General features: G+C 29.4%; 3 protein-coding genes and 15 long non-coding RNA genes across 31 annotated transcripts; 10 read left to right on the forward strand and 8 right to left on the reverse strand.

The window, feature by feature from the left end:
- Positions 1–22563: 22563 nt before the first annotated feature.
- Positions 22564–23640, reverse strand: LOC112777337 (uncharacterized). Its single transcript, XR_003190385.3, has 2 exons — positions 23413–23640; positions 22564–22929 (listed from the first exon to the last, which is right to left on the reverse strand). It is a non-coding gene; the product is annotated as an uncharacterized lncRNA (long non-coding RNA).
- Positions 23641–25139: 1499 nt separating this feature from the next.
- On the reverse strand, positions 25140–25990 carry LOC140181980 (uncharacterized). The gene is made up of 2 exons (XR_011877723.1): positions 25773–25990; positions 25140–25356 (listed from the first exon to the last, which is right to left on the reverse strand). It is a non-coding gene; the product is annotated as an uncharacterized lncRNA (long non-coding RNA).
- Positions 25991–29265: 3275 nt separating this feature from the next.
- Positions 29266–30107, reverse strand: LOC112777537 (uncharacterized). Its single transcript, XR_003190453.2, has 2 exons — positions 29952–30107; positions 29266–29791 (listed from the first exon to the last, which is right to left on the reverse strand). It is a non-coding gene; the product is annotated as an uncharacterized lncRNA (long non-coding RNA).
- Positions 29790–31115, forward strand: LOC140182072 (uncharacterized). The gene is made up of 2 exons (XR_011877954.1): positions 29790–29979; positions 30578–31115. It is a non-coding gene; the product is annotated as an uncharacterized lncRNA (long non-coding RNA).
- A 3724-nt stretch (positions 31116–34839) lies between these two features.
- LOC112777521 (uncharacterized) lies at positions 34840–36602 on the reverse strand. Its single transcript, XR_003190447.2, has 2 exons — positions 36309–36602; positions 34840–35260 (listed from the first exon to the last, which is right to left on the reverse strand). It is a non-coding gene; the product is annotated as an uncharacterized lncRNA (long non-coding RNA).
- Positions 36603–39237: 2635 nt separating this feature from the next.
- Positions 39238–40400, reverse strand: LOC112777392 (uncharacterized). The gene is made up of 2 exons (XR_003190407.2): positions 40185–40400; positions 39238–39813 (listed from the first exon to the last, which is right to left on the reverse strand). It is a non-coding gene; the product is annotated as an uncharacterized lncRNA (long non-coding RNA).
- A 5147-nt stretch (positions 40401–45547) lies between these two features.
- On the reverse strand, positions 45548–46311 carry LOC112777356 (uncharacterized). Its single transcript, XR_003190395.2, has 2 exons — positions 46089–46311; positions 45548–45925 (listed from the first exon to the last, which is right to left on the reverse strand). It is a non-coding gene; the product is annotated as an uncharacterized lncRNA (long non-coding RNA).
- A 1704-nt stretch (positions 46312–48015) lies between these two features.
- On the reverse strand, positions 48016–52117 carry LOC112779915 (uncharacterized). 3 transcript variants are annotated; one of them, XR_011877885.1, is made up of 3 exons: positions 51774–52117; positions 48635–50486; positions 48016–48518 (listed from the first exon to the last, which is right to left on the reverse strand). It is a non-coding gene; the product is annotated as an uncharacterized lncRNA (long non-coding RNA). The 3 variants fall into 3 exon arrangements; XR_003190913.2 differs by having other exon boundaries at positions 48635–49796; positions 51774–52109; XR_011877886.1 differs by having other exon boundaries at positions 48635–49809; positions 51774–52109.
- A 4173-nt stretch (positions 52118–56290) lies between these two features.
- On the forward strand, positions 56291–61073 carry LOC112777400 (acidic endochitinase). 4 transcript variants are annotated; one of them, XM_025821761.3, is made up of 10 exons: positions 56291–56910; positions 57378–58423; positions 58550–58594; positions 58738–58782; positions 58903–58923; positions 59254–59346; positions 59444–59932; positions 60015–60252; positions 60331–60484; positions 60572–61073. In XM_025821761.3, exons 2-7 carry the CDS (start codon positions 57508–57510, stop codon positions 59698–59700), a joined length of 1377 nt encoding a protein of 458 aa, XP_025677546.1. In that variant the 5' UTR covers positions 56291–56910; positions 57378–57507; the 3' UTR covers positions 59701–59932; positions 60015–60252; positions 60331–60484; positions 60572–61073. The 4 variants fall into 4 exon arrangements, with proteins under 4 accessions (XP_025677546.1, XP_025677549.1, XP_025677548.1 ...); XM_025821764.3 differs by having other exon boundaries at positions 56326–56910; positions 58741–58782; XM_025821763.3 differs by having other exon boundaries at positions 56340–56910; positions 57383–58423.
- Positions 59891–60880, forward strand: LOC112776020 (cysteine-rich receptor-like protein kinase 10). Its single transcript, XM_025819969.1, has 4 exons — positions 59891–59894; positions 60015–60252; positions 60331–60484; positions 60572–60880. Exons 1-4 carry the CDS (start codon positions 59891–59893, stop codon positions 60878–60880), a joined length of 705 nt encoding a protein of 234 aa, XP_025675754.1.
- A 4030-nt stretch (positions 61074–65103) lies between the features above and the next one.
- LOC112777398 (uncharacterized) lies at positions 65104–79609 on the forward strand. Of its 9 annotated transcripts, none has more exons than XM_025821755.3 (13): positions 65104–65384; positions 66910–67104; positions 68400–69090; positions 76089–76912; positions 77039–77083; positions 77231–77272; positions 77393–77413; positions 77717–77809; positions 77907–78118; positions 78189–78399; positions 78482–78719; positions 78804–78957; positions 79045–79609. In XM_025821755.3, the coding sequence occupies exons 3-13, from the start codon at positions 68750–68752 to the stop codon at positions 79351–79353; spliced, it is 2490 nt and encodes an 829-aa protein (XP_025677540.1). In that variant the 5' UTR covers positions 65104–65384; positions 66910–67104; positions 68400–68749; the 3' UTR covers positions 79354–79609. The 9 variants fall into 9 exon arrangements, 3 of the variants coding, with proteins under 3 accessions (XP_025677540.1, XP_025677538.2, XP_025677539.2); XR_011878103.1 differs by lacking the exons at positions 65104–65384; positions 66910–67104 and adding exons at positions 67757–68065; positions 75209–75414 and having other exon boundaries at positions 77231–77284; XR_011878101.1 differs by lacking the exons at positions 65104–65384; positions 66910–67104 and adding exons at positions 67762–68065; positions 75209–75414 and having other exon boundaries at positions 77231–77284; positions 78194–78399.
- A 613-nt stretch (positions 79610–80222) lies between these two features.
- Positions 80223–82186, forward strand: LOC114925999 (uncharacterized). Its single transcript, XR_003816068.2, has 4 exons — positions 80223–80432; positions 80602–80657; positions 81731–81772; positions 81872–82186. It is a non-coding gene; the product is annotated as an uncharacterized lncRNA (long non-coding RNA).
- Positions 82187–84645: 2459 nt separating this feature from the next.
- Positions 84646–86556, forward strand: LOC112777100 (uncharacterized). Its single transcript, XR_003190317.2, has 2 exons — positions 84646–85105; positions 86241–86556. It is a non-coding gene; the product is annotated as an uncharacterized lncRNA (long non-coding RNA).
- Positions 86557–101083: 14527 nt separating this feature from the next.
- On the forward strand, positions 101084–102211 carry LOC112778309 (uncharacterized). The gene is made up of 2 exons (XR_003190558.3): positions 101084–101227; positions 101861–102211. It is a non-coding gene; the product is annotated as an uncharacterized lncRNA (long non-coding RNA).
- A 2881-nt stretch (positions 102212–105092) lies between these two features.
- LOC112775045 (uncharacterized) lies at positions 105093–105518 on the forward strand. The gene is made up of 2 exons (XR_003189432.2): positions 105093–105203; positions 105314–105518. It is a non-coding gene; the product is annotated as an uncharacterized lncRNA (long non-coding RNA).
- A 6044-nt stretch (positions 105519–111562) lies between these two features.
- Positions 111563–113564, forward strand: LOC140181775 (uncharacterized). The gene is made up of 2 exons (XR_011877037.1): positions 111563–111760; positions 112161–113564. It is a non-coding gene; the product is annotated as an uncharacterized lncRNA (long non-coding RNA).
- Positions 113565–132387: 18823 nt separating this feature from the next.
- LOC112777583 (uncharacterized) lies at positions 132388–133603 on the reverse strand. The gene is made up of 2 exons (XR_003190481.2): positions 133313–133603; positions 132388–132687 (listed from the first exon to the last, which is right to left on the reverse strand). It is a non-coding gene; the product is annotated as an uncharacterized lncRNA (long non-coding RNA).
- A 9281-nt stretch (positions 133604–142884) lies between these two features.
- LOC112777589 (uncharacterized) lies at positions 142885–144083 on the forward strand. Its single transcript, XR_003190487.3, has 2 exons — positions 142885–143203; positions 143672–144083. It is a non-coding gene; the product is annotated as an uncharacterized lncRNA (long non-coding RNA).
- Positions 144084–144179: the final 96 nt, after the last annotated feature.

Below are 144179 nucleotides of genomic sequence, written 5' to 3' on the forward strand. Positions count from 1 at the left end.
ACAAGATGTGAAGAAGAAGCTTCAAGAGATTCATACCAAAAGTAGAAGCAATCGGCCTCGGTCAAAGAAGAAGATCTCTGTGACAAAGCTTAGTTCCATTTTTGTTCATCCAAGACAGAAGGTAGCTACTGTAGCTACGTGGAGGAAGAAGCAAATATGGAAAGAGAGGAGCTGTCAAGGATCAATGAGTCATCAAAGGTCAGAATTCATTCTTGGGGCCAAAGTCAAGATGAAAGGCTCAGATTGATGAAGTTTGATGAGAAGGGTTGAGAGACATACTTGCATGTTGATTTCAGCTTTGGTTTTTCCTCTCTCTCTTCTCTGTCTGAACAGGTTAAGTGTTGAAGAAGAAGATAGTGACTTGGTTGAACCGGTTTCAACTTTGGAAGCTTCTCCTTCTATAATAAAGGTGAACGACCAAGGGTTGAAATAAGGAGAGAAAGCACAGAGTTCTCATAGCTACCCTAAGCTTACAGAGTTCTTCTTCTTCAATGGGTTTTATTTTGTATTCTCTTCTTCAGTGAGAGGAAAAATGCAGAGTGTACAAAATTAAAGAAAAAGCCATAGATGTCTAAGAGTTCCTTTGTACATCTGTGTTATGTTTCATGATCTTGCGGGGATTCCCTTACAAGTTGGGTTAGCACTTTGCAGTTAAAAGCTTGATAAGTGACTAAGTCAGGTTCAGTTTTGGGAATAGATTTTGGACTTGTCTCAGATAGGAATGGGTAGTTCCTAGGGAAGAATTGGTGTATGTAATCAGTTGATTATAGTGAAATTCCATCACTGTTGTGATGGAGACTAGATGTAAGCTGCATTGCACTTAGCAGCTGAACTAGGATACTTTTGGGTATGATTCTCTATTTCTCTTCTACTCCATTTCCGATTCTGTTGCGTAGGAAACAAAATTGAAAAATATCTCCTAACCGGTTACGAGACAAAATGAAAATATCTCTTGACTAGTTACGAGACAAAAATAGAAATATCTCCTAAAGTTCTTTGACAAGGCAGCAATTGATACTCAGCTAAAAAGAGGCTAAAATTCAACTCCCTTCTCTTAGCTAGTGATTACAATCACAGGGCAACTAAAATGGAAGGTTTGGAGAGTTTGGAATATGAGATGTTGCTATTCTTGTAAAAGACCAACATGTCTTATTATATAGCAAAAGCTTTTTGCAGCAAAAGTAAAATCAACAAAATATTTTACATATACTTTTCGCATCACTAAATTAAACCTCAGTAAGTATTTTGTAGTTAACATTAAATTGGTACTTTCATTGATCATACCATGAGGAAGATATAACAACTGATGATCTGATTGTAGAAAATAGAGATAAAGATCAATGTGGGATGAGAGTTGACAAATTTTTATAGATAGCACTAGGGGTGTTCATGGTTTGGTTAATTTAAAAATCAAATCAGTTTTTTGGTTAACCAAAAATATAGTAGTGGTGAATTAACCAAAATGGTTTCATATGATAAAATCAGTTATTAACCGGTTAGTAAAATTCAAAATCGGTTTTTAATCGGTTATTAAAATAAAAACCGATTTTTATATAGAAAAACCGGTTTTTATATAGAAAAACCCGGTTTTTATACAGAAAAATCGGTTTTTATATAAAAAATCGGTTTTTATATCAAAAAATTGGTTTTAACACTAAAAACCGATTTTTATATCAAAAAATCGATTTTTACACTAAAAAATTGGTTTTTATACCAAAAAATTTTTTTACATATAAAAACCCAAATTTTTTACCTTTTTTCTTTTAAATTGTTTTTTTAATCTAAAAATTATTTTTTTTTTCTTTCTAAATAATACATATAACATTTGTAAATAATAAAATTCCTTCCATTATAAATTATAATTACTTTTCTAAACTTTTGGTGGCAATACTTATCACATACACCTAGTAAAGATAATGGAAATGAAACATTAAATATTGGGTAGAAAAATAGTTGGTAAAGCAAGTTAATAGGGTGATAAAAGAAAAAGAATGGTCTCAAGAGCATTCTCTGTTTAATCTGTCATGATTAATGATGAGAATCATTTCTGGGTCAACTTGCACAAAGTGCATACACAAAAAAAAATGCAACCAATACCTAAATTCATGAATTACAGCTAGAAATGTGGACAAGACAAGGTGTATAACATCATAGATTAGTGGACATAAATTTTTGACAAGTTTATCATACATTGCAAGACTAAAAGAAGCAGCAAAGAATGAGCATCAAAGAAAAGAACCCAAAATTCTCGTCTAGGAAAAGCTACCGCCATCAACAATTAACTTAGTAAGTCTAATCTCTTCACCACTTATAAAACAAACAATCAAGACTTTCTAGTCATCCTCAAGCGCAATTAAACCTGGACCCACTGAACAAGTAATGTCCTCTGATAAAATCAAATCTGCACACAAAAAAACTATAATTATAAATTTTAAAAAATTATAATTATAAGTTAAACTAAAACATTTTCTAAGTAAATCATATGATATATTTAAGAAACATTTAATATTCAATTTACCTTGCTCGACCTTTTCAAACTCTTCGAAATTCTCAGGTGCAAGACAATAGAAAAAGTCTCCTTTAAGCCAGTCTTCGGTAAATACAAGAGCTTCTACCATCTTAGGAGTCAATGAGCTACGATATTGATCAATGATAATTCCCCCCATACTAAAAGTAGACTCAGAAGCCACTGTTGAAACTGGTATAGCCAATATGTCCCGTACCATATTTGCTAGGATGGAAAACCGATTCGAGTTAACCTTCCACCATCCTAGAATATCCAAAGGCTTATCATCTGGCTCACAGTCTTCATTCAAATAACGATCAAGCTCAGATTTAAGATTGGATTTGCGACTGGTTGATCGGCGATATAACCCCATATCATAAATGTCTTTGCCTTTATCACTTGCACTCGGTTGGGAGAGGGTATCATCTTGGTTTCCTTCTTTTCAATTCACCGCCCACTTCCGCACCAAAAGAATTAACTAGGCACCATTCAACATAATCCAACTTATGGCAAAGATCTAGAACTACAGTAATTAACAACAACATGTTAATAGTTTTTGCATTTCTCCAATACTTATTGTATTTTGCTTTCATCTTACTTGCCATAAGACTTATGCTCAAATTGTCATCATCACGATATTGTTGAATCCTCCTTCCAAGAATAAACACTTCTTTCATGTACAAGCAAACACTTCTTTCATGATAGGCTATGATACTTAGATTTGAGAAGCCTAACTCAACCTAAAAAGTTAAAGATTATAAATCACTACTTGCTAATAGAAGCTGTCATGGTGATATAAATAGTATGGGGACTTGTAACAGAATGGAACGCTTTTGCTCTAGGGAAAACCATGGAGTCAAGTGCAAAATCAAGATTTAGACTGATGGAGCAGCTACAACAATTGAAAATCTCTTGAAGGAAGTCAGGGTTCTTGATCCTACTGATGACTATGAGACCCATTTTCTCTCAAAGTATCATCCCAATAAACAACAACAACAACAATAACAACAAAGTTTGTCCCACTAGGTGGAGTCGGCTACATGAATCAAACGACGTCATTGTGTTCTGTCATGTAAAAGTATCATCCCAATAAAGTTGAAGTAATTTGCCTAATTCTGTAATTTACACAGCCAAAGGAGGGCAACAGCTACCTTAGAAGGGTATATTAGAATCTGAATTCCTTCATGGACACTACAAATGGAAAAGGTGCTAACAATGCAGAAGTTGTCTCACTGCTTTAACTCTCTACAGTGTTAAAGTAGATGTGAAAAGAAGCAAATGTCTTCTCTTGATTTTGAAGTAAAAAATTGTGGCTACTGGCTAAAATAATAACAAGTATATATATATATATATATAAACTTCAACTTGATTAATCATAATTTTTTGTACAAGATGAGAAGATTTCAATTTGCTAAACATATAACTTGACATGTTTAGAAGAACAAGTTGTAATAATAAGGACAAAGAAGATTTTCTAATGGAAAAATCTTGAAACATTATAGAGGTGAAACTTAGCTTTCGTATCACTTGAAAAATATAAACTTAGACAGACAAGTCAATCCTATTTTTAAGTCAAAGCACATACAGGCTTGTCCTAGAAGAATGAACAGCTAAAATTAGATATAAGATACGTGAGCAAAATCTACATAAATAAAATCATGATATAAATATGAGTAAAATTATCATACTACATCTTCTGTGATCTTTAAATTTGCAACAATAAGAAATTCTAAATCCATGAGCAAAATCAAAAGCAATTCTTTTTACTTATCAAATTGTGCAAAATAAGATTAGAAAATTAACAAAACTATTAAACCAGGACATTCTTATTTAATTATCGATTCAGCATTCACAACACAGAGATAGTATAGTTCAAATATAATCTTCTAACAGTGCACTTACTGTTCATATAAAATTCTGATTTGAGTTTTTTGATTCTCATTAAAAGCATGGACTCTTTTTCTTTATTGGCTGTAAAATATAGTTAAACACAAATTCAGCATAAAAAAGTTGAAAAATAAAAATATTTCTTAAACTAAGAATAAATGAAAAAATTATTTTTCCATATCCAACTGATATGAATTATTTCAAGAGAAAAATCTAAGACAGAAGTTGAAAAATACACTCATTTTGCAGATACCAGAAACATCATTTATGCAAATCTGTACGTTCTCTATTTCGCGGGCGATACAGCTGAATTGAGCTTCCATTTCGCGTATGACGCAGCTGAGTTGGTCCTGACACTTTTACCTCCATTTCGCGGGCGCCTAGGCTGAATTGAAGGTGAATTTTATTTCACAGCCGGTACCATTGAGATAGTCATCCATATTTCTGTCTTCCTTTTCAACCCGTACGTATTTCTATCTTCAATGCATCATCCTTACCAGCTTTTTCAGGTGAGCCTGATTAAGTTATCACAGATGATAAGAATAAAGCAAGAAATACTTAAACGGAAAAAAATGACAACATAAAAAAAATGTAACTACCGAACATGACAAAAAGTCACCAACAAAGAGCACTTCTTGTATAAGAGTTCTAAAATACCAAACACAGCAACAAACAAAATTAACACGCCACAATATACCAGTGAAATCTTTTACGGACTGAGCTTGCACCTGAGCTGCATGGGGTTGAAATGCTTGGGCAGCGACTATTGCCTGTGCAGCAGTCATTGCAACAGCAGACGGAGCCATAGGAGCTTAGCTAAGTGTTTCCATTGAGGTCGTTGCAGCTAATACAATCATTAGCAAATTATGAGGTGGGTGGTATTGATTCGACTTACAATCGACTTTTATACATCGCCCATTAAGATAATCATGGCACCCCTCCTTCCAGGCAAAATAGCAATCCCAATCCCAGAAGCTCCGGTAACAATCTCTCAAATTGATGCTTAAATTTTTCATTTTATCAAAATTAACAACTAATATAAAATCACAGAAATCAAACCAAATTACATTAATTACAAAAATCACAACAATGCTATAATAATTAAAATCAAAGAAATCACAGAAAATGTTACGGGAAGGGAGAGATTGACGACGGTGATAAAAACGAGGAAGACAGCGAGGCTCTCTGGAACGAAGAAGAGGGCGACGCTCTCTGGAACGAGGAAGAGGGCGACGCTCTCTAACGCAACGACGTTCTACTCGGTAAAATTAAACAATTTAATTAATCTAAAAAAGTAATTTTTATCTAACATATAAAAAAAAAGGGTATTTAAGTCTTTTAAAATATTAAATAAAAAATATTTTTATTTTTATTAAATTATAAGGGTATTTTAGTAAAATTAATGATATGATATATATTTTTTTAAAAAAATTGATGCTGACGTAAAAAATAAATTTCACATGACTTGTTGTTATTTGTCTATATTTTTTACGTATCGGTACGTATGAATTTATCATCGTACCGAAGTAAACACCAAAATTTTAGTGTGCTTAGTAAATCTCTTAAGTAAAAATACAACTACTAAAAAATAAAAAAGACATTTCTCAAAAGGTTACCATTTTTATTTTTTTTTTAAATAATTTTTTAAAAAAATATTTAATATAATAAAAAAAATAAATTATTATACTCAAATATAATTGATAAATAAAAAATAATTTTAAATTATTTTTTAAATGAATTAAAGAGCCTTAATTTTAAGTATTAAATTACAAAGAGTAAATGGTCAAATTAATTCCTGAAAGATTAATCATTTTTTAAATTAGTTCTTGAAATATTTTTTTAATCAAATTCATCTTTTAAAGATTTTAAATTAATCATGTTAGTCCTTTTGTCACTTTCACTATTAACAATGTCAAAGTTTATTGATATAGTACATTATGTAACATCACAACACATACCTAATAATCCTTATTGACTATTAACATAATTAATTTATAAAATTAAATCAAAACAATAAACTTCAAATTAAAAAATTTCAATACCTCAAATTCTTCTCTCAATTAGTTTTTCTCTCAATTAGGTTTTAATTTAATCTAATTTCATAAATTTAGGTTTTAATTTAATCTAATTTCATAAATTTATTATATTAATAGTTAATTCAAACTCCTAAAAATATATATATTATGATATCACTCAGAAGTCGCGTTAATAAATTTTGATACCATCACCCATCTTTAATCTTTTTCCTTCTCTCTTTCTTTCTTTCTTTCTTTCTTTCTATTAGTCTTCATTCTTTTCCTTTTTATTTTTTGCCTGCTTTCATTTTAAATATAATCATTAGTTATATAATTTTACCATATTTCACTTTCACTTCTATACCTTCAGTCTTATTAACATTGAAATGCATGTAATGCTTTTATTGTTGTTGAATCATATTTATTTTCAAAACATTTAAGAAGAATTTGTAATTGATGAGAAATAATAGGAGTCGTTTATGGTATTATTTCAGATGAATTAATAATAACAATAATAATTTAGTCCTTTAAAATATTTAATTTAATCCTTTTTATATTACAAAATTAATTTTTTGCTCCTCCCAAAATTTAGTCTAATTCCGCCACATCTACTTAATATACTAAAACTGGGTTTTCCCCCAACTACTAAAGGTGACGTGTCGATCTCTCATGCCTCCGTTTTCCCTCCAAAACGAATAAATTTTTTTTTCTATTCTAAATTATTTTATTGTAATTATATTATAATTAATACTAAATGAATAATATATAATTATACTAATTTAGCAACATATCTTCCTTATAATTATATCAAATCAATATTTAATGCACTATTAAATTACTTATCAATTATCAATTAAAAATATTTTTAATAATTTTAATGATAATAATAATATCAATAATAGTAATAATAATAATAAAAAATCTTTGTTACCCGATTCACATATATCAAATAATTTTTCTAAATTATTTTATAAAAAAATCTTTAATATAATTATATTGTAATTAATATTTAATGAATAATATATAATTATACTAATTTAGAAACATATCTTCATTATAATTGTATCAAATCAAAATTTAATGCATTATTAAAAAATTACCTTAATAATAGGTAATTTACATATTTATTTTGTTTTACTAAAGTCTATATAAAGTGTTTTCCTGTGGTACATAAATCTAAATTTGAGAACATATATTTTATTAGTGGCAAGTTGTTAACCCATTTATATTGATAATAATAATAACTTTATTAGAATAAATATCAAATTCTATTCCTAATATAAAAATATAAAATTTAATTCCTTCCATCTTCATTTTACCACTATAAAAGACCATGTATATTAGAAGAAAATATCATTCGTTTACTAATAAATCTTTCATTTGATAGCTTTTACAACAATTCTTTTTCTTCCTATGAAGCGTAGTTGCAAGAAGGCAACTATCGTGGATACAAACTACCACACTCTCCAACTTTCGTGCTCATCATTCGGAGCTATATAAGATATGTTATCTATGAAGTATTTATAGACCATGGTGTTATCATGTATGCATAAATAAAAAATATTTCGTATTTAAATTTAAGTCATTTAACTGTTTGTAGTATATTGTAGTGTGAAATTACTTTCAATATGTGTTGTGTAACGATATTATTATGTTCTAATTTAAACTTTTACTTTAGAACTGTATTATGATTTTATCTAATCATTTTTTTTACATATCAAGTTGACGTATTTTTATTTATTATTATTATTGAAACGGATGTGATATGAAATGTACCAAAAAAAAAACTCTCACATTCAATTTATTTTATTGTAGTCTTCTATCTATTCTATTTATTTTTATTTTCTTCTTATTCATTTTATTTTCTTTTTAAATGTTATATAATTTATTATAATTTATACCAATCTATCTACTTAATATACTAAAACTGAATTTTTTTTCCAACTTATGATGGTGAGGTGTCATTTTCTCGTGAATCTATTTTTCCTCCAAAATGATTGCACTATTTCTCTCTTTCAAATTTATTTTTAAAAATTATCTTTAATTGATATAATTGTATTATAATTAATATTTAATCAATGATACATAATTATACTAATTTAAAATAATCTCTTTATTATAATTATACTAATCTCTTTTAAATTTATTTCAGAAAATTATCTTAATTATAATTATATAACAATATTATACTTAGTATTTAATGAATAATTCATAATTATACTAATTTTAAAAAATATCTCTACTATAATTATATAAAATCAATAATTAATGCATTATTAACTTAATTATCAATCAGAAATATTTGTAACTATTTTAATTATATTGATATAATTCTATTTTTTATTCATTATCCTAAAATTTTATTAGTGACAAATTATTATCTTAATGGTGACCTATACATTAATAATAATAATAATAATAATAATAATAATAATAATAATAATAATAATAATAATAATATAGAAAATAATATTTTAGGAAAATATAAATTGGTTATTAATAATGATAATTATATGATTAATTTTTAGTAATCATTAAATATATTTAATATAAATAACTAAGTTTAATTAGTTAACAAATGAAAGGAAATATTATTACACGATTGATTGTAGAAGTAACAAAATATATATATATATATTAATAACCAATTTAATATTAATAACGATAATTATCGTTATTATTCAATAATAATAATAATAATAATAATAATAATAATAATAATAATAATAATCTTTTCTTTAATTAAAACACTCATCTAATTGAATTAATATAAATATTTAATGAAAATAAAGGATGAATTTTTTGGTTTGAAGGATAATACAATCGAATATTCTTGAAGATTTTAAAGTTGTGAGTATATATTCTTTCTATATTAATATACGCATGCATATTACCTCCTTTTTTTCATAAATGGAAAATAACATTTATCCATTAAATTTGTTAGTTGCTCAATCGATTCATCTTATTTATTGTGATTGAGATTGATATATAAACAAAGATTTTTTTTCTTCCATTAATTTTAGTAAAGAAATCCATGACGTAAAATAAAATAAAATAAAATAAAGACAGTATCTACTTTTTTTTCAATATTTTTTATATTTACGATAAATATTAAATATAGAAAAAAAATAATATTAATTATTATCACTTTTATTTATTTACATTCATAATTAAATTTAATATAATTATAACAATTTATATCTGTTACATATATAGCAATTATATTATATATAATTATATATCTCCTCTTTTATATATACTTAGCAAGTATTTCTATTTATATAATCTACTTAATATATTAAAATTAGATTTTTTCTCAACTAATGAGAGTGAGGTATGAATTTCTCATGAATTCATTTTTCCTCCAAAATGAATGCATTTAATGAATAATGCATAATTATACTAATTTAAAAAAATATCTTTATTATAATTATATAAAATCCATATTTAATACATTATTAAACTACTTATCAATTATCAATCGAAAATATTTTTAATAATAATAATAATAATAATAATAATAATAATAATAATAATAATAATAATAATAATAATAATAATATACTTCTACTTAATATACTAAAATTGTATTTTTTCCTAATTAATTGAAGTGATGTGTCAATTTTTCATAAATTCATTTTTCTTCTAAAATGAAAGCACTATTCTCTCTTCTAAATTTATTTTAGAAAAATATCTTTATTATATTTATATTACAATTAACATTTAATAAATAATGTATGATTATACTAATTTAGGAAAATATATTTATTATAATTATATAAAATTAATATTTAATACATTATCAACTAATGAAAGCAAGGTATCAATTTTTAATGAATTTATTTTCTCTCCAAAATAAAAGTACTATTCTCTCTTCTAAATTTATTTTAGAAAAATAAAAATTTCATGCTGAATATAGGTGGCAAGTTAAAAAAAAATAAGCAAGTTAATGGAATCAAATCATATTTCTATAACATATATAAGAATGTATATTTTTATTATATAAAAATTGAATTTCTGTACTTCATGATGGACGTGGGATACTTCTTAGCGTGTTTCTTAATTTATTTTTTATAACTCATTGAATACAATTTATTACAGTAAATTAATTATATCAATTAATTGATTTGATTAGGTATTTAAATATCACACGATTTAGTATAATTTATATCAATCAAATAATTGTAATTTATTATATCAATTATTTTAATTCATTAATTTATAAGGTACATAATAACATAAATGATTTGTTACCTATACTGATTAAATACAATAAACACATATTAATTTAGTTAAAAAAATCATTGTCTCCTATGTTTTCTATTTATTTTTTTTAATTCATTAAATCCAATAAATTATAATAAATTAATTATATCAACTAATTAATTCAATCAATTATTTTCTAATTTATTTTTTTGAATTCAATAAATTAAATAAAATTAATTATATTAATTATTTGTATCGACTAATTGATTTGGTTAATTCTTAAAAATATTTTTATTTTATTTATTTTATTTATTTAAATATAGCTAATTATTTATTTAATTTTATAAGGATAAATATTAAATTCTATTTCTAATATAAAAATACAAAATTTTATTTCTTCTGTTTTTATTTTACCACTATAAAAATACTAGAAGAAAATATTATTCATTTACTAATTACTCTTTCGTTGGGTAGCTTTTACAACAATTCTTTTTCTTCCTATGAGGCGTCGTCACAAGGCAACTATCATGGACACAAATCAGCACACACTCTTCAACTCATGTGCTCATCATTCAAAGCAATATATGATATGTTATCCATTAAGCATTTATAGACCATGGTGTTATCATGAATACATAAATAAAAAAAATCCGTAAAAAATTCGTAATTAAGCTTAAGTTATTTACCTATTTGTGTGGTATATTGTAGTGTGAAATTAATTTTAATTTGTGTTGTGCAACGATATTATAGTTTAATTCAAGCTTTTATTTTAGAATTGTGTTATGATTTTATCTCATCATTTTCTCTTAGATATTAAGTTGATATATTTTTATTTATTATTGTCGAAGCGGATGTGATATAAAATTTGTAAAAAGAAAAAAAAACTCACATTCAATTTATTTTATTGTAGTCTTCTATTCTTCTATTTTTTTTATTTTTTGTATTCATTTTATTTTTTTAATATCATATAATTTATTATAATTTATACCAATTAATTAATTATAATTCATTATATCAGTTAGTTTAATTAATTAATTTATAATATACATGATAAAATAGATCATTTGTTACTATTACGTTTATTTTTCTAAAATCTAAAACTGAATAATTATATTTTCAGTTTTTGTTATGAACAAAATATTATTAATAATGAATAATAATTAACCACTCATACTTTTGATCAAAGTATTTGGATAATTTTTATATTTATTAATATTAATTATTGATTATTTTTTCATAAATAAATTATATTATAATTTTATGTTAGTTCATAATTGATTAATAATTAATGTTTATAAAACTATGTTACTCTAAATTTTATATTTTATAAATATTTTATTTAAATATAATTTTTTAACATAAAAATGTATTATTTTTAATAATATCATAATTTTATATTTTTTTATTATTCTAAATGAATATTTTATTAAATATTAATTAAAATCATTCTTCTATTTGCTTTTACTAATTTATTATCTAACTATTATATAAAATTAAAACCGTATTAATGAATTTAATATTAAAATTAATTTGACTTTTTATTATTTAGAGTGTTTTTCAATCAATAATTTTATACTCTTTATTTTTTTTCAGTTTCATTTTGAATTTTAATTTAGTACACAAAGGTAGTGAAATTCCATTGATACTGAAATAAAGTTACAAAAGGATCCATAGGGTAGAATAAGTAAAATAATATGATACCCACATTGCAACATCTAAATAAAACAACTTAGAATCTAAAATGTTTATCTTTCTCTTTTTCGCCGTCTATTATATTATCTATTCTATCTATTCTATTATATAAAAATTGAATTTTTACCTTTAATGATAGAATTAACATAACATGCTTCTACTTTATTTTGTTTAACTCATTAAAGACAATTCATTATGATGAATTAATTATATCAACTAATTGATTTGAATAGATATTTAAGTATCACACAATTTAAAATTAGGTATATTAATTATTTTATTTAATTTTTATGATATATAAATTTAAGAAATAAATTAAAATAAGATACTTTATTACTTATTTAAATTGAATACAACAAATATAAATTAATTTAGTTAAAAATTTACTATTTTCTAATCTTCTATACATAAAAATGACAAAACAAAATTATAAAAATAATATTTTTATCACTTTTGCTATTTAATTTTTTTTTTTGCTTTTTTATGTATAATTTTATTTTATATTAACTTTGTTTATTTAATAATAAAATATACTCATATTAATTCTATCATATAATAATATATTTTTCTCCTATATTAATCGAAGAATTTTAATAGTTATCAACTACATCTAATAGAATAACTAAGAAGTGAGAACTACGAGAAGTTAAACCTAGGTTCAAAATGTTGAAACAAAGAAAAGAAAATGGTGGATATATGATTAGAGAAAAATGTATAATAATGACAAAATATACTAAAACTGGATTTTTTCTCCAACTAATAAAAGTGAGGTGTTAATTTCTCATGAATTCATTTTTTCTCTAAAATGAAATTATTATTTTATTTTTTAAATTTATTTTAGAAAAATATATTTATTATAATTATATTACAATTAACATTTTAACGAATAATGCATGATTATACTAATTTAGAGAAATATTTTTATTATAATTATATAAAATCAATATTTAATACATTATCAACTAATAAAAATGAGGTACAATTCCTCGTGAATTCATTTTTCCTCCAAAATGAAAGCACTATTCTCTCTTCTAAATTATTTTAGAAAGATATCTTTATTATAATTTTATTACAATATTACAATTAGCATTTAATGAATAATACATAATTATAATAATTTAGAAAAATAAAGTCCAGTAATTTATCTTCCGACTGCACACGTGTGTAGAATAACTTTTAAGAAGGAGTCATGTATAGTAAATACGGTCGATGATTGTAAAACTGTATGCTAACATTGATATAATATTATTTTAAGTATATGTTTTGCAGGCATCAAAGAAAAGTGTTGAGTTGTTTTTTAGTAGATTTAAATTATTTATTGTTTATTAGAGAATTTTGTGCATTATAATTCTCTAATAATTTATTATTTATTTTGAGTTAATTTTGATATGTTCTTACTTGACAGTAAAACAACATATAAAAATTTGTTGGTGGGTCTAAGTATTATTAAGTTATTTATGGTCACATTGAGTATGTATGTTTGATTTATTGATGAAAGTAGATTACTAAAACCAATTAATAATTATTTTAGAATTAATATATTTAACACTAGATTAAGAAAAAATAAATAAATCATAACATATTATATTTTTATTAATCAAATTATTATAATTTAAATTAATCTTAACAAAATAATTTAAAATTATAATTTTAATCTTATCACGTGCATGGCATGGCACGGGTTAATTGTTCTTCATTTTGAGCTGATTTTGATATTTTCTTACTTCACAGTAAACCAACATATAAAACTTTGTTGGTAGATTTAAGTATTACTAGATTATTTATGGTCATATTGAGTATATATGCCTGATTTATTGAAAAAAATAGATTAAATAACTATTTTATAGTTAATACAATTAACATTATATTAAGAAAAGAAAAACAACACATATAAGTTATTCTTTTATTAATTAAATTATTATAATTAAAATGAAATTTAACATAACAACTTAAAATTATAATTTTAATCTTATCACGTGCATGGCACGGGTGATTAAACTTGTACATATCATATTTATCAATATCTTAATATTTTTTAAGTTATACCATATCTTCGTATGATGAGTATTTTATTTTTCTTAAATGTTTGAGAGCTAAATTTACCTTCAATATATATACTATAGCCTTTAATTTGAGCAGAAAATTACTTAAGGAGTGATAATAGCACACAATATATATCTATTCCAATCCTTCTAATATATTTCAAGAAAGAATAACACATTTTAACACGTAATAATAAAAAATGATTTAAATCTCTATTCTTATAGCTTCTTGCATTAATAGACAAATAGACATTTCATTCTCTCATTATTATTATTATTATTATTAAGTTTAATTATTTTTTTGTTTTTATAATTTTATTAAATTTTAATTATAATTTTATATTTTCTTATTAAATTTTTATATTATATCAAATTTAGTAATTAAGTCTCTGTTATAACAAAAATGTTAAAAACTTAGAATTAATAAAATATTTTATATGTTAAACAAAACGAATATACCTAACACTTGATTAAATATTCTGTATAATTTAACAGAATATTTCGTTAATTCTAACATTTTTATTATAGTAAAAACTTAATTATAAAATCTGATATAATATAAAGATCTAATTAAAAAAAATATATAAACTTAATTAAAAATTTAATAAAATTATAAAGACAAATAAAATTATTATTATTATTATTATTATTATTAGTAGTAGTAATAATAATAGCAGTAGCATTAACAGTATAATAATAATAAATAAATATTTATATTTAGTTATTTTTATATAAAGTTAATAATTAAAATTATTAAATAATAATCTAATCAAATCTATCAAATTATATAACGATTTTTATTTATAAATTTCATATAGGAAAAGTCTAGGAGCCAACAACTTTGTTAAATTCTAGCCAACATATAACCAACAAAGAAAAATGAGCCATTAAATAAAATCTTACACCAATCTCATACCATTAAAATCATCTTAATGACTACAAATCACAAAAATTGCTGGCCCTAACATTCCTATTTCGTATAAACGCGACTACGCGTGAATGTTGGCCAAATTATATTAAGAAAATTATATGGTACAGATCTAAATCTGTACATATTTAAAGATTTGCTTATTTAAACCACACTTTCTAAAGCCACACTTTTCACCTAAAAGCGTAACTCTTTACAAAGAAAAGCGTCACCTAATGGAAAAAAGTAAATTAGAAGATTTAAGAGAAGAAATAATTAAGTTATCAAAATTAATAGATCAAAAATTAATGATTTTAACTAATGTTAACTGTAATGACACCGAATTCTTAAAATCAATACAAAATGATTTTTCTCAAAATCTTTATTTTACTATAAGCTTTATTGAAGGACTTCAAAAACCTGAAAAAACTTATTTTTCACACGGAATTTCTAAGAAATGTTATTATGGAAATGATTCCCCACATCTTTATCATACTTTTAACCCACAATTAAATTCTATAGTAGATATGCTTGAAGAAATACTAGTATCCATAAAATTTCAAAGAAGTAAGGAAAAAGAAAATCCAAAAGAAGAAAAATTTCAAAATATAATCAACATAACAGATTTAAAAGTAAAACCACCACTAAAATTATGAATATCGAAGAAAAATTAGAAGAAGTTACAATGCTTTTTAAACAATTAAAAATGGCTCAAGAAAATAATATTATGGAACAGGAATTTCAGATAGAAGAAGAAATAGTAAATTCTGAAAATATAGAAAATGAAGAACACATCCTAGATTATTCAAGTGACGAAGAACCAGCAATTCCAATACAAGTAAAAAATGAAGCTGGAACATCTAGGGATAATCAATCTCAATTTAAATGGGAAACAGGTTTTGATAATTATGCTTTTAAAAAAGGGTTTATAAATAAAGATTCAAAATATACAAAAATACCATCAAAATACGTTCCTAAAATCCAGGAAATGGAAGGAGAAAGAATGCTCGATTTAGACTGTAAAACGAATGAAAAAGAAATTTTCGAAAACTGGTTAAATTCCTTCTTATTAGAAGCCTTTACTAATCCAAAACTTAATGAATTATCTGGAAGAGACATTTGGAATTACATAGGGTTTCATACTAAAGGAGCTATAAGAGATTATATGACATCAATAGAAAATCAAATAATAGAAGAATTAGCAACAAAAATAACAGCTTATGATAAGATATTATATATAATGATGATTCTATATAAAGAATTTTTTGGAAAAAATATTATAGATCATAAACAAGAAGTCTATAATAAAGAATATCAAGAAGCAAAAAACCATTTAGCTAACATTCACATATATGATCTATGTAATGTGGAGTCTTATATATGTGAATATAGAATACATTATTACAAATTAAAAGAAGAAGATAAAAATCATTATCTTAGTATGTATATAACAAAACTTCCATATCCTGCTAACGAATTTATTATGGGAAGATTTATAAGAGAAGTAAATAGAGGAACAATTGAAAATAATTTTGGTGGAGCAACCTCTGCAATAAGAGAGGAAATAAAAGAACGTTGTATGCAAGAAGCAACTCAAAAAAGATTTGCAAATATAATTAGAATTTGCTGTCAGGATAATGAAGAGATACCTCAAAAATATGGTCTTAATAAAAATTTTCAAAGAAAAAGAAAATATCAATTTAGAAAAAGAAAATACAATCCAAACTGGAGAAAAAAGAGGTATTTTAGAAAAAGAAATAACAATAAAAATAAGAGACAAAAAAGTGATTATTGCCCAAATAAAAAAGAAAATTGTAAGTGTTGGTATTGCCAAGAAGAAGGACACTATGCAAATGAATGTCCGAAAAAGAAAGATAAAAAGGATCTTACTAAACAAATAGAAATTGCTAAGTCTTGTTTCATGGAACCTTTAGAAGAATCTGATGATAACTTAGACTATATTTTTGAATATGTCTCGGAAACAGACTCAGAGACTGAGTAATAATGCTACATTTATTACTATAAAAATAACAGAAAAATTTATAAATGCTTTCATAGATTCTGGAGCAACACAATGCTTTGCTAGTTCAAATATAAAACTTGATAGGAAAAAATTAAAGAAACCATTAAGAGTTAGAATAGCTGACAAATCAATACATAAAATTGACCAAAAAGCAGAGATGGTTGAAATTTTTATTCAAAATTATAGGTTCATTGTTCCATCTATATACATGTTAGATTCTGGAATGGATTTTATCATAGGAAATAACTTTTTAAAGCTATATCATCCATTCATTCAAGAACTAACATATATAGTTTTAAAAGCTCCACACGATTCTTCAATAAATCAAAAATCAAAACGTATAAAAATACCGACTACTACTATAGATAAGATCTTAAAATTTAAAATATTTTTTATATTAGAGACATGTTATTTAAATTTATACTTTCAAATAAATATCCCAAAAAATAATCTTGAAATAAAGATAGAAGAACTTTTGGATGAAATTTGTGTTGAAAATTCTTTAGATATTAAAAATACAAATAACGAATTAGTAAGCATTAAATTAAAAGATCCAACAAAAGAGATAAATGTTCCAAATAAAATCCCTTATTCCGCAAGAGATAGAGAAGAGTTTTCATTAGAATGTAGAGATCTTTTGAAAAAAGGAATTATAAGATTAAGTAAAAGTCCTCATGCGGCTCCAGCCTTTTATGTCGAAAACAATAATGAAATTAAAAGGGGAAAACGAAGAATGGTTATTAACTATAAGAAGATGAATGAAGCAACTATTGGTGATGCTCATAAACTTCCAAGAAAAGATTCTATTTTAGAAAAAATCAAAGGAGCAACTTGGTTTTCATCTCTTGATGCAAAATCAGGATATTGGCAACTTCGTTTAGACGAAGAAACAAAGAAACTAACTGCTTTTACTTGTCCAACAAAAGAATCAACAAGTGTGTTGCTCTATGAATGGAATGTATTGCCATTCGGATTAAAACAAGCTCCAGGTATTTATCAAAGATTTATGGAAGAAAATCTAAAAGAGTTAAATGAATTTGTTTTAGTGTACATTGATGATATACTAATTTTTACAAAACAGGATAGAGAAGATCATCTTCAAAAATTATTAATAGTTTTAGAAAGATGTAAAGAAAAAGGATTAGTTCTTAGCAAAAAGAAAGCAAGAATAGCAAAACAAGAAATAGAGTTTCTTGGATTAATTCTATCCACTCAAGGAAAGCTAAAACTTCAGCCAAATGTCCTAGAAAAGGTAAATTTATTTCCTAATAAAATAGAAGATAGAAAACAATTACAAAGATTTTTAGGGTGTATAAATTATATTTCTGATCAAGGATTCTTAAAAAATATAACAGAATACACTAAAAGCTTATTTCCAAAAATAAGTACTAAAAAAGAATGGAAATGGGATGAAAAAGATAGTATGCAAATTCAAAAGATTAAAGAATTATGTGAAAAACTTCCAGAACTTTATATTCCAGAAGAAAATGACTACTTAATAGTAGAAACAGATGCTTCAGACATAACCTGGTCAGGATGTCTAAAAGCTAAGAAAGCTATAAAAAGTTTGGAGCAAGGAAAAGAATCACTAGATTCTAAAAATTCCCCAAAGAAACTACTTTGCAGGTATATTTCAGGAACTTTTACTCCAACAGAACAGAGATATACCACTCATGAAAAGGAAACTCTAGCAGCAATTAAATCTCTTAAGAAATGGAAAATTGATTTACTACCCAGAGAATTTACATTAAGGACAGATTCAAGCTACCTAACAGGTTTCATACGATATAATTTAAAAGTTGATTATAATCATGGACGATTGGTAAGATGGCAATTATTTTTGTTACAATATCCAATAAAAATTGAATATATTAAGGGTGACAAAAATGTTATTGCAGATACATTAACAAGAGAATGGAGTTCGTCTACAACGCATTAGATCAAGAAATTCAGAAATACGAACAAGAACTCGAAAAATGCAAGCATTGTCAGCAAATAAGGACACAGATCCAATCCCTCAAGAAGGCCATCGAGGCAATGAAATCAACACAACAACCAAAACCATCAGAGCTCAGCCAGCTAAGCGTGGTGGACAAATCAGGTGAAGAAAAAATTCCAGAAAATAAAACAATTGCTGAAATTATCAAAAAATCCACCCAAGATAAAAAATATTATGTAATTTATAATGGACCCATGAAAGGAGTATATGATGCCTGGGAAAAAGCAGCACCATTTACACATCAATCAAGGATAATTTATAAAGGAGGGTTTTTAACACTGGAAGCAGCAAAGGAATCTTTCAGGGAATATGAAGCTCTTCATCCAGAGCAAACCCTAAAAAGAGCAGATAAAGCTCCAATTCAAACCCAGAGAACAGGGATAATAAGAAACATTCCTACAAGGGCTGAAATCAAAGAAAAGAAAAGGGTCTGTAGATCAAATCTCAGAGAAACCCTTAATATAGTCCTGAACTGGACTGAAGAAAGAAGAGCAATTTTGGGATATTATCCTATTGCCAAAGAACAGCTAACAAAGCTGGTTATATTTCCAGATGCATCCCCATCGGACACCTATCAGTTTTTCCAGTATGGATTAATTGATACAATTTTAATTTTTAATGATCTAAAAATTATTAGTGAGTTTCCTGCAGGATTCGTTGATGCAGTGAAGAGATTTAAAAATATGATTGACAACGTAAATCCAAGGGATATATCCCTAAAATTTACGAACAGTCAACCTATTTTTAATGAAGAAGAAGAATGCTTGGTTCCAGCACACCAAGTAATATTCATGTCCGTCTTCCCAGGAAATTTTCAACCAATTGATCAAGTTCAAGATCTAACAATCTACAGTCATGAAGGAAGGCTAGCCAGCACACTAGCAAGGGTCTTCGAAAGAACTCAAAAGATAACAAGGGAATCTCACACAAGAATTAATTATAAAAGCAGAAATACTTTGCTTGTGTCTAGTAAAAGGAATGAAATTGAAGAAAGAGAGATGAGACTCTTAGTGGAATTTGAATCAGCATTCTACAACTTATCTGGACTCTTAGAAAAGCTCCCTGAAGGGATAAAGAGGAATCTCTGCTATTTGATAAAAGACAGAGAAGATCACAAGTGCCAGCTATGCGTCTCAGAGCTATCTAAAGAAAGCAATAATAAAACGGAATCAACCCACATGATAAAGGAAGAAGACAACGCATCTGAAGGTCACATAATGAAAGAGGAAGACAGCACATCTGAAGCATCTCTCAACATTATTGCATAGTGACGTAAGCGCTTAGGTCATAGAGCACCAACAATGTAGCTGGTGCAAGATAATAAACAATGACGTAAGCAATGACGTCATAAGAAGGGTAAGGATGGGAATTGTCCATCAGACCCAACCATTATAAATAGGTTGCTTAGGCAATTGTAGAAGGCATCAGAAAATAGAAAGCAGGAGGCTAAGAGTACTCATATGCTAGGAGAGCAAGGAGGAAGCAGCCGAGGCGATTCTATAGTCTGAAGAAGAATTCCCTTAAGGGAAAAATAGTTCTAAACTCCCCTCTGGAGTTAGTATTTACAATCTCCCCTCTGGAGATAAAAACATCTTATGTAAAATATACTAAATAAAGGAAGTTTTTCTCCAGAAAGGTACATCTTCATCCTAGTCTTTCATCTATGAATTATTTAGAAAGTTTAGAATTAACAGAAGAATCTGATTATTATAGATTAACTGCTTTATTAGATAATGAAAAACAGGCTGTTCTAAAAACAGAATTAAATCTCAAATCAAATGAAAATTTTAATAAACAGAACCTTTTAAAAGAAGTTTTTAATAGAAAAAATATAATATACTATGGAAAAATTCAACTTGAAGCCCCTATAAAGATAAAATCCGCCAATGGAGAACTTGAAATAGCTTTAATAAATGATGAAGAATTAAGTAAACAGATTGGAAAAATTAAGGATCAACAAAAAAGATCTAAAATTGGATGGATTCATATTAGTACTATACAAGTCTTAATCAAATCTACATATATGAAAGGAATTAATTCACCAATAAGCTTAGCAATCTGTGACAAAAGAATTACTGATGACCCAATAGATCAAATAATTGGAATTGTTCATGGAAACTTGGCAAACGTAAATGTTAAATTCAATGCCCATCTTGGGTATGCTATACCTTTATCAACTGAAAATCTTGGAAGATCTATAAGTTTGGCTTATAAATTTCACAGAAAGAATCTAATGGAACAAGATGATGAACCATTTTCAATTACATATGCAATAAATTATGCTTTAACAAATAGCCATCATAGTATAATATTTAAAAACAGAGAAAGAATTTATGTCGATGAATTATTTCAGAAAATTGTAAAAACAGAAATACCAAAATATAAAGCTATTGAAAACCCAGTTCTATTATTAAAAGAACCATCAGAAAAATTATTTTCATCGAATTTTCAAATAAGAGAATCTAAAATTAATAGCCCTTTAAGTTTATCTAAGTTAAAGATTAAAGAAGAAAATTCTGAAATAAAAGAATTAACAAAAAAGGTCGAAAAATTAAATGAAACCCTAAACACTAAATTATGACAATAAATAAAGAAGAAATATATGTAACTTATCAAGACAAGAAACAAGAGCTCTTTGAAAGAGAAAATCGTTTGAATTATTTACAGTTTTCTGAAATAAATCAAAGAGCATTTGAAGCTCTAAAAATAATCTATGACAAGTTAAGAAAAGAAGTTAAAGAGTTAGAAAAATTAATAGAATCTCTAGAAAATAGTAATGAATCAATGATAGAGTTTGCAGAAATTTTAAAATAAATAATGAAGCATAAAAAGATTGAAAAACCAGAAAATAAAATAAAAAAAAGGGCGGAAAAATTAAAAAGTAAAATAAAAGAGTATAAAAGGGAATTAAATAACCTTCAGACCGAAATTGATGACCTTATAATAAAAAGGATAGAAATAAGAATAAATATAAACAAGTTGGAATTAAATTTAAAAAATTTATAAATGCTTGGAAAACCATATTATGACTTAAAAGAATTAAAACTGTTGAAAGAAAAAATAGAGAATGAAGTCGAAAAATTAAGAAGGTATTTAGAAACAACAGAAAGTGTAGAAATAAAAGAAGTTTTTGAGGATTTGAGAAATTATATTAAAGAAAAAGACAAACAGATAAAGAATTTTATATACAATAATCCATGCAAAAAAGAATATTATAAACTAAAACAAGATTAAAAACTATAAAAATGAAATCACAATATACATCAAGGACTAGTAAAAAATTGGATAGAAATGGTAAAATGTGGTATCAGAGCCAAGTTAACGATTAAGGGTAACACTTTTTCTTTAAGTAACACTTTTAGTGACACGCTTTTCAGCCACAAAAAGACAAAAATCTGTACACCCACATCTGTACACTATAAGGCCCCATTATATTATTACTATATTTTCTCCCCAAGGCACCAATATCGGCAAAAACAAGTGAGTCCCTGGCACTCTGACGATACATCTACTATTCCAGGTTCAGAAACTGCTTTGTCCTTCACACAAGTCACGTGGCAAGTTTCACGTCCGCAATCACCGATCGCGTAGTGCCAAGACTTACGCCGACATTCAAAGACTCTTTGACCCACACCCACTTCACTTCTCATCACTGACACATATATACAACACCGCAAACACAATTCATCAATTAGTCTCTTATAAATAACACATTTTCATGTAAATGTTACATGAAAATGTTACAATTTTTTCTTTAATAAAAATAATAAAACTAGGAATGAACGAAGATATTAGATATGTATGTGAACAAACCTGAAACCAAAAGAAAAAGTGAAAAAAACTTTGCCATGCTTAATTTTGCCATTATTTATAATCAAACGATTGGTGGCCTGTTCTCAATATAACAATGCTTAATCTATCTACTAATCTCGATGCGTTTTTGTGTATGTAACAACTAGAGATTTGGGATGTATATATAAGCAAAATTTCATTTCATCACATAAAAAAATTATTGTAAAATTAATTGATATATATTTTCATTGGGCACATACAATAATAATTTAGATGGAGTAACACGATGAGAAGACATATAACTAAACTTAAATAATCACGAGTTAAAGTTATTTGAGATTACCAGTAATGTGGGATTGATCCTGGTGAAAAGTGATTTGATATTCTACTTACCGTAATTACCACTAGCTACCTTGATTCTGTTACATTTTTTTTATCTAAAAAGGTGAATAGTTAAGTTTAATAATAGCATGTCTATAACAATTAAAATAATAAAATTTGGTGTGTTAATTAATGAAAGTACTTATCTCTTGCTACTCATGAAAAGTTATTGCTGATGATGATTTTCTTATTGGACCGCAATTATATTGTTTAATTAAAAGAATATTTATATATACTTAATTTAATTTGATAAAACTGTGCTGCTATTATTTTATTATATTTTTTTATTTATTTTTTGGTTTTTTACGGAATTTTCTAATCTACAAGTGTAGGACTAATATGTCGAGAATCAGAATTTCATTTAAGAATTTATGGCTAATTAATATATTATTGGGACCAATAAACTAACTATTAGACTAACTTAATTTAACTATATTTTTCTATTTATTAAATCATAATTTTAAATTTTAAAATCTTTTAATACATAAAGTTGTATTTAATTTATAAAATGAATCAGAACTCCAAATCGATTGGATTTAATTATTAGATATATTATCAATTGAATTAATAAAATTTGGTATTTACAAGAAGTAATTAATGTTTGATATTTATGAAAAGTTAATAATAAGAGTATATTATAAATAATTTATTTTATTATTAGATATATGGTACGAAATTGTATTAAGAAATAGAGAAAATTAGATAGAAATTTAGAAAGAATAAAATAAAATTTTTTAGAATTAGGATCAAGAAAAAAATTAGAGTTTTTAATTACATTATGTATATTTATATTAGTATATTCTATTCTTATTTATAATATAATTATCTAATTGGGCTATAAACTCAATACTAATTCTAACATTACTCTCTTCTTCAAAACAATCTTGTCTTTAAGATTGTAAAAAAATAAATATAAATCCTAATTAAAATTGTAACTGTGAAATGTGAATTACAATTAATAAAAAAATTAATCCTAAGATAACAATTTCTATACTACTGTTCAAAATATTATTTATTTTTTGATCCCATTGTTTTAAAAAAAATTATAGTACTATGTAAATAATATGCGGAAGATTCATCCTAAAAACATCTTTAATGGAGAATATTTTTAAGAAATGAATTGAATTACTCAAATGACATAGTCTCTTCATATTCATCTAAGATATTGCAGGTTCGAATCTCCATATCTTTGGTAAAAAAAAAAAGAAATGAATTGAATTAGAATTAAAATGTGCATTGAAATTGATTGATGAAATAAAACCGGTATCATATTAATAGATAACTAATAAAATTTTATCACTCGTATAATTATGTTGATGAAATAATTAAAAATAATATAAAATTCTAACTAAATTAAAACTAAATATTGAAAAAGCAAAATTTACTTTTAATTTAATAAAAAAAATTATTTATTTTTGTGATAAAAAAATCTAAAATTTATTTGTCTATTTTGCATAATATAACGAAGAATGATTTAAATCTTTAATCTTAACTTTTCGATAGCCAAATATACAATACATTTCATTATTCACTCGTTATTATTATTAAAAAATATTAAAAAATTATCAGAATTTATTTTTTTGTTATCAATTAATTATTAATATTTAAAAATATTAATTCAAAATATATTATTAAATTACTAAAAAAAAATTAAATTGACAACTAAATATAATAACCAAATACAAAAAATTTTAATAACCCTCAAACATTTCTCGTAATATTATTATTATTATATCTTCTCCCCCGGTGGTAGGCACCAATATTGGCAAAAACAATTGTGAGGTCCTAAACAAAGTGACGAGAATGCCACAGAATCCCCTTGGTTCTTCAAACAATGCTCGTAGCAAGAAGTTTCAGTTTCGCAGTTAAAGCCGTGCCAGTTATCATTGCGACAACTTCTCATTCACTACAACAAAAATATCATTTAGCGGCAGTTTTTGGAGCCGTTTAGCGACAGTTTCAAACCGCCGCAAAACATTTCGCGACAGTTTCATAAAACGCCAGAAAATAGGGCGACAAAACAGATACAACACCTTCATTTGTCACTGATACAACACCCAAACACAATTCAATTACATAAATCTTTGATAATAAAAAAATTAAAAATAACTAAAATTTATTTTATTTAATATTTATTAATTATTAATATTAAATAAAATAAGTTTTGATTTTTTTTTCTAATATTACCGATTCAATTATTAGTCTTAAATAAATAACACATTTTAAAATAATAATAATAATAATAATAATAATAATAATAATAATAATAATAATAAATAGAGCAAGGAAAACAATATATATATGAAGATGATATTTTTGAACCTGAAAGCAAAACGAAAAGTGTGAAAAAGTTTGTCATCTTTAATTTTGCCATTTATCAAACACTGTCTCCATATAAAGATGCTTAGTCGTCTACTAATTTCTATATGCGTCGGTGTATATATATAAACCAAGATTCTTAATAACAATACATACATACCTGTTAAAACTTATGATTATTATATAAATGAGCTTAGTTGTAGAAATCTACACATGTACTGTGTTTGGTTGGAAAGAAAACGAATGGAGAAAAAATAAATAAAAAAATAATGAAAAATAATATTTTTTTGTTTAGTTATAAAAAAAAAATTTGTATAGACTTCACTAAAAAAATGTTCATTCCATCACAAACAAAAAATTAAGAAAGAAAATATTATATTTTTTGTATTTTTAATACTATCCTTAATTATATTATTGTTAATAATTATTAATATAAATTTAATTTTAATATATTATGGTAATAATAGAGATTTATATTTAAATATTAATTATATGTATTAGATAAATAATTTAAAATAAATATATAAAATTATAATATTTTATAATATTTATAAAATGTAATAAAACATAAAAAATAAAAATATTTATACTTTATTTATAATAAAGATATTAATATAATTTTATATTATTATAATTTTTTTATTTTTTTTAAACTAATTTTTTTTTCTATTATCTTTTTATTTATTTTTTATCCATTCAAATAATACATAAATAATTCTACTTATTTTTATTTTTTTTATTTTCTTTCCTCTTATTTAATCTTGTCAGATATAACATTATTTGATAATACTATATGATTATTTGAAAACGTTTATTATTATTATTATTATTATTATTATTATTATTATTATTATTATTATTATTATTTAATATTTAAGCACTAACTCCTACAGTTATTTAACCACAATTAAATTTAATATTATCATAGTTATAACAATTAAAACAATAAAATTTGGTGAGTAAATTAATTAACCAAAGTACTAGTACAGTAGTACTAATCGGTTGCTATGAAAAGTTAACATGTACGTAGGTAGTAGGGGGCAGCTTCCAATCTCTCATAATATATATATCGGTTCGCTACGTTACCAACAGCATATCCGCCAACTCTTATTTATAATTGTGCTTTATAGAAGTGTCTTTGTGAATGTGTCTAATAAAAATATCTTTTTTATAGCTGTGTTTAATAGAAGTGTCTTTATAGATATATTTTCTGGATGTGTCTTTTTATATATGTATTTAAAATATATTAATTATTAGACACATCAACGAACACACTTTCATAAAATACAATTATAAATAAGAATTGACAGAAATTGACAGATAATATGTTGGTACTCTGACCTATACTTTTCCTATATATATATATATATATATATATATATATATATATATATATAGATTAAAAATTAATTAATTTATAATATAATTTAATGAGTTTTTTTTTAAAATTTATTGGTCAATGAATTATCATATATATTAATAATATAAATTATAATTTAAATGACATAATTTTTTATATTCATTTAAAAAATTGTAAATTCAAGTCTTTCTATATTTTTGATAAAAAAAAATTACTGCATATACAAAACAAAATTTAAATCTCTAATACATATTTAAGCGAACGAATAAATTGATCACTCGACCAACTCAACTTGATTCTCTCATTTTATATATATATATATATATATATATATATATATATATATATATATATATATATATATATTATTATTTACTGGACCGCATATGATATTTTTTAATTCAAAGAATATATAATGGGTTATACACTTCATCATTCTGACGAAAATGTCTTATCTTATTCTTATAATATTAAATTCGGTAAGTAGTTTAAAATAGAGAAATAAACCCTTGGATAGAATTTTAACACTTTTTTCCAGCTCACATGCCTTCATACATTAGTATATTTTAAGTTTGTAAATGATATTTGTCAATTAAATATTGGTTGTATTAAGCGGTAAGGAAAATATTTTTTTATTAAAATAAAAAAAAAATTAGTGTATGTGCTTAGTAAATCTCTCAAGCAAAAATACAAATACTACAAAATAAAAAAGAAATTTCTCAAAAGGTTACCATTTTTATTTTTTTCTAACAAATTTAAAAATATATTTTAATATAATAATAAAAAATATTTTTAAATTATTATACTCAAATATAATTAATAAATAAATAATATTTTTAATTTTTTTTAAATGAATTAAACTGCCTTAATTTTAAGTATTACATTATAAAACGTAAATGATCAAATCAATCTCTGAACGATCATTTATTTTTTAAATTGGTCATTAAAAATTATTTTTAATCAAATTTATCCTTTAAAAATTTTAAGTTAATCATGTTTGTCTTTCTATCACTTTTACTACTAACAGAGCCAAAATTTATTGATGTGGTTAATGTTAAGTAACATCACAACATACACCTAATAATCTTAATTGAATATTAACATGATTGATTTAGAAAATTAGATCAAATCAATCTCAAATTGAAGGATTTCAATACTTCGATTTTTTCTTTCAATTAGGTTTTAATTTAATCTAATTTCATAAATTTATTATATTAATAGTCAATTAAAACTCTTAAAAGTGTATTATAATATTACTTAACGTGTCATATTAACAAATTTTGACACCACCACGCATCTTTCTTCTTTTCTCTCTCTTTCTTTCTGTGAGTCTTCATTCTTTTTCTTTTTATTTTTTTTTAAACTTTCATTTTAAATATATTTGTTATTATTTATATAAGCTTACCATATTTCACTTTCACTTCTACCTTCAGTCTTATTAACATTGAAATGCATGCATGTATTGCTTTTATTATTGTTGTTGAATCATATTTATTTTCAAAACATTTAAGAAGAATTTGTAATTGATGAGAAATAATAGGAGTCGTTTATGGTATTTCAGATGAATTAATCATAACAATAATAATTTAGTCCTTTAAAATATTTAGTTTAATCTTTTTTCATATTACAAAATTAATTTTTTGCTCCTCCCAAAATTTAGTCTAATTCCGCCACATACATATTCTAGTTATCAATATCTTAATTTTTTTTTTCAAGTTATACCATATCTTCGTATGGTGAGTATTTTAGTTTTCTTAAATGTTTGATAGCTAAATTTACCTTCAATAATATATGTATTATATAGTCTTTAGTTTGAGCAGAAAATTACTTAAAGAGTGATAATAGCACACAATATCTATTCCAATCCTTCTAATATTTCAAGAAAGAATAACACACTTCAACACATGTAATAATGAAAAATTATTTAAATCTCTATTCTTAGCTTCTTGCATCGAGACAAATAGACATTTCATTCACTTATTATTATTATTATTATTATTATTATTATTATTATTATTATAAATACCTAACTCCACTATTGATAATTACTTCAAAGGGATTATAAGACCTCAAACAAAAAAAATACCCAACTTAACTCCTTATTTTTATTTTTATAGTACTGATTAGTTCTTGTGTAAAAAAAAAAAAAAAATACTGACACAGAGATTAATCAGTCTCATAAAAATAAAATCCAAGAGTCGAGTTGAATATTTTTTTTATCAAAGACCTCGTTGTATTTTGAAGTAATTATCAGGAATCGTTTAGAATTTTTTTTCTTCTTATTATTATTATTAGGTAGAAATTCACATGCAGTTGTTTTATGTAAAGTAAATAGTCGAAAATTGATAAATAAAAATCTAGTTAAATCTGTCAAATTATTTAACAATTCTTTCCTATTAACTTCATATAAAAACAACTGAATTTCCGTCTAATTACTACCATCATTATTACTATATTTTCTCCCCGGTTAGAAAGCAATAATATTGGCAAAAACAACTGCGAGATCCCTGGCACTCTGCCCATACAACTGCCCATGGTTCAGAAATCCCATGGTTCTTCACACAAAGGTCCCGGCAAATTTCACCTCCGCAGTTATCCGTGTCCCAAAACTTACGCCCACATTCAAAGACTTTTTCACCCACACCCACTTCGCTTCTCATCACTAACACATACAACACCGCAAACACAGTACAATTCATCAATTAGTCTTATAAATAACACATTTTCATGTAAATGTTACCATTTTTTTTTTAATAAAGCTAAGACAAGAACATATTAACATGCATGAGATATGAATCAAGATATTAGATATGTGAACAAACCTGAAACCAAAAGGAAAAGTGAAAAAAGGTTTGCCATGCTTAATTTTGCCATTTAGTCTACTAATTTCAATATCTTTTATGTAGATGCGTGCAGGGTGTATATATATATATATATATATAAGCGAAGATTCGTAGTATCATCATAAAGTAATATGTTTATACCTTATGACAAAATATTTTTACAAATTAATGAGAAATAGACATATAAAATATTAATCTTTTATTGGTAAAGTTTTATATCTTAAGTATTGATTAAAATATTCAAACACAAATACGATAAATTAAAAAGATAGATTAATATAAAATATTTTAGTTAGAACTTATGATTACTGTATAAATAACTTTATTAATATTTGAAAATAAATATTTTATTTAATCTCTTTAGAAGTGACACATGATATATCTAATAATAGTTTAAAGAATTCAATGAAATATGAATCTTGATTTTTGGATTTTTTTAAATAAATATTTTAATTATGAATATACGTTAATTTGAGGGTATTTACGAATTTTTATTAAGTGATTTATCTTATTCATGGTTTTACCTGATTGGGTGGACTTGGGTGTCTTGTCCAACCATCAAAAGAAATCCATGGTGGGTGAAATAGTTTGACGAGGTATTTCAGGTTCGGACGGCTGACCAGCAGACGATGCAGTAGATTGCAGAGCAGTTTCGCCTATGGTGTACTTTTCTCTGCCCCACCAGTGACTACTTCGGTTTGGGTGCCTCAGATGTTCTCGGGTACCAACTCCTCCTATGGACCAAATTTCTGGCTGGGGGTCTTAGTATACTACACCTCCTTCCGTTTACTACGACCAACTGATGACTACTTCACATTGGTTACCTCCCCCACCTCAGTATCCACCACCGCCACCACACTTCCAGATACAACCGACTGATCTACAGCCTCCTCTGCCACTGTTACATGCAGTGACCCTTCTACCACCACTGGCTCCTCAGGACTCGCGAGGCTGCAGACCACCTCGCCAAACCCAGTCTCTCCCCCTGTGGCACTGGACATCACCTTCATTATCCTAGGGACCAGCATCCATAATCGACAGTACATGTTGTTAGATTAGTTAGTAATTTATCCTGTATTACTCCAAAGTACAATATTTTGTACCAAAATTTTACATTATAATGATGATGTACTCTTTTATTTTTGTCTTTGTTTTATGTATCTTGTTTTTTAGTTACTATCCATGCCTTAATTAAGGTTATGTATGCAAATTATCGTAATAGAACATAAAACATAGGCAGTTTGATTGCTAAATAAAACAAAATAACAACGATACATAATGTAACCTCAAATGAATAGTACGCTACTAGTACATATGAAATGCAACACAAATTATGCAATTGCTAAATATCCTCTGTGGGTTATTACTGTTACTATCCTGTGCAATTGTAATTAGCAACACTCCACTATATTTGTCATACAAGTGCGTGCTATCTACATAAACGAATAACTTACAATGCTTGAAAGCTTCAATGCATAAAGGGTATGACCAGAACACCTTGTCGAACTGACCACAATCGCTCACCATCAAGTGGCCATGATAATACGTCACCGCACTGATGTCACATACCGTTCCAGGGAGACAAGTCTGCAATGCTTAGAGCAACCCTGGTACCTTGTTGTATGACTCCTCCCAATCATCGTATATTTGTGCAAGTGCCTTTTGTTTTCCACCCAAATTTTTCTGTACGACAGCTTAAAGTGATAGCTCTGTCTCACTGTACTCTATAGAACAGGAATAATCATTGATGGACTAGACTGTATGAGTGGCAGGATGATTCTGCATATGAGGTTGCTGTCCAACTGTTGGTGATCTTGTGACATGGTAGGGGCCAGACACTTGTGTGGTCCACCAAATTTACACACCTTCCTAACCATTTGAAATATAGTCAAATTAAAATCTAACCAAAATAAGAACGACGAAGAAGACAACGAATTAAAATACAATAACACTCACCAATATCCCATATTCTGTCAGAGGACGACATAGAGACTTCAAGAACAACTTTCCATAAATTGCCGGCAACGTACGTGGTATGTTAACCGATCCGACTCGACTACTCGATACTCGACACTTCTCCGAATGCAGTAATTCTTCAGGCCTTGCAACACTACCTCTCTGCTCCTGAATCTGTGACCAACACAAAACTCCACACCATTGTCGGTGTTCTAATCATCGGTTCCCATATTCAAATACGAAATTTCCTCGTGGATCGCATCCAAATTCAATGTATAGTAGTGACTAGGTACAGATGATAACTCTGGAATTTGATGCGGAGCAAGCAAAAATCGAATTGATCCACCAATAGGAGTCTTAGGTATAAACTCATTGTCGTTGTCATCGTCAGAAGAACCACTTTTGTGGCCATCAACAATATACTCTTCATCGGATTTCTCATCCTCAACATCCATGTCTTGCATTAAACTAGCACAGTGCAACGATCATAATGCGAGTGGAAGGTCATCCGATACAAAGTTCAAACCACTAGCACTACCACCATCAACATCGCGAACCTTCACAAAAAAATTTCATCACTTATTTAATCATAATTTTTTTAAAAATTATTCTTTTATTATTTATTTATTTTTTTGTTTTAATACTATCATTTCATCCACTATTGCCAATCAACTACTACCATCCTTGGCCAATAATATCCCACCAGCCACCCGTTACTAGGGATACTTAATTATAAATTCTAATTTTATATTCTAAATTTTAAATATTATAGTTTTTTATCCTAATTTTTTTTACTTTCAAATGTTTTTTAGTTATGTATGTTATGAATGTTTTATTATTTTTTGTTCTTTAAATATTTTTTAATAATTATTTATTGACTATTATAATAAAAAATTGTAACACAGTTCAAAATTATAAGATCATAATGATCAATCATTCAATCCATCATCCATACATATGCTTTTTGCTTAATTTTAAAACTAAAGTCAGTTTTTATTAAGATTGAAAATTCTTGCAATTAGAAATTAACCCACAAATTAATTTATTGTCTAAAATTACTAAATCAAATTAGCCTATCATCAAAATATATATTGGCCTAATTTTAAAGTTAAAATTTAATTTGTTTTCTAAATAAAGACAAATCTCTTATAGAGAGAGAACTCTCAAAGTGAAACTTAATCTAAAATGGAGAGAATTAACAAAAGACATAGAAAATCTAACCTATTATAAAATTTATAATGCACTATTATAATTGTGAAAATAATTAACATGTGATAATGTTTAATAATTAAAAAATAATAATAAAAAGTCATAATTTATCTTATTTAATATTTATTAATTATTATAATAATTAATAAATATTAAATAAAATAAATTCGCACTGTTTTTTTTTTTTTTCTAACATTATGCTAGTCATTTGTTTATTTCAAAAATATCTAAAAGTGAATATTTAACTAATAACGAAGTTACAATATAATAAAAAATGTTTTATTCGAAAGATGATATTCTAACATGCATAGGAATACACTGATTAACCTATACTCATATATATTATGATGACTACATTTTAATTTGTGCTGTTGTGGCTACGCGTTAAACTAACTTATATTATGGCATTAACTATCTTATTTTGTGCTGTTTGACGATAATCTTCTTGTTTGATCCGTTACAATTTGTTACAAGCACCATTAACAAATAGCAAGTGCATTGAAATCATGTCATTATTAACCAATTTTTTTATTTGAAAGAAAAACATTTTATTTTTTAACAAAAATCAACAAAATTTACTAAAACTATTTTATTCATCCCAAGCTCATGTATGTTGCAAAAAATGTCCACAGTGATTTAGCTAGTGTAGTTGAGTATTGTGTCTGTTCGATGTTTTGTGAACTTTTAGATATATGAATGAATAAAGAGAAAAAATTCCAAAAAATATTTGTTGTTAATTCATATAAATTGTTTTCATTTAATCTTATTTCTGTGTTCTTATCCGATTTCTTCTTTTTTACAAATTTATCTTTCTTGTTTCTCAAGTCAATGATCAAGATTACAGTCATTTGTGAGCTTTAGGTTATTAGGTATGAATAACAAAAAAGAGTAAAAATACATTGTTGGTGATGATAATATTTCTAATTTATTTGCTCGCCGAATGACCACCCACTTAAGTCTTTCACTTTATTATAAATCTTATATCTCTTAAGAATATAATTTTTAAATATTTTGTAAGTGTGAGATAATTTTTATCTTTTAAATTATATTTTTTGGAATTGAATTAAGTTCATTTAATATTAATTCAAGCATATTTTCAAGTTTTGGTACCTAAAACCCATCTAAAACTTGGATAAAATACGTTTTTTTTTTCCTTAATATTTTTTAATCTTTTCAAATATATCTTTAATATTTAATTTGCTTTAATTTTACTCTTAATGTTAAAATTAAATTTTAATTTTATCTGTATTGTTCAATTTTTAATGGTCATTTTTTTTTAATTTATCCTTAATCCTAATTCTTATCCCTTAGTTCCTAACCTATCCCAACTAATCTTAATCCCCACCAGGACCAACCACTATCACCCTAAATCATTAAGGTTTAGTTTAGGCAAACAACTTAATTAAGTTCTTTTTAAAAATATAGTTTAAATAATAAATAGTTATATTAAAAATAGCTTATAAATAAGTTATTTTGTGTTTGAGTTTTTAGTATTAAAAGTGCTTATTTTATAAAAATATGATAAAAAGTAATAGTATTATGAAAGAAATCTTTTTTTTAATTTTTTTATAATCTCCTAAATAATTTTTTAAAAAGTTACAATTTAATTTTAAAAATTACATCAGACATTAATACTACTACTTTTTATAAATTAAAAATTCATAAAAATTATTTTTAAAACTTTCAAAACGGAGGTCAAATATTATAGCTAAACTAGTTATTCATTCAATTTTGATAAAGTCAACAATTACAACTTAATTAACTTAATTATTCAAATCACCACCACCAACTTATTTCTTTAACAATGATCAAGTTACACACATACCAGCACTTGTTACTACTTTAGATAATAACCACAATTTTTAACTTCAAAGTTAAAAGAAAAATTTTGCTTTTTATCACAACCAAGCAAATCAAAAATCTTAGTTAATAATAATCAATTAATTAACAAGCGTAGGCACAAACGCAATTGAGAAATGTGCAACGTGCAGATATGAAGGTTGGCCATTTTTTCACACATTCTTTGTAACAAATCACACCTCCACATGATTTAAGTCTAAGCCAACTATCTTCACAAACTTCAGTTTTTTGTCCATCCACTTCAATTCTCATCATCAACACAACTGTCAATTGATTTAAAACAAGAAGACATTTTAATTTGATGTATAGTAATAGATCATAGAACAAGAACAAAATATATAAAATAATATTTAATAGCTTTAATTGTCAAAATATAGTTCTTCAAAATATGTGTTCATTAATTTAATTATTGAAAGATCGAATATTTTAAATTGGTACCTAAAAAATACAATTATATATCAAATTGGTTCTTTTACTAATTAAATAACGCATAACAGAATAATTATGTCACGTGACATTATCTAATTAATAAAAAGATTAAATTGAATTCACAATTATATTTTTTACAATATAAATTTAAGACATTTAATCTTTTAAGAATTGTCTTAACTATTAATCTAATAATAATAATAATAATAATAATAATAATAATAATAGGGCTGGAAGTGAGTCGAACTAGACCAAGATCAAGCTCGGCTCATGAAAATTAAGCTTGGTTCACAGTTCAACTCATTAATAATCGAACCTATTTCATAAGCTCAAACTCGACTCAACGAAAGCTCACAAGCTAGTTCGGGCTCACGAGTTGACTCAAATAATAGGAACATAATCTATAATTCTATATCAATAAATTATAACTTATATATATTAAAATATATTTAAAAAGATAAATTTAATATATTGTCTATCTATCAATTATAAATTTTTTATTTATGTCCTACATTAAAATTATACATAAAAAATATCTGTAAAATTTTAAACAATTCAGAACATTGGTATATATATATATATAACATTATATATTACATTATTAATATGTATATTCTATATGTATTTAATTTATACTTTTAATATTATATATATAATTGAACCAGTTCATGAGCTAATGAGCTGAATTTATCTATGTTCAAACTCGACTCATTTAATTTATGAGCTCAAATCCAAGCTCAAACTTAGCTCACCAGTTCACAAGTTCATCTTATCAAGCTATTAATGAATTGAATTCGAACTGGCTTATAAGCTATCTTGACTCACTTCCAATCCTAAATGTAACATGTTAATATAAATGAGATTAAAAGATGATAGATGTACCTGACATTATAAGGAAAAGTGAAAACATGCTTGTTAAACTTAACTTACCCATCTATCAAATATTAGTGTCAACATATATCTCTTAACTTGTATGTGACCCTGGGAGATGTTTAGTGTATATATAAGTGAAAATTCATTATTTCACCACATCTAAATTTTTTTTTAATTAATTGATATTTTATTTTATTTTATTTTATTTTATTTTTAAATTCAATTGTCTAAAGGTAAATAGTTATTTTTTTTTCCAAGTAACCACCTTGAAGATCGGTGACTAATTTTTTTGTTGTCGGAATTTTCAAAGTATCCACTAATAGCAAAATGCAGTCCATGCATTTATTATTAGAATAAATCAAATTCACACCACTTAATTAAAGAACCTATTAAAAATTTAAAATAGCTATAATAACAATTGAATTAATAAAACTTTGTATGTGCGAAAGGCTAATAAAGTACTTGTCACTTGGTATTTACAAAAAGTTATTCTGAAATAAAGTACATGTAAGTAGTTTTCATCCTTAAATGAACAAATAATTTCTTTTATTCGGCAATAATTATTTTTTAAACTCAAACAAAATTTATAAAACAAATTCGTAAAAAAATGTTTTTTTTTAAATGTTTTTTAAGTTATTTTATCCTACAAACCTAAAATAATTAATTAGCAGTCCTTGTTCATTGTTCAATATTAGGCACAGTATTTCAATCTAGTCAAGGTTTTGTATTTGTACAGAGTATTCTAGTTTAGTTGAAGAGCATAATTTTTTTTTATGATTTTGGGCTTAACGTTTAAGTTGGTCAGTCACTCGTCCTTTTAAATGAACCCAATAAAAAACCCACCAAGGCCCAAAACTATACATCATAAGCATGATTTTAATGTTTTTACATATTTTGACATAATTTTAAAATTTCATAAAAAATTAATCAGACTTTTGTATTCTTTGCTCTAAAATTAACCATGATTTCCAATGAATCAAAAAAAAAAAAAAAAAAAAAAAAAAACGGAACGAATTTTCAACTTCATAGAATCAAAATCATATATATAATATTTACTTTAGGCATCCACATATTGATACGTGATAATTCAAGTTACGTACAAGATAAATTTATCTCTGTTATCTCTAAATTTGGTGTGTTTGACAAACGCATTTAAGAGGATAAGAGTGCCTTTAAGTTTTTTGAATGTTATTTTTTTATGTTTGGCAACATTTTTTCTCTAAACGCATGAGTAATTTTGTAACCTAAACTGAGTTTACTTGAAGCAAGAAATTGTTGCTTCTGCATTAGCTTAAACGTGTGTTTACTTTGATGATCATTATTAATTTTAATAGTTTTTTTCAAAAAAAAATTGAAATTTGTTTTAAGTCATTTTAAATATTTTAATTTTTTTTTATCAATTTTTAGTATTTTTGTATATTTTGTTTTTTTATTAATTTTATTATAATAATAAAAATTATAACATACTAAAATAGAGTATTATAAAAAATACTATATAAAAAATATATTAAAAGAAGTATAAAAAAATTAAATATACTAAAAAAATAACATTATAATTAAATATAATATTTTTTTAGTAATTAACTAATTATCTATCTAAAAGTAATTTTAACTACTATTATCTAAACAATATTCATTTTATTAAAATCAATTTTAGTATAAAATTGCCAAACATAAATTATGTTGGCACAGACTCATTTCTACCCAAAATCAATTCTACAGAACCACTCTCATTCAAACTCTAGTTTGACAAACGTTAATACAAACACACACAAATTTATCACTTTGACACTGCTAGTCCCATTGCCACCACCACCCATCTTTCTCCTTCTTTCTTTCTTGAGTTAAATCTCAATTTGGCCCTGAAATATGGGTGGATGCTCAGAATGATCCCCTACAATTTTGTTGGCCCCAATTAGAACCCCTAAATTTGCAATTGTGGCCCTGCCTTATCCCTGCGATCATCTTATTCATCACTGGAATACTGATCTGGCGCAATCGCATGACATGGTGGACACTACTTAAACGACGGTGCATTGGTTTCGCGCCCAAACCCTTTGGAAACAACGTAGTGTAAAGATTTTCTTGATGTTTTGCAACTTATGATCGTCGTAGTAAAAAGAAAGAGAGTTTTAACCCACAAAAAACTGAAATGACGTAGCTTCCAAAGGGTTTGGGTGCAAAACCAATACGCCGTTGTTTAAGTAGTGTTCGTCATGTCATGTAATTGCGTCAGATCAGCATTCCAATGACGGAGATAATCACAAAAGTAAGTCGGAGCCACAATTACAAATTTGGGAATTCTAATTGAGGCCAATAAAATAGTAAGAATTATTCTGGACATTGAACTAAATTTTAAGGGTCAAATTGAGATTTAACTCCTCTTTCTTTTTTTCTACAGGTCTTTATTCTTTTTTTTTTCCTGCTTCCATTTTAAACATAATTGTTAGTTATATAATTTTATCATATTTCACTTTCGCTTCTACCTTCAGTCTTATTAACATTGAAATGCATGTAATGCTTTTATTGTTGTTGAATCATATTTATTTTCAAAATATTTAAGAAGAATTTGTAATTGAGAAATAATAGGAATCGTTTATGGTATTTCAAATGAATTAATAACAACAATAATAATTTAGTCCTTTAAAATATTTAATTTAATTTTTTTCATATATTACAAAATTAATTTTTTACTATTTCCAAGATTTAGTCTAATTCCGCCACATACATATCATATATATTTATCGATATCTTAATATTTTTCAAGTTATACCACATCTTCGTATGGTGAGTATTTTATTTTTCTTAAATGTTTGATAGCTAAATTTACCTTCAATATATATACTATAGCCTTTAATTTGAGCAGAAAATTACTTAAGGAGATATATCTATTCTAATCATTCTAATATATCAAGAAAGAATAACACACTTTAACACATGTAATAATGAAGATTGATTTAAATCTCTATTCTTTGCTTCTTGCATTGATAGACAAATAGACATTTCATTCCCTCATCATCATTATTATTACTAAACAAAAGTTTATATACAATTATCTTTATATAAAATTAATAGTAAAAAATTATTAGATAATAATTTAGTCAAATTTATTAAATTATCTAATAATTTTTATTTATCAACTTTATATAAAAATAAATGTATGTAAATATTATTATTATTATTAGATAAAAATTTGTATACAGTTATCTTCATGTGAAATTAATAATAAAAAATCATTAGACAATAATATAGTCAAATCTATCAATTTATCTAACAATTTTTACCTATTAACTTTATATGAAAATAATTGCATATAAATCTTCGCATTATTATTATTGGCACAAATATTGGCAAAAACAAGTGGATGCCTGGCAATCTGAGATTACAGCTACTACTCCAGGTACAAAATCCCTATCACAAAGCTGAGAGCAATCTTCAGGTACGCAGTTATCCAGGTACCAAATCTTAAGCCCACATTTGTTTCCTTTAACCACACCCACTTCACTTCTCATCACTGACACATACAACACCGCAAACACACTACAATTCATCAATTAGTCTTATAATAACACATTTTCATGTAAATTGGAGAAAATTTCATGTTCTAAGCTGCTCAAGTTGTAATGTTGATGGTAAGTTCTTCTTATTGTTGAATAGAATGAAAAATCTCTCTTAAAGAATGTTTGTTGAGTTATTACACTTTATATACTATATACTCTTTATATACACTCGCTAAAAAATAATTACAATGATAAGCCTATTATTGATAAAGAAATAATCTAGGTAACATAAATGTTACCATTTTTTCTTTAATAAAGCTAGGACAAGAAGATATTAACATGCATGAGATATGAATCAAGATATTAGATATGTATTTGAACAAACCTGAAACCAAAAGAAAAAGTGAAAAAAACTTTGCCATGCTTAATTTTGCCATTATTTATCAAACAAATTGGTGCCCTGTTCTCAATATAACAATGCTTAATCTATCTACCGATCTCGATGCGTTTTGGGATGTATATATAAGCAAAATTAAAATAATAAAATTTGGTGTGTTAATGAAATTAAAGTACTTATCTCTTGCTACTCATGAAAAGTTATTGCTCATGAAAGATTTTCTTATTGGACCGCAATTATATTGTTTAATTAAAAGAATATTTATATATACTTAATTTAATTTGATAAAACTGTGTTTTTATTATTTTATTATATTTTTTTATTCAATTTTTTTTACGGTATCTTCTAATTGACAGATCAAGAATTAATTCGTCGAAAATCGAAATTCGAAGCTCTATTTAAAAGTTTGTGATTGATCAATACATTATTAGGACTAGTAAACTAACTACTAGAATATAGACTAACCCAATTTACTTATATTTTCTTATTTATTAAATCACAGTTTTAAATTTTAAAATATTTTAAATAGCAAATTCGACTTTTAAGTAACATGAAATATTTAAGAAAGTTTAAGTTATTTTAGCCTACAAAACTAAAATAATTCGTAGTCCTTGTTCATTGTTCAAAATTCTTAGTTAATAATAATCAATTAATTAACAAGCGTAGGCACAAACGCAATTGAGAAATGTGCAACGTGCAGATATGAAGGTAGGCCATTTTTTCACACATTCTTTGTAACAAATCACACTTCCACATGATTTAAGTCTAAGCCAACTATCCTCACAAACTTCAGTTTTTTCTGCATCCATTTCAATTCTCATCATCAACACAACTGTCAATTGATTTAAAACAAGAAGACATTTTAATTTGATGTATAGTAATATATAGATCATATATAGAACAAGAACAAAATATATAAAATAATATATAATAGCTTTAATACTCAAAATATAGTTCTTCAAAGATATGTGTTCATTAATTTAACTATTGAAAGATCGAATGTTCTAAATTGGTACCTAAAAAATATAATTATATATCAAATGGGTTCTTTTACTAATTAGATAACGCATTACAGAATAATTATGTCACGTGACATTATCTAACTAATAAAAAGATTAAATTACATTCACAATTATATTTTTTACAATATAAATTTAAAACATTTAATCTTTTAAGAATTGTCTTAACTATTAATCCAATAATAATAATAATAATAATAATTCTAGGACTGAAAGTGAATAGAGCTAAGTCGAGCTAGACCAAGATCAAGCTCGGCTCACGAAAATTAAGTTTGGCTCATGACTCGACTCATTAACAATCGAGTCTATTTCATAAGCTCAAGTTCGGCTCAACGAAAGCTCACAAGCTGGCTCGAGCTCACGAGTTGGCTCAAATAATAGGAACATAATCTATAATTCTATATCAATAAATTATAACTTATATATATTAAAAAATATTAAAAAAGATAAATTTAATATATTATCTATTTATCAATTATAAATTTTTTATTTATGTCCTACATCAAAATTATATATAAAAAATATCTATATAATTTTAAACAATTAAAAACATTGATATATATGTAATATTGTATATTACTATTTTATATGTATATTTTACATTATTAATATGCATATCCTATATTTATTTAATCTATACTTTAAATATTATATATATAATTGAGCCAGTTCACGAGTTAATGAGTTGAGTTTATTTATGCTCAAGTTCGGCTCATTTAATTTATGAGGTTAAATCCAAACTCAAGCTCAGTTTATCAGCTCACAAATTCATCTTATCAAACTATTAATGAGTCGAGTTCGAATTGACTTATGAACCGTCTTAACTCACTTTCAGCCCTAAATGTAACATGTTAATATAAATGAGATTAGAAGATGATAGATGTACGTGACATCATAAGGAAAAGTGAAAACATGCTTGTTAAAGTTAACTTAGCCATCTATCAAATATTAGTGTCAACATATATCTCTTAATTTGTATGTGACTCCGGGAGATGTTTAGTGCATATATAAGTGAAAATTCATTATTTCACCACATCTAATTTTTTTTTAATTAATTGATATTTTTTTTTAATTTAATTGTCTAAAGGTAAATAGTTACTTTTTTTAGCCAAGTATCCACCTTGAAGATCGGTGACTAATTTTTTAGTTGTCTGAATTTTCAAAGTATCCACTGATAGCAAAATGCAGTCCATGCATTTATTATTAGAATAAATCAAATTCACACCACTTAATCAAAGAACCTATTAAAATAGCTATAATAACAATTGAATTAATAAAACTTTGTATGTGCGAAAGGCTAATAAAGTACTTGTCACTTGGTATTTACAAAAAGTTATACTGAAATAAAGTACATGTAAGTAGTTTTCATCCTTAAATGAACAAATAATTTCTTTTATTCGGTAGTAATTATTTTTTAAACTCAAAACAAAATTTATAAAACAAATTCGTAAAAAAATGTTTTTAAAGTTATTTTATCCTACAAAACAAAAATAATTAGTAGTCCTTGTTTTTTTTTTTTTTTTTTTTAGTAGTCCTTGTTCATTGTTCAATATTAGGCACAGTATTTTAATCTAGTCAAGTTTTTTGTATTTGGACAGAGAAAGTTGAAGAACATATTTTTTTTTTTTTATGATTTTGGGCTTAACGTTCAAGTTGGTCAGTCACTCGGTCCTTTTAAATGAACCCAATAAAAAAACCCACCAAGACCCAGAACTATATATCATAAGCATGATTTTAATGTTTTTACTGTAGCATGTGTGAGTGTGTAACTTAGAATTAGGAGTTGTCCAATCCATTGATCCAAAAAAAATATTTTTACATATTTTGGCATAATTTTAAAATTTCATAAAAAATTAATCAGACTTTTGTACTCTTTGCTCTAAAATTAACCATGATTTCCAAGGAACAAAAAAAAAAAAAACGAATTTTCAACTTTGTAGAATCAAAATCATATATATAATATTTAGGGATAAGTACTTTTTTCGTCTCTAATGTCTTGGGTTAAAATCAAAATCATCTCCATTTTTTTTTTAATTAATATCATCTTCAATATTACAAATCGTTTTAAAATCATCCTTTTCGTACAAAACATTAATTTATGGATGATTTTACCCTTCTAATAATTATAAATTTTTTTTTTTTAAAAAAATTTCAACCTAGTCCATTGTTCTTCCTTTTCTGTTCTCTCTCAACTTAAACACCATTCCTCATCACCATCTCATTTCCTTCACCACCATCACTGTCATCATCACCATTACCATTACCACCACCACTATACTTCCATCATCATCTTCTTCACAAGATTTATTACCTATCACTAATTTTGCACCATCTCTATCTTCACCCCATGGTCACCTGTCATGCACCGCCACCCCCAATTAACATTCTCATACAATCCACAATCATCACTGTCGCAACAATAACACCACCACCTTCACTGCAAGTATAAAACAAGGAACAATTCGTGAAGGTCTTGACCCTAATCAGGCCCTAAAAAAATTGGGGTAGTTTGGAGTTGTTAGGGTTCAAGTAGTACGAAAGAAATTGCGATTTATGAGTTTGCTATTGTTGATGTTGGGAACGGTTGAGGGCGGAGAAAGGAGCCTCTATGCAGAGTTGGTGCTTGCGTCGGCGCCAGCTTCTTTTAGGGAGAAGAATCAGAGAAGGCGGGGAGAGACCGTGGAGGATGGAGGATGGAGGATGGTGGTGCTTGTGCAGTATCACGACGGCTTTAAGGTGGGTAAAAAATGTGGTTTTTGACAGAATCGTTGTTGCGATGCTAATCAGAAGGTTTCAAAATATAGATAGGGTTCAGAAAGAGGTTTAAACAATTGAGTGATGAAATTTCCAGAACACAACACAACTATTCTTCACAAAGTCACAGCCTCAGGCGTTTCCTTGCTATATCGTCAGACAAAAGCTCCTATCGTTGTCGGCTTGTCGCCATTGCTGCGAGTTTGCAACATGCGAGTACTAATATTCTATATAAAAAGGATGATTTAATAGCGTTTTGTAATGTTGAGAATAATTTTAATAACAAAAAAAGGTTGGGAATGATTTTGATTTTCACCCAAGAGGTTAAGGGCGAAAAAAGTACTTAACCCTAATACCTACTTTAGGCATGCACATTGATACCTGATAATTCAAGTTACGTGCAAGACAAACCTGCCTCTGTTGTCTCTAGACTTGGTGTGTTTGGCAAACGCATTGAAAAGGATAAGAGTGCGTTTAAATTTTTTGAACGCTGTTTTTTATGTTTAGCAACTTTTTTCCTCTAAATGCATAATTGATTTTGCAACCTAAAATCATGTTTAATTGAAGCAAGAAATTGTTACTTCTGCGTTCACTTAAATGTGTGTTTACTTTGATGATCATTATTGGTTTTAATAGTTTTTTCCAAAAAAATTTTTAAATTTGTTTCAAGTCATTTTAAATTTTTAAATTTTTTTTATCAATTTTTAATATTCTTTATATTTTATTTTTTTAATTAATTTTTATTATAATAATAAAAATTATAACATGCTAAAATAGATATAAAAAATACTATATAAAAAATATACTAAAAAAATTAAATATACTAAAAAAAATAACATTATAATTTAATATTATATTTTTTTAATAATTAACTAATTATCTATCTAAAAGTGATTTTAACTAATATTATCTAAACAATATTAATTTTATCAAAATCAATTTTAGTATAAAATTGCCAAACATAAATCATGTTGGCATAGACTCACTTCTATCCAAAATCAATTCTACAAAATCACTCTCATTCAAACTCCAGTTTGACAAATGCTAATCTAAACACACACAAATTTGTCACTTTAACCCTGCTAGTCCTATCGCTACCTCCACCCATCTTTTTCCTTCTCTCTTTCATGAGTTAAATCTCAATTTGGTCCCTGAAATATGGGTTGATGTTCAGAATGATCCCTCACAATTTTGTTGGCCCCAATTAGAATCCCTAAATTTGTAATCGTGGCTCCGCCTTGTCCCTGCGATCATCTTATTCGTCACTGGAATACTGATCTAGCGCAATTGTATGACATGGTGGACACTACTTAAACGACGGTGCATTGGTTTCGCGCCCAAACCCTTTGGAAACCACGTAGTGTAAAGATTTTCTTGATGTTTTGCAATTTATGATCGTCTTAGTGAAAAGAAAGAGAGTTTTAACCCACAAAAGAAAGAGATTTATGTTTCTTGCATGTAATGCTTTTATTGTTGTTGAATCATATTTATTTTCAAAACATTTAAGAAGAATTTGTAATTGAGAATTAATAGGAATCGTTTATGGTATTTCAAATGAATTAATAATAACAATAATAATTTAGTCCCTTAAAATGTTTAATTTAATCTTTTTCATATATTACAAAATTTATTTTTGGCGATTTAGTCTAATTCCGCCACATACATATCATATTTATCAATATCTTAATATTTTTCAAGTTATACCTTCGTATGGTGAGTATTATTATTATTATTATTATTATTATTATTATTATTATTATTATTTGTCCAAGCACCAATATTGGCAAAAACAAGTGTGAGATGCCGGGCACTCAGACGATACAGCTACTGCTGCAGGTTCAGAAAACCTTAGACAAAGCTGCTGGCAATCTTCACGTACGCAGTTATCCCTGTACCAAAACTGACGCCGACATTCAATAGCAAGTCTTTGACCCACACCCACTTCACTTCTCATCACTGACACATACAACACCGCAAACACACTACGATTCATCAATTACTCTTATAAATAACACATTTCATGTAAATGTTACCATTTTTTCTTTAATAAAACTAGGACAAGAACATATTAACATGCATGATATATGAATCAAGATATTAGATATGTATGTGAACAAACCTGAAACCAAAAGAAAAAGTGAAAAAAACTTTGCCATGCTTAATTTTGCCATTATTTATCAAACCATTGGCGGCCCCTTCTCAATATAACGATGCTTAATCTATCTACCAATCTCAATGCGTTTTGGGATGTATATATAAGCAAAATTAAAATAATAAAATTTGGTGTGTTAATGAAATTAAAGTACTTCTCTCTTGCTACTCATGAAAAGTTATTGCTCATGAATGATTTTCTTATTGGACCGCAATTATATTGTTTAATTAAAAGAATATTTATATATACTTAATTTAATGTCATAAAATTGTGTTTCTATTATTTTATTATATTTTTTTATTTAATTTTTTATTTTTTTACGGTATTTACTAACCGACAGATTAAAGACGAAAATTGAAATTCTATTTAAGAGTTTATGATTGACCAATATATTATTAGGATTAGTGAACTAACAACTAGAGTCTAAATTAACTCAATTTAGTTATATTTTTCTACTTATTAAATTATAATTTTAAATTTTAAAATATTTTAAGTAGCAAATTCGACTTTAAGTAACATGAAATATTTAAAAAACTATAAGTTATTTTAGCCTACAAACTAAAATAAGTTGCAGTCCTTGTTCATTGGTCAATATTAGGCAGAGTCTCTCAATAATCTAGTCAAGTTTTTGTATTTGGACAGAGCAATCTTTTTTTTTTTTTTTTTTTTTGTGGTTAATATTGGACAGAGCAATCTAGTAAAGTTGAGGAATATTTTGTTTATGATTTTGGGCTCAACGTTCAAGTTGGTCACTCGGTCCTTTAAATGAACCCAATAAAAAACCCACCAAGGCCCAGAACTATACATCATAAGCATGATTTTAATGTTTTTACATATTTTGACGTAATTTTAAAATTTCATAAATTAATCAGATTTTTGTACTCGCTTTAAAATTAACTATGATTTCCAATGAAAAAAATGGTAATGTTACGGAGACAAAAAAAACCGTCAAAACTTATTTTATTTAGCATTCATTAATTGTCGTAACAATTAATAAATATTAAATAAGATAAATTATGTTGTTTTTGGTTATTTTTTTTTATTACCAAACATTTTCCGAAAAAAAAAATAATCTAGTAACTATCGTCGAGATTTCTAGTTATGATCCGAGGGTATATGTCTATATGAACTTTTTTTGATAATTATATACGTTTAAGCCTTTTTTTTTTAAATGGAGGTGGTAGCAGCTAGTTATTATTATAAATTTATTGGAAATATCGATTAGGAAATTTAGGGTGTTCTTCAGGTGGGTCGTTGAAGAAATTTTTTTTTAACTAATCTATTTGTTTAATTAATGGATTAGATTTGATAAGTTTTGCTATATATTTTTTTTCAACCTTATTCTAACCAATCTAATATATTTATCGGTAGATTTGATTGGGTAGACTTCATGGGTCTAATATTTAAAAAATTATATTTTGGTTATATATATTTGAGATAATTATTTATTAAATAAAAAATCAATTATATTACATAAATTTTAAAAAAAATCAACCATATTAATTAGTCACTATTCAAAAATCCATGTTAATATTCATAAAAAAATTTGATCATACTATTATAAATAAATTTGATTATTCTATTATATTAATTATATTATATATGTATGCGCCTTATAAGATTAAATTAATTGAATGAGTTGTATAAATTAAAAAATGTTAAACCCAACATAGGTTCATGATTTTTCAAATTCAAACAAACTCATAATTTTTTAGTTGAAATCGAATTAGGTTAGTCTAGTAGTTAGTTCACTAGTTTGTCGGGGTTCGAATCTCGGTTTGTGTTTGTGGCAATTTATTGGCCAACGACAAACTTTTAAATATAGCTCAATGTCGCAGCGAATTATTCTTTGGCCTGTCGGATTAGGAGATACCGTGAAAAATCAAAAAAATCATTTTCTAGTTGAATTAAGTGCACATTGATCTATTGATTTGATGAGTACATATGATGCATGATTTTGTTGCTCCCAAAATTCTTACTAAGACACTGTGCTACCACATGGAGTGCCTCAAAAAGTAAATGCATTACTAATTGGTTTCCTCAAATAATTAAATTCGTTTTTTGTCTTAAGTTCTTAACCTTATGATGAGACCGTATCCTTTAATTTCCTTGCTTTATGAAACACCTGAACCCCAACCTAACATGGCCTAATTTTAACTCTGACCAAGCTACTAGTAATAACTACTACCAAACACACCTTAATATAGCGATGAGAAAATGGAAGAAATGGTTCTCTTGGTGAAGGAATTCCGGTCGGACCAACCGGTTCAAGTTGTTGTTAAGGTTTCTTGGAAGTAGGTTCCCATAATAGAGAATGGTTGTGAGTGTTGATGTTGGTTCACACATTAGTGATCTTGCTAGCTTCACTAGTGACCGCATCATTCTTGCCATTAGAATCTGCACATATATAAATTAAGACATAGGATGTTATTTAATTTAATTCAATTAATTCTATAATAATAATAACATTTGTAGTAATAATTATAAGAAGTTTATTTATAACATTAACATACCATGGTGATTGTTGTCTTATATATTAATTCATCATAATGTGGAATTGATGAATTTCTACTTGGTGACACCAAATCAAAGCAAAGAGAAGAAGAATGGTAGAGGAAGAGAAAGAAGCACAATAATGCTTATGAATAAGGGGAGAAGAGTAGTAGTGAAAGATAAAAATTGTATCCTTCAACTTCACCTGAAAAATGTATCTAATTAATCAAATTGTAATACAAAACCGAAAAATGATAAAGAGAAATTAGAAATAAAAAAGAAAAAACAAAGAAGAAGCTTAGTGTTAGAATGTTAAGTGTTGCTGTGTTGGGGTGGGAAACTTTAGAGTGCTCTAATGTGGCCAAGAATTTATATAGAGAAAACAAAAATGGGTTGAGAGAGTGTGGGGAAGAGTGAAGCCAACAATTGGGCCTCGTTGCTGCCAACATAGGGCTTATCGAAATAGAATATTCAATTTTTTTTTAACATAGTAACTCCTATTTTACAATTCTAGTTGGGTTGGTCTAGTAGTTAATTTACTAGTTCGCTTAAACAAGTATTGAGAGTCCAAATTTTACCTTATGCATACAACAACCCATCGGAGGACGCGGGATATCGGCTATAAAATTAAATTTTATTTAAAAATTTATCATTGTTCAATAGGTTATTATATATACAAGTCAAAATTAAAATCCCACACTTATTCCATTTAAATAAGTATTAAAAATTTATTGTTAAAAAAAATATAAAAAATTTAAATCATACCTTATGTATATATCAATTTAAGTAGAACTTAGACTGCCACGAATTAATTTTTAATTTATTAAAATAATAAAAAATCATTAATAGTCTTAACTTGATAACCAACCAACAATGTAAGAAATAATAATAATAATAATAATAATAATAATAATAATAATAATAATATAACTCTCTTACATACTAACTCCATTCTACTTGAGGGTTCTTATTTCATTGTCTCCATTAACACCCAAATCTAAAGATATAGTATATGAGGCTTTCATATTTGACACTAGCCTCACCACACAATGCAAGTTGTTTAAGTACAAAAATAAAAATGCCTTGTGTATAGGAAGTTATTCGTACTGGTTGGGTAAGAAATTGGAAATTTGCGGATCCAGATGATGGCGCGATTCGAATTCTGAAGTAGTGGGGTGGTACCTTTAAAAATACTCTGATACTAAAGTTAGAATAAATTTAAGAAGTGTGTATGTGATGAATGAGTGAGTATTTGAGAGGATTTTTGACTTTTTCTTTATATAGCTTGTAATAGTTATCTTATCTTATCTTTGTTTATGTAAGATAAGAAATAGATTTGAATTTGAATATTGGGTTAAAATATTAAAAGTTATTAATCCGTTTTTAGACCGTAAAGATGGCCCAATCTTAAAATTGTCAAATTCGATGGCGATTCCGAGAAAGGACCCAAAAATCGGATCCAAAATACTTTACTATATGTTAATATGTATAAACAAAACAGAAAATAACAAAAAGACATTTAAAAAAAATTGTTAGTATATGATATTCTTTTCGAATTTTGGTTCATGTTATTTGTCACTTAATCATTTGTATAGGTGTTATTCTACAAAAGCACAAAATCAAGGTTGATACTTGATTCTAAAATTTATTAAAATACTTTTTTATTATTTTTTGTAATTAATATTATGTTGATAATATATTTAAGAATTGTTCAATTGTCATTCAGTCATTCATTATTTAAATATGAGAGTGAGAAATATATTAAAGAATTTTTTTTAACTAATAAAATGATTAGTATTTATGGACGACGAGTCGACGAGGAAGTATGTCTGATCTTTTTCCTTTTATTGAAGTTCAATGGTCCACTATGAGCTGAAATTAAACAAATAAAAAAAAAAAATCACAGCATGATTAAAAGTCTTTCAGGTGTAACTTTTTCCCACCTTTGATAAAGAAATCAAATATTAAAAACGATTTGAAAATGACTTAAAAATATGCATATTAGCGTATAAATGTTAAACATCTTTGAAAAGCTAATATTTGATTAGTTCAAGTGGTTTAAATTTAATATTTATCATTATGTATTAATTTCATGTAGTAGAATTAAGTTAAGGAAAAGTATAGAGCCAGCAACTTTTGTGTTTTCTAGCCAGCACTTAATTATCAAAACAAAAGTGAGTGATCTCCTACTATTAGATGTAATCTCACACTATTAAAAATATTATTAATGACCAATTGATGGTTACAAAACACTAAAAATTGCTGACCCTAGCATTCCTCTTAAGTTAATTTAAAATTTCAAGTTGGTTGTTGCTTTATCAATGCGCTTACAAATTAACGAGAAATTAGTTATTGTTATAAGAAAATAAATACCCTGGTCATGGACCAAAAATCAAGATAAATAATTTAAAAAAGAAAAAAAAAATACATGACTTGAATTATAATAAAATACTTCTCTTGCATATACGTGTGGGCGTGTGGCAAGCGAAAAAGTTCGCCTCGCCTTGCTAAAAGTCTGTTTTTTGGCGGGCTGGCCTGTGCTGTCCCGTCTAATAAGACGATCTTAAAATTTTGTCCTACTCTCTTTTTTTTTATTATTAACTATTAAATAATATATATAATTTTATAATTAATTTAATAAATTTATAATTTCTAAAAGTATAAAAAAATTTATAATTTTTATATTCATAAACATTAAAGTCTTTATAATTATAAATATCTAATAAACATAATTATAAATATTATTTTCAAAGCAAAATAAACATAATCTAAAATATGATTATAAATATTGTCTCCAAAATATAATAAACATAATTCAAAACATTCCATTTTCATGTTCATTTTCTTGTTTTGTAAGTTGGGTTGGGGGAAATTGGATTTTGACTAAAAAATTGTAAAAATACTCTTTCGCTAAAAAAAAAATACTAAGCCCGGAGAAAAAGTCTGTTCCATCCCGCTAAAATCCGCGGTTTAAGCGGTGTGCGTTATGCGGACTTTTGCTATTTGACGGTCTTAATTTTTCAGACCAACCCACTTTTTTTTACGGATTACGCAAACCGATTTGGCGAGTTTAAACCGGTTTACCACCCTACTTGCAGATGGTATTATAATAACATCATTAACATATGTTGAAGAAATATATATATATTATATGCATACCTTTGTTTCAGCATTTTTAAATGCCCTTGCAGATTACAATGTTTGAGATTTGAGATCAGTTCCATTATCCGCCACTTGTTTTTCTTCTTCTATTTGCTTGTTTTAGATACTTTTAATCTTTTATACTACTATGTACTTTTAGATGTACCTTTTAGATGATTTAAAAAACAAAAGAAAAGAAGAATACACAGTCCCCATAGTTTGGGATCTTCACTTTAATTAGTTTAGTTGATTTGTTAATTTCAAACTACATGCCAGGATAATTTCACCTGATAAAAACTGTGGGTGCAATGCATAACATGCCACATTTATTCAGGTGAAGAGGCAAAAAAAGCTTACACTATTTGGCTAATTAAATAATTAATGTTTCTTCAGTTTTGTTGGGAGAAAAATGGTAAAAACTGTTTGCTATGTGGCTATTGGTTTGGGAGAGCCCATTGCTTTTTATGAAAACTAACTACTATCATATGAAGCTGTTTTGACTTTTAAAAGGTTGAATATGAGTTATCACTATACATGAAGAAAGGTAAATCACATGAGTGATAAGTGATTACTGATTAGTGAGATTTTTTTTTCACTATTCAAATTTAGATTTTGTGCTAATGCTAGAAAAGTATAAGGACCATTTGATAAGAGATGTTTTTATATTATATATATATTTTAAGTTAAGAATTTTGACTCAAATTCAAAATCTCTAGGTGAAAATGAAAAAATTAGGATAATTTACATAAATAAATTGTTTGTCCTTTAAATTTACGCAATTGCATTCTTTCAAATATGAAGACGTAAATACATTGTTTCATATCTATAGAAACCACTGTTGGCAATAGCGGTTTACGTAAACACATAATCAGCTATAGCCAGCAATGAATTACATGCAAATGGGAGAATACAGAAACCGCTAGAGGGCTGTCGCAATTTCTGTTTATTGATGCTTGGCCATAAACCGCTTCTCGTAGTAGCGATTTATGTGTATTGGGAGACGTGCGTAAACCGCTGGAGGCAGCAGCGGTTTAATACAATTTTGGTTAATATTATTATATAATATAATGATACAAGAAGCATGTAGGATAAAAACAAATGTAATGATTTTAAATAAGATAAAAAAAATTAAAAAAGATAATTAAAAATGATGAATTATGATTTTAAATAAAACAAAAAATAATTAAAAATTGTAAGTCATAATTTAAATCTTAAGTAAAGTATCGTTTTTGTCCTCAACATTTGGGGTAAGTTCTAAAGTTGTCCCTAATGTTTCAATCGTCCTATTTAAGTCCTAACGTTTCAAAATTGACTCAATGTTGTCCTGCCGTTAGGGATTCGTTAACAGAATTGACGGCGGGACAAAATTGAGACGATTTTGAAACGTTAGGGACAAAAACGATATATAAAAATAAATTTTAATTTAATTTTATCTTTCAATAATATTATTTTTTTACTGTACATAGTATTTAATTATTTTTTAATTACATCTAAATAAATTACACTAATCACATTATTTTCATTTTAAATAAATTTATTTTTTTATAATTTTAAAAAATATTGATACATTAGAGACAAAAGGTATAATTTATATTTTATTGTATATATATTTTTTTTTTCTTTTCTGCAAGTTTATATAGTAGTCATTCTACAAACATTTCATGATAACTAAAAATTTTTAAGAGTAAAATAAAAAAAATAATTTATTTAAAATGAAAGTATATGATTAAGTGTAATTTATTTAGATGTGACTAAAAAATAACTGAACACTATGTATACTAAAAAATTGATATTATTGAAGGATAAAATTAAAATTTATTTCTATGTATCATTTTTGTCCTCAATGTTTTCGTCCTATTTAAGTCCCTAACGTTTCAAAATCGTCTCAATTTTGTCTCGCCGTCAATTTTGTTAACGGATCCCGGCAGGACAACATTGAGTCAGTTTTAAAACGTTAGGGACTTAAATAGGACGATTGAAACGTTAGGGACTTAAATAGGACGATTGAAACGTTAGGGACTTAAATAGGACGATTGAAACGTTAGGAATAACTTTGGGACTTACTCCAAACGTTGGGGACAAAAACGATACTTTACTCTTTAAATCTTTTAATTTAAAAGAATTATAATTTATAAAATTGTAAAATTATAAATTCTTTTGTCATATAAATTGGTACTCGCAATTTATATTATATATTATACTTGTGGAATACACCAATTTAAATTTATATTAATGTATTACACAGTTTTATCTATGATATAAAAAATAATTAGCATCCTAAACATGTTATATTGTTTGAATATTGTAAACAAAATAATAAACAAATGTTATAAATAAAATATTTTCAACTCAAAATTAATCAATTGTCCTAAAGTTTGATATATTTATTTCTTGATTTATTTTTATATAATTTGCTGCAAGCTAGTACGAAATGAGTTTTTAAATGTAATTTGTTGAATTTTATATCATATTATTTAAATCAACAAATCACAAATAATTTTTTAAAGCTAAAAATAATTTAGAAGGGTTAGAATTATTAACGACATCCTGTCACAAATTAGTATAGAAGGGAAAGAGTTGTTTGTGGCAGGTTCCTATTACTTACGTGAAGCTATAATTTCTTTCTACTCTCAGCTAACTAACTTGAGAAGGGGTTACATTAATTCACCTAACCTTGTATTGAACTAATAGGAGGAGAGAACTTTAATTTAAGTTTGTGGTTCTTAGTGACGAAATACCATTTTAAATATTTTCTTTTAAAATATTTTAAAAGAACTTATACGATTATCGTGTGAAAGTAGAATCTTAAATAAAATAGATCGTTTTTATTGACTAGACGATTTCATCTAATTTAATAGACACATTAATAAGGAGGTTAGTTCATTAATTTTTACTTAATTTAAAAAATTTCATGTTAGATTAGAAATGAAAAAATTATTGTTGTTTATTATTAGATTTTGAATAGTAATATTATTTGTTAGAAATAAACTTTAAATAGTAATAATATTCTTAATTAATATTAATGAATATAATTTAAAGTAAAATGATAGGAATAATAATGATTAGAATTAGATAAAGATAGATTAAGATATGTGTGAATACGGGATTATAATTTATGTAGGCATTCATTCTCCACCTAAACCGCTATAGCCTCTAGTGGTTTACGTACGTCTCCCAATACACATAAATCGCTATTGGCCAAGCATTAATAAATAGAAATGGCGACAGCCTCTAGCGGTTTCTGTGTTTCCCCATTTGTATGTAATCCGCGGCTGGTTGTAGCGGATTATGTGTTGACGTAAATATATGAAACAATGTATTTGCGTCTTCATATTTGAAAGAATATAATGCAATTGCGTAAATTTAAAAGACAAAAAATTATTTATGTAAATTGTCTAAAAAATTATGCCATTTGAATTATAACTCGTTAAATAGTATTTGAAAAAAAAAAATCATATTCTAATCTTGTCATATGATAATTGATATAGAAAAGATTCAATGAATAATAATAATAATAATAATAATAATAATAATAATAATAATAATAATAATAATAATAATAATAACAACAACAACAACAACAACAACAACAACAACAACAACAACAACAACACACAAAGACCAAACCAAATAAAAAGACATTATAATTTGATAATACTAAACTTAAGTTTAAGAAACTGATCAAAGATAACTATATAGTTTTAGAAGCCTTAGAGATACATTTACATTATATTACATCACACAGAGGTGATATATGTTAGATTTTAGATCAATTCAAAACATTATAAACCATCATACTTGACTATAGTGGAATTCAAAATGACTTTCAATTACATATCCTTCATTTTTGCTTCAGCTTTTAGGATAGTAATGATTAAAAAAAGGACCTATATACAGATAGATAATCATACTTTATCTTCAACCATCATATTAAATTTAATTTAATAATACTCAATTACTAATTTCTTTCATGCTTTCGGTTCTCCGGAGTCTTAACTTGACACATGCTAAATTAAAAAAAAGACAAAACAGTAATACAAATTAAAGAATATAACTAACACATTGTAATCCTTGCAATATCTGAATTTTAAAATTAATTCAAAGATTCAAAAATACTAAAAATTACGATCTATTTCGCAACTTAAAAATTTGTTATCTTAATCTCAACAATCATAATATATTTGCCTAACAGTATTGCAAATAAAAAGTATAAAAAATTTACAAAATACTATCCACCATAGTTCATAACCACACGTAGAATGTAAGAATGATCATAATTTACATATATAAAATAATCTGATAAATTAAGAATATGGAGAAGGGTCGTACCCAAAGAATATTTATACTTAAATTTAAAAGCTTATATCAGTATTATTAAATTATTCATTTCAAAAATTTAAATAGATAAAAGAGACAATATAAATAATTATTAGAGATAGAATATTTTTGACTTTTTAGATATAAAAATTTGATATTATGTCATAAAATCATTCATCCTAAAAATTTAAGCATAAAAAAAAAGATAACATAATTGTATCTATAACAATCAGAATATCAACCATGAAAATCTGTCTTTGCCTCTTTGGTTATCGCTTATCAGTACAGAAACATTCTTCTTTCAAGAAATAAATGCGTAACATTTTGAAAAACACACGACAACTCAGTATGTTTTTGCTTTGACTTTGAGCATAAGACCTCTAGTAGTTAATTTCTTTTTTTAAATTCATGATTTGGTACTAATCATTAATCTAATTTGCATCCTGAAGCAACTTAAAAAACACAGAAGAACCTAGTATCTATGATTATGATTATTAGTTGTTAGACTACACAGATTACGAATTGAATAGAATAGTAACTAAACTTCAAAAACCAGCTTAAAAGGCAAAAGTTTTCTCGTAAATTTGGTGATTTACGTGTTGAATTTTTTGTCTAAATTGACGGCACGGAGACATTGACATTCCAATCCCAATTTGACCTAAAAAAGTCAAAGAACGGGTCCAATTATGAACATGATTTTCCAGATCATAGTTCATAGAAGTGGTTTGCGCGTAAAGTCAAAGTGCGGTGTGTTGAGACTTTGTGGTTTCTGGTATTAGCGATTCAGATCCTTCTTAGTTTTGCCGCGAAAGCTTCAACCATTGTCAACCAAGTAAAGGTACCGTGATTCTTCAATCCCTAAATTTCACAGATTCACTTCAATTATTCTTCAGCATAAACTCAAGTTTTTTCTTTTCTTGCATTTCTCTTATTACCTATTGAGGATGTTGACTATGCTTGCATCTCATCATGAATTAAAGAGAAAGAGCTTTGTTGTTTTTCTTGCTTAGAGCTTAATTAATTAATATAAGAAGTGTTTCAGTCTTTTTCAGTTTTTGTGTTTCAGAAGTTGCTTATCTAGAAATAGTTATACGTTTGTTTACTAAGTCAGTGATAAATTGATTAACTTTGATTAGAATTATCAAAGGTTTGATCACTTTACAATATAGAAATGTCCCTGATGAAGACTCTGCCTAGAAAGGGAAAATATTGCAGTATAACTCTATTAGTTGCCAATAAAAGATATGGACCTTTTGACAAATTGCAATGAGTTCTTTTTGCCTAATGTTTTGTTATATATTGCAGAACAGGTTCTGTGGATTGAAGAGCTTTGATTTTAGCAACCACAATTTTCAAGACATACCAAGTTGAAATCTAATTCATCTCCTGCAATTTAATGACATCTCATCCTTAATTTTTTATTTGTCTGATTTTGATGACTAAACAGAAACCATACATGGTCAGAGTTAATCTTCATCTTTCCTATGTACTATTGCTCATTTACTTCCTTTTTTGGGTCTTGATTAACACTACAAAAGCTGATGATATTGGTGTTTACTGGGGCCAAAATAGTGATGAGGGAACTCTTGCTAATACATGTGAATCAAGAAAGTACTCCTATGTAAACATAGCATTCCTTACCACATTTGGAAATGGTGAAACCCCGGTACTAAACCTGGAAGGACATTGTAATCCTTCTTCAAAAGGGTGCACTGGTCTTAGCTTAGATATCAAAAGTTGCCAGAAGCAAGGGATCAAGGTCATGCTCTCAATCGGAGGAGTATCCAGTACATCCCAATTGACTTCTTCTAAAGATGCTAAAAATGTTTCTGATTATCTCTGGAACAATTTCTTGGGTGGTAAGTCATCTTCGCGCCCTCTTGGGGATGCAGTGTTAGATGGGATAGAATTTAACCCAGGTGATAATGGATACTCAATATACTGGATGGACCTTGCGCGTTATCTCAAGTCCAACTCAACACAAAATGTGTCTATAGGTGCAGCTCCTCAATGCCCCCTTGTTAGTGCTGAGAACTCTACCTTTAGTAGTGGATATTTCGATTATCTTTCGGTACAATTCTACAACAATCCTCCATGCAATTTTGTGAGTAGCAGTACTAGTGGCTTCATAAATGCATGGCACCAATGGAGCAATTTGAAAGTGAAGAAAATATTTCTGGGGTTGCCAGCATCTTCTGATGAAGCTGCATCTGGCTATATTCCTGCAAATCTGTTAAATTCTCAGGTCCTTCCTATCATAAGGAACTCATCTAATTATGGAGGCATAATGTTGTGGGACAGATACAGCGATGTTAAGAGCAGATATAGTGATTCCATCAAATTTGATACAGGTCAGCAAATAACACTTGCTCTTTGACACAACCACCACCACAGTTTGTATGCATTATTGAAGAAGAAAAGTTGTTGTTTAGTTCTAAGAAGTTCACTTTTTTTCTCTATTTGTTGGTGTCATGCAGGAGACCAAGCATCCACACCTGCTGAAAGGAACAAAACCCACACAGGTTAGTATATAGCACTTAACGGTTTAATAGAAAGATCACAATAGTTTATAGTGTTGTATACTTTGTGTCTCGAAGAAAACTAAGTTGTTATTCATTTCTGCTTAATTCACTTTTTCTTTGTTTGTTGGTTGTACAAATTAAAGAAGGGAAAACACCCATTCCTGTGGAAAGCATCAAACCTCATGCAGGTTAACAACACTTTGTGTTTTACAGTTTATAGTCTTTTACACTTCTAGAAGAACTTTGGTGCTTTATTTATCTGCTAAATTTACCATCTCATGTTTTCGGTTTTTGTGGTTGGTATGCAGGAAATGGAAAACGCCATCTAGGTGAGCAAACAACAACTAGTGGTTAATTAAACAACCATAACTATTCATTATTTAATTTAATGGAAAACGCCATCTAGGTTAGTACACTTTTAGAACAAAATTCGTTATTTAATTTACTGTTTAGTCACCAGTAAATCAATAGTTGCTAACTGCAGAAATCAAATAAGCTAAAACAACTATGATAATAAAAAAACAAAAGCAATGATGAAGAGGATTAGAGGAGTATCCACAGTTGTCTCTTTGCACTAGTTTTCTGATCTTCGAAAGTAAATTCAAATTGTTGCCATAACTACTTTCACAACCTGCATATTGTCCTCTGATGAGTTGCAGTTATAAGGATAGTTATTGGCGTGGGAGCTGCCATTACAATATGTTTAATTTGCTACTTGAGCTGTGTATGTTGGAGGAAGTACAAAGCAGAAGGTAGTCACCACTTTATACCTTCTAATTTTAATCCTTAAGTAACTTATGATGAGTTGTAGAGTAAGAATACTATGTAACTCCATTTTCATTTCACTAGTGGATACAAGAAACAGGCAAAGGAAGCTAATACATGACATTGGAGGTGCTGCAATGCTCTCCAGGATGAATTACATAGCAAAAAAGTTTAAAAGAGAGGCTAACGCAAGCGATGAGATTGAAATATTCAGTTTTGAAAACATGGTCACTGCTACAAACAATTTCTCAAGCTCAAATAAGCTTGGTGAAGGAGGATTTGGACCTGTTTATATGGTATTGCCTAGATGCATTAAGTTTGGAAACCATCTACATAAGTAAGTACTGTCATGACACTTTCAGGGTAGATTGACAAGCCAACAAGAAATTGCAATAAAGCGACTCTCTAAAAGTTCGGGGCAAGGGTTAACAGAGTTTAAGAATGAAGCTAAAGTCATTGCAAAACTCCAGCACACTAATCTTGTGAAGCTTATAGGGCTCTGCATCCAAAGAGAAGAGAGAATGTTGGTCTATGAGTACATGTCCAACAGAAGCTTAGACTTGCACTTATTTGGTAGCCTTTCTTCTTTATCTTAACTTTTGAATGATCCTAACAAGTTTTATTGCTTATTAGTATGCATTATGTTCTCAAATAGATGCAGAAAGAAGGAATGTTTTGGATTGGGAAAAGCGGCTTAACATCATAGAAGGCATTGCTCAAGGACTATTATATCTTCACAAGTATTCAAGGCTAAAAGTGATTCATCGTGATTTGAAAGCCGGCAACATATTACTTGACGATGAGATGAAACCTAAGATATCGGATTTTGGCATGGCTAGAATACTAGGACTAACAGGTTCTGAAGAAAAAACAAACCGCATTGTTGGAACACAGTAAGTATGCAAAATCATTGATAACCTCTCTTTTAGTCTCAAATGCTATGACATACTTACGTATGTTATCACTTTCAGTGGTTACATGTCTCCAGAGTATATGTTAAATGGCGTCGTCTCCCCAAAAGTAGACGTTTTCAGCTTTGGCGTATTGCTGCTAGAGATTCTCAGTGCAAAAAAGAATAACTCCTCTTACAACCCTGATTTTCCACTACTCAATCTCATTGGACATGTAAGTCTTCAAAGCTTCTTGTGTATCAAATTCAAGTTCCAACTATCTCAATTTTAGAGTTTATAAACAATGTTGAGTTTCTTACAGGCATGGAAGTTATGGAATGAAGGTAAAGCTCTAGATCTAATGGACCATGGATTAAATGAAACATGCAATCCTAAAGAAGTATTGAGATGTATCCACATTGGCCTATTGTGTGTGCAAGACGTTCCAACAGATAGACCCACCATGGTTGATGTTGTCTCTTTTTTGTCAAATGATGCTATCCAACTTGCTCAGCCAAAGCAGCCAGCATTCTTCATCAATGTTGATACAAACCAACAACAATTGCATACTAACACAAGAGAAATTTTCTCCGAAAATAGTTTAACATTATCTTATGTGGATGGCAGATGAAATATGGCAATTTGAGGAACATTTAGATAATTAATTAGTGCAGGGGCAAAGTTACTCTTCATTCATAACTGTTTCATGCTTTTTGCTGAGGAAAAAAATGGGTTAATTATTGTGTACAAAGCCGATCAACATATAGACCTATGATAGATGTTATCATTAATCTTTCAAATGGTTACATAGATGTTGTTGCTTATCTTTTGAATGATATTGCTGAAATACTAACATTGTGGATAATAAAGAAGGATGCTACTCCATAAAAAGTGTAACACTTTCTACTATAGACGGCCTAACATTTGAATTCCGTTAACTTTTAGCCAACATTGTCTAATTTTTTAAAAATTATTTTATTTATCTTAAATTTTAAATGTTAATTTTTTTTTTACTAAAGATAAGGAGACTCGGAATCCGTAATTAAATGAGTACAAAGAGACTATGTCATTTGAACTATAGCTCATTCGTTCCTGCACAACTACACAACAACAACAATTAATTAACTAACTAACTGTATAAGCTTAAATAAAAATAACAGATTTTGTTTGCTTGACACCTAAGCAACTTCACTTATAATGGGAGAGACACATAATTAGTGAAAAAAATAAGAATAGTGAAAAAGGAGCAAAAGTAGCCACTTCACCATAACTGTCCGTTAGTTGCCAAATTTTATTCCTTCGGGTTCGATTTCTGAAATTTCTGATGGAAGAAAGTTGTATTCTGATTGCCGGATTTAAGCCATTTGACTCTAGAGTTATCTTTCCAATAAGATTCCTCATTTTGCAATGCTTTTTTAAGTTTGTCCTCTATTTCTGAAATGATGTCGCCCCCATGAATTCCTGCTAAACGAAGTTCCTCTAATTCAAACCGTAGTAAATCAATCTCTACCTTCGAATTAGATCTGTGTTCTAGCTGCCATCTGACAATCTTATGCCGACAACGCTTTATTTTTTTAGTTAGGATATACATGGTTGAACCATCAATCTATTCGTACCAAACCTCTCAAACAATCTGCCTTATTTCATCATTGGAACAACATCTTTCTTGAAATTCGAATCGCCATTTAGATCTCTCAGTTCTCGGATTAGAGTCTAAGAGAAGATGGGAGTGATCCGACCCTGATTCTGACAGTCTAAGAACCATTGCATTGGGATAGAGTTGCTACCAATCAACTCCTACCAGGAATCGGTCAAGTCTTTCCTGTATCAACTCATCACCATTCCGTCTATTTGACCAAGTGAATGGTCTTCCCACCATACCAATATCAATCAGAGAATTATCATCAATAAAACTGTTAAAAGTTTCAATAGAAGAAGAAGATTTAGCACCCCCACTTGCTTTCTCCAATCAATTAGAAATGGCATTAAAATCACCTATTAACACAACCTTTCCATTGAACTGTTGGGTGACTGAAGTTAATTCAGCAAACTGAGCCATTCTATGTTGATCATTTGAACTTAGATAAACACCTAGAACACCATAGGAATCATTAGAACCAGCTGTCAGAACTAATGCCACAATGAAGAATTTACCATGCTGTAAAATCTGAACAGTGCAACTATCCCTCCATGCCATTGCCAAACCCCCTGATAATCCATCCAGATCCACAATAAACTATTCCTTGAAACCACAAGATCTTAGTTTTCCTTCAACTTTTCGAGATTGATTTTTCGTTTCACAGATAAAACCAACATCGGGAGAGTAGGATTTGCAAATCCCTTTAAGATTGTGGATTATCAGGGGTCTCCCCAAACTCCAACAATTCCACGAGAGCAGTTTCATATTTCTTTGGGTGCCACTTGAAGGCTGGCACCTTCCACCATCATAGTATCAGAGACAATATCATTGAGACAAATTTTCTTTGAAATATCTTCAGTACCATTACCTCCACTCCTCCGTTTGAAACCTATCACAGACTTTCTGGCAAGTTGTTTCAGGTTTGACTTTTTGTTCTCCTTTATAAACTTGGATATGACGTTGTTATTGTGTTGGACATTATTCATGGGATACTGGGATAGGATATCTCCAATAAAACATTAGAAGAAGAATTAGTATCAGCAGCCATACTTGTGTTTTCTGATTCACCCTCATTTTCTGCTCTAGAACTCGAATTGGCAGCAATTTTTTCATTATTCTGTTTTTTCTGATCATTTTGCACACTCAATTTCGAGAAACTATCAAAAGCCAAGCAGGTGGAGATTTTTTCTTCGGTTGAGCTGGAATAGTACCATCCTGAGGTTAGTTAGGATTGAAGGACGCTCTCTTTTCAGTTAAATGCCTACCGACTTGATCTGCCTTAAGCCGTTCACCAACTCTATCTTCCTTGATATTGTTTTGGGCAGAATCATCAATAAAAAATTGGTAATTCTTAGTTTCATGCCCCAATTTTGCACAATAAGTATAGAACATACCTATACGTTCATAGTGTACTCCAATTTTCAGCATTTTCTAATTAGGATCAAGCAATTTCAGTGTATCCCTCACTCTTTTATTATCGTTCAGTTCCACTTTATCCTTCACTATGCGTGTATCTTTGCCTCTAACTTCAAATAGAGCAACATCTTCAATTTGACCAAGTTTCCCACCCAATTTTCGGCCAACCTCAAGCGTTTTGTATTGTTCAGACAATCCCCAAAATTGTGCCCATACAGGAAAAGAAGAGATGTGATTATCCTCCATGTTTATTGACTGCTTTCATCTGCGAACATGAATAACAAAACTCTTAAATAACCAAGGCGAACTCCTTTCAATTCGAGTCACATTAGAGTCATTCTCAAAGAAAAATTAAAACTGGTTCCTGGATTTTTCGACTACTCTGAATCCTTTTGGTTTATTCCATATTTCATAGAGAGCTCCTTCCATGGTACCTACGGAAAAGATCCGATCTGAGAAAATCCTTTTGGACAGGCTCCGTGTACATGCTTGAATTCCTTCGAAAACATCTTCATAAGCTAAAATGATCAAATCATCCTCCTGATCACTATCAATTATATGAGAGTTTTGAGTCTTTGATTTGTTGTTCATGGTGTAGAAAAAATCAGAATTGGTATTTAATGATTCTAGAGAGAAATAAGATATATGGCATGAGTGAATTAGAAAACGGAATGAATTAAAAGAGGAATGAATTGGGAGAGGAAACGAAAATTAGGGAACTAAGTGGGAAAGAAATTAAAAGAAAAAAGTAGAAGAAGATGGAAAAGACTTTGACGAAGAAAAGATAATGAAAGGTGTAATCATGGAGGCGGCGCAGTGAAACCTTAGCAGAGCATGGACGAACTCATGGGGGCTAGATGAGGAGTACGTACTCCCGCAAACGAAAGATTTATTTGCACATGTACTTCTCTTTAAGATTTTTTTTCGTTTTTCGATCACGCACCGTTGGATGAATACCTTCAGTGCAGTATTTTTAAGAAATTTCCATCTTTTATTATGCTGTCCAGCTTTTAAACATCTTTATATTTTATTTTTCAAAAATTAATAAAATATAACCTACTGAAAAAAAAATAATAATATTATTTATTTCAAATGATGACTTTTGAAAGTTTATTATCTAAATACGGTAATAATTATATTGCATTGTATTGTAGTTTTTTGTTAATAAAATTTCGCCATCTTTTTATAATTTTGTAATAAATGGCATAACAAATATTTTTTGTTATATTAAGGTAATAATTTGTTCATTAAAATTTTAATTTTATAGTTAAATTTTTTACTGAGACTTTAATATTAAATTGTTTTGTTCACAATTTTATTATACAATTATATTATAATGTGTTTATTATAATTAAACAGAATTTTTATTTTTTTCTTATAAACTCTTGCATTCTTCTAAAGGGGAGAGTTGATGATAAAGGATAATTTAATCCAAAAATTTGAAAAATGACGATTTTACAACGTTTTGTAACGTTGATGATGGTTTTAATAAGAAAAAAAGGTTGGGGACGATTTTTATTTTCACCCAAGATATTAGGGACGAAAAAAATACTTTAATAAACAAAAATACAAGAAATATGGTCAACTATATGAAGAAATATGAATACTTACTACATCATGCAATGGTCTGAATCGGACCAAATTAGTCGGTCGAACCGATTCAACTGAAAATTAGCGTGAAAAATAGTCCAATTTTCCTCATTAAATCGTCGATTTTCAAACCGCAGAGAAATTGTTGAACCGGCCTATAATCGACTGGTTGGAACGGATTAAAAACCGACCGGTTCATATAAAACGACGTCGTTTTGGTTGATGTTAAAAAAAATCCCCCCACCCCACGCGAGTTACCCCCAACCCCACGAAACACCCCGTCCTTCGAAATCGAAACACACAGCAAGCCCTAGCTCCTTCCCAAACCAAAAACCCAGCTTTGTGAACGGAACCGCCGCTGCCGTCCGTGGTTGTCGGCGTCTCCGCAGCCTCCTCCTTCCCCTGTCCCAATTCCATACGGCGAGACCTTCCCTTTTAGTTTGGCACGTCGTCCGTGGTGTTGCCGTCGTCTTTCCGCTGTTAGTGAAAGGTTAGTGGCACTGTGATTTACTGATTTTTGTTGACTCTGATATTCTGTTTCAGGATTTTGAGTTTAATTTTGAATGTTTCTAATTAGTGATTTGTAATTTCTAAATCTGAAATTAAGTAATTTGTGATATTTTAAATTTTAAAAGTTGTGATCAGTGATTTATTATGCTGTTGTTGTTATGTTCCTGTTTTAAATTAATTTAGGGTGATTATTTGTTATGCTGTACTTTTAAATTAATTTAAGGGAGCCACCAAAAAAAAAAATTAATTTAAGGGTGATTATTTGAATTTGAATTTTCATTGAAATAGTTATTGATTATTTGTGTAACAAGATTTTAGGTGCTTGCTTAGATCCATCCAAGTATGTTTTTTGGAATTCAATTCACCCAACAGATAAAGCATATACCACAATCTGTTCTTGGCTAAACTCCCCACCATTGATTTCATCATCAACAGTTAGAAATTAATGACTACTTTTCCTCCAAGTTATATATGGCATCTAATAAAAGCTATTCTTCTTGTATTTTATTTCAAATGGAACGATATGAGGTTAATTAGTCTGTATTAGACGGTGCACGTGTGTATATTAGATTTATAGAGTATAAAATAGCCATGTTATTATTTCTACCATATAAATTGCATGCATATTAAAGAAAACTGACACATGTATATGACATGCATATTGGGAGTTTGGGACAACATGTGATGCTATTGTATTTGTTAACATTGTATGAAATAAAGTCATAATCTTATTAATTGTGATCAACAACTTATCAAAATTATTTATATACTAACAAATCGCAAACATTATTGGCATGGCATCAAAGTTGGTAGTTATACTATGTAATTATACTTTTAGATTAATGGATTATTTATTGTTGGGATTTAATTTTTGTTGTTGATTTTTTTTTTAGTTCTGTTAAGTTCTATTTTTTATATTTGGTAATGATAGTAGTGATTTTTAAACTGCATCTCTTGATTCATATGCTTAAGAGGGTAAAAATAAAGGTAAAAATGGTCTCACTGAAGTAAATCTGCAACAAGTTCTTGCGAATTTTGATGATTGATAAATCTTTATGATATTTAGATATTTCTTTTCATTATTTAACTTTTGAGATTGTATTTTGATAAGATCATATGGATTTGGTTGACGACATTTCATGTAATATTTAAATTTAGAAGATATTTAAAATTTATATTAGACTATAATTATATTTTATGATGTTTATTTATAATTTATTTATTATTTTATTTTAAAATAATTTTTTCGATTGAATTATCGGTTGAATCAGTAAACCAATAGATCAGTAGCTAAAACGGTTTGATAACCAGTCTGGTTTTTCGAACATTGATATCATGAGTATTGAATAAAACCTTTTTTTAATATAATAATAAATTTACGTTCATTATTGTTGTTGTATGATTAATTATAAAATCTTCTGCACAATCCTAAACTTGAGGATGCAAGTTCTTAGACATTGACTATAATAATTTGGTGCTTTGCATTGGCTATGCGTATCTTGAAGGGATGCTACTTTCAACTTGATCTGTTCACATTGACACATCTCAATCAGATAAAAAAATTGGTACACATTTTTTTCCAACACGTATTTGTTACTCCTCCACCAATAATTACAAACTCACATAGACTTGCTCAAAGACTTGGAGAGTGGAACCATACCACACATGCAAGACTTGACTCTTGTTCTTGGAACGTAAAGGTTGGGTTAGTTCATTTAATTTTTCCATTATGCTTCTTTCAAGAAAGTAACCATCATTATTTATTCTCTTGTGAAAGCATGAAAAATGTGAAAGGACGAACTCCAGAGGAAGTATTTTATAAAAGAAAATTTTTCTTTTCTTTTATTTATTTATTTTTTTTTATCTAAACAACATATTTTTTTTTTAATTTTTTTCTCATTTTTCTTATTTTTTTCCTCTCATTTTTCATTTTATATCCAAAAAATGTTTTAGTGTAGCTCAGCCAAGACATATTACATATATCGGTTGGAAAAAATGACTTTTAAAATTTGTCTACAACGACAAACTGACAACTTCAATCATACAAAATTTGTTAAAAAAACAAAACGGTTCGATGCCTACATGCACGGTCCAGCCTTCATGTTCATATATGATTCGCCAAATTTGGACTTTATATTTTTTTTAATTATTATATATAAATGGTTAAAATTATTGAAATATCATATTTCAAGAAGGGACATCGACGTACATGAACATCTTCTTATAATAATATACATAATAAAAAAAAGTTTTAATATACATAATTAAAAAAAGTTTTATCTAAATTAAGTAGAGTAATTAACTAGTATGTAGCTAGTTCTTAATTATGGAGTGAGATAGAAGAATGTTTCCGTTTAATGATGAGAAATAAAAAGAAGTGAAGGAAAGAAACAACGTTACTTTGGTCAGCTGGTGGAGGGACCCACAAAGGGAAAGGGTAAAAATAAGTAATGTTTGGATCTCATAGACTCATACCATTCTTCTCTCATCTCTTCCCTCCTTTATTTTGTCTCATCAACTTGAAGAAGCAACAACAACTTCCTTCATCACCTCCTCCTCTTCTTCTTCTCCCCAAACCCACCCACCTTGTATTATATATGGATCATCGTCAAGTCTCGGTATTCATTTCCTTGTTATTAACACTTCATCTCTCATTATTAGGTAATTAAATCACACCTCCATGCTCCCATCCATCTTTGTTCTTCATCCTTTGATATATTTATTTTACGACTTATTTCTAACAATAATAATATACTCCTATAACATTTAATTATATAAAACTCCTACTAATTATTAATTTAATGAAATAAAAAGTTACTTTATGCACATAGTGCAACCTAGATTTATACAATCCACCAAATAAGACTAACATGTTAACATGAATGACCATTGAATCCGTAAAATGATTTGACATTACAACTAAAGTTGGTAGGCAATTTGATTAGGATGAAATAATCAGTTTTGATTTTTGAATGATTGAATATTGATTATGCAGGAGTAATTGCAACCAAATTCACATTGGTTAACAAATGTGACTACACAGTGTGGCCGGGAATTCAATCTAACGCCGGAGCCCCTCTCTCCACCACCGGCTTCGTCCTCCAACCCGGTAAGTCCACTCCAGTCACCGCCGCAGCTGGCTGGAGCGGCCGCTTCTGGGGCCGAACCCTCTGCTCCCAAAACTCCACAGGGAAATTCTCCTGCGTCACTGGCGACTGCGGCTCAGGAAAGCTTGAGTGCTCCGGCAACGGCGCCACGGGTGCCACGCTGGCCGAGTTCACCCTTGGCAGCTTTGGCGGCCTCGATTTTTTCGACGTCAGCCTCGTCGACGGCTACAACGTCCCCATGCTGGTGGCACCCATCGGCGGATCCTCCGCCGGAAACTGCACCGCCACGGGATGCGTTGGAGATTTGAACGGCGCGTGTCCTTCGGAGCTGAGGGTTATGAGTGAGGATGGAAAACAAGGAGTCGCGTGTAAAAGCGCGTGTGAAGCGTTCCGTTCGCCTCAATATTGCTGCACCGGCGCGTATGAGACGGCGGAGACTTGCAAGCCAACGAGTTACTCGCGAATATTCAAGAGCGTTTGCCCACGCGCCTATAGCTACGCGTACGACGACAAGACCAGCACGTTTACTTGCGCGAATGCCGATTACACAATTACCTTTTGCCCTGCCCCTAGTACAAGGTTAGTAATCCGCAACACTCCTTAAAGCTTAATGGTTTTAAAGGGTAGTTTAGTCCTTTTAATTAGGTTCACTATTTGTTACATACTATATACATGCAATTATGGAATGGAATTGTCTATGGTGTGAAAGTTGGACCTTTAAGGTCAAAAGTAAAAGATGCTATATAAGTGGATGAGAAGTAAGCCGTATATAAATTTGAATCTTTTAAATTTTGAATTTTATTTTAAAAGATAAGATGTGATTTTTCATTATTTATTTTATAGATAGGATAAAAAAAAATATAAAAAAAAAATATTTAAAAATAAAAGATCATATTTTATATTTTTATCTTTTAAAATAAAAATTTAAAATTTAAAAGATTTAAATTTATATAAAATTATTTTAAATTTTTTTTCAACAATTGTTAAAAATGTCCAGTTGGGCATATTTTTTTTTTTGCCATGATTTATTGTTAATGCTACTTGGATTAAAGGGATTTTTTTTGTTTTGGATTAGAGTGTACCACACCAACTAAACCCAGAACACCATACTGTTGAAGAACACAAAAAAAGAACACCACACCCAAAATAATTATCTCAACATAATACTTTAATTCTCTCACCTAAACTCTAACTACTAACTGAAGGGGAATAAATTCAAATGCATCTTCCTTCCATCCTCTCCCGTTGATGACCTCGGAAGGAGGTGACTTTGAGTTTTGGTTGAGGAAAACTTCCTCTGCTGATATGATGATGACTTCTTCTAGACCGTTCTTCAATTTATGACTCCATTAAGTTGATCGGTCTCGCTTTCTTTTTCAGCTATATTTCCGTCTTTTTACTTGCTGCCTCAAACTTCTGATCCCAATATTCTATAGAAATTAACGAAGAACACTTTCACCAATCTCATCATTTGTTGCTGGTAAGGGATGGAAAATGAAAGCGTTAGTGTGTCGTTGAACACTGTCATTAATTGGGTTATTTTTCATTTAAGGAGGAGATTCTTTATCGTTTTTCACTATTGATCGGAAGTGGGTAAAGTTGATTTACTGCTCTGGGTTCTTAGTTCTGCGGTGGCTGAACGACGAGCATTGCAATTGAAATCAAGAAACGAAATAACACCGTTTATTACTTTCATTGATTTTAATATTTCTGATCACATCAACGTTAATTGGAGTTAAGGATATAATTTTCGGTCCACATCAACAATAATGGAGGCTAATGCTAAATTGTCATATTTATAAATCGACCCCTAAATTTTTTTAAATTCCTTAACATATCCTGGTCCTTATAAGGTAGCGTTTGGTGGAGAGATAGAGATGAAAAGACTGAGACTGAAATATAGAGACTAAGAGACAGAAATTGAAATAAATCTCAGTATTCTGTTTGGTGCAAAGTAGGAAATAGAAATTGAAACAAGAATGAAACTCTAATTTAATTTACACAAAAGGTAAAATTGGAATTAATTAATTGAAATGAGGATATTTTAGGTATAAAATGTTATTAAAGTTTTAGACTTTCATTCTCTATCTCTAAAAATTTTAGTCTCCTATGTTCCTATTTTTTGGAGGTACTGTAATACTGAAATTTTAGAGATAGAGACAGAAATTTTAGTATCAGTCTCTGAATCAACAAATATGATACTGAGTCTCAGTCTCTCAATCTCTGTTTCAGTATCTCAAAACAAACGCTACCTTAAGGACCTTAAAATACTTTCACCACCCTAAAAGCTTCCTGCTACTGACTGGCTTTGAGATTTGTAAAGATGAACGTTGGGTTGGACACTTGCATTTGCAAGTTGCAAGTACAGTTACTATTCTGTTGTTTTTTAAGGTTGTATTTGTTTGATGGGACACAGATACTAATACATAGATATGGTGATACACGTCTACTATTTGTTTGCTGAGATACGGATTTTTGAAAAATTTTTGAAGAACACGGTGACACACAAATATACATAAAATACATATATTTGGTGTCCTTAAAAAAAGATGAGACACTGAGACACATTGAATAAGACACAAATCTTTACTCTTTTATCCTTAGTAATTTTTTAAAATGCCACTCTTATTCCTAACTTTAATCCATCTTTCTTCTTTTCCTTTTTCATTTTCTGTTCAGATTCTATCCTCCTCCTTTTCTCTCCTCCTTTTCCCTTTTTTCCTTTGTCATTGTCCTTTTTCTCTGCCACTGCTACCGCCATTGCCGTCGCACTCTCCTCTCTTCGTCTTCCTCTTCTCACTCTTCTCTCTGCGTCTACTCTACCTTCTTCCTCCTCTCCTGGCCTCCCTCCTTTCTCCGCCTCTGCTCTACCTTTGTTCTCCCCTTCTCATTCGCTTTTTCGCCTCTATTCCATCGTCGTCCTCTCTTTCTCATTTCTCTCTCTGTCTTCTATTCCACCTTCGTTCTCTCCTTCTCATTCATCTCTCTACGTGATTCAAAATTTTTCATATCTATTTTTTTAGATTTGTTTTTCAGATTTAAAGAATAAGAGGAGATTGTTACAACGTGGAAAAAGAAATTTTTTCCTGTAATAAATTTTTTTTCAAATTTAAATTTTTTTTCTAAAAAAATAGTTGAATTGATTATTGAAAGGGTTCTTGTTGAAAATAATTTAGATTAATGTTAAATGGTGGTGATGGTAAAAACTGAAAAGTAATAGTGATTGTAGTGGTAGTGATAAAGTATTGGTGGTAATGTAGGAATAAAATTGATATTTAATTTATATTGGTGTGTTTTGTCCAATATTACTAAACACAATAAAAAAATTTGTATATTTTTGTGTATATGTCTCTTTGTGTATTTGTGTCTGCGTCCATATATATATTTAAAAAACAATAAACAAACGTTGCCTAACGTCTTCGTTTTCACTTGGTTGGTCGAGTGGGGCTATTTTGTAAAATCACGCAACTTCATATAAATGAGTTGTATCTGCTGATAGTATATTTTTCAAGTGCACACTTAGCTGTGTATAAATATTATTTGGAAAAGTATAGGTAGATAATGAAAATACTAAATAATGTGAACAATAGATATATTTGATGTTTATTTTACTAGGTGTGCAAATGATTATTCTAATATTAAGATTTAGATAAGTAATTTAGAGGTCTAGTGTGTTTTGATTTGATTGGTGATTGTTTATGTTGTTCAAAAAATTTATTGATTACCTACCATAATCCATATTATTTTAGTGTATTATGATCACATAATAAGGCACATATGAATATGATTATCGTACCCATTACTGGTGTATAAAAATGTTAAACCCAACAAGGGTCGATGATTTTTTGAATTCAAATAAGACCTTAATTTTCTAATTGAACCAAATTGGGTTAGTCTACTGATGAGCTTATTAGCTCGCTTAAATAAATGTTGAGGGTTCGAATCCCGTCTTGTGCATATAGTAATTTATTGGCCAACAATAAACTCTTAAATGAAGTTCAGTACTGCGACGAATTAGACTTTAATCTATCAAAAAGGAGATACCGTAAAAAAATAAAAAATAACTTTCTAGTTGAATTAAGTGCATATTAATCTATTGATTTGATGAGTACATATGATGCATGATTTTTTTTTTTTACTATTCAAATTTAGATTTTGTGCTAATGCTAGAAAAGTTCATTTATTTTTATTTATAAGGTGAAAGGAGAAATGAATCAATATAAGGACCATTTGATAAGATATTTTTTTTATCTTGTTTAAGTATTATTTGAAAAAAAAAATCATAGTCTAATCTTGATATGATAATTGATATAGAAAAGATTCAATGAATAATAATAATAATAAAAATAACACACAAAGACCAACCCAAATAAAAAGACATTATAATATGATAATACTAAACTTAAGTTTAAGAAACTGATCAATGATAACTATATAGTTTTAGAAGCCTTAGAGATACATTTACATTATATTACATGACACAGAGGTGATATACATTATAAACCATCATGTTAGATCTTTAGATCAATTCAAAACATTATAAACCATCATACTTGACCATAGTGGAATTCAAAATGACTTTCAATTACATCTCCTTCATTTCTGCTTCAGTTTTTAGGATAGTAATGATTAAAAAAGGACCTATACAGATAGATAATCATATTTATCTTGAACCATCATATGAAATTTAATTTAATAATACTCAATTACTAATTTTTCTCATGTTTTCGGTTATCTGGAGTCTTGACTTGACACATGCCAAATTAAAAAAGACAAAATAGTAATACAAATTAAAGAACATAATCTGACACATTGTAATTTTTGCACGTAATATCTGAATTTTAAATTTAATTCAAAGATTCAAAAATGCTAAAAATTACAATTTACTTTACAACCTAAAAATTTGCTATCTTAATCTCAGCAAGGATAATATATTTGCCTAACGGTATTGTAAATGAAAAGTATCAAAATTTTGCTAAATCCTATCCACCATATCTCATAGCTATATGTGGAATGCAAGAATAATCATAGTTTACATATATAAAATAATATGATAAATTAAGAGTATAGAGAAGGGTTGTACCCAAAGAATATTTGTACTTAAAATTCAAAAGCTTATATCCTTAAATCATTTGTCTTAAAAATTTAAGCTGATAGAAGAGACAATATGAATAGTCACTAAAGATCGAATACTCTTGACCTTCAGATATAGAAGTTTAATACCATATTATAAAACCATTCATCTCAAAAGTTTAAGCATAGAAAAAGACAACATAGTTATATCTATAACAACAAAATATCAGCCATGAAAATCTGTCTTTGCCTCTTTCAAGATTATCAAACTCGCGAGTCTAAGTAAACTCGTCTGACCTAGACTTGACTCGCGAGTTAACTCGTAGACTCGTATGAGTTCACCTGTTTTATATATATTCATACATAATGTATATTTACTCAATTCTAACCCTTCAAAATTAATAATATCAATCTTAAAGCACATAATAAATTAAAATAACAGCACACATTATAACAAATATTTTAAAATACACATTCAAATCCTCTATAATTATTCTTATACAAATACAACATAGAACACACAAAATTAAAAATTCTAAATCTGTAATACTAAATCTTTAATTCAACATCGAACAATATCAAATAATCAAATTAACTCTAGTCAAAATAATTAATTACTAATCAGCCATGAATGGATGAACCATCTGGCCATCTAACATAAACAATAAATAGAAGATACAGAAGAAAAGAAGGGGGCAAAGTCCCAACAACAGTAGATCGAAGACAAGGGTGCAGCAGCACAGCACGAAACGACGGCGACAAAGAGTCATAGATTTCATGACGATGCAAACCAGAGCATAGTGGAGATAGCACAATGGAGTTGCGGATAGTGGAGATGTGAAGAAATACAAAACAGAGGGCAACATAGGTAAAATTCACAAAGACAATGGCGCAAATCAGAGCATAGGTAGCAGACGCAGGCGAACAATGACAGCTCGACGGGGAACAGCGACTGCGACAGAACATAGAAAAAGTGAGACTTGAGAGTAACGACACATATGAGTGAGTTGTGAATGAGTTTTCTTTCGTTTTTTGAGAGTGTTATCAAAACCCTAATAATTTTTTTTTTGGGTTTCAAAATGAGGCTCTTTTGAAAAAAAAATAAAGAAAAACACAAACTCGCTAACTTGGTCCTAAACTTACGAGTTTGTCTGAGTTTGACCGAGTCTAGCCAAGTTTACTTAGGATAAAGTCTATGTCGGAGCCAACTCGATTTCATATCTAAACTCGTAAACTCGAGAGTTTGATAACAATGGCCTCTTTGGTTATCACTTATCAGTGCAGAAGCACTCTTCTTTCAAGAAATAAATGCTTATCATTTTGAAAAACACACAACAACCCAGTATGTTTTTGCTTTGACTTTGAGCATAAGATCTCTAATATTTAATTTCTTTTTTTAAATTCATGATTTGGTACTAATCATTAATCTAATCTGCATCCTGAAGCAACTTAAAAAACACAGAAAAACCTAGTATCTATGATTATGATTATTAGCTGTTAGACTACACAGATTACGAATTGAATAGAATAGTAACTAAACTTCAAAAACCAGCTTAAAAGGCAAAAGTTTTCTCGTATTTGGTGATTTACGTGTTGAATTTTTTTGTCTAAATTAATGGCACAGTGACATTGAGATTCCAATCCCAATTTGACCTAAAAAAGTCAAAGAACGGGTCCAAGTATGAACATGATTTTCCAAATCATAGAAGTGAAATGCGCGTAAAGTCAAAGTGCGGTGTGTTGAGACTTACTTTGTGGTTTCTGGTATTAGCGATTCAGATCCTTCTTAGTTTTGACGCTGAAGCTTCAACTATTGTGAACCAAGTAAAGGTACCGTGATGCTTCAATCCCTAATTTTCACAGATTCACTTCAATCATTCTCCAGCATAAACTCAAAGTTCTTTCTTTTGCATTTCTCTTATTACCTATTGAGGATGTTGACTATGCTTGCATCTCATCATGAATTAAAAAAGAAAGAGCTTTGCTGTTTTTCTTGCTTATAGCTCAATTAATTAATATAAAAAGTGTTTCAGTCTTTTTCAGTTTTTGCGTTTCAGAAGTTGCTTATTTAGAAATAGTTATACGTTTGTTTACTAAATCAGTGATAAATTGATTAACTTATAGAAATATCCCTGGTGAATATGTTATACAACCATTCACCCCAGTGCATTGAAGACTCTGAAGATATTGCAGTAAAACTTTATTAGAATTATCTGCTAAAAAAAAGATATGGACCTTTTGGCAAATTGCAATGAGTTCTTTTTGCCTAATGTTTTGTTATATATTGACAGAACAGGTTCTGTGGATCTTTGATTTTAGCAACCACAATTTTCAAGACATACCAAGTTGAAATCTAATTCATCTCCTGCAATTTAATGACATCTCATCCTTAATTTTATTTGTCTGACTTTGATGACTAAATAGAGACCATACATGGTCAGAGTTAATCTTCATCTTTCCTATGTACTATTGCTCATTTACTTCCTTTTTTGTGTCTTGATTAGCACTACAAAAGCTGATGATATTGGTGTTTACTGGGGCCAAAATAGTAATGAGGGAACTCTTGCTAATACATGTGAATCAAGAAAGTACTCCTATGTAAACATAGCATTCCTTACCACATTTGGAAATGGTGAAACCCCGGTACTAAACCTGGCAGGACATTGTAATCATTCTTCAAAAGGGTGCACTGGTCTTAGCTTAGATATCAAAAGTTGCCAGAAGCAAGGGATCAAGGTCATGCTCTCGATCGGAGGAGGATCCAGTACATCCCAATTGACTTCTTCTAAAGATGCTAAAAATGTTTCTGATTATCTCTGGAACAATTTCTTGGGTGGTAACTCATCTTCGCGCCCTCTTGGGGATGCAGTGTTAGATGGGATAGAATTCAACCCAGGTGATAATGGATACTCAATATACTGGATGGACCTTGCACGTTACCTCAAGTCCAACTCAACACAAAATGTTTCTATAGGTGCAGCTCCTCAATGCCCCCTTGTTAGTGCTGAGAACTCTACCTTTAGTAGTGGATATTTCGATTATCTTTCGGTACAATTCTACAACAATCCTCCATGCAATTTTGTGAGTAGCAGTACTAGTGGCTTCATAAATGCATGGCACCAATGGAGCAATTTGAAAGTGAAGAAAATATTTCTGGGGTTGCCAGCATCTTCTGATGAAGCTGCATCTGGCTATATTCCTGCAAATTTGTTAAATTCTCAGGTCCTTCCTATCATAAGGAACTCATCTAATTATGGAGGCATAATGTTGTGGGACAGATACAGCGATGTTAAGAGCAGATATAGTGATTCCATCGAATTCGATACAGGTCAGCAAATAACACTTGCTCTTTGACACAACCACCACCACAATTTGTATGCATTATTGAAGAAGAAAAGTTGTTGTTTAGTTCTAAGAAGTTCACTTTTTTTCTCTATTTGTTGGTGGCATGCAGGAGCTCAAGCATCCACGCCTGCCAAAAGGAACAAAACCCACACAGGTTAGTGTATAGCACTTAACGGTTTAATAGAAAGATCACAATAGTTTATAGTGTTGTATACTTTGTGTCTAGAAGAAAACTAAGTTGTTATTCAATCCTGCTTAATTCACTATTTCTTTGTTTGTTGGTTGTACAAATTAAAAAAAGGGAAAGCACCCATTCCTGTGGAAAGCATCAAACCTCATGCAGGTTAACAACACTGTGTGTTTTACAGTTTATAGTCTTTTACACTTCTAGAAGAACTTTGGTGCTTTATTTATCTGCTAAATTCACCATCTCATGTTTTCTGTTTTTGTGGTTGGTATGCAGGAAATGGAAAACGCCATCTAGGTGAGCAAACAACAATTAGTGGTTAATTAAACAACCATAACTATTCATAGAAATGTACACTTTTAGAACAAAATTCGTTATTTAATTTACTGTTTAGTCACCAGTAAATCAATAGTTGCTAACTGCAGAAATCAAATAAGCTAAAACAACTATGATAATAAAAAATCAAAAGCAATGATGAAGAGGATTAGAGGAGTATCCACAGTTGTCTCTTTGCAATAGTTTTCTGATCTTTGAAAGTAAATTCAAATTGTTGCCATAAATACTTTCACAACCTGCATATTGTCCTCTGATGAGTTGCAGTTATAAGGATAGTTATTGGCGTGGGAGCTGCCATTACAATATGTTTAATTTGCTACTTGAGCTGTGTATGTTGGAGGAAGTACAAAGCAGAAGGTAATCACCACTTTATACCTTCTAATTTTAATCCTCAAGTAACTTATGATGACTTGTAGAGTAAGAATACTATGTAACTCCATTTTCATTTCACTAGTGGATACAAGAAACAGGCAAAGGAAGCTAATACATGACATTGGAGGTGCTGCAATGCTTTCCAGGATGAATTACATAGCAAAAAAGTTTAAAAGAGAGGCTAATGCAGGCGATGAGATTGAAATATTCAGTTTTGAAAGCATGGTCGCTGCTACAAACAATTTCTCAAGCTCAAATAAGCTTGGTGAAGGAGGATTTGGACCTGTTTATATGGTATTGCCTAGATGCATTAAGTTTAGAAACCATCTACATAAGAAAGTATGTAATGTCATGACACTTTCAGGGTAGATTGACAAACCAACAAGAAATTGCGATAAAGCGACTCTCTACAAGTTCGGGTCAAGGGTTAACAGAGTTTAAGAATGAAGCTAAACTCATTGCAAAACTGCAGCACACTAATCTTGTGAAGCTTATAGGGCTCTGCATCCAAAGAGAAGAGAGAATGTTGGTCTATGAGTACATGTCCAACGGAAGCTTAGACTTGCACTTATTTGGTAGCCTTTCTTCTTTATCTTAACTTTTGAATGAGCCTAACAAGTTTTATTGCTTATTAGTATGCATTATGTTCTCAAATAGATTCAGAAAGAAGGAATGTTTTGGATTGGGAAAAGCGGCTTAACATCATAGAAGGCATTGCTCAAGGACTATTATATCTTCACAAGTATTCAAGGCTAAAAGTGATTCATCGTGATTTGAAAGCCGGCAACATATTACTTGACGATGAGATGAAACCTAAGATATCGGATTTTGGCATGGCTAGAATACTAGGACTAACAGGTTCTGAAGAAAAAACAAACCGAATTGTTGGAACACAGTAAGTATGCAAAATCATTGATAACCTCTTTTTTAGTCTCAAATGCTATGACATATTTATACTTATGTATGTTATCACTTTCAGTGGTTACATGTCTCCAGAGTATATGTTAAATGGCGTCGTCTCCCCAAAAGTAGACGTTTTCAGCTTTGGTGTATTGCTGCTAGAGATTCTCAGTGCAAAAAAGAATAACTCCTCTTATAACCCTGATTTTCCACTACTCAATCTCATTGGAAATGTAAGTCTTCAAAGCTTCTTGTGTATCAAATTCAAGTTCCAACTATCTCAATTTTAGAGTTTATAAACAATGTTAAGTTTCTTATAGGCATGGAAGTTATGGAATGAAGGTAAAGCTCTAGAGCTAATGGACCATGGATTAAATGAAACATGCAATCCTAAAGAAGTATTGAGATGTATCCACATTGGCCTATTGTGTGTGCAAAACGTTCCAACAGATAGACCCACCATGGTTGATGTTGTCTCTTTTTTGTCAAATGATGCTATCCAACTTGCTCAGCCAAAGCAGCCAGCATTCTTCATCAATGTTGATACAAACCAACAACAATTGCATACTAACACACAAGAAATTTTCTCCAAAAATAGTTTAACATTATCTGATGTGGATGGCAGATGAAACATGGCAATTTGAGGAATATTTAGATAATTAATTAGTGCAGTGGCAAAGTTACTCTTCATTCATAACTGTTTCATGCTTTTTGCTGAGGAAAAAAAAATGGGTTAATTATTGTGTACAAAGACGATCAACATATAGACCTACTATGATAGATGTTGTCATTAATCTTTCAAATGTTAACATAGATGTTGTCACCTATCTTTTGAATGATATTGCTGAAATACTAACATTGTGGATACATGTGTGATTTAATTTATTTTCAACGTGTATTTATATTTCATTTTATACTAGTGGCTGCGAACATAGTCCTTGTGGATAATAAAAAAGGATGCTACTCCATAAAAACGTAACACTTTCTACTTTAGACGGCCTAACCTTTGAATTTCGTTAATTTTTAGTCAATATTGGCTAATTTTTTTTAAAAAAATTTATTTATCTTAAATTTTAAATACTAAATTATAATTCTTTAATTTTAGACATTAAATTATAAATTTTGCAACAAAATTAGTTAATGTTAAGTAACTGAAAGTTAATTCTCTATACTTTTTTTGTCAAGCGTACACTTTTTATTATAAATATTATTTTAAAATTCTAATATCAGTAATTTCTTTACAATTAATATATTTTTATTTTTCAATAAAAAATCTAAATATACAATTAATTAAAAAAGAGTATAAAAAATGAACTTTTAGTTAGTTAACATTAGTCAATTTTTCTTTTTTTAATTTATGAGAATTCTCTTCTTTTTCTTAATTTAGAATTTATAAAAAATATTTGGTTTCTGAATAAATTCTATTAATACTTAAAAAGATAAAAATTAAAATTCCATAGGAAAAATTATAAAATGATGGTTAAGAAATAATTAATTTAGATAGATAGAAATAGAATTATGGAAAGAGGATCTAGTGGTTTGGGTTATGTGAGTCCTATAAATAGCAAAATAGAAGCGTAAATAAAAAGCGTGAAGCGCTGAGGGTATAAGCTTGTCTCGTGTCGTGCGCCATCAACGTTCTTTGGTTTTGCGATTCGGACCCAACCCTAATCCCCCTTTTGCATCTCAACCATGTCGACCAAGCAAGGTATCAATCAATCATTCTTCTTCCTTCCTTCTTGATTTCTTTCTTTCCTCTTTAGATCTGTTAATTAACCATTATTCATGTTGATTTCACAATTCATCTGATTAATTCATTGGCTAATTTATTGATTGATTCTTGATTTCTCTCTCTTATGTTTTGGTGTGGATTTTAGGTGGAAAGGCTAAGCCTTTGAAGAAACCTAAGTCTGACAAGAAAGACTACGATGAGGTACTTCTATAATTACCCCTTTTCTTTGGGAATAATCTTTTTCTATATCATATTTTGATTGTTGTTGTTTTTAAACAAAATTTCCAAGGTTGATGCGCTTTTGGTTCTTATAGTTAGTAATTAGTCTAAGGTCAAAGGGCCTTTAGGGTTTGTACTTTTGGATTATTGATTGTTTCTAATATGTAACCTTGGATAGGTTATTCATATTTACATTCTTGTGGATTTTAGCTATTTGATGATGAACTAAGTTGAAAATCAAGAACTAGATAGGAATGTGTTCGTTTAGAACTAATATAATAAGATTGGAACCTTGGGTGCCTCCTATAAATCACCTTATTTGTGTGGTGTAAGAAGATTTCTGTCTCTGGTTGGCTTCACAAATATTACATTCTATATCTCCTGGCCTAGACATAGTAGAGGGAAAATGGAGTTCATGATTTCTTGATGTTGGTTGGACTCGAGCATGCTCAATCTTTGGGGTTATTTTTAGCTAAGGCAATGTTTTATGTTAAAAGATGCTCTTTCTTATGTTATATCTTAAATGAATATCCAAGAGCGTGTCATTGGGAACCCTACGTGATCCAAGGTGAAAAACTAGGGTTGAATGTTGAAGTAGTGCTCAGACCATAGCTTAAGGCAATAACATAGGTGTTGGCACAGCGCTGTGATGATATAGATGTTCAAGAAACATTTTCCTCTCTTGTTATGCAAGTGTCCTTGATCTGTCTGCCCATGATGATTACGATTATGATGACCATGTTAGCTTCTTTTTCCTTTAACCAGTCTTATTTCTGGTCAGTTGCTCGTATATGAATATGGCACTGTCTACAAATGGAAGTGGGTTTTACTTGTTGGGTGGTTCTAAATTTAGTTATGCATAGGACTTCACTGTTGAAACCTTGCTCCTTGGTTTCATTCACAACGAATTATTTATCTTTGGCTTGATAGTTTATGATGCTTGAAGTATGATAGGCAATCAAGGCCTTGCACAAATTAGTGCAAATGTTATTTATCTTTTTTGAACTTCTCAATCTGCTTGTGATCTTACAAAATTGATTTCTGTTATTTTGTAGGTTGACATGGCCAACATCCAAAAGAAAAAAGAAGAGGAGAAGGTTAGATATTTTACTTTAATTTAGTATCATGCTTCATTCAGTTGTTCTGTTAGGACGGTAATCCTGTTTATGCTTAACCCTGTTCCATCCCTTAAACAGGCGCTAAAGGAATTGAAAGCCAAGGCGCAACAGAAAGGTTCATTTGGAGGTTCTGGGCTCAAGAAGAGTGGAAAGAAATGAGGGCTCTCAGCCATGATACTTAACATTAGTATACTTCCATCATTAAGCTCTGTAATTACAATTATCATGAGCACATCTCTTATTGTGACCTACTTTTGTTGTTAGTGTTGGTAATGAACCTAGGCATGTCATGATGTGTACTCCCAATAAGTTACTGATTTGTATTTCTACTGTGTGCCCTTCTTGGGTCCTGACTGCTGATAATTCCATCTTTTCCTTTTCTTGGATTTCGTACACACAAACTTAGTAATGTAGTTAGATATTGTGCTGCCCAAGTTAATGGTTTAACTGTGCCTCAACTGAAAAATAATATTGTTTTACTTTGTCTGACTGTTAATTGGTTAATAATATGAATTAAAAACTAAAATAAGATTGTTAATAAGATTCATGTTGAGCACGAAAATGTGTTTGTTTGTCTGTTACACCAACTCCAAATAAAGATGCAAAGACTGTTATGTTTCCATCTGTTTTATCATCTTTGAATCTTGAGTGCTATGTTAATTGGAGTCTATCTGCATGATCACATCTGTTAAGTTTTATCCAGTGCTGTAAACAACCAAGCCATGTCATGATTCCAAGGTTATTGGCTAGTTGCTAGACCAAATTAGTCTTCATCCTAAACTTCTACTCAGTATAGAGATGTGAAATAACAAGGCATAAACAATTAATTTGAACCATAATATAGACACAAGCAATATTGGAGGTGGACACTTTCTGAAGGTGGGGCAAATAGTTTCAAAGAGAAAAACAAGTTTTCTTCACATTTGGCTTTTCTAATATAAGGTTTTAATATTTGGTTAGGTTAATGTACACTATTACTATTAGTAAATACAAAGGGCATATTTTTAAGAACTATTCAATCAATTAAACCAATCGTTTTTTATAATAAACATAATGCTAATCCTATACCTTGGCTAAATAATCAAATTCGTCTTTGAAATATCACTTGTTCTTCAAATTAGTTTCTACAAGATTTTTTTAATCAAATTCGTCTTTCAAAGATTTTAAATTAATCGTGTTGGTCCTTCTGTCATTTTTTTTTTGTTGACGACACCATAATTTGTTATGTGGCATGTTAAATAATACTACAACACAAAAATAGGAGTTTTAATTGACTATTAGCATGATAAGTTTATAAAATTCAATCAAATCAAAACCTAATTTATGGAACAACTTGAGGTGAAATTCTTCAATTTGGGGTTGATTTGATTTAATTTCATAAGCTTATTATGTTAGCCGCTAATTAGGACTATTAGATGTGTGTTGTGGTGTCTCTTAACGTGTCACATCAACAAATTTTGATGCCGTTAACAATGGAAGTGACAGAAGGATTAAAATGACTAACTTAAAATTTTAAGGCTATGTTTGGATATTGTACATAAGACAAAAATACAAAGACAGATACAAAGACAGAAAGACAGAGACAGTCTCTAAGGTAGCGTTTGTTTTGAGGTATTGGGATAGAGACTGGGAGACTGAGACTTAGTATCATGTTTGTTGCCTCAGAGACTGGTACTAAAATTTATGTCTATGTCCCCAAAATTTCAATATTTCAGTACCTCCAAAAAGTGGGAACACAGGGGATTGAAATTTTTAGAGACGGAGACTGAAAATTTAATAACATTTTATACGTAAAATACCCTCATTTCAATTAATTAATTCTAATTTTACCGTTTGGGTAAACCAAAAAAAAATTCTAATTTTACCTTTTGTACAAATTAAATTAGAGTTTCATTCTTGTTTCAATTTTTATCTCTCACTTTACACCAAACAGAATATTGAGATTTATTTCAGTCTCTGTCTCTGAGTCTCTATCTCTCAATCTCAGTCTTTCAGTCTCTGTCTGTTTACCAAAGACTACCTAATATTTTTATGTTTCTATATTATGTTTGGAAGCAGTGGACAAAAATTTATCAAATGTCTTTGTTTTGTGTTTGAAAAGATAGATACAATTTACTAAATACATAACAAAAGACATTATATACCTTTTGATTTTTTTTTTAAACTAAAATATTTAGTTGGAAGTTTCACTTTAAAAAAGATAAAAAAAAAAAAAGAGAGAAATGAAATAAAGAAGAAGAAGAAATGACATCAGATTGGATGAGCTTTTCTTTTTCTTTGTTGGTTGCGCAACTGCAGAATAAAAAAGATGAAATTAGAATTTTGATAAAGGAAGGACAAGGTCTAATATTTACAAAATATATTAAGATAAAAAAGGAAATAAATCACTAAAATAATCTCTAAATTCCGTATTTTTATATATCCCAATTAGAGGCTGATAAAAAAATTTGATTAAAAGATATGTACAATGTTATTTTGTCTTTATCTCTTAAACTAAATATATTACAAAATATAGTATTGTCTTTTGTCTTTATCTTTATAGTACATCTAAATATCGTCTAAAAAATAAATTTAATTAAAAAATTTTTAAAAATTAATTTAAAAAATGAGCGATCTTTTAAATATTAAATTTTGTACAAGACACACACATTCGTGGCATATTAGCAAAGTTTCTTATGACAAAATTCAAACGCTAGTAACTCAATTAGAATTAAAATATATAAATGTTTACATAAATATAATAAAAAATAATTGAATCTTAAGTTCTTAACAATTAAGTCAACATTCACGTCTAAAAAATAAACCATTCATTGTAGAAAGAGCAAAATGTTCTTTTCATAAACACCAAGAGATTACCTTAAATACCTATATGAAAATACAAAATTTTATCAATTCAATTCTTTATAACTATGTTAATTAAACTTAATAATCACCTTCATATAATATAATAATAAAGATAAAGTGAGGAAGTCTTTAACCTTTAGACCTCACATGCATGAAGATTGAAGAATATACAAGACTTTTTTTTTTTTTTTTAAAGTTGCGTGTAACCTTGATTGAGTTGAGCGCATATATTTATTTAAATTGTGCAACTTTACGCGTAAAAAGATTATCCTTTTTGTTATTCAATTTAATATTTTTTTCCTAGCACGTAATGAAATTAATTTCCATCTATATATACACCCTCTATATATCTCCATAGTTGAATTCAGAAAATATATATATTGATATAACTAAAAGTTAATTCTCATCGTGTTCAATAGATGGCTAAGTCCATGGCAAACTTGTTTTCATGTGTTCTTCTGATTTCAGGTTTATATATCATTTCTTCATTCTTTTCTATTTTCATTTATTAATATTGCTTTTATTTTAATGAGTTAGCTTTTAACTCCCTATTTATGAAAATTGTTAGACCCTAAGGAGCTCCACTAACAAATGCGTCTCGTTATAGTGGTTAATGTTAGGGCTGGAAGTGAGTCAAGCCAGCTCATGAGTCAGCTCGAGCTCGACTCGTTAACAGCTTGATAAGCTAAGCTCGTGAGCTGGTGAGCCAAGCTTAAGCCTAAAATTGAGCTCATAAATTAAATGAGCCGAACTTGAGCTTGGATAAGCTTAACTCATTAGCTCGTGAGCTTGCTCGATTATATATATATATATATATATATATATATATATATATATATATATATATATATATATATATATATATATATATATATTATAACAATCTTAATTATTTAATATTTATATTTATTTTTTACATATAATTTTAATATAGGACATAAATAAAAATTTTATAATTTATTGATAGATAAACAATATATAAAATTGATCTTTTCAAATATTTTTAAAAATATATAAGTTATAATTTATTGATATAAAATTATAGATTATGTATCTATGTTCTCTTATTTGAGCCAGCTCGTAAGCTCGAGTCAGCTCGTGAGCTTTTGGTTAGCCGAGCTTGAGCTTAAGAAATAAGCTCGATTGTTAATGAGCCGAGCCGTGAGCCAAGCTCAATTTTCGTGAGCCGAGCTTGAGCTTGGTCTAGCTCGGCTCACCTCGGCTCACTTCCAGCCCTAGTGGTTATACATCTTTGACCATATTTAAAATGGTGAAAACTCAGGCGCAGTCAATTTCACGGAAGTTGATAGTTGAGAGCGATTAAATAATTTGACTGATTTGATTAAATTTTCATTTAATTAACGGTTCTGAATTATTAATTTCTTGTGAAATTAACTGCACCTTAATTTCTACCACTTAAAATATGTTATTAAAATTAAACTAATATTTTTATTATTTGAAAATGTTTTTAAATTTGAAAAAAAAATAGCGAATAATGTTGTCAAATAGATTGTGATATTAATTTTAGATAACGTAAAAAGTGTTACTAAAATTGAATGATTTAAGTACATGAATGAAATAAAGTGTGTTGTTTTGTTTACAGTTTTTGTGTTTGCGGTGACAATTGAAGTGGGTGAAGGTCGAGAATGTCACGACAATTTCTCTAATTATTTGTGCGAGAGAGTTGACTTTTGTCAATCGATATGTGAAAATCTTCACGGAGGGATTGGAACAGTTGGATATTGCGCTTATCCCCATTGTTATTGCTCCTACCAATGTTGATTAGGGTTTGCTTAAACCACCTATTAATTATATATATATATATGAATAATAGGCATTTAAGTCATTTTCATTTTTCGTATGCATTTGTACTCAAACTTTATCCAAATAAAGCAATGAATGAATATTGTTATACTTAATTGTCATCTATATTAGAGATATTTAGAGATTAGATATTATGATTCTGATTTGAGCAAATTTATTTATTGACTGATTGAATCCAATAGGAGCACAAAAATAAAGTAGCTAGTTGAATTGGATAAATAGGTTTGATTAGTCCGTTTTATAATTGGTTCGGCTATGGAATTTGAAAATAATAATTTGAACACAACTAGATGTATGTCTTGAATCTTGAATCCATATGTAACATTATCGGTAACACTCATCCACCACTCTTCAATCTCCCAATCCTTGGAAGCTAAGCTCTATTATTTCATTATTGTAAGTTCTAAACCCAAAATTAAATAGTCTCTATTGGAAGATAAAGCAAAGGGCATTCTTGGAAATTCAAACACAGACAATATCATCGCATCTGAATTCTATTTAAGTAGAATTTAGTGCTGATCAATAAATTATTACATATATAATATAAAATTTAAATTCTCAATATTTATTTAAATAAATTAGTAAATTAATTATTAAACCAATCCAAATTAATTAGGTGGCATCCGACTCTAGAAATGCACTATCTACAAGAATTAGAGTTATGATAACTTAGTGGCTATCTATAAAGAAGTAGAGGGTTTTGGATATGATAATTTAGGTGTCAATACTTTTTTTTTTTTTTGGTCAAGGGTGTCAATACTTAAAGATCTTTATTGGTCTTAGCGGATCGCTTTTCAATAATATTTTATATTGGACCAAAAGTGTCTTGGACCTGTATTTTGGATACAAATATTTTAATAAAAAGAAAAACTTAAAATTACCCTCTTTAAATAATTGACTTTTTTTTTTACTATTAACAAGTTCAAATATATATTAATGTCTTTCTTTCTATATGTTAAGTTGTGTTTATTTACAGACACAAAACATTAAAATAGAAATATAAAAATATAAAATTATATTTGATAAATAAAATATAAATAAAAATAATATATTTAAAAATATTAAATTAGTATATTTTATATTATTTTTAATAGAAAAAATATATAAATACTAATAAAAAATAATTTATTTTTTATTTTTATTATTATTTTTATTAAATTTTATAATTTTATTTTTTATTATTTTTTTAATTTTTGTAAAAATGATAAAAATAAATTGAACTTTTATAATTAATTTTAATTTATTACTAAATAAAATATTAAAATATTAAATTTTATGTTTATATTTTTTATATCTTGTTTTCAGTATCATATTTTATATTATTCTATTCTGAAGGTGAAACACAACCTATACTAATAAATTTTCCAATCATTCATCTCTATTTAATTGCGGAATATGATCGAATTTTTATGAAATTCAGAGCAAAAGGTTCTTACCTTTTATCTAATAGAAAGGAGGTGGGTTGTAAATTTGTAATTCATTGACCAAAAATTTATCCTAAATATAAACTACGAAAATAAAAATTACTTCCTAAACTTTGGCTCATATGTAATTTACTTTTTAAATTTTTAAATAATGGTGCGGAAAAGCAAACTAATTTTTCTTCCAAGATTACCTTTATCATATGCCATGAGTTTTATTGTGGACACGTACAATTACATTAACAGAAGAATAATTAATAGAAGAATAATTTTGTAAGAAACATTATAGAATGCTTTTTTTTACAATCTTATATGCATTTAATAATTATCAAGAATATATTAAATTTTCATTAACTGTTCATAAATATTAAGTGATATACATGTATTATCATTTGATATTTCAAAAACATTATATATATAAACTTTCCTTGACTTTTCATTAGTGTTCAGTGATACATATTTACCTTTAATTTCATTAACCTTTCAACGATATTATGTGCTATTATATATATATATATATATATATATATATATATATATATATATATATATATATATAGTGGCGAAACTTGAAACAAAATTTTGGGGGGACCAAATAGAAAATAATTGTCAAAATATTTTTTATATGGACTCCATTTAAGATAAATTCGTCTAATCTCATCTCTCTTGTTTGGGTAATATTGTCAAATTTAAAGCCGTTTTTCAAGATCTCGTTTCAAAAAGTTAAGGTTAAAGTCATCAGATGTAACTTTTTGAACTTTTGAAAATTATATCTCACTTTTTTCGTGATTTATTAAAGTAGAAGAACTATCTACAGGTGCTGATATTGTAAAAGTTATATGTTCTCCTTCTTAAATATTAGCCTTTCTCTTAAAAAATGTATCAATTCTTTGATTTTTTATTATTATTTTATATAAAAATTTGAATATATATCCTGTAAAATATGTAAAGAAGAAGTTAGAAGGACAAATATTAAAATTTATAATATTTATTGAATTTTTTTTATCAATTTAAACAAATACAATAATATTAATACTTATTGAATATTTTATTATTTTTTATCATATAAAAAATTAAATTAAATAAATAGTAAAATATAAAATAATATTAAATTAAATAAATAAAAATATCTAATTTTTTATATTTGAACTTAAGGATAGAGAGAGTGTTGTTTATTGAACTTATTAGATATTTTAAGTCATAGTAAAGTATTTAAGTCAATTGAACTATTTTTTATCTTTTGAAAAAGTACTACTAAATTTTTTATAAAATGTTTGGGGGGGAACTAAGCTCCGTCACTATATATATATATATATATATATATATACTTTTTCTTGGATATTTTATTATATATGTTTATACTTTCCTTTTCTTCCTTAATTCATTTCTTTATTCCTCCTTCTTTTTTCGAAATTACTAATCTCTATCACTTGTATCTTGGATAAAAAAAAATTTATACATGTAATATCTTATTTCTAGTAGTAATATTATAAAAAGTGATGAGTTTGGAAAACTCTATTTTTAATTTAGTGATGATCAAACATTATTAATGTGATTAATTGCAAGATTATTATTTTGATTTTAATTTTTATATGTTGATTTAAATATTTTTGCAATGCAGATTTTAGTGTTGGGCCGAAAAACATTAGCTAGCCCAATTTATAAACTCAGCCTTAGAACTGAATTTATATGGCTGAAATAATGGTTGTGCTAGTTGGGCCAGAATTGATGTATTAAGCCCAATTAATCTTATCATTAGCTTTGATATAAATAATCAAAGAAGTGTAGCTGAAATATTTTGAATGAGCCAGATTCAATTCACACTATCATTAGCCCAACTCAAAATCTTGGATGGATACTCCTATACATGATCCGAAAATAATTCATCAGGAAAGCAAATGTTGATATTTGCCTATGCATTCCAACGGATCTCAATTCTAACCATGTGATGGATTTTAAATTCATTCAATTATCATTTATTGCATGGGAAACATGAGAGAGAAATTGACAAATTGATTTGATGGTGATTATCAATACTACACGCTACTCCACCTAAGGGAAGTAAAAGCAACTCACTTTATTTAATTTATTCAAACACACTTGATTGCTTTTCTTCATACTTTCTTCTCTCTCATCTCTTTTCTTCTCTTCGGTCCTTACACAGCAAACCATGGAGACTTTGAGCTATCAAAAAGAAGGGAAGGCAAGCTACAAGACCATCTCAATGATGGCAAGAAAACATAAAAAATGTAGTGGCTAAGATCTGCAACTATGAAAGAAAAAATACGGTGATGGGATCTCAGCCTCTCCATACCAAAAATGGTTAAGGAGATTCGGCCAGCAGGAAAGAAGATCTTGGAGGAGATGGCTTGTCACCACTTTTGAGTTCACTCATCACAGAAGGTAGCTAGGGTGGCTGCATGAGGAAGGAAGCAAAAGTGGAGCAGAAGAAGTCATCATCATCATGAAGCATCAAGGGCCAGAAATCCATCTTGGAGAGCAAGCCAAGGATGGAGAGCTCGGATTGATGAAGAGTGATGACCAAGGAAGGACTAGAGGTAATTGCATGTTGGTTATTGCATGGATTATCTCTTCTCTCTCTCTGGCCGAACCGGTTTCTGTTACTTGGAGAAGAAGAAGTTGGCTAGATTTTTGGTTTCAACCTTGGAGGCCTCTCCCTATAAGTAAGGGTGAACAGTCAGGGTTTGATTCAAGGAGAAAGTTTGAGAATGCAAGGCACAGTATTCTCAGAGCTACCTGAGCTAACAGTTTTCTCTTCTCCTTCAATGTATTCTGTTTTGTAATTTTTCTGTTTAATTTTGTCATGTCTTGAGTCTCATGAAAAAAGGCAAATAGTGAGGTTTGTATGAAAAAGCCATAGAGTGGAAAAAGGCAGAGAGTGCAAAATTAAAAGAAAAAGCCATAGATGTCCTTAGAGTTTCTTTGTTCATCTATGTTGTGTCTCATGATTCTGTGGGAATCCCCTTGTAAGTTGGGTTAGCACTTTACAGATTGTAATAAGGAAGATTATAGTAAAATTCCATCATGTTTGTGATGGAGACTGGAAGTCGGCTGCACTGCACTGCACTTAGCAGCTGAACCAGGATATATATGGGTGTAATTTTCTCTCTTCTCTACTCCATTTCTGTATTTACTGCACAGGAGCAAAAGCCAAAAAAAAATCTCGTGTCAAGTGACGAGACAAAAAGAAAAGTCTCGTGGTTGGGACGAGACAAAAGAAAAAGTCTCGTGGCTAGTAACGAGATAAAAATACAAGAAGTTTTCAAGATTGGTTTCAAAGGTCAGGAAGTACTATCAAGCAAAAAAATGGGGCTAAGATTCAACCCCCCTTCTCTTAGCCACTGATAACCATCAATTGGTATCAGAGCTTGGTCTCAAAGAGATCAAGCTTTGCAGCTTGGAGTAAAGATCCTCATGGAAGAAAACAGTGGCTCAAATTTGGTGTCCTACAATCTGACCGAAGGACAATCAAGCAACAGACCCCCCCTTTTCAATGGGAAAAACTATACCTATTGGAAGGAGAGGATGAAGATATTTGTACAAGCAGTGGATTACAGACTTTGGAAGATCATCCTGGAAGGCCCTCAATATCCAACTGTTACAAGTGCCGAAGGAGTTGTCTCTCTTAAACCAGAAGCAAGTTGGACGGATGAAGATAGAAAAAAGGTGGAGCTCAACGCTAAGGCCATCAATCTGCTCAACTGTGCTATCAGCTTTGAGGAGTACCGACGGGTATCACGTTGCACAACAGCAAAGAAAATCTGGGACAAACTCCTAGTTACTCATGAAGGAACAACCATTGTGAAAAAGACTAGGATAAATATGTTAAACAGAGAGTACGAAATGTTTGCAATGAAGGAAGGATAATCCATTGATGAGATGTTTGAGCGCTTCAACACCATTATTGTTGGCTTGGATGCTATGGGAATCAAGTATCCTGAATCTGTGCTTGTGAGAAGAGTGTTGAGATGTCTCACAAAAGAGTGGGAAACAAAAGCTTTAATTATCTCTGAGAGTAGTGGTCTTGACTCTATGACTTATGATGATTTGAGAGGAAATTTACTTGCTTTTGAAAACACCTACTTGAAAAAAGATTCAAGAAAGAAAGGAATAGCTTTTTCATCTGTCACTAACCCTCTGGATGATGAATCCAGTGATAACTCATCTGAAAATGAATTTGTGTTGTTTGCAAAAAAATTCAGGAAAATGGTAAAGCTCAAAGGCAAAGGCAGCAGCTCAAGAAAAATGAAGAAAGACCTTAGCAAAGTAACCTGTTACAACTGCAAGAAAATGGGGCATTTCAAATCTGATTGTCCCAAGTTAAAGAAGGACGAGAAGCCAAAAAGAGGAAAGAAGAAGGGACTGATGGCTTCATGGGAAGATTTGGAAAATGACTCAGATGATGATGATGAGGAATCCGAGACCAAGTCACAACCGTGCCTCATGGCAGATCACATAGATCAGGTAGTCTTTCATAATCCTAATACTGAAGATCTTCATCTTATGATAGACCACCTTTTTGAAAAAATAAGATGCTTCCTGCTGGAAAATCAAGAACTTGAACAACAAATCACCATTCTTAAAGCTGAAAACAGTTTTCTTAAAGAAAAAGTAAGGGAGGCCGAAACTGCTCGTGATCTTGTTGAAGAAAATAAGCAGTTAAAAGCCCAAATTAAGAGCTGTGAAAGTGATCATTCCATTTTTGCATATGTAAACTGTTTTAAAAGAAATGAAGAGTTGCTTAAAGAGGTTAAGAGGCTTAAGGAAGACTTAGCCAAGTTCACCCAAAGTTCTGAAAATCTGAATCAAATCTTGGCTAGTCAAAAACCTCTTTATGATAAGGCTGGGTTGGGGTTTTATAAATCTGCTGAAAAATCTCATTTTGAAAACTTTGCTTCAACATCTAATGATACAAGATTTCAAGACCCCACCTACTTTAACAAAACAACAACTCCAAGATTTTGTAGACTATGCAATCGAAATGGACACTTTCTTATTCAATATTTTTTTGGTGAAAGAATGATTGGTGATAAAGTTTGTAAAGTTGTCTTTGATTATAATGGCTTAGGACATAAGAGATGGTTTAACGTGAAAGGATCCAAGAAGATTTGGATACCTAAGGTCACTTAAGCTTGTTTTGTAGGTATGTCTAGCATCCAAACGGAAAGAAAATATGTGGTATATGGACAGCGGATGCTCTAGGCATATGACCGGAAAGACAACCTTCTTCATAAAGCTTGATGAATATGATGGAGGACTTGTCACTTTCGGTGATGATGCGAAAGGAAAAATAGTGGCTGTTGGAAAAGTTGGTAAAATTTTTTCTTCTTGTATAAATGATGTTCTTCTTGTACATGGTTTGAAACATAATTTACTTAGTGTTAGTCAATTGTGTGATTTGGGTTTTGAAGTTATTTTTAGGAAGTTTGTTTGTTTAGTTGTTTGTGAGAAAACTGGGGATATTTTATTTGAAGCTAAAAGATGCAATAATGTGTATGGATTGACTCTTGAGGGCCTAAAAGAACAAAATGTGACATGGTTTACATCTCTTGAATCTGAAAAATGGCTATGGCATAGAAAGTTGGGTCATGCAAGCATGTACCAAATTTCTAAGCTAGTTAAGAAAAATCTGGTTATAGGAATTCCAAAAATAAAATTTGATAAGGATCTTACTTGTGATGCTTGCCAATTGGGCAAACAAGTAAAATCTTCCTTTAAACCCAAAGATGGAATTTCAACCAAAAGGCCATTAGAGATGTTACATATTGATCTTTTTGGACCAACAAGAACTCAAAGCTTAGGAGGTAAACACTATGGTCTTGTGGTGGTAGATGATTACTCTAGATTTGGTTGGGTACTTTTTCTTGCTCATAAAAATGATGCTTTCCATGCCTTTTCCACTCTTTGCAAGAAAATTCAAAATGAAAAGGATTTAAAGATTGCCCATTTAAGAAGTGATCACGGAAGAGAATTTGAAAACCAAGATTTTGAAAAATTTTGTGATGACTTAGGAATTTCTCATAACTTTTCATGCCCTAGAACCCCCCAACAAAATGTGGTGGTTGAAAGAAGGAATAGAAGCCTTCAAGAGATGACTAGGGCTATGCTATGTGAGAATGAGATTCCTAAACTTTTATGGGCTGAAGCTGTGAATACAGCTTGTTACATTTTGAATAGAACAATCATTAGAAAAGGGTTAAAGAAAACCCCTTATGAGCTATGGAAAGGAACTCCTCCAAATCTTAAGAACTTTCATGTTTTTGGATGCAAATGCTTTGTACTTAACAGTAAAGAAAACCTTGGAAAGTTTGATCCAAAATCCTATGAAGAAATGTTTGTTGGATATTCCACCACAAGCAAGGCCTATAGAGTTTATCTCAAGGAACATAGAACTATAGAGGAATCCATACACGTTACTTTTTGTGATTCTAATTTATTTCCCAGTGCTGTGATAAATAATGATTCAGATGGTGAAGAATCCGGAACAAGTAAAGAAAATTCCAAATCTGTTCAGAATGAGGATTCTGCCAGCCCAGATTTATCTCGTCAGATCGGAGGAGATATTTCCATTTTGTCTCCTGAGCAGACACGAGAAACTGAGACAGTGAGACCACCAGAAGCTCATCAAAGCTCAACACCACTCATAAAGCCCAGAGAATGGAAGTCTATGAGGGGCTATCCTCATGACTTTATCATCGGTGATCCCTCTCAAGGAGTGACAACAAGATCCTCCACCAAAAGATAATCTAAACCAAGCAAATTTGCTCTTTTGTCACAAATGGAGCCCAACAATGTCAAACAAGCCCTTGAAGATCCATCATGGGTTAAAGCAATGCAAGAAGAGCTTGCTCAATTTGACAAGAATGAGGTTTGGACACTAGTACCCTATCCGGATGGTAAGAAAGTTACGGGTACTAAGTGGGTATTTAAAAATAAACTTGGTGAGGATGGACAAGTTGTTCGTAACAAGGCTAGATTAGTGGCCCAAGGTTATGATCAAGAAGAGGGTATAGATTTTGATGAGTCTTTTGCTCCGGTAGCTAGAATGGAAGCAATTAGGTTGCTTCTTGCCTATGCTGCCCATAAAGGTTTCAAAATGTTTCAAATGGATGTTAAATGTGCTTTTCTTAATGGCTTTATTGATAGAGAAGTGTATGTAGCTCAACCCCCCGGTTTTGAGGATAAAGAGTTTTCAAATCATGTTTTCAAACTAACTAAGGCTCTTTATGGTCTTAGACAAGCTCCAAGAGCTTGGTATGAAAGGCTTAGTGCCTTCTTGTTGGAAAACCATTTTCAAAGGGGTACCACCGACACTACTTTATTTATTAAAATATCTAATAATGATATACTCCTTGTTCAAGTTTATGTTGATGACATTGTATTTGGATCGGCCAATGTATCCTTGTGTGAAGAGTTTGGAAAACTTATGACTAGTGAGTTTAAGATGAGTTTAATGGGAGAGCTAACTTTCTTTCTTGGCCTCCAAATCAAACAAACTCCTAGTGGTACTTTTATTCACCAAGGAAAGTATGCAAAAGAACTTATAAAAAAGTTTGGCCTAGAAAATTCCAAACCAATGGGTACACCAATGCATCCTAACACAAAACTTGAAAAGGATGATGATAGCCAAGATGTGGATGAAACAAGGTATAGAGGAATGATAGATTCACTTATGTACCTTACCTCCTCTAGACCGGATATTGTCCAAAGTGTGGGTGTATGCTCAAGGTTTCAATCTCACCCAAAAGAATCACATCTTACGGCTGTTAAACGCATCATTAGATACATTAAGGGGACTTGTAATTATGGGCTATGGTATCCTAAATCTAATGACTTTTGTGCAGTAGGGTTTTGTGATGCAGATTATGCGGGAGATAGAGTGGATAGACGAAGCACATCCGGCATGTGTTGCTTCCTTGGAAGCTCACTCAACATGTGGTCAAGCAAAAAGCAAGCCACAGTGGCTTTATCCACAGCTGAAGCTGAATATATTTCCGCATCTGCATGTTGCTCATAATTAATTTGGTTAAAAACATAGTTGGAAGATTACAAATTAAAGATCAATAGTATACCCTTATTTTGTGATAATATGAGTGCTATAAACATTTCAAAAAATTCTGTTCTGCACTCAAGAACCAAGCATATTGAGATAAAATATCATTTTATTAGAGAGCATGTGCAAAAGGGTACTATTGATATTCAATTTGTAAAATTTGAAGACCAAATTGCTGATATTTTTACAAAATCCCTCTATGAAGACAGATTCTGCACCTTGAGAAAAAGTTTGGGAATGTTTGATTTAAGTTTTATTGATAACTTGTGAATATTTGACTCTGTTCAGTTTTGTCTCGTAGGTTTGGACGAGATAAAAATGAGAGCATGATGGAAGAGCTATGATCAAGGGGGAGGTAACGCAGAATTTAATTTTCATTGGCCCCACAAAAAATCCCTGACCCCACCATGACAGTTTTGTTAGTTCCTCATTTTTTTGAAAAATAAAATCACAAAATCTCTTGGTTGTCTTATCAAATCTTGTTGGAAGAAGCATGTTGTCAAATTAGATCTTTCTTTCCAACTAATCCCTTGATTCAAGGAAACTCCTTTTTCAGTTTTTTGAAACTTCCCTGGTTAATAACCGTGCCCTTAATGGTTAATAACTCCCTCCACCATCTCTTTCCAATCAGCATTTAATGTCCCTCTAACCTCCCTCCACTCACCTCACCTTTCGGCCATCTCTCTCTCTCTCTAACTTCCATCACCATTCATCTTCTTCATAATGAAAAAGAAAACAGCACCAAGAAAGAGTGAAAGGATTCGACTCTCTCAAAAGCCTTCCACTCCCCAAACACATACACACATACACATTCACTCTACTTCTTCATCTTCTCCTTCACCCCCACCAAGAAATCCGAACCAATGAGGCGCAAAGTTATAGCCCAGAAATCGTCTGGAAGGAGGAAAAGCGACAAGAACAAGGAACCAAGCATGGAAGAAGAGGAAGAGGAATCTCATACATTACCTCCTGCTTTACCATCGAAGAAATCCACTCCCCATGCATCCGGAAAAAGCTCTCAAAAGACCAAGGGTTTCGTGCTTCACGAGACCAGGGAACCCGCGAACCTCGGATCAATGGATTTCAAGAACAAATTTCATAAACCACATTCTCATTTTGATCCTTCAGGGTTTTCTATATGTGCATTCTATGAATTTCACAAAGAGGTTTTGGAAAAGCAGCATCTGTGTCCCTCATACTTGGTGAATCTTGATTCTCTGGCTGCCAAAGGGATTAATTTACATCCTCTGTTTGACAATCTCAAATGGTCTCCATTGCTCCTCATTCACAAAATGGTTTACCCAGGGTTAGTGAGACAGTTTTATGCGAATCTGAGATTGATTGATGGTAGTCTTCACTCTTACGTGAAGCGTGTGCATATCACTCTGAATGCTGAGACCATTGGCTCTGCCCTTGGTTACACTGATGAAGGGCCGAGGGTTTATATGACTGACAAATGGGATGCACACGTTGGGATCGCATACAAGCAAGTTCTTCATCAAATCTGTGAGAATCTATCTGGACTAGACAGCATTGTTCCTACTCACAAGGCTCTTAGACCAACAAACTCACTATTGCACCGCATCATAACTCACATTCTCACCCCACAGAGTGGCTCTCATAACAGGGTAACAGTATCTAATTGTCTCATAATCTTTGCTCTCGTTACTTCATCTTCTATTTCATTCAGTTATCTCATGATTAGACATATGTGGGAGTCTGTAAAGAGTACCAAAAAGGCTAATTTACCTTATAGAATGTTTCTCACGTGCCTTTTTGAGTACTTTAAGGTAGATTTAACAAATGAGGATGTAGAAAACAAGGTCTCTATGATCAAAGGAGGCAGCGCTGCTAAAAAGGGAAAGAAGTCTATGGCTTCTGATGATGATTTCGAAAGTAGGCCAAAACCCTCCAAGGCTGCCGAATCCGTCAGAGATATTCTCACAGAATTCTCCAATATGTCTGAACTCATGGTTCAATTTCATAAGTCTGCTCGCAAACTATCATATGAAAATGAGTCGACCTGGAAGAAATGTAAAGAAAGGGTTGCTCTAATGCTGGAAAGCCTTGATGATGAAGTGGGTAGTGAAGCCGGGGTTGAGGGATCTGACTTTAATCTCTCTGATGATTAAACTTATGTTTATTGTTTGATATTGGCACACTTAGGCTCAATTTGGTACTTTGTTTTGGCTTGTTTCTGTTGGAACAATAACTCTGTGATACTTTGTAGACACTTTTGGGTTATATTTTGCATATTATGTTTCCCATGTTAAATCTTCTTGCAGGTGCCCCTTTGATGACAAAAGGGGGAGAAAATGTTGAAAATTGAATGAAAAACAGGGGATGAAATTTTCGTTTGAAAATTCATGATCACCCTTGTTAAAAAGATACATATGATAAAACATGTTGATAATATTTGATATATTGCATTTGTTTCACTGTGATTACTGCTGCTGGAAATGCATTTGGTTTATGATGTTTGGCAATGCATTTGTTTTGATTATATGAATGCCTAGTTGTTGAGTTATCTTGATGAATATGCATGCCTCTATTGAAATAGGAATATTCTGATTCATCTTGGTAAACATGCAGGCTTGATAACTTATTTTTGGCAGTTCCTTTAAACTGTGTAAAATATAACAGCTGCCATATTTTGATGTGATCATGTGTGTTTCAAAAATATTTTCCTTACCATAATAATATTGCTCTGATATCTTGACTAAAAAATATTTGAAAATTTTTTAGAACAACATTTTTTTTTGAAGTTTGAGCAGATAATCAATTTATGATAACAAATGAGTTTTGATTATCAATTCAACTCTGCTCATAAATCAAGCATTCAACATTTCAAAATTTATATGTTGAATAATATTGTTACTTTGAGCTTGATTAAAAACTATTACAGGTTAGTGCTTCCCTTGATAAGAATGGCATATATTAAGGGGGAGTCTTGTGACAATTTGAAAGGGGGAGAAAAACAAATCTTCAAAGGGAGTACTCTATACTCTAATTTTTAAATTTATTTCCATTTCAATTTTAATAATGTTTGTCATCAAGGGGGAGATTGATGAGTTTGGAAAACTCTATTTCTAATTTAGTGATGATCAAACATTATTAATGTGATTAATTGCAAGATTATTATTTTGATTTTAATTTTCATTTGTTGATTTAAATATTTTTGCAATGCAGATTTTAGTGTTGGGCCGAAAAATATTAGCTAGCCCAACTCATAAACTCAGCCTTGGAACTGAATTTATATGGCTGAAATAATGGTTGTGCTAGTTGGGCCAGAATTGATGTATTAAGCCCAATTAATCTTATCATTAGCTTTGATATAAATAATCAAAGAAGTGTAGCTGAAATATTTTGAATGAGCCAGATTCAATTCACACTATCATTAGCCCAACTCAAAATCTTGGATGGATACTCCTATACATGATCCGAAAATAATTCATCAGGAAAGCAAATGTTGATATTTGTCTATGCATTCCAACGGATCTCAATTCTAACCATGTGATGGATTTTAAATTCATTCAATTATCATTTATTGCATGGGAAACATGAGAGAGAAATTGACAAATTGATTTGATGGTGATTATCAATACTACACGCTACTCCACCTAAGGGAAGTAAAAGCAACTCACTTTATTTAATTTATTCAAACACACTTGATTGCTTTTCTTCATACTTTCTTCTCTCTCATCTCTTTTCTTCTCTTCGGTCCTTACACAGCAAACCATGGAGACTTTGAGCTATCAAAAAGAAGGGAAGGCAAGCTACAAGGCCATCTCAATGATGGCAAGAAAACATAAAAAATGTAGTGGCTAAGATCTGCAACTATGAAAGAAAAAATACGGTGATGGGATCTCAGCCTCTCCATACCAAAAATGGTTAAGGAGATTCGGCCAGCAGGAAAGAAGATCTTGGAGGAGATGGCTTGTCACCACTTTTGAGTTCACTCATCACAGAAGGTAGCTAGGGTGGCTGCATGAGGAAGGAAGCAAAAGTGGAGCAGAAGAAGTCATCATCATCATGAAGCATCAAGGGCCAGAAATCCATCTTGGAGAGCAAGCCAAGGATGGAGAGCTCGGATTGATGAAGAGTGATGACCAAAGAAGGACTAGAGGTAATTGCATGTTGGTTATTGCATGGATTATCTCTTCTCTCTCTCTGGCCGAACCGGTTTCTGTTACTTGGAGAAGAAGAAGTTGGCTAGGTTTTTGGTTTCAACCTTGGAGGCCTCTCCCTATAAGTAAGGGTGAACAGTCAGGGTTTGATTCAAGGAGAAAGTTTGAGAGTGCAAGGCACAGTGTTCTCAGAGCTACCTGAGCTAACAGTTTTCTCTTCTCCTTCAATGTATTCTGTTTTGTAATTTTTCTGTTTAATTTTGTCATGTCTTGAGTCTCATGGAAAAAGGCAAATAGTGAGATTTGTATGAAAAAGTCATAGAGCGGAAAAAGGCAGAGAGTGCAAAATTAAAAGAAAAAGCCATAGATGTCCTTAGAGTTCCTTTGTTCATTTATGTTGTGTCTCATGATTCTGTGGGAATCCCCTTGTAAGTTGGGTTAGCACTTTACAGATTGTAATCAGGAAGATTATAGTGAAATTCCATCATATTTGTGATGGAGACTGGATGTCGGCTGCACTGTACTTAGCAGTTGAACCAGGATATATCTGGGTGTAATTTTCTCTCTTCTCTACTCCATTTCTGTATCTACTGCACAGGAGCAAAAACAAAAAAAAAATCTTGTGTCAAGTGACGAGACAAAAAGAAAAGTCTCGTGGCTGGGGACGAGACAAAAGAAAAAGTCTCGTGGCTAGTAACGAGATAAAAAGACAATAAGTTTTCAAGATTGGTTTCAAAGGTCAGGAAGTACTATCAAACAAAAAAAGGGGGTTAAGATTCAACTCCCCTTCTCTTAGCCACTGATAACCATCAAAAAATAAATTCCAAAATATAATTTTTATCTCTATTATGTGCTCCCCTCTTTTAAATAATGTACATGTTTTTAACTAGGGAAAATTAAAATGAGTATTTTTATTTTATTCTAACATTGAATTTCCACCTATTTCTTCATTCTCATCACCCTCTATATTTTTTATTACATAAAAATGAATTTCCACCTATATATATACACATCCTCTTTCTCTTGAAAAAGTTGCACATATAGAAAAGATATAGTTATATCAAGAGTTATTGTCATCGTGTTCAATAGATGGCTAAGTTAATAACCATAGCAAACCTTTTTTCAATTACGCTTCTTGCCTCAGGTTTATATATCATTATTTCTTTCCATCTCATATATATTTAATATCCTTAATTCTTATTATTTTTACTATTATGTTACGAGTTTAATTTTGATGCAATGAATTATTGACAGTGTAAAATATTTTGCACAATCGTATAATAACATCCGTCTTTTTAGATGACTATTCATGTGGTCAACAAAAATAGTAATTAATTTTTATGATACGACGTTATATGATTGGATACATGTGTAATGTTAATTTACACTGACAGTGACCATAAAAAAGTAGGTCCTTCGGTAAATCCATTTTTCCTTGTCCCTACCTAAAATTATTTAGTGACGAGGTTTTAGTCAAATAAAAGAGTTTCTAAAATATACATTTATTTATTAACTTAAATTTTGAAATAATTAGTTTTATGATAATAAACACACAAGATACCACAAGACTACTTAACAAATGTGTCCGAAAATTTTCATCATGATTAAGAATCTCTATACTAATTATTTTTTAATATCCAGAGACTACTGACAAAAGAAAAAAGAAAACCTATTTTGGGTTATTATTGTATATAAATTTTTGTTCTTATGATTATCTCTTTGGGAAAACCTAATATTGTATTCTAAATGATGAAACTTTTTATTTATTTATTTACAGTTTTTTTATTGGTGACAATTCAAGTGGCTGAAGGTGAGAAATGTAAGCAACATTGGGCAAATTATTTTTGCGAGAACGCTGATATTGACTCTGATATTTGTAAAAATATATGTAAGCAACTTCATCCAAGGCATGGAACATTTGGATATTGTGTACATCCCCATTGTGTTTGCATTTACAAATGCTAATACTTGGGCCTCTATTGTGTAATAAGAACTTAAGAACCATAATTTAGGGTCCCAAATATTTGGGTACGTGCTTTGAAGAATAAAAACCTAAAATGATCAATCAATAAAGTTTGTATTGCATTTTAATGGAAATATTTAGTAACAAAAAATTATTAATGAAAAACAGTCAGAACTTCTTGTATTATACTTAGTATTTATTAATTGTTATAATAATTAATGAATGTTAAATAAGATAAATTATGACAATTTTTTTTTTGTTATTATAACATTATCGCATTTTAAAATGACTCCCAAAATTTTAATTAATCTAATTCGGATCAAATTTTGATTTGTGACACAAATTAATTCTTGCATGTTACTGAGATTGTTGTCCTCCTCACAACTTCTATATAGAAATCCGATTGCAGCCACCTAACATGCTGACAAACACAATAACAAGTTGCAAATCGATTCTTAATAGAAAGACAAATTTAGAATTCAGGATGTTTATTATAGTCAAATGAGATTAATTAAATTATTCAATATATATATATGAAGTTGGCCATGTTAGATGACCTTTAGAATTCAATTAAGACAAAAAAATGATAAATACTATTGTCTAAAACTACTCATTTTAAAAGTTTAATTAAGTTGATAGGAAGAGACAACATAAATAGTTATATCTCTATACTTTTTTTCAAATAAAAGCTTCTTTTTGAATTTGTTTAAATTTTATATAAACCTTTTTTTTCTTTTATTTATCTTATATATGCTATTATTTTTTTCAGTGTTAATTAATAAGCGTTTAGCTACTAATACACTTTTTTAGAGTATATATTAAAGTTATAAATTAAAAAATTAGAAATTATATACATAAAATTTAAGTTTTCAACATATTTATTATATATATAAAAAATTTAAATTTTTATTTAATAATATATATTAGTTCTCAATATATTTATTATATATTAAAAAAATATATATGTTAGCTAAATTCAATTAAAAGAAGCGCATTTACAGTTTAAAAGTAAAAAACGGAGAAATTGAAGATTAGATATCTACACAAATATTATATATCCATCATAAATACTAAATTTAATTTTGCATAATAAAAATTTCATTCTAAACAAAAAGTAAGATGAATTTAGAAAAACATTCTGCCGTATATTAACTATTGAGAGAGAATTGTAATTTTGAATTGTTATTTATTTGAAATTGAAGTAACGGAAATTAAATATCATTTCGTACCACATAATATATAGAATGGCTTAAATTTACTCCGTGACGGATTTAAAAAAAATTAATAGAAGAAGTAAAGTATATATAACATTATAATAAAATAATTTTTATGATAATTTAATATAGTGGGAAAAATTAATAACATAATAGAAGTAAATAAATATTATTATTATTATTATTATTAAAAAATTTCAAATTTTAGTATAGGTCACTATAAAAAAACAGCATTTTTGTGATATTTTTTTTCTGTTTATCGATAGTTAAATTTTTTTTCGAGAAACTAAAAAAGCATCACCAATTTGCGCATCGCTAGGCGATATGGTGATAGTTTTAGACTACTGTTGATAAAGAGTGTCGCTAAATTGTTTGTGAAGATTTTGGAAGTAAAAAATCGGAACTAATTTGTAACATTTGGTAGGATATTTTTTATTTTATATTTAACGACGATATGAAACTATCATTAAAGGAAAAGTATAGGGTATCAACATACTATCTGTCAACTTATTGCCAACAATAATTAATTATTATATTTTAAACACATATATAAAGAGACACATTCAGAAAATATATCTATAAAGATACTTCTATTAAACACAGCTATAAAAAAGACATTTTTATTAGACACATCCACAAAGACACTTCTATTAAACACAGTTATAAATAAAAGTTGGCAGAAATGCTATTGGTAACGTAACGAGACCGATCATTAAATTATTAATTCTTATGACATTTTTTCTTATATTTAGTGATTAATTTAATCCGTCACAATATATTTAGCGACGGTTTAAAAATGTCATTTTTCATTGTCGTTATATTTTTTATATTTAATGATTATTTTAAACCGTCACAATATATTTAGCGATAGTTTAAAATCCTTATCATTTTAGTGTTAGTGACCAAATTGAGAAACATGTTCTATAATAAAAATGGAATAATACTAATAAATGAGAGGCATAAGCATAACTATATCTTTAACAAAAATAATATTGATATTTATTTCAAACGTTTAAAATAAAATAATATTTTATTCTTTTATGTTTAACCTGAAGTGACTACATAGTCCAATTATTCAAAATGAAGATATTAAGGAAAGAATAATATTCATGTAATATTATTATCATAGCATGAATGATAAAGTGTATTGGCTAGCCATTGTCATTGATATTAAAATATTATAACGAGAGCAATAGGTACCATCGTTAACTTTTCATGAATACCAACATTTATGTACCCTTTGAAAATACCAAGTTTTATTAGCTATATGCTATTAAACTTAACTATATTGACTTTTGAGAATATAATAATTAATGACAAGTTAATAACAGAGGATTATTAACTGAAAGAGGGGTTAGTTAATATGTATAATGAAATTAGTGTTTAACCATAGAATGAAGTGACTCTTTGAATTTCTACCACTTATGTATAGTAGTTCTACAACAGAAATGTACTCTTACCATAAAAAATATATATAATAAATAATTAAAATTCAACTGTTAAATTGATAAAAATAACATTATATAAAATCAATTATATATATATGTGTATAAAAGAACAATCACCAAATCAACTATTCGTATAAAATACATATTAAATTACAAAATATACATTATAAATGAATTAAATAATACATACATTTATATACAATATATAGTATTAATTTAATGATTAATTTTTTTATATGTATATAATATTTTTTATATAAAATATTATTTTATATAATTTTTTATACAAAAATAATCTCTCTCTCTTTCTCGCTCTATATGAAAATAGTGGCATAAATTTGCACCTATATATACAACTCTTCATTTCTTGGAGTTACACTTACATATTAAATTTAAAAAAAAAAAAATAGAGACAGTTATAGAAATTGAGTATTGGGTAGTAAATGGCTAAGTTAACCATGAGAAACCTTTTATCAGTTTTTCTTTTGATTTCAGGTTGATATATATATATATATATATATATAATTGCTTCACATATATTATTATTATTATTATTATTATTATTATTATTGAACAAAAATATATTTGTTGTATATATTTTGCAGGGGTTGTATCAATGATGAGCATGGAAGTGGCTAAAGGTGCGGTTTGTGAAGAACGATGGCAGAGTCCTTATTGCCACAAATTTGACACTTGTCGTCCAGAGTGTTGGCGAAATCATCCTGGATCCATGTCATTTGGGAGTTGTGAAAATCATCACAATTGTGTTTGTACCTATAATTGTTGACTATAATATTATCAACTATCCTATATTATATATATATATTAAAATTAGTCATTAATATAAAATATATATTAAAATATAAATATATATAAAAAATAAATTAAATTATACGTATAATTATATATAAATATATTGATAATTAATTTTAATAGTTAATTTTAATATATAAATAATATTTTATAATATTATATATAAAAATAAATATTTAAATAATAAAAATATTATTTATATATTAAAAATAACTATTAAAATTAATTATCAATATATTTGTGTATAAATATATGTATAATTTAATTTATTTTAATGTATATTTATATTCTAATATATATTTTATACTAATAAAAAATTTTAGTGACTAATTTTAGTATATACGTAATATAACTATTTGAATAATCATCACTGTAAAATTTTTTGTGGTGACTATCATCACTGTAAAATTGATTAATCAATTAAGCATAATTAAAAAAAAAATAAATCAGGTTAATTTTTAGCCTGGACCAATAAGAAGCATGTTTGGGCCAAGTCAAATGGGCTCAATAGATGCTTTTTCTTTAGTGTTTATTTTTTCTTTTTGACCCATAGTCTAGTGAGTTTTTTCCCTTTTTTTTAAAAATAAAGATAAAATTTTAAACATTTTGATCATAAAAATTTTAGTATTATATCATAGAATTATTTATTTTAAAAATTTAAATGAATAAAAATAATACATAAATAATTATATTTAAATTCTAACATAATAATTATATATTTATTACCATATAATAATTTACCTTTGCCTACAACGAACCACTTATACAACTATACTACTAATGGAAGAACAATAATCATTTAAATTTTGTAAGACTAAATTTTATATAGTTGTTATAAGACTAAATTTTGTTCCTCTAGTCACAATAAAAATTCGTGTGTATGATGGATTTGTAACTGTATAGAAAATGAATTTGCTAAAATAAAAAAATCAGGAATAGAGAATAATGAGTTCATCAAAGAGAGAGAGAATCATTAAAAACCGCCGCAAATCACTCCAAAAACCGTCGCAATTTTCCATTTTCTTTGTAGTATATCTTGACATTTTACATTCTCATTTCCACTTTTTCATTACAATTTCTAATACTCTTGTTTATATTTTTTTAATAATATCTAATATTCGAGCTTATTTTTATTAATGGTGTCAAGTTCAATTATACTCATAATTATAGGATTCTTGCTAAATATACAACTAACATAATAGTATAAAAGAAATATGATCAATTGATGATTTAAAAATATTTTAGACACTATGAAATGGCATGGATTTTCATCACCTATATATACTACCCCTCTATCGATCTCCAAAAGTTTCTTCCACAAAAGATATCAAAGATTTGCTGCTTGTAAGAAAAATGGCCAAGTTTACTTTCACAAATATGTTCTTACATGTTCTTTTGGTTTCAGGTTCACCGTTCCTGGCCTTCATATCTCATATACTCAGCTTTTTTTTTTTTAATTATTTATATACATATATGTCCTTACTTAATCTACTTAAAATATAAGCGTTACATAAATCAGTCTCATGTCTTGCTAAAATTGATATCATATCATGAAATTATTCATCTTAAAAATTTTAATTGATGAAAAAAGATATATAAATAACTAACTATGTCTAATAATCTATATATAAATGGATGTTAAGTACTTGGTTAAATTAAACATGTTAAATTAAAAAAAAAAATTATTATCATATCTGCAACGGATAATATTTTGTCTGTTGAACAGAGAGATACTGTAAAAAAAAATATATATATATATATACACATGAGAAAAGACTCAAATAAGAGAAGTGTCTTATGTTTTTTTTTTTTTTTTGGAAATAACAAGGATTATTTTAAATTTTTTTATTTACTTAATGATAAAAATTTTGATTATGTAATGAAATTATTTATTTAAAGAATTTAAGCTATTAAATAGAGAATATAAATAACTATATATTTAACAATAATGACTTAAAAAAATTGGGTTTGATCAATAACGAATTTATGTAACACCTTCACTATCAGAAGTCACGCTTCCAGCTGCGCTACTCTGATAGCAAGAAGTATTACGACTACTTTACATACTAAATACTAAAATAGGAGCCTGTGACTCGACAGTGTATCGTTGATTTCTTTGAAAACCGAAAATAAATACTTTATTTTAAGAAAAATATAAGCATGCATAAATTCATATATAAGACTCTTTACATAATAACTCAGTATAATATACATATAAAACATACAACTCCTATCTCTCTTACAAACTTGTAATAACAAAGACGAGGGAAGAAAATAATCTAATTAATACAACAACATATAAACCAAACGCAGTATAACTCTTCATAATGCTTCATCTGGTTCCTGAAAAGATAAAGTTGTAGGGGGTGAGAACCTAACCACACGATCTCACCACGGAGTTTCAAAGTTATCATAAGAAGATATTTAATAAGAAAAATGTTTTCAAACTCAGTGATTATCATTGCCTTATGAATCTTTTAAAAACCAATAGGTAATCGTTCAAAACCTTTTTAAAGAAACAAGGTTTAATCTTTCAGAAATCCGAAACCTTTCATTTCTTATAAGAAAATCTCAATCAGAAACCAACCACGCAATCAAACAATACAATTATCAATTCAGCACCAAAGTTCATTCTCAAATGTAGCATGCCAGGACAAACACAGGCAAGACAGACAAGGAAAGCACAAGTAAGTAGCAGTTACAGCAAATAGTTCAAGTAACAGTTAGGAACAGTTTAGCAATTAGGCAAACCAAAACAAGTTCAAACCCAAGCAAAGCATACAAATGCATATGATGCATGCCTGTTCTATGGCTGATGAGGCTCATCTGTCAGTTATCCAGCCAACCCGACAAGTCTGAATTGTCCTTAGACTGTCCCCCGACGTGCATCCCCAAGAGTCTATGCATAGATTTTTCTCAAATAATCAATATTGCTCAATGGGGGTAACATTCTCAGGAATTTATATAGTGCCCGGTCACACTTACGTCGTAGGGTCAACAGAGTATCGAGTTTTCAACCTGGTACACGTGGTGGCAAGCCACGGCACTTAATCCAGGGAACCTTGTATCTCAGATATTTCAAATTCATAAGCCATATGAATAATTCAAAGATCATATCTCAACATTCTCAACATCATAATCATTCATCAATCCAAATCTCATTTCCAAATTCATTCAAAAACCATATTTCAAAAAAAATCCTCATCAATCCTCATCATCCTTCTTTCCATCCCGTTCATTAACAATCCCAATTCAAAACATAATTTCTTATTTGATAAATAAATCAATCTTAAAACATATAATGTTTTAAAAACAAATCTTTTTAATTAATTACTTCAAGTAAAACTTCCAATTTTATAAAATTTCGGCAGCATCTCTAAAACTTGGACACTGCCACCCTTTTCGGGTCTCAACCAAACCAAACCAAACGCCTGTTAATCAGTCAAATCACTTTCAATAACCATTATCACAACAACACTCAATCTAAGGAAATTGCAAAATCCAGAATTCAATCAACCAATCCTATAAATCACAATTTAAACCGACTTCAACCAACAGCATCAATCAATAGTTAAGAATTCTCGATCTTCTCAAACAGTTTCAAACCAAACCATTCCTCAAACACTTTCCGAATCATTTTCAAAATAGTAAATTATTCTCAATAAATAACCCGTTTTCAAATATCAAGTCCTTTGCAAATTTATTTTAAAATCAAATTCCGATATCAAACTGGGCTTAATATCAAATCAAATCTCAATATTAAATCTTTTCTAAAATCAAACCGTTTCCAAAATTAACCTAAAAGGCAATAATAAATCTTCTCTAATAATTCAAGGAAAACCACTTTTACAACATCGATCAACTAATCCAAATATCCAACTTTCTCAATCGATCAGTTTATCAATCAAACTAATAATCTCATTCAACCAAAACAACTCAATTCAATTCATAAGACTCACGAAATCACAAAAATATATTTTATACGTTAATATCAATTTATAATAACCCTGTAATGCAAAATAGATTTAAGAAAAACCCCTACCTCAGTTAGTCGAACCCGTCGAATTTAAATGCGATGATCCCCTTTTTTTTGTTAATTTCATCAGCGGTAGCAACTCTAATAGCTCGTTAGTACCATTAATACTATCACCTATGATAATTCCATCAGCAAACAGGGAAGGCAAAATAACAGTGTTAAACAGAAACATAGATTTCCTTACTCAGAATAGAAAAAGACTAAGAAACCAAAATAGAAGCAGAGTCAGGGTTGAGGAGTTACATATTTAGAAATAACAGAATTGGGATTGAAACTGGAAAAGGAAAGTGCTTATTCGAAGACAAGAACAGAGAAGGCTGTGGTGGATCCTTCTGGTGGCAGCTTGGACAGCGGCAGAGAAACTCGCGGTGACCGTATCACCAACAGACACAGGCTTGGAAGGCGGTTTCCGACGCCAGCAGCTGCAGCGAGGAGCTCCGGCAACGAAGTAGCTGTGTGGGCAGAATGACGGCGAGCCTAGCAACGCGGCGGCAAAGGTAGCTCCGCGACGGTTTCCTTCGCGCGCGTTCCCTGCTCGCGCCTCCACGGCGGCAGATCTGAAGATGATAACACGCGGTGGTTGCATCGGCGTTCAAGCTTCAGCGGCGGCGTGGATGGACCCTCGAAGGCCAGATCTCCAGCGACAGCAACGAGGATGCACGGCGGTGGCTTCCCCCTCCCAGTCCTGACTTGCGCTCGTCTCTCTCTCTCTCATGGCTCCCTCCGCAAACGCCCTCTCTCCACGGTCTGACAACGACGCGACGGTGGCGGTGAGGCCCAGCGCGCCGGCACGGTAGTCTTCTCCGTCCTCCTCTGCTCTCCCCGTTTCTCTTCTCCCTTTCTTTCTTTCTTTCTTCTTTTTTATGATTTTCTGAAGTTGAGGAAAGGGTATGGCGGCGCTGAGACAAGGAGGAAAGGGGAAAAGTGTAATAAAATTAGGGTTAGGAGAGTGTGAGTTTGGGAATTTTGGGTAATTTAGGGTTTTGGTAAAAATTAGGTATATGGATAGTTTGGTAATTTTAATAAAATTGGAGCATAAAGTATTAATATTTGAAAAACTAATTTAATCTCTAAAATTACTTTAAAATATTATTTGTAGTATAAAAGTACTAATTGATTCTCAATAAATTACTCTAATTGAAGATCCATGATAATATAATTAATTTCTCTTTATCTTTAACTTAAAGTATTAAATGATATAAATTAAATTATCTAAAATCAAATCATATAAAATTCTTATTATTTCATAACTACCAATTTTATAATTTAAATATAGAAAATAATTCAATAATTATAAAATTAGACAAAATTCTAATTTAAATAGCCAAACCTCATTATTTTTGAATTTCTAGAACTTTAAATCATAAATAGGAAAATAATCCATAGGTAGAGTTTGGATAAAAATCTTAATTTATTTCAAATCCAATTAATTGCCTTTAATTATTTCTAATAAAAATAATTTTTGAAATTAAAACTATAAACAAATAAATATATAATTTGGGATTAGTTCAAAATAAGATTTTTCAAAGGTCTTGGGTCTTACAATTTAAATCTTCTAAATTTTAAATTTTTATTTGAGAGGCTAAAGTGTGATCTCTCACTCTTGAATATTTTTTCTCTCATGTTTTCTCTTGATTCTACTTATTAAAAAAAAGTGAGAGATTATACTTTATCATCAAAAATAAAATATAAAATTTAGAGGATCCAAATCTGTTAATAAGTGTCTAAGAAAGCAAAAAAAATGTTAAAGTTTTAACATTTCTAATATACTTTTTAATATATTAAATCCATTAAAAATGTCAAAACTTAGTATTCGTATATCTACTTAACAAAAAACATTAATCTTAACTATATATATATATATATATATATATATATATATATATATATATATATATATATATATATATATATATATATATATATATATATATATATATATATATATATATACACACACACGCAAACATACATTATATTATAATAGAACAAAAATGAAATTCAGTTGAATTTAAAATTCATTTTAAAAGTAGAGAATGAATATCCACATGTGTATATATAACATTATTACAAGCCCCCTTCCATTGTATTGTATACACAAGATATCAAATCATTAAGAGTTATTAACGCTTAGTATTGGATACTAGAGAGATGTCTAAGTTGACCATGATAACCCTTTTTTTACTTGTTCTTCTATTTGAAGGTTTATACGCCATTCATTCAACTCCTTCAAATTTCATTTTCATAACTTATTGTTATTATCTTGCTTTGCAGCTAGAAAATAAATTATCAGCTTTTCAAATTGTCTTTCTATGTTTTGCAATAACATATACACACACAAATGGAAAAGTACTTGAAAGTTGAAAGCTTGGATTTCTATGTTGAAAATGAAAATTATAATGAGATAATTAAACAGCATAAAAGATAAAATGAAATTATAAAAAACAAAAAAACCGGAAAAGAGGTAGGGTGGTAGTTAACTCCAAAAAACTAATTTCAATACAATAGATAGGAACCTCAATTCTCTTTTATTTATTTATTATTATTATTTCATTGTTTTGTTCTCTATATATTTCATTTAAAATTATTTTATTTGTATGTAGGTGTGTTGGTGAGAATAAATGGAAAATTTTGTGAAGAGCAATGGACTGATGCATGCATCGATGGTGGAGTTTGTGTAGAGTTATGTGAGAGGCTTCATCCTCCGGTTTCTTCAACATTTGCATATTGCATTCCTCCCTACTGTCATTGCCATTATTATTGTCATCAGTAATATTAAAATTAAAAAGACAAAAAAATATCAAAAGTTATTTTATTTAATATTTATTATAATTAATAAATATTAAATAAAATATGTTTTAATTATATTTGATTAATTTTTTTGTTATTAAATATTTTCGTATTGCGATGCTACCAATAATTTACTTTAGAGAAAATTCCACTTTCCTCCCCTACGATATGCTAAAATGACACTCCCCTCCCTTCTATTTTATAAATATACATTCCCCTCCCTTCTAACTTTTAAAAAGTTCATCTTTAATCTATTTTAAATCTTTTGTGTTAACTAATGTTAACTTTATCCATTTTTTAAGAAAAAATAAATTATTTTTTAAAAAAATATCTGTTAACAAAAATTTTATTTTTTATCATTAAATTTTGCTTATCAAAATACTCTTTAATAAATTATTTTTTTATTGATTAAATTGTATTTTTACCAAAATATTTTTAAAATAATTAATAATTAAATTATTTTTTTCTAAGAATACCTACTCTTCAATAATTTTTTAATTATTAAATTATGATTTTACTAAAATTTTTTTAACAAGTATTTTTATATTTACTATTAATTTTTTGATATCAATATATATTATTTTAACATTAAATAAAAAAATCATACCACTGTTAATATGTGTAACAATTAATATATATTGATATTAAAAAATAATCTTACTCAAATTTTTTATTTAATGTTAAAATAATATATATAAATATAAAAAAATTAATAGTAAAATATAAAAAAATTGTTAACGAAAATTTTGGTAAAATTATAATTTAATAATTAAAAAATTATTGAAGGGTATTTTAGGAAAAAAATAATATAATTATTAAATTTTTTTAAAAATATAATTTAATCAATAAAAAAATAATTTATTAAAAGATATTTTGGTAAATAAAATTTAATGGTAAAAAGTAAAATTTTTGCTAATAGGTTTTTTTTAAATATCTTTTTCTTAAAAAATGGATAAAATTAACATTAGTTAACACAAAATGTTTAAAATGGATTAAAGAGGAAGTTTTTTAAAAGTTAAAAAGGAGGAGAATGTACATTTATAAAATAGATAGGAGGAAAGTGTCATTTTAGCATCTCGCAGGGGAGGGAGTGAAATTTTCTCTTTACTTTACTACTCATGGAGGAACAGTAATCGCTCATTTAATCTTCTATATTTGTATTGAAAATAAATGTCCCATTATTATATAAACAGTTATCCAAAAACAAAAATTAAAAAGATTTGTCCTTCTTTAAACTAAATACTCTTATGGATTAAAGAAATAATTAGTTATATATATGGAAATGTATAATTTCAATTTATTTTGTGGCCGCATTAAAATTTTATTTCCTTGTTCTTTAATTAGTTTTTATAGGGCGAGGTAGAAAAATAAATTAATGTCCAAATTCTAACAATAAATTAGATGAGTTATTTGCAAAGGAAATTTTAATTCTTATAAAAAAAAAAAAAAACAAATCTTTGTTACCGAAGGCAGTATATTTATTATCAAGAGATCTTGTCTCCTTTATATAATTTTATAGAATTATTGTTATAGCTTATAGGACTAAATTCTGGTCCTCTTAGTCATTATGGTTTTCAAGTGAATTAAGAAGAGAGAGAATTGAATCAAAGAACTACTTTTATAGTTTTATAGCAAAATTGATAAATCAAGAGATTTTAAATTTTGTTTTCACTCGAATATGTAAAATACATCTGAAATAAAAGTTGTAAAGGATAGGAAAAGAGAGGAGTAACTTCTTAATATATTCTGATTTAGTCACAAAATACAATATGACTTGGTACAATGTGATTTATGTTCAATCTTTATTATAATGATGATAGAATTTTACTATAATTAAGATAGATTATAATCACCAATTTTAAGAAATCTAAATTCTTATAATATATTTAAATTATCCCAAATTTAATAACTCACTTAAATGTTAACACAATCTAATTAAGGAGAACCAAGTATATTTTAAACCCAACACATTTTCAAAATCAAATACTCAAATAAAAGATTAAATGATTTTTGTGTGATCAACTCTTTTTTTCTTTTGTATATCTCAATATAGACTTTTGTATAGACAATAGGGAAAAAAAAAAAAAAGAAAGTATATAAAACCACACTCAAATAACAAAGAATAAGGATTTTGTATATAATCAGATTATGCATGAATTAGTTGTCTTCTTTCTTGAAGAAATTATTATATATAGAGTTTGAAATCTCATCTTTAATGTAGGAAAATTTTTTCTTTTGATTAAACTAGTTGGTGCACCTTTAATGTTCTAGCCGTTGGTAGGAGAGAATCTTTTCTTGTTTGTTCTTCAATTTCAAGTGCACCAACTGTCTAATTATATGTGATATGATTCTTGAAGAAAATTCCTCAATCAATTGTTATTTTCATATAGTATGAAATATGGATTAGTAATTAATTGTTTTCTTTTTCTTAAATTTATTCTTGAAGAATTGTAAACTATATATACTGAAGGCCAATCTTCATGAATGAATTTTTCTTTTTCAATATCAAATTTAATCATGTGGAATCTTCTCTCTTTTTTTTTTTTTTTATATTTGCTTTCTAAATATTAGAACCTAAAATCTTTTCTGCAACATTCAGAATATATAATTAATATACTCAATTAATTATATCTCAATTAAATATTTATCGTCATTAAAATGGTGAAATATTCTTTGAACTCAACCAGTCACAATAAAAATGTATGTCCAACCGTGCATACGACGAGCCCTTGCTAAAAAATACAACATAATAATAATAATTGATGATTTCAAAATCTTTTAGACATTATGAAATGGCATGGTTTTTCACCTATAATATATATATACACCCTCAATTGCTCTTCGAAAGTTCCATCCACAAAAGATATTAAGATTAAGATTATTAATTAGGACTGTGCATGCACATGCTGGTTGTAAGAAAAATGGCTAAGTTAATACCCTTCACAAATATTTTCTTACTTGTTGTTTTGGTTTCAGGTTCGCCATTATTCCTTCATATCTCACAATTTTTACTTGTCTACTTCTGCCATTTTTTCTTTTAGAAATAACAAAGATTGAAAAATAAATTAGTAATAAAAGGCTCATAATTATATTTCTAACAATATATATTTTTTTAAAATATACATTTATGTCCTTGATTAATCTATTGAAAATACAAGTGTTTGCTTTAATTTGTGAAAAATACATATTTTATTTTTATAATTTTGTAAAAAATAAAAAAAATAAATTAATGTTTTCTATCTTTATTTTTTATTTCACTTTTTATTAATAAAATTCTATGCACATAAAACAATGAGAAATAAAAACCAAAGAAGCCCCAATACTCTAAATCAATTTTTTTATATTATTATTATTAATTGTGTTATAGTATTTTGTAGTGGTGTTGATGAGAATTAAAGTGGTTGAAGTTGACGTGTGCCAAGTAATTTGGGATGATAGCTTTTGCGATGAAGAGAAATGTTGGGTTAATTGCAGCACCAAACATGGTTCCTCGGCCTATGGCTATTGCAAATATCCCAATTGTGTATGCAAATTCATTTGCTCTAAAAAACACTAATTACAATTTGCTTCATCTTTAATTATACCTAAAACTATGCACATGCAATTACAAAAGGAAGAAGATTAGATATTTTAATTAGATAACCCACATTGAATGTATTTCTAGTGAAATTCTGTTTTTTTTTTTTTTTTTTTGGTTTTTAAATGATTGTTAGTATGCATGAATGTGACTCCATGTTGTCGTTAATTCCAAGAATCTAAAGTTGACTGTTGATACAAAATTTAATCGGGTTCATCTAATGTAAAGATGCATTTTTGTACAGATTTACAGATTTTTGTCTTTTTTAAATCTGCCTTGGACACATGTTGTTTCTATGTGGCTGAAAGCACGCTCTCAGGAAATTGGGGAGGCTCATGGAAGGACTGGCTGAGCCAGTTAGATAGGTCAGCTCAGAATGGGATTTTTGTTGCAGAGGGTCTCGTTAGTGCCGTTGTTGGGCCTTGAGATTTGTCCCAAAAAAGAGTGAGGGTAGGCAAGGTAGTTGTTGCTGTGCTGTGGGTCAAGTATGAGAAATGAACGCAAACTTTAATCCCCATGTGGAAGACTATAAATGGTTAAACCAACATAGGCTCCAAAATAGTTAACCGTTGAGAAGGTAAAATTAATTTACTTGCCAGAGTCTTCTAAAGCAAAATGGATTAGTAACACAATTCGGGCCCAAAAAAAGAAAATTTGAGCCATTATTAAAAATGGATTACATAGATTTGCTGTTGTTTTTAGACATTATTAAAAATAATAATAATAAAATAATTATAAAAAATCATTTTACTAAAAATAATTACAAAAAATTATTTTCTATAAATAAAATAATAATAAAACACTAATTATAAATACAGTTAAAACATTATTTTTTTGTATTTTTTTAAAAGTTATTTTTTAAAATTATAAAGATAACTATAAAAAGTAATTTTGATAAAAATAATCATATATAAAAAAATTATAAGAGAGAAAATTATTTTTACTTTAAATTTAATTTTTTTATTATGTGTTAATATTTTATTTATAGATCAAATTTTTACCATTTATAATCGCCAAAACTAATGGTACAATAAAACTTCTCTAATTACTATATTTTAAAGTTGAAATATTTTACTTTTTTTCAGTTAGTAGAGTTACGATCGTTAGAAGGGTCAAAGTCTACATCCTCTTTCAAGTAAAATATTGACAAAAATTATTAACGGAAAATGGTATTTATACAAAAAAAAAAATCAAATTTAAGACCAAAATGATTTTCTTTCTCTCTCTTATAATTTCTTATAATTACTTTTATCAAAATAATTTTTTATAATGATGTTTATAATTATATAAAATAATTTAAAAAAAACAAAACAGAAATAATGTTTTTAATTATATTTATAATTATTATTTTTATTTTTAAAAAATCTTTTTTTAAAATTATTTTTCAAAAATAATTTCTTCCAATTATTTTACTAATAATTATTTTTATTTTTACTATTCTTAATAATTTCTGAAATAACATCAAAATTATTTATATTTTTAAAAATAATTTCTTATAATAATTTTTATTATTACTCTTACCAAAAAAACTTTTTTTATAATTTTTTTTCTCGCAGTTTTAAAAAAGTAACACTTGTCTCTTATAATTTTTAATTTTTTTTAAACCGACACCAACAGACAAAATATCATTTTGATGTTAGGTTCTCAAAACTAAAAAAAAATTAATTATAAAAAATTTATTTTCATAAAAATAATAATAAAAATTATTATAAAATAAGTTTGGTGTTATTTTAGAAATTATTCAAAATAATAATAATAAAAATTAATTAAAAATAAAATAAATATAAAAACAAAATAATTATGATAAATTATTCTACAAAAATAAAAATAATAATAAAATAATTATTATAAATACAATCAACAAATTTATGTTGGTGTTATTTAAGTTTTTTAATTTTTTTTATAATTTTAAAAATAATTATGAGAAATTATTTTAATAAAATTAATTATAAGAAATTATAGCAGAAAGAGAATTCTGTTGTTCATATATTTATTTTGCCATGTGTCAGTAGGGGTGTTCGTGGTGCAGTTTGGTTCGCTTTTAAGGAAAAAAAGTCATCCGATCTGAATGCTTAATTTATATACGGTGTGGTTTGGATTGGATAAAATTTCTTTGAAAATCCGATCCGATCTGATTCGATTACAAGCGGTTTGGATCGGTTTAGATTTGCGGCTTTTTAAATAAAAAGAATTAAGTACATATAACAACTCTTAACATCAGAATAAACAAATCAACTGAATATTTACGGTTTAGGATTTCTCTCCTACGAATTTGTATATAGCGTTTCGTCTCTCACGGATATACGAATTCCTATTCGTGGATTAGGGATACGGTTCCTGTTTCTTAATTTTGAAAGAAAAAATTTAATTATTATTATAAAAATATCTGATGACACATTTTGATCTTTCAAAATATTAATATAAAATATAAATTACAAATTATATATAAAGTGGGAAGAGTAAAGAGAAATAGAGAAAGAGAGAGATACATGAGAGAATTTAAAAAGGGAATTTATTAATTTTCGAAGTACATGTTTTTTGTCAATTTGAATAATAGAACGACATGTGACACATTTGGTTGTTAATTTGAATTCAATTATAATGAAAAAATGACAGGTGGCACATTTTAGTTGCAAAATTAGATATATACAATAGACAAGAAGGTATCAAGGTAATGTAATGTTAATGACCCAGTTTTCACCCGGTATAATCGTGACCCGAAAGTGTCTAGGTTACATCGGGTCTCGGGTCGGGTTCGGATCTCACAAGTAGGTCCCGTGCATATTTCGGGTCGGGTCGGGTCACATCAAATCCGGTTTCACCCTGCTCATGAACACCCCTAATGTATGACACAAAATATTTATAAAATCAAAGTACTTTCACAAAAAAAAAAGGTCTAGGTTAACAAAAGTCTTTGACTAAGAAGACCAACGTATCTATAGATAAAAAATCAAATAATCAGATTTTTAGTTATTATTTTTATATCAAAATGTCTAATTTATTATTAACAATTAATTTTAATATTCGTTATCTAAAATTTGAAATAACTTAACATGTATACCTTTATATTTAATTATGTGTTAAGTCTGTTGCACAAATATAAATATCTAATTTTTATACTTGTTATTTAGAGATAATATTTTTTCTCTCTATGTATATAAAAATATAATTACATATTAGCATAAAAAAATTATATTGATAGTTATAAAATTAATTCAAAATTATTTTTAAAAAAAAAACAATTGAATTTTGATTCTAACTTTTAATTATAACATTAGTATTCTCTCCAAATTACATGTAATAAATATTTGAAAATATTTGAGAGAACTCTTTAATTTTGGAGGGAAAGAATTTATTTCAATTGCAATGAGGGAGTGACATGTGGCACATTTTTATTGTAAAATTAGTATGGAGGAGGGGTGAACTCTTTAATTTTGGAGGGAATGATTTAATTTCAATTGCAACGATGGAGTGACATGTGACACATTTTGGTTGTAAAATTAGCATGAAAGAAGGAAGAATTCTTTAATTTTAGAAAAAAATATTTAATTCCAATTATAATGAGAGAATGACATGTAACAAATTTGGGTTGTAAAATTAAAAATTTATAATAGATAATATCATAATAGATTTTTGTTTTGTTCCATTTGATTCATAAGGCCTTCAACTATATATTCTTCATACAGCATCATCTCATCACTTTTTTGTTGTCCAGCCCAGTCATTGCAAGACCATCCCTTCATCAAATTAAAACTAAACGGAGCCATCTCATGACCCAGCATAGGAGGCTCGGTTCCTTGGTGGGCACACCCCTTGCTCCACTCAATTCCACGCTGCACCACACTCATGGTTCATGGACACGTGTTGCTACTGTGTTCTTCTAATAAAAAATCTGTACATCTTTACACACTCAGATCTGTACATTATAACTGACCAATTTAATCGGTCTCAAAAAAACTAAGTTAGACACTTTAGTTTTTCAAACAATTTAATTAATAAATCAGTTTCTAATTTTTATTTTATTATATAAATTAATCTAACATTACATTAACTAAAAAATTTAGACTAATTAGTCTCACGATGGTAGTTAATAAAGACATAAAAATATCTGATATTTAAAAAAAATAACAAAAAATCTCTCTATGTATTCGAACAATTTAATATAGATACTAGTTCGCTATAAAATAAAAAATTATAAGCTAATTTAATAGTTAAATTTGTTGAAAACTAAAGTATGCCACAAATTTCTTTCTAGAAGTTATCTGCAACACCATCGGAAGATAGCAGCAGTAATTTTTATGGCTTTGTGATGGTTTTGAACCATTGCTAAATGGTTTTAGTTACACTTAATCAACTACCAATGCATGCGTTGCGGTAAAATATTTTGCGACAATTATACCAACGTTACTAGAAACTGCTTCTAAACCCAATATTATAGCGGTGGAGAATTGTGGCAGTTTTTTAGGGGTGGGAGTAGGTTAGACTATTCAACGGAAGTTTGTGATTTGATCGTTATAGACTGGACTCGATTATGTTCGTTTTATTAAACAAGTTTGAGATTTTTTTTTCTAAAGTTTATTAATTAAAGAGGCCAGACCATAGGTGGCTTTTAAAAAAGTAGTCTAAGATTAGGCAAGATCCTAACTTTTTTGGTTAAAGAAAAAGCTTTTGTTTATGCATTGTAAGTATGGCTATGAACTTATGATATGTGACTAACAATTGATATATAAAAAAATTGTCATTTATTTATAAATTATGAATTATAAACTATAGAATGTGTGACACCCTACCACACAGAGCTTTAGTTTACACTTAAATTGTAAAGCAGAGGTGACGAGGTATTACGACCTATAAAAGAAAAGACTTATATAAATATAATTGAAAGAATTCATATGTAGGAGCCTTGAAGAAGAAGTTAAGCAATTAAAAGCAAAAACAGAAAATCGTTTCACACTCGCATGGATAATCATAAAACGGATAGGTAAGATCAAAAGAAGGCTAAAAACATAATATACAGATCAGAGTTCCAAAACACAAATATCAAGCTCCAGACTCGACTTGCAAAGCTAAGGCCGGTTAGAGTAGTATATATATATATATATATAACCCAAAATAAAACTCAAACTACAGAATAAACATCTGTTTCTTCAAGTCAACCTCTAGGAGGGACAAACATAAAATATATACATAGCATAAATACAAAATACAGCATCCCAAAATAACCAAACTTCGCTTGCACAGGAAACTCCAGACGCTCAGTGAGGTGCCTCTCGACCTACATCTGAAAAACAATAGAAATATATATGGAATGAGAACCGGGAGTTCTCAGCATGGTAAAAATGTCCGCATAGTTAATATAAAAGGTCTTGAAAAAGCCAGAGGCATTCCTAGAACTCCGACACTCAAATTTCAGCTTAAAGATCCAACTAAACCAGAAATTAAGTAAGTTATCTAAAGTATTCAAGTTCTAAATCTAACTTTAACTTAGCACTTCACTTTCTGTCTCCTCCAATTCTCCGAATCACCGGTGGAACACCCCTCACGCCTCCACCAAGAGGGGTCTCTCAGAAAACATACACATACAATTCAAGCAAGAAAAACACAGATAGAGGTGCAATTACAGCAAGTAGAATAAGTAGTAGATAAGCAGAGTTAAGTAATTAAGCAAACCAAAACAATGCACACCCAAGCAAAGCATACAAATGCACATTATGTATATCTGTCCTATGGCTGATGAGTCTCATCTGTCGGTTATATAGCCAACCCGAATGTCCTGGTAGTTACCATTGGACAGTCCCTCTGTATGCGTATATCCAAGTTCAAAAATAATATTCCATGGAGTCAAACTCCAAACTCAAATATAATATAATATTCAAAATCCATATATATATATATATATATATATATATGCATGCCCATGGGAGAATCCGGGAAGTTAAAGTGTCCGGTCACATCTTGCGACAGAGGGCCAACAAATAGTCTCAAATACACAAACCACATAATAATCTTTTTTTTTTAAAATAACACTTCAAATCAAAACTCCAATTCTTATAGAAATTTTGGCAGTATCTCCTCTAAAACTTGAATTTCTGCCACCCTTCAATGGTCCTAACTCCCAACCACCAAACCAAACACTTCTCAGTCATTCAAATCGTTTCCAGTATCAAATTATTTCAAAATCAAATAAATACCAATATTAAATCTTTTTTTAAAACCAACCAACTCCAATAGCAAATCATTAACAACAACCAAACCACACATCTTATACCATATATACAATCCATCAATAATTCATTCAGTTCATTCGTATCTTAAGGTATTCTAGCCTAAGTTTTTACGTGACATTAAACATTAACTATGAGGAACTAAAATCATACCTTGGTCGATTCCTCCCAAAACTCAAAACACCTCAAAAACCTCTCCTTTCACAAGCTCCACCTTCCAAACGTCAATTCCTCAAACTTAATCACCCGAATTTCATTTCAAACCGCCCAATTGAACTCCAAATCAACAAGAACACAATCTAATTCACACAATATCACTATAATCATCATAGGGTTCACTAATTCAATATTTTACAAGAGTTCAACAGTTCCTTACCTTACCCATGAATCAATTAGACAAAACCCAGTTATTATCTGCTGCTAGAATTCACCTAAACTATCAAACTCATTCAATTCCTCAATACCCAAATCCTAAAATCATGAAATTGAGGAGAGAGAGAACTGGGAGAGAAATTCTAATTTCTTACCACTTTATTTGGATAGAATTGAAGAGAATTTCGAGACGAACATGTGGCCTCTAACGCTCGTCAATCAGAGCTCCGGATTAAAAGTTACGGACGATTGAATTTTTGGAAGGAGGATTTGTAACACCCTACCACACTAAGCTTTACGCTTAAGTCATAAAACGAAGGTGGTGTGGTATTACTACCTCTAAAATAAAATGAGTACATATAATAGTAGAAGAATTATAATATGCTAGGAGCCTTGAAGAATAGGGGAAATAAAAATCGCGAGATAAAAGCGCAACGCTCAAGGAACGAGTTAACTTGCGTGCTAAGAAAACAATAACTATCAAACATAAGATAACAGAAGTAGGAATAGAGTGCCAAAGATACAAAATAACAAGCTCCTAACTCAGCCTGCGAAGTCAAGACTGGCCAGAGAATATTTACACATATATACATACATATCCAAAACCCAAAAGTACATATACACAATCCTGCCTCTCCATAAACCTCTAAGAGGATAAAAAAGGACAAGTTATGTGGAGAGAAAGCTAAGTACATATATATACATCACTGTACAACAAAACTATACAACAACACTATCTAGTAACCCCTCCGCTTTAAGAGTCCAGACGCCTAACGAGATGGCTCCCGACCTGCATCTGAAAAATAACAACATAGTATGGAATGAGAACCGGAGGTTCTCAGTATGGTAAAGGTGCCACACACATAAGATATAAGGTCCTGGGAATGCCAGAGGCAATCTTAGAATGCCGACACTCAGATTATAGAGCTTAAAGTATTAAACAAAAGCCATAAAAGGTGGTTTTCTAAGATTATTTAAACCTAACTTAACTTAACCTTAAATCTAAGTCCCATACTGCCATTCCTCCATACCTCCAGTTCCATCATGCATTTTCACAGACAAATAGACAGATAAAGACAAACACAAGAAGGTTACAATTACTGCAGGTAACAAATACACATTTAGCATGGCAAGTACATATAGGCATACCCAATTAAAGCACAAGCAAGTAGCTCAAGTAATATGCATATGATGCATGCCTGTCTTATGGCTGATGAGGCTCATCTGTCGATTATCCAACCAACCCGACAAGTTTGAATTGTCCTTAGACTGTCCCCTGACGTGCATTCCCAAGAGTCTATGTATAGCTTTTTCTCAAATAATCAATATTACTCAATGGGGGTAACATTCCCGGGAATTTATATAGTGCCCGATCACACTTACGTCGTAGGGTCAACAGAGTATCGAGTTTTCAACCTGGTACACGTGGTGGCAAGCCACAGCACTTGATCTAGGGAATCTCGTATCTCAGATTATTCAAATTCATAAGCCATATATATAATTCAATTATAATTCATCAACATCCACATCATTCTCAATCATATCTCATTCATCATTATACGTCAATCATATTCAATCCTTATCCTTCATTATCACACCTCCCATTCCATCCATCAATAGTTCCAATTCAAAACATAATTCATTCTTTTCTAAATGAATTAAACTTAAAACATGCTCATTTTCTTAATAACTCTAAATCAAACCATATAACCTTTGAATCTAAAACTTTTTAAATAATCATATAAACAAAATCTCTAATTTTTATAAAATTTCGGCAACATCTCCTCTAAAACTCGGACTTTGCCACCCTTTTCGGGTCCAAACCTGCTTTCTTTTCAATTCAACATACCCTTCCTCATCATCATAACAGTCACCACAATAAATCTACCTTAGATCAACAATTATACTCATACAATATTCAAATTCAACAACCAAAATTCAACTAAGGATTATAGTTCACTAATCCTAGGCTTCTAACACAAAATACCTCATTATCACAACAACCTCCACAATTGTTATACCTCAAATCAATAATTCACCGAATTATTAGTTAATCAACAAGCACCAAACCAACCATGTTCATCAACAATAACATCCAACCATAATTCTCTCCAAATTAACATAACAACATTCACCATCCAAAATTAATAACTAATTATCCAATAAACTTCAACCAAATATATTCATTGACAAATTACTAAACATTAAACATACACCTGCATTCCAACTTATCCTATGGTCATCTAGCCTAAGTTTTCACAAAACATTATATATTAATTGCAAGAAACCTAAACAATACCTTGGCCGATTTCCACGTAACGACCAAAGCTATTTATTCAAAACTAAGGCAGCCCCTAAAAACTCAACTAATCTGCTTCCTCCAAGTTCTAGTATTCACAATTTCAAGCTCCAATTATTTATTCACAACCTAATACACATTCATAACACATATATATCCAATTTAATACTCAAAACTCAAATTCAATGAAATTAAAATAAAATTATCGTATCCTCACCTTACCCAAGCTTCATATAAGCAAGAGTGAACGGTTTTCTCAAGCTAATTGGATCCTAAAACATCATAAATCAAAGAAATGTAACCTTCCCATTAAAAATTTGAAAATTGGGGAAAAAAGGGCTGAGAGTGATTAAACAAGTTACCAGTGAAATTGTTCTGGTAGAAATATAGAGCTCAACGTGGTGAACACGTGGCCGCAAATGGTGCGGCGATTGTAGCTTAGACAGAGAAGTTACGGGGATCGGAAACCACCGTAAGGGTTTCAGAAGCTTTCTCCCCTCCCTAGAAGCGTTTCACGCTGCTGCAGCCAAATGAGGGAGAGAAAAGAGTTTGGCTTCATTTAATGAGTTGGTCCGGTTGGACCGATAGCCCGGTTCGAGTCCGGTTCAACCGATTCAGTCCGTTCGGTCCAATCTTGGACCGTTTTCTTCGAAATTGGTGTCAAAATTCTCGTTTCGATGAGCTCTATCCTAATTTGATATAATTTTCACATTTCTAATCTTCCTTATTAAAAACTAATTTATTGACTAATTATCTACTAATTTAACCGGGGTTTACATCCTACCCAGCTAATAAAGAATTTTGCCCTCAAAATTCAAATTCAGTTACCTGAAAAGAGATGTGGGTAGTCCTTTCGCATATCTAATTCGAGTTCCCAAGTATGTTCCTCGATACCAGCTCGACTCAAAGCTACTTTTACTAATGATACTTCCCTTCCACGTAATCGTTTAACACTGGTGTCATCAATTCTTACCGGAATTACTGGAAGTGTTAGATCTTCTCTTACTTAGATTGGTTCCGGTTCTAGAACATGACTTGCATAAGGAGTATACTTCCGAAGCTGTGACACATGAAACACATCATGCAAATTCGAAAGATATGGCGGTAAGGCAATTCTATAAGCTACCGGCCTAATTCTCTTCAAGATCTCAAATGGTCCAATATAACGGGGATTCAATTTCTTAGTCTTAATAGCTCTTCCCACTCCAGTAGTTGGTGTAACTTTTAGAAAGACATGCTCTCCTTCTTCGAACTCCAAAGGCTTTCGCCTCTGATCAGCATAGCTCTTTTGGCGGCTTTGGGCTATAAGCATTCGGTTACGAATCTTCTTTATCTGTTCAGTGGTTTCAGCTATTATCTCAGGCCCTAATAAACTTCTTTCTCCGGTTTCATGCCAACATAGTGGAGACTGACATTTTCTGCTATACAGAGCCTCATATGGAGTCATTCCAATGCTCGCATGATAGCTATTATTATAAGAAAACTCTACTAATGGCATATACTGATCCCAACTTACCGGCTGGTCCAAAACACAAGCCCTTAGCATATCTTCCAAGGTCTGAATAGTTCTCTCTGACTGACCATCTGTCTGAGGGTGATACGCAGTACTCAAGCTTAATTGAGTCCCAAATGCACGCTGAAAAGCTCCCCAGAATCTTGATGTAAAGCGAGGATCCCTGTTAGATATAATGGTAGAAGGCACGCCATGCAACTTGACAATCTCTTTAATATACATTCGAGCTAATTCTTCCATTGTACAACTTATTCAGATAGGAAGAAAGTGAGCTGATTTTGTCAGTCGATCCACAACTACCCAAATAGCGTCACAACCCGATCGGGTTCTAGGCAACCCTATCACAAAATCCATTGCGATACTCTCCCATTTCCATTGTGGAATCTCTAAAGGCTGAAGGATCCCTGATGGTCTCTGATGCTCAATCTTAACCTTCTGACACATTAAACATTTAGATACATGCAATGCCACATCATTCTTCATTCCTGGCCACCAGAACATCGCTTTCAGATCTTGATACATTTTAGTACTCCCTGGATGAATTGAAAACCTGCTCTTATGAGCTTCCTTTAAGATACTCTGTCGCAGGTCCCCAATATCTGGTACAATAATCCGGTTCTTAAACCTCCACAAACCATCCTGTCCTTCTGACACTCTCCACTGTTTTTCTTGTTCAACTGCTGGTAATACCTTATGTAACGCTTCACTATCTTGATGAGCCTTCAGAAGTTCTGATTTAAAATCACTTGAAATCTGCAACTGAATCAAACACAAAATTTCAGATTCTTCTCTAATTCCCAAATTCAAACCTTGAAATGCCCTTAGTAATTCTTCTTCCCGTAGTATCATCCAAGCTGCATATAAAGATTTCCGACTCAAGGCGTCTGCCACAACGTTCGCTTTTCCTGGATGATAATTTAATTCAAAATCATAATCCATCCACCTCCTCTGATGCATATTCAACTCTTTCTGCTAAAAAAGATACTTCAAACTCTTATGGTCTGAGAAAACATGAAACTTAACGCCATAGAGGTAGTGCCTCCAGATCTTTAAAGCAAACACAACAGCAGCAAGTTCTAAATCATGTGTCGGGTAGTTCATCTCATGTGGCCTTAACTGCCGTGAGGCATATACTACAACATTCTGGTGCTGCATCAGAACGCACCCCAAACCTTTCAGAGATGCATCACAGTATACTTCAAACGGTTCACTTGGTTCAGGTAATACCAATACAGGTGCAGTAGTCAACCTGTGCTTCAATGCTTGGAAACTCTCTTCACACTCCGAAATCCAGACAAAAGGCGTATCCTTCCTAGTCAATTTAGTTAAAGGTAAGGCGAGCTGTGAAAATCCTTTAATGAATCTGTGATAATACCCCGCCAAACCTAAGAAACTCCTGATCTCTGTTACGGAAGTTGGTCGCTCCCAATTCATCACTGCTTCCACCTTAGCAGGATCCACAGCTATCCCCTGCTTACTCACCACGTGGCCGAGAAACTTCACTTCACTCTTCCAGAACTCACATTTAGATAACTTAGCATATAACTTTCTGTCTCTCAGAATTTGCAGCACAGTTCACAAGTGATCAGCATGTTCCTCTTCAGACTTAGAATAAACAAGAATGTCATCAATGAAGACAATAACAAACTTGTCCAGGTACGGTCGGAAAATCCTATTCATATAATCCATAAATACTGCCGGAGCATTGGTTAACCTGAAAGACATCACTGTATACTCATAATGACCATAACGAATTCTGAAAGCAATTTTTGGAATATCCTCGTCTCTAACCCTTATCTGATGATAACCGGATCGCAGATTAATCTTAGAAAACACACCAGCACCCTGTAACTGATCCATTAGATCGTCAATTCTAGGCAACGGATATTTATTCTTCACAGTAATCTTATTCAACTGCCGATAGTCAACACACAACCGCATACTCCCATCCTTCTTCTTTACCAATAGCACTGGCGCTCCCCACGGAGAAACACTTAGTCGGATAAAATGCTTACCCAACAGATCTTCCAGCTGAGCTTTCAGTTCAGCCATTTCTAAAGCTGACATCCTGTAAGGAGTAATCGAAATTGGACTGGCCCCAGGCACCAACTCAATTGTGAATTCAACTTCCCAGTTAGGTGGAAATTCATTAATATCATCCGGAAACACATCTGGAAATTCACATACAATGGGAATCTGCTCTAAACTCTGATCATCACCTGATACTCCCGCAGTTAATAACATAATACCCTGACATTCAGTTCCAGAACAATTTACTATCATAGAATTCAAATAGTAACTATTAACCACAACCGGTGCTTCTGACCCTTCCGGCATAAACTGTACTGACTTCTCAGAACAATCAAGGAAAACATGATTCTTGGATAACCAATCCAGTCCCAAGATGAGATCAAGACCAGTCATAGGCAAACAAATCAAATCATGCACAAATTCACGCTGTTGTACTCGAAAGGGAACTTGTGGACATCCTATCCTAGTCACCATAGCTTCATGAGTAGCATTATATACTTTCAAATCATAACTTAAAACCACCATTCTCAATCCTAATTCATGGGCCTTTTCAAATGCAATAAATGAATGACTTGCTCCTGAATCAAATAAAGCATTTAAGATTTTACCAGCCATTTCACAATTACCTCTAATCAGTGTCTTAGATCCCTCAACACCTATGGTAGAAGTGGTGTATACTCTCCCCGGCTGCTGCACTCTACCAGTCTCATACTTCTTCTTCTCTGGAGAATTAATGGATATATGCCCGGGCTGTCCACAGGAATAGCATACTCCAAGTCCTAATCTGCACGGAACTCCAGGATGATACTTTCTGCACTTCTGACAATTTAGATCCTGCTGTGACTGCTTCCCAAACCTTTTTCCTTGACTAGCATTAGTATTTGGCCTTCTGTAATTACCTTGACCCTGAGTCTGCTGTGGAACAAAACCTCCACGCTTGAAATTCCTACCTCTCGAAGCAAAATTCCTCCCTGAAGGCCTCTGAAAAGGCACCCTCAAACTCCCTTTCTCTGCTGCCGCCTTCCTCACACAATCCTCAGCCACCCTACTCTTATTCACCAATTCAGAAAATACCCTGATCTCCATTGGGACAACGAAGCTCAGAATATCGCTCCGAAGACCTCCCTCATATTTAATACACTTCCATTCAGCAAAATCTTCAGGCGCACCTTGACAGATACGAGAAAAGCAACATAACTCCTCAAATTTGCTAGTATACTCAGCAACAGTCATCTGTCCCTGCTTTAACTGCATTAATTCAAGTTCCTTGGCATTTCTAGCTGAATTAGGAAAGTATTTCTTATAGAATTATGTTTGGAAAACCTCCCAAGGAATCGCAACACCATCAGGCTGCAGGATACGTCGGGTTTCCTGCCACCAATACTGAGCTTCAGCAATTGATAAGTTCCAAACTCAACCCATTGCTCCTCAGGAACCTGTTGGGCCTGCAACGCCCTTTCCATAGCCTGAACCCAATTATCTGCATCAGTAGGATTTGAGGTTCCCCTAAAAGTCAGAGGGCAAACTTTCAGAAATGTAGCAAGTGTCATAGGACCGTCCTCATCATTATTGTTCCCATGATTACCCTGATTTATCTGGTTACCCAGTGCCTCAGCTATTGCATGCATAGCTGCATCCATATTTCCCAGGGCAGCCATAAAGTCTACTGGATCAGTCCCTGTGGGAGCAGGAGTAACAGTGCCTATCCTACCTCTACTTCGTCCGCGACCGCGTCCGCGAGTCGACATCTGGTCCTTATACACACCAAACAAGTGATATTAAGTTGATCAGTCTCAATATCGCAGGTCTAATGCTTTAAGTTCCAAATGCATGCTCACAAACGTGTATGCCATATATATCAGTCAGATATCCTAATAGCACATAAACACATATACAGAGAATGCACAGAAGCACAATCAGTCTGTCTTTCAGGCTCTATAGGAATGAACTGCTCTGATACCATAATGTAACACCCTACCACCTTCGTTTTACGACTTAAGCGTAAAGTTTAGTGTGGTAGGGTGTTACAGGATTAAAGTTGGTAACGTGATTTCTCTCTTCTTCGCATGCCTAGGAGTGAAATGAGGAAGAAATGAAGCTCGCTGCTTAGTTTATAGGGTGGGTCTTGGGCCGGTTTGGGTTCGATCTAATCGGTTCGGCCTGTCGGCCTGGTTTTAGGCTACAATTTTTAAAATTAGTGTCAAAATTCGTATTTTTAATATTTCTACTCTTTTAAATTATAAAAATTAATTTTTTTAAATAATAATTAATTTATTGACTAATTATTTATAAATTTCGTAAGATTTACAGAATGCATTTAATGTTAATTTAGATTTTTAAATTTATTATTGGTTTGACATATAATTCACGAAACAGGTTTTTCAAATAGATTCATGTGCTTATAATTATCGGACTTTTAAACAAGTTGAGTTCGAGCCTGAACAAAAAGTCGATGAGAAATAACAAGCTTAGGCTTAAACCATATATTTATAACATAAGTTTGGCTCATCTAAGTTAAAACTTGAGTTGATTTGGCCCATTTTCATCTCCTACAGTTTGTAGCCATTTGACAAATTTGAAATCTCTACATAATTTGGTGGAGGTTTGTAACCACCTCAAGATAACGACTCTGCGTTGGAATTATAACAGCCGCAATCAACTATTTTGGTTTTAACATTGTTTGTGGCGGTTCCTTCAACTGCTGCTATTTGTCCTTTCTATTTTGGTTATTGCTTTATCATTTCAATTATTATTGAAAATTTATTATGTTTTGCTCTAATATTCAGATGAAATGTGAAAAAAAAGATATTACATATATATATATATTATGATGAAGTGCGTGTATGTATATATAACACTTAAATTACAAATTCAACGATGAAGTAAATTAAATAAAAAAATATATATACCTGAAGAATTAAATAGACTTCAATTTTAATTAATATCTATTTTCTGATTTACTTGAACTCATAGTTATTCATCCAAAGAATTTATCTTTGCAGCAAACGTCTGGAATATATAATATCACTACTCTTTCGTTGAGTGAGATATCTCTTAAAGCATTTTCCATTGTTTATCTATACCTTTTCTTTTGCCATCTCATTCTCCATTCCTACAACATTATACTCCATTGCTTGCCTTTTTAATTTTTGGGCTACCAAATTCTGTCTGTAATTTAATCAAATAACCTTTGATTCTCCTCTTCTTGGGTTCCATGACCCGATTGTTATGCATTCTAACGGAAGAGTGATTTAGGTTATGATACTCCTAAATTTTAGTATAGGTTAATTAAAACATATGCTCAAGACTAACCATTTAAATTAAATAGACTTAATTACTCTATTGGTTCTTATAGTTTTGCGAAATTTTTAATTAGATTTCTATACTTTTTTCTTTTTAATTGAGTCTTTGCACTAATTTTTCTTTTAATTGAGTTCCTACACTTTTTTTTTTTAATATTTGAGTCACTGCACCAATTTTTTTTTAGTTGAGTCTCTATACAATTAAGTCCATTACTACTAAAAGAGACCTAATTAAAAAAAAAATAGTGCAGGAATCCAATTAAAAAAAATAAATTATAGGGACCTAATTGAAAATTTTACAACTATAAAAATTAACAGAATAATTAAACCAATTAAATATTGCCAATGGCATCAATTAATTAATTACCCACTTTTAAAGTTCTATTCTTTTACAAATAATTGGATATTTCGAAAATTAAAGTGATGTTAATATATATTTTTTAATTAACAACTAATAATATTCTCGATCTTGTTAAATGATTTTCTAATTATTTTCCTTAGTAATATATTGTAAGTTACTTTTAATCGGTGTAAAAGGTTGAAAGTGGATATATATATATATATATAATGCAATTTGTACACCAAAATCAGATACCAATATATTTATATATAAATACATATGTAATTTAATTTATTTTTAATATGTATTTGTATTTCAACATATATTTTATACTTATGACTGACTTTAATTTATTGGCTGATTTTAGTATACACGTAAACCGTAGCATAATCATATAATTATATATAGTAGTTAATTGATACAAGTTCACTAATTATTTTGATCTTATTTGAGAGATCGAATTTATTATTCCGTTAAAGGCATAAATTCTCTTGGGATTAATAAGAGGTGCAACTATAGTTGCATTCACAAAGGGATACCTTGCAGTATCCAAAGGCCCAGAAACCATATTGCCTTTTGCATTCTTGAACACAACTATAGTCATAGATGCCTTCATCACAACCTGCATCATACCAAACTACTTGACATCTCTCACCTCCCACTTCACTTGTCATCCACACAACTGTAAAATAGTCAAATAATTAGATATATAATTATTTAATGTGATTTTTAGTTAGTAATTTCATTTTTTAAAAGAGTGTATTTTAAGTTCAAAAAGAAATTCTTGTGTTGTGTAAATAATGGACATTTTATATGTATATATATTTGTGTGCTTTTATCTGATAGTTTAAACTTTTTAGGATAGATAATTGGATAATTTAATAAAAAAACCAAAGTTTAAAAAAAAAGATATTTCACTATAAAAATTATATTTAGTAGCAAATTTTTAATAATAATAATATAATGATCACTATATATCTTATTTAATTTATGTTTTTGTGGTAATTATATAGTTGTTATTATTATTATATATGTTATAATAATAATTATATAGTTTTTATATTCATTAAATGTTTAGTAACAAAATATAAGTTAAATAATATCTAATTGTCAGTAAATAATTTAGTTATTATTTTTATGGTCGTTAAAAGTAAAGTAATCTTTTTAGTAGTGTTTTGATGGAAAACATTAGTAATATTTCATTTTATATGGTTATAGAATATGGATATGAATTAATTATATACCATTGAAAGAGAAAGTGGAAGAAAAAAATTAATTAATTTTTGAGAAATCAAGATATCACAAACCTGAAACCAGAAGGACAAGTAAGAACATGTTTGCGGAAGTTAACTTAGTCATCTTTCTAGAAATGCAAGAGCAGTGAAAATATAGTTAGTTCATAATCTTAATTAATGTCTTTTGTGTACATACGCAACTCCAGAAATAATTTTAGTAGAGGGGTATATATATAAGTGGAGATTCATTTTCATTCACAATGCCTTTTTTTTTTTTTTTAAATTAATGTTTCAGTTTACTCTATATTTTAGTGAGGGTCCATCCGCACATTCATGGTTTTTTTTTTTTTTTATGTTGAGAGATTAAATTGTACAAAAAATTAGTCCTATCAAAATTTAAAGGGATAGTTATTACAAAAAGTGTTTGGTACTTATTATATTATTATGACATGGCTTCAAAAAGCTACATCTTTTTATAAGTTTGTTAGAGATATAATTATTAATATTATTTTTTATTAGTTTAAATTTTTAGAATGAATAATTTTATGATATAGTGTCAGAAATTCTATGTCTAAAAGGTCAATTTATAGTTCGATTTTGGTGAATGACCTCAAAAATAAAACATAGCATAAAATAAATAAAAAGAAAAAAAAATACCTATACAAAATTAAGCAAATTCAAAATGAAGCTCTTACTTAAAAATAAATGTTAAAAATATAATTATTAATATTATCTTCTTTTATTAATTTGAGTTTTTGTGATGAATGGTTTCATGATAAATTTAATCTTATTCATATAAGATCAACTAATAACATTTATTTCTTCTATCGTTAGCCCATTTTTTTTCATTTTGTTTTATTTTTTTTAGATTTAAATATTTTGTATATCAATATAATTTTACCAAATTTTTAACTATTCCCAACGATTTAAAATTGGATTTATGTACCAAATAAATTAGAACCCTACTAATAACAAGTTGCCTGAAAAAAAATCTACTATTAATCAAACTTTTTCATGTGACTAAAATGGGATGCTTCTGCTACACGAACAATGGAAATATTGTTAGGTCACTGACCTACAAATTTTCACATTTTAGACAATTGTGCCAGACATAAAGCGTGTGTATTATAACTATAAGTCTTACTTCTCTTAAAAATATTGGGTTTTTGGGCTCTCTTCCTATGTGGAGAAAAAGCCCAAATGCTAGTATCCAAACCCATGAATAGTTTAAGTGGCTGAGGTGAGTTAGGGTTGAGTGAGAGATGTCATTTGGAAAGGAGAACACCAAACACTAGAGAGAAGAGAAGAGAGAAAGTCATTTTCACACATACACAAAGCTGTCTCTGTAAATTGGTCATTGCAGATTCGTTAATTGTTAGATCGAGCTCAAATTTGGACAGTGTGTTCTACACATCTGGGTCTTTGATTTCACCATTCGGATCTTCAATTCGACATCTGTAGCTAGAGATATTGGTCACGCACAGTAGCTCTGTTTTTGTGGTATTTTCATCTTCTTGCTCTTGTTTTGTAAGCTTTGAAGCTTGGGTTGTTTGGCTTGTTGTATGCACGTTTTGTGCAATAATTTGTGACTCTCTTGTACCCTATTTTTCATCATAGTGAAGCTATATCCTGGTCTTGGTGACTCGTGATTTTTACTTCTCTCATTGAGGAGGTTTTTCACGTTAAAAATCTTGGTGTGTTAGCTTGTCTCTAAGTTTTGGTTTATGTGATTTTTCCGTTGCTATTGGGTATTATTGTGCTGGTGTTAATACTTGTTGTGAGTGGATATTGTTGCTCCTCTGATTCTTGCAAGTAGGAAATTGTGTTTTATTCCTATCAATTGGCATCAAAGCTCAGTTTTGGGTATTTGGTTATAACTTGCTTGAAAGATGGAGGCAAATAATTCTACTAGGATGATAAGTTTGAATGGCACTAATTACCATCTATGGAAGGGAAAAATGAAAGATTTGTTGTTTGTCAAAAATCTACATTTACCCGTATTTTCTACACAAAAACCAGAATCTAAAACAGATGAAGAATGGGAGTTTAAACACCAACAAGTTTGTGGTTTTATTAGGCAATGGGTAGATGATAATGTTTATAATCACATTGCTAATGAGACTCATGCTAGGGCTTTGTGGAATCAAATTGAATCCTTGTATGCTTCCAAGTCTGGCAATAATAAATTGTACTTGTTGAATATGTTGATGAATTTGAGATACAAGGAGGGGTCACAAGTATTAGATCACTTGAATGAATTTCAAGGGGTTTTGGATTAGTTGTCAAGCATGGAAATCAAGTTTGAAGATGAGGTTCAAGGATTGTGGTTGCTGAATACTCTACCAGATTCTTGGAAGACATTTTGTATCTCTCTTACTAATTCTGCTCCGAATGGTAAAGTGAGCATGCAACTTGTTAAAGGTGGCATTTTAAATAAAGAGATGAGAAGGAAGACGCAGAATTCTTCGTCACACTCTGAAATGTTAGTCACTGAAACCAGGGGGAGAAATCAGAATAGAGTTAAAAAGGGTAGAAGTAAAAGCAGGAGCAAATCCAAGGAAAGATACAAGAATGTTGAGTGTCACTACTGTCACAAAATGGGTCACGTTCAAAAATATTGCTATCTTTGGAAAAAGGAAAACAAAGGTAAGCAAGAAAAGAAGGATGATAGTGGTAATGATCGTGAATCTTCTATTTCAGATGATCTTCTTACTGTTGATATTGCTGATTATGAGTACAAGGTCAATCTTGTTTCTGATGATGAGTTCAGCTGGGTAATTGATAGTGGCGCCTCAATACATGTTATACCGAAGAAGGAGTTCTTCACTTATACTCCAGGTAATTTTGGAGTACTTAAGATGGGTAATGATGGCTTGGCCAAGGTTATTGGTGTAGGAGATGTTTATCTTGAGACTAATATGGGAATGAAGCTGCTACTCAAAGATGTTAGACACGCTCCAGATGTTTGCTTGAATTTGGTTTTAGTTAAAAGGCTTGATAATGAAGGCTTTGTAAACACTTTCGGCTTTGGACAATGGAAGCTTACTAAAGGTAACTTAGTGGCGGCTCGAGAAAAAGGTACTTCAAGTTTGTATGTGATGCATGCCATGATTGCAAAAGGTAGTGTGAATGCGATTGAAAGTAAAGAAGTTTGTAGCTTGTGGCACTGAAGACTTGGTCATATTAGTGAAAAAGGACTTAGCTATTTGGCTCGAAAGGATGCTCTTTCAGGTTTGAAGAATGAAGAGTTGGAGAAATGTTCTTATTGCATGGCTGGCAAACAAAGAAGATTATTCTTCAAGAAGCATCAACCTTCAAGAAAATCAGACTTCTTGAAATTAGTGCACTCCGATATTTGTGGTCCTTTGAAGGTACGGTCTTTTAGTGGAGCTATTTACTTTATTACTTTTATTGATGATCATTCAAGAAAGCTTTGGACTTATGCTTTGAAAACAAAGAACCAAGCTTTGGAGAAGTTCAAACAATTCCAAGCTTTGGTTGAGAGGCAAACAGGTAAAAAGCTTAAATATATTCGCACTGATAATGGTGGTGAGTATTGTGGACCATTTGATGTGTATTGCAAGCAGCAAGGTATTAGGCATGAAAAAAGACACCTCCTAAAACACCTCAGTTGAATGGTTTGGCAGAAAGGATGAATAGAACACTGATTGAAAGAGTTAGGTGTATGCTTACTGAAGCTAAGCTACCTAAAGTCTTTTGGGGTGAAGCACTACTTACAGCGGCTCATGTGATTAATCTGAGTATGGTCACTTGAGAGTCTTTGGATGCAAAGCATTTGTTCATGTTCCAAAGGATGAGAGGTCCAAGTTGGATGTGAAGACAAGGCAGTGCATTTTTATTGGATATGGTCAAGATGAGTTTGGTTACAGGCTTTATGATCCAGTTGAAAAGAAGCTTGTAAGGAGCCGTGATGTAGAGTTTATTGAAGACCAGACCATTGAAGATATTGATAAGGCAGAGAAGAGTCAATCATAAGAGAGTAGTGACTTGACTGATGTAGATCCAGTTCAGCCGCCTCCTTCGTCAGAAGAAACAGAAAATCAAGATCAGGAGCATATGCAGCAAAATGAGCCTTTGGTTCTTGATGACCAGGAGATGGGAGATCCAATTGATGCTCCAGTTGATGATGATGCTGATAATCAACCTGAGCTACCTGAAGATCCACTAGGTTTCTATCCTAGGAGGTCTACTAGAGAGTGACGACCTTCAACGAGGTATCTTTCTAGTGAGTATGTAACATTTACTGATGGATATGTGACCTTGACTGATGGGGGAGAACGTGAATGCTATGCGGAAGCTATGGAAGGCGACGACAATAAGAAATGGTTTGATGCAATGCAAGATGAAATGAAATTCTTGTATGATAATCAAATATTTGAGCTTGTGAAGTTGCCAAAAGGGAAGAAAGCTTTGCAGAACAGGTGGGTTTATAGGTTGAAGCATGAAGAAAATTCTCAGTATCCAAGGTACAAGGCTAGATTGGTAGTCAAGGGCTACAAGCAGAAAAAGGGAGTTGACTATAATGAAATTTTTTCACCGGTTGTGAGAAGATCTTCTATTAGGACTGTTTTGAGTTTGGCTGCAAGTCTTGATTTAGAGATAGAGCAGATGGATGTGAAAACTGCTTTCCTTCATGGTGATCTTAAGGATGAAATTTACATGGAACAACCTGAAGTTTTCATGGTAAAAGGCAAAGAGGATCATGTTTGCAAACTGAAGAAGAGCTTGTATGGCTTGAAGCAAGCTCCAAGACAATGGTACAAGAAGTTCGAGTCTGTTATGGCAGAACAAGGCTACAAGAAGACTACTTCTGATCATCGTGTATTTGTTAAACAGTTTGCTAGTAATAATTTTATTATCCTTTTGATATATGTTGATGACATGCTTATTGTTGGTCAGAATGCTTCTAGAATTGATATGTTGAAGAAGCAACTTGCAATGTCATTTGCAATGAAGGACCTTGGGCCAGCAAAGGAGATTCTTGGCATAAGAATCGAGCGTGATAGAAAGGAGAAGAAACTTTAGTTGTCACAGGAGAAATACATAGAGACAATGTTGCACATGTTCCAAATGGAGAAAGCAAAGGCCGTTAGTACTCCTCTTGCTACACACTTCAAATTGAGTTGCAAGCAAAGTCCATCAAGTGATGAAGAGAAGAAAGACATGGAAAAAGTTCCATATGCATCAGCCGTGGGTAGTTTAATGTATGCTATGGTGTGCACATGACCGGATATAGCTCATGTTGTTGGTTGTGTTAGCCGTTTTATTTCAAATCCAGGAAGAGAGCATTGGAATACTGTAAAATGGATAATGAGATATCTTCGTGGTACTTCTAACATGAAGTTGTGTTATGAAAGTGATAAGCCTATTCTAGTTGGTTACACTGACTCAGACATGGCAGGAGATATTGACTCTAGAAGGTCCATTTCAGGATTCTTGATCAACTTTGCGGGTGGAGCTGTGTCTTGGCAATCAAGATTACAAAGATGTGTTGCTTTGTCTACTACTGAGGCCGAGTTTATTGCCATTACCGAAGCGTGCAAGGAGATGCTTTGGATGAAGAAATTCTTGAAGGAACTCGGCTCTACTCAAGAGAGGTATGTGTTGTTTTGTGATAGTCAAAGTGCTATACATCTTGGTAAAAACTCTACTTTTCATTCTCGATCCAAACATATTGATGTGAGGTATCATTGGATACGTGATGTTTTGGATGCTGAGTTGTTGGAACTTGAAAAAGTTCATACTGATGAGAATGGTTCTGATATGATGACCAAGGCATTACCAAGATGGAAGTTTGAAGTTTGTTGCTTAATCGCCGGATTGGCGGTTACCTCCACATAGTTATGAGGGAGAGATTTGTTGGGTTTTTGGGCTCCCTTCCTATGTGGAGAAAAAGCCAAAATGCTAGTATTCAAGCCCATGAATAGTTTAAGTGGCTGAGGTGAGTTAGGATTGAGTGAGAGAGGTCATTTGGAAAGGAGAACACCAAACACTAGAGAGAAGAGAAGAGAGAAAGTCATTTTCGCACATACACAAAGCTGTCTTTGTAAATTGATCACTGTAGATTCGTTAACCGTTGGATCGAGCTCAAATTTGGACAGTATGTTCTACACATCTGGTTCTTTGATTTCACCGTTCGGATCTTCAATTCAACATCTGTATTTGGAGATATTGGCCACACACAGTAGATCTATTTTTGTGGTATTTTTATCTTCTTGCTCTTGTTTTGTAAGCTTTGAAGCTTGGGTTGTTTGGCTTGTTGTATGCACGTTTTGTGCAGTAATTTGTGACTCTCTTAGCTTGTACCCTATTTTTCATCATAGTGAAGCTATATTCTGGTCTTGGTGACTCGTGGTTTTTACTTCTCTCATTGAGGAGATTTTCCACGTTAAAAATCTTGGTGTGTTAGCTTGTCTCTAATTTTTAGTTTATGTGATTTTTCCGCTGCTATTGAGTATTATTGTGCTGGTGTTAATACTTGTTGTGAATGGATATTATTGCTCCTCTGATTTTTGCAAGTAGAAAATTGTGTTTTATTCCTATCAAAAAATAATATAAATGATTTATAAGTGTAAAATGTTTTTATTCTATAAAAAATTTAGTTAATATGTGCTTTAAAGATACGTAATAAAATTATTATTAATAAAAAATTGTAACTTTTTTTAATAAATACAAAATAAATATATTAAAAATTTAAAAATTTTATATTTTTAATAAAAAGATTTTAATTAAATAATTTTAATATATATTTTTAGGAGACAAAATAGTTAAACTCTTCTATAAACTAGCTTTTGAGATTGTATTGGAGGGGATAACAATTAGCCCTTTTAAAAAATTAATGTGGATTGTCAAATAAAGAAAAAATAATAATATAATTAATGTTTTAAGTGTATGTGTCTTCTAGTTGTCTTTGGTGGGACATGATATAGACGTGACACACAACTAATAAGAGAGTTAACGCAATTAACACGTTATTAGATTTCTTAACTATTTAATTCAGAATTTAAAGAGAAAGTATAAGGAGCCAATAGCCTAAGCGTACAATGTGTACAATGGCGGTTTAGAAAGTATTAGAGATATGATCATTAATGTTATATTATTCTGTTAGATTATGATTTTGGGATGAGTGGTTTCATGATATGGTATTAGAGTTCTAGATCCGAAAGGTCAAGAATTCGATCCTCAGGTAGCGTTTGTTTTGAGGTACTGAGACAGAAACTGAGAGACTGAGACTTAGTATCGTGTTTGTTAGTTCAGAGACTGGTACTAAAATTTCTGTCTCTATCTCTAAAATTTCAGTATTTCAGTACCTCCAAAAAAGTAAGGACACAGGGGACTGAAATTTTTAGAGATGGAGACTGAAACTTTAATAACATTTTATACCTAAAATACTTTCATTTCAATTAATTAATTCCAATTTACCCTTTGTACAAATTAAATTAGAGTTTCATTCTTATTTCAATTCCTGTCTCTCATTTTGCACCAAACAGAATACTGAAATTTATTTCAATCCCTGTCTCTTAGTCTCTGTCTCTCAATCTCAGTCTTTCTGTCTCTGTCTCTCCACCAAACGCTACCTTAGTGAACCCCAAAATTAACTTAAGCTTTTGGAATGAGTGATTTTATGACATGAGATGTTTATTAGCTCCTTAACACTACTCGAATTTAAATTCCGACAGTGTGTGTGTGTGAAAATGAGCGGTTGTTGTAAATACAACAATGATAGCACAACACAACAAATATATATATATATATATATATAATATTATGAGAAATATAATTATTTATCTATCTCATTTTATTAGTTTAACTTTTTAAGAAAAAATAATTGTATATTATGATATCATCATTTTATATATAATCAAAAGTAGTATAAACTTCGACTCTTATTAAATCAAAAGAAAAAAATTCAGCATAAAATAAATAAATAAATAAACCTATAACAAAATTAAAAAAACAACTAAAAAAAAAATTCTTGCGTTGGGTCACTTAGTATTTAGCATCAAAAGTTAATGAACGTGTGTATATATTGCTAATAATAAGCTGAATAACTTCAGCAATTATTGAATAAATAATTAAACTTGGTGCTTATGAATTTATGAAAAGTTAACCAAGTTATTCATTATTGCAATAGTTCAATAGCTACAATAATTAAATTATTTATTTAATTTTCGCTATCACAAATAACTATAATTTTAGACATTTTAGATGACATTATTTCCCAATTAAGAATATTGTTGAAATAATTAAGAAAAGAAAAAAGATATTAGTATAATATTAAAAACGAGAAAATAGTGAAAATTAATTAAAATAATTTTACAATACTTTTACTTATCAGATCATAATTTCAATATTTTATTCGTTTCATAATTTAAGTGAATATTTAAAAGTTAATGATGAAGCTCGTACTCCTTTGGTATATATGAAACGTTAATGAAAATACATATTTAAAATTATTCTTTTAGATGCTATAAAATCTGAAGGTTGATAACTTGATATCACTTACGGTGGGTTTTGTATTGTTGTAGCTCGTCAAGAGTTATATATTGAGCTTTTTAGGCTCTCCAAAAGGGAATTTTTTATTTTTAAAAAATTAATTATTTATCAATTTGTATTTTTTTTTTTAAATTTACCATTTTGTGCATTCTTCTGAATTTTGTTAAAAGATAGCGAAATGCATGTTAAAAGTTTGGTCATATTTTGCTGGTTATAAGCATTTTGATGCAGAAAAAAAATGAATAGATTAGATAATTAGATTTTTAATTATATAAGTCTTTTGTATAAAAAATTTTAATTAATGTTGAGTAAATGGATAAATTCGTCTATGAAAGATCACTCGTTTTTTAAATTGGTACGTAAAAAATTTTTTAATTAAATTTGTCTTTCGAATATTTTAAATTGATCGTATTAGGCCATCCGTCAATTTGAGATCAAATCAATCCCAAATTGAGAAGATCTTAAGGTATTAAAATATCTCAATTTGGGATTGATTTTATCTAATTTTATAAATTTATCATATTAACCACTAATTAGAACTGTCAGATATGTGTTTTGGTATCACTTAATGTGTCATATTAGTAAATTTGGGCGCTATAAACAACGAAAGAAACAGAAGAACTAATGTGACCAATTTAAAATATTTAAAAAACGAATTTAAATAAAAAATATTTTTAGGACTAATTTACAAAACGAATAATCTTTCAAAAACGAATCTTACCATTTACTCGCTTTAGAGTTTCTAGAGTTTAGCAATATTTTATTGCGAACTGAATACGTATGGTTGTAAAATAAATACATCAATAGCAAATGGTTAAAAATTTAATAGTGTTATTGACGATTTGAACTTCTGAAATAATATTTTAAAAATTTTTAGCAATTTAAATCCAGTGCTAAATATAACAAAAAATATTGTAAAAGCTGTTGTAACTTACCGACGCTTTAGTACTGTCGCTAAATATAATAAAAAACCACAATAAAATTCTTGTGATTTAGCAACGATTAGACACTTTAAAAAATGCTGCAAAATGATTTAGTGGTGGTTTTACACTTTTACTTGTGGTTATCTAAATTTGTTGTTGAAGATCCGATGATGCTCAAATTAACGATGACAACGGTAAAAACAACTCCAACTTATATTATCTTTTCATATTAAACCAAGTTTAATTAAATCAATATTGCTATAGTTATTAAACCTAATAATAATTTACCGGCCTTTATATATATATTAGGATACACAATATAAAATTTAAAGAAAAAAAATATCAATTCATTTAAAATCTCATAGATGTTGTTGTAAAATGCATCTCTTCCTATATATATACCCAATCCTTCTGATCTACAAGAGTGGAAATTGAGAAGTATATATCCACTTTAATTTGCTTAATAAAATTATGGCTAAGTCAACTTTGTCACACATATTCTCACTTGTCCTTTTGATTTTAGGTTCATCAATCTTCACATTATTATCTCGTGCTTAATTATTTTCTCCCCACTTTTAGCAGCATATAAATCATCTATGCTTATTATATTATTCCTTTTTTCCGGTATACAATAACTGTCTAATTATAAATTATGCACATAAATTAAGAATATAATTAAAAATATTTTTTTTTCTCATTTTAGATAGATTTAACTGAAAGTATAAAAATATATTCCATTCTTATATTTATTCTTTCTTTTCACTTATTATCTCTCCTTCACTTAAAATGGTAACTATAGCGAAAAAAATATTGAATATTATATAATTGTTTTTGAAATATACAATTTCTTAAGACCAAATAACATTTTAAAAACTAGACAATTATTTTGGAAAGAAAGAAATATATATATAAAAAATTCAATGGTCTATATCAAAATATCTTCTTTAATTAATTTAATTAATTAGCTTTGTTTAAATATTTTTATTTTCAGCAATCTCAATCAGAAATCAAGTGGCAAGAGCAGCCGATACAGCATGCCAAGAAATATGGACTGATCTGAAAGGTTGCACCTCAGTTGGGTATCTTCCTTGTAAGCTAGAGTGCATAAGGAAATATGGCTCTGGTTCATATGGATATTGCGCAAATATATCACATTGTATTTGCGTCTTTGCATGTGTCCCAATTAATTAACTATTAATTAATGAATTCATAGAATTTGTCTATGTTTAGAACATGTGGGATTACATATACAAAGAGAAAGATTAGATATTAAGATTTAAAATAGGTCGAGTTTTCTCCTTAATCTCTAAATGAGTAGATTTTAGATTTTAAATAAGTTCGTGAACATGAGATATTTAATATTCTCGATCTGAAATATATAATGAATTGTCTCGTTTAGTTAATTTAATTTTTTATTTATTTATTTAATTTACTAAACAATTTTTTTAACAATCTAATCCAAAATTAATTTTCAATTTTTAATTAAAAATATTTATTTA

The sequence above is a fragment of the Arachis hypogaea genome, chromosome 19 (genome assembly GCF_003086295.3).
Source record: "Arachis hypogaea cultivar Tifrunner chromosome 19, arahy.Tifrunner.gnm2.J5K5, whole genome shotgun sequence".
Taxonomy (NCBI): Eukaryota; Viridiplantae; Streptophyta; class Magnoliopsida; order Fabales; family Fabaceae; genus Arachis; species Arachis hypogaea.

What these genes read in the sequence shown, in the direction of transcription:
- LOC112777398 (XM_025821753.3), top strand. Translation starts at nt 67,855, where the DNA reads ATGTTTGGATCTCATAGACTCATACCATTCTTCTCTCATCTCTTCCCT. An exon ending in CTTAGACTTGCACTTATTTG is followed by an intron (nt 78,400 to 78,481) that starts GTAGCCTTTCTT and finishes GTTCTCAAATAG; the next exon opens with ATTCAGAAAGAAGGAATGTT. An exon ending in TACTCAATCTCATTGGAAAT is followed by an intron (nt 78,958 to 79,044) that starts GTAAGTCTTCAA and finishes AGTTTCTTATAG; the next exon opens with GCATGGAAGTTATGGAATGA.
- LOC112777400 (XM_025821761.3), top strand. Translation starts at nt 57,508, where the DNA reads ATGACTAAACAGAAACCATACATGGTCAGAGTTAATCTTCATCTTTCC. An exon ending in AAGGAACAAAACCCACACAG is followed by an intron (nt 58,595 to 58,737) that starts GTTAGTATATAG and finishes TACAAATTAAAG; the next exon opens with AAGGGAAAACACCCATTCCT. An exon ending in AAGCATCAAACCTCATGCAG is followed by an intron (nt 58,783 to 58,902) that starts GTTAACAACACT and finishes GTTGGTATGCAG; the next exon opens with GAAATGGAAAACGCCATCTA.
- LOC112776020 (XM_025819969.1), top strand. An exon ending in AACCGCATTGTTGGAACACA is followed by an intron (nt 60,253 to 60,330) that starts GTAAGTATGCAA and finishes TATCACTTTCAG; the next exon opens with TGGTTACATGTCTCCAGAGT. An exon ending in TACTCAATCTCATTGGACAT is followed by an intron (nt 60,485 to 60,571) that starts GTAAGTCTTCAA and finishes AGTTTCTTACAG; the next exon opens with GCATGGAAGTTATGGAATGA.